General features: G+C 44.4%; 1 protein-coding gene and 1 pseudogene across 3 annotated transcripts; both read left to right on the top strand.

Moving 5' to 3' along the window:
• The first annotated feature begins 50,989 nt into the window (after nt 1-50,989).
• LOC120986838 lies at nt 50,990-51,994 on the top strand (annotated as a pseudogene).
• A 33,395-nt stretch (nt 51,995-85,389) lies between these two features.
• On the top strand, nt 85,390-143,558 carry HOATZ (HOATZ cilia and flagella associated protein). Of its 3 annotated transcripts, XM_040426515.1 has the most exons (6): nt 85,390-85,600; nt 94,252-94,287; nt 101,285-101,355; nt 130,971-131,030; nt 136,027-136,079; nt 143,108-143,558. In XM_040426515.1, exons 1-6 carry the CDS (start codon nt 85,429-85,431, stop codon nt 143,166-143,168), a joined length of 453 nt encoding a protein of 150 aa, XP_040282449.1. In that variant the 5' UTR covers nt 85,390-85,428; the 3' UTR covers nt 143,169-143,558. The 3 variants fall into 3 exon arrangements, with proteins under 3 accessions (XP_040282449.1, XP_040282458.1, XP_040282467.1); XM_040426524.1 differs by lacking the exon at nt 94,252-94,287; XM_040426533.1 differs by lacking the exon at nt 130,971-131,030.
• Nucleotides 143,559-144,179: the final 621 nt, after the last annotated feature.

Raw genomic sequence — 144,179 nt, 5'->3', positions numbered from 1 at the left:
GAGGAGGAACAAGAAGAGCATACTTTAAACTTTTCTGGGATCCCTGGTGTTGTCCGTGGCTGGGGGGAGGAGACCGAGGATGACATTATCCTAAACGATGAGCAGGAGCCAGGCCACTCCACTGCTTCCAGTTTATTGCAAATGGGGGCATTCATGCTCCAGTGTTTGAAGAGGGACCCCTGTATAATAAGCATAAAGGGCAAGGACCAGTACTGGATGGCAACGTACTTAGACCCCTGGTACAAAAACAAAATGGTGGATATGTTACCAGCATCACAAAGGGCTGTCAGAATGCAGCACTTCCAGGCCTTGCTTTGAGAAATGCTGCATTCTGCCTTTGTGGGTGCTGGCAGAGGAATTTCAACAGTGCATGCAAGAAGAGGGCGGTTTGAAGATGTGTTGGTCACTTCGGATATGAGATCATTCTTGCAGCTAACCCATCGACAGCCGCCCTCCGGATCCAGCCTCAGGGAACGCCTAGACCGACAGGTGTCCAACTACATCGGGTTAGCGGCCGATGTGGACGCTCTGAGAAGCGAGGAACCCCCTGGACTACTCGGTGTGCAAGCTTGACCTGTGGCAAGAGCTGGCACAATTTGCCATGGAACTCTTGGCTTGCCCCTCGTCCAGTATCCTGTCCGAAAGGACGTTCAGCGCAGCAGTGGAGATCGTGACCGATAAGCACACCCGCCTAGCTCACGACAATGTGGACTACCTCACATTTCTAAAAATGAATGAGGCATAGATCACGGAGGAATTCAACACATGTGACGAGTTGACCACGTTTAATTGAATTTCCTCATGACAGCCCACAAATATCCGCCACCACCCAGAACAAATAATGGTCCCTGTCTTAGGTAAATACAGCGGCATAAAAGGCCTTTTCTGTCCATTGAATGCCTAATGTTTTGGGCCTCTGAGGAATTCAACATCTGTGACCACCACGTGTTTCAACTACTATCATTAGGGGCTTCCGTGTTTCAACTATTATCATTAGGGTTTTTTATCGAGGGGGGATTTCGTTAGCCATGTTTTTAATCCAATTTTATATTTGTAGTTCTTTTAAACATATGTTTTTGACCTGTATTTGTACTGGACTTCAGTAAAATTGATATCCAATGTCCATCTAATAGACCTCCAGACACACACTTACTTGTTCTTTTATATACGCTAAATGCATAATTTTTAGGGCCTGTAGTTCACTGACTTGCTGTAAAATTGAGATCCAATGACCGTGTAATCTAACTCCAGCCACATACTCCTGTGGGCTAAAATACAATTTTTCTAGTCTCCAACAGGGCACATTTCAGAGAATTTCCCTTTAAGACGCATAAAAATGTCCCCTGATTAAGATACATATTTTTCCTCGAAATTTTTGTCATTAATCCCTCTCTAGTATGTCACTGTCCATGTTGTGGGACTATTTGTGCACTTCTACTAAGTATTTGGTGCCTGAAAATATGAGCTGAAGGTTTTTCAGATTCGCCTGCCATTAAAGTGAATGGGGCCTGCCGCAAACTTGCGGTTCGTGAACATTTGATTGTGTTCGCAAACCATCCCGGCCTATGTTGGTCCATCACTATATCTGAATACCTCCATGATAACCGAACCTGTACATCTACCTCAATGCAAGTGATTCACAGTAAAAGTTCTAGTTATTTATCTAAATAAGGGGTGCAAAACCTGCGGCCAGCGGGCCAGATGCGGCCCCCGTGCTCCTGGACAGAAACACAGCTGATCGTAAAATCAGCTGTGCTTCTGCCCGCAGCGCCGCGCGATGGATCATTACAGCTCCTGCCCCTGCACTGTAGCAGGAGCAGGACGGGTCGTCGGCTGTCAGTGACAGCGGGGGAGCCGAGGAGAAGGCAGAAGCAGTTTATCAGCGCTTCTGCCTTCTCCTCACACAGGTGAGCGCTATATAGGGTGGACCCAGCTTGGGGGCAGAGGAGCGCTGAGCTGCAGGGTTAGGAGACCTGATCAGCTATGCCTGTGTACAATGCCCCCACCGCAGGCTGGTTTCCCCTGTAACTGGGGTTCCTTTGGATGCCCCAGTTACAGTGGAAATAGTGCAAAAAAAAAGTCTGTGTCCCCAAAGGTCTTTCAGTGACCTCTTAGGGACAAATTATGTGGTAAAAATATATTAAATAAGTTAAAAAATTATTGAAAAAATATAATAAATCACAAATAAAAGAAAAAATAAAAGAAAATATGATGTGGCAAAAAAATAGAAAATTATAAAAAAAAATACAATACAAATAAAAGGAATAAAATAAAAGGAAAAATTGCTAAGTAAAAGAGTGTTCACTGCCCCCTAACAGTTTTTTTATGATCCCTTGTCATTATGTGGCAAAAATATATTTTAAAAAATATATAGAAATATATAGAAAATTAAAAATAAAAAAATTATAAAATACAAATAAAAGAGAAAAAAAAAGTGCAAAATAGTAGAGTGTTCATTGTCTCCCAACAGTCTTTTTGTGACCTCTTGGGGGAGATATGTGGCAAAAATATATTTAAATAATAAGTAATAAACCAATTAAAAAAATAAAAAAAAGAATACAATAAAATATTATTAAAATACAAATAAAAGTAATAAATAAAGAAATAGTGAAAAATTCACAAAAAGTGTCAGTGTCCCCCAAAGGTCTTTTTATGACCTCTTGGGGGATATTATTTGAAGCAAAAATATATAAAAAATTAAGTTAAAAAAGATGAAAAATAATAAAATACATAAAAGAAAAAACACCCACACCAACCAAAACCGTTGCCATTATCGCCCCATTCATGTGAAACTAACTATACATATAAATATAACAAAACGACCGACACAAAATAGGGAACTAATTATAATAATTTATTTTGGTGTCAGTTTGCACATTTAAAGAATAAGGAGCTATAGTCCCTATCTGTCAAGTGAGAAATTGTTGCAAAAATTATTTTGGTAGTCCCAACACATATAAAAGTTAGAACCGTTCGAACCACCAGGTGCACAAAAACACAAAAAAAGTGTATTTTCAGGCCTGGTTATTAAAGTGTTAACCAATAAGCGCTTTCCCCACTAGTAAGAGAAAGTGCTTACTGGTTATTGCAGGGCGCCTGTAACTGGCAGGAGGCGGTAATAACCAGGGAGCACGGCCTCTGCAGTGAGGAAAATCACTTATTTATGAACAAGTTCCTTCAGCGTGGCCCCTGAACCAGAAGATGCATACTTATCTGCTCCATTCCGCCCTGCCCCCGCTGCCTCCCTGCTCCATGCCGCCCTGCCCCCGCTGCCTCCATCTTCCGGTTCCTGCACTTTTACACCTGTCCGTGCATGACCATGGTCACATACACCGCTCCAGTCAATGACTGGCTGCAGCAGTGACACGCTGCTTGTGGCCAGATTGGCTGCAGAGGTAAATGTGACCATGGCCATGCACTGACAGGTGTAATCAGTGCCGGGAGCAGGTAAGTATAACTCTTCGGTTTAAGGGGCCATGCTGCCAGAACATGTTAAAAATTCATTTTTACTGGGAAATTCCTTTAAGCCAGGGTGGATTAGCCATAGATCTCACAGGGAAACTTCCCAGGGGGCTGCCTGGGCCCTCCTCACGGCCAGCCAGTGAGAGTTTTTGGGGATGTATTTTGTGCTCATGGGGGCAGTATTGTGTGATGAACTGTGGGGCGGTATAATGTGCCACAATATGGCCTGGCTATGAGCTGAGCGCTGCGATTGGCCAGCGCTACAGCATAGGAGAAAGAGACGCTGGCAGGTTCCCCTGGGTGGAGCCTAACTACGAACATACCGGAGGCTATAACCGGAGGCTATAACCGGAGAACGGAGCTGCGCAGTAAGTGCAGGGGAATCCCTGGGCGCCGCTCTACACGTCTGTATAGTCAGTGTAGATACTTTCTTCTGGTGAAAGGTGCTCTTTAAGGACAAGGCCGTTTTTTTGGGAAATTTGACATGTGTCACCTTATATGGTTTATCTTTGGAACGCTTTTACTTATCCAAGCCATTCTGAGACAGTTTTCTTGTGACACAATGTACTTCATAATAGTGGAAAATCTAAGTCAATATATTTCATTCTTATTTATAAAAAAAAATCCCAAATTTACTAAAAATTTGGAAAAATTCGCAACTTTCCAAATTTCAATTTCTCTGCTTTTAAAACAGATAGTGATTGCTCATAAAATAGTTATTACTTTACATTTCCTATATGTCTACTTTATCATTTTGTAAATGCTATTTTATTTTTTATTTATATTCTTAAAGAGCAGGTCATTACGGATGCAGCGATACCTAATATGTCTACTTTTTAAATTTATTTTGGTTGTATACAATAAAAGCATTTTTGAAAAAGAAAAATCATGCTTTAGTGTCTCCATATTCTGAAAGACATATTTTTTTTATTTTTCGGCCAATTGTCTTATATAGGGGCTCAATTTTTGCGGGATGAGGTGACGTTTGATTGGTACTATGTTATGGTACATGTGACTATTTGATCACTTGGTATTGCACTTTTTGTGATGTAAGGTGACAAAAAATGGATGCCAGGTGATGTGGATCATGTAATATTTTTATAGAGCAGGTTGTTATGGACGTGACGATACCTAATATGTCAGTTTTTTTTATTTAACAGGATTTTTGAAAAAAAATCATGTTTTTGTGTCTCCATGTTCTGAAAGCCATGTTTTTTTTTAGTTTTTGGGTGATTCTCTTATGTAGGGACTTATTTTTTGCTGGATGAGGTGACGGTTTGATTGGTACTACTTTGGGGTACATATAACTATTTGATCACTTGGTATTACACTTTTTGTGATGTAAGGTGACAAAAAATTGTTGTTTTGACACAGTTTTTTTATTTTTTTTACAGCGTTCAGGTGATGGGGTTGATCATATGATGTTTTTATAGAGCCGGTTGTTACGGACATGGCAATACCCAATTTTATAGGTGTTTTATGATGTGAAAGTTTTTTTTTTTACTTGAAACTAAATTTTTTTATGAAAAACAATGTTTTAACTTTTTTACATTATTTATTTTTGTCCTACTCTCGGACTTCAACTTCTGGGGGTCTGGTCTCCTCTGCAATGCATTACAATACATCTGCGTGTCAGCTTTTACACTGTCAGAGAGTCTATGAGACCCAGCCTAAGGGGCTGGATCTCAGAGGCTCCTGTAGAAGGCAAATCCCGATCCTATGGAAGGCATCGGGCTGCCTTTTCATCCATTGGGTCCCCGTCACTGCAGTGCAGGGACCAGATGGGGATGAGGAAGGAACCCGTATCCTCTGCAACCTGCCTGTATGCCCTGGTCAGCTTTGACTGCAGCATACAAGGGTTTAATATGCTGGCATCAGTGTTTTCGTCTATGCCGGTGTATGCAGCAGGGGCCCGGCTGTCACTGACTGCTGGGTCCATGCCGCTCATCGGGCGGGCACAGCTCCTGCACCTGCTGGTCTCCCAGTGCTGTATATGTACGGCAGGGCTCCTCTACGGATTAAATAAACACTGTTATGTGAGTCTTGTTTTTGGTAGTTTTCATTTAGGCTGTGTTCATACTGCCATCAGAGCCTCTGTCAGCAGTTTTGGCAGATTTGATAGAATCGGCTCCATGTTGAGACATTCATTAACCGCTTCACGTCCGCCCATAGACTATAAACGTCCTATGGGTGGACGTCTATTTCTGACAGCACGTTTTAAAACGTCCTGTCAGAAATAGCAGCTGCACGCTAATCGTGCAGCTGCTGATCGGGTTGCCCGCTGTCAGTGACAGCAGGGCAACCCTAACACAAGGCAGGGACAGTTCCCAGGTGTCCCTGCCTTCACGATCGCTGCAGACACAGCGCTCACCGAGCGCTGTGTCTGCAGAGCAGGAAGCGCTGTGCGCTTGCTGTTCCGGCCCAGCGGTCATGTGACCGCCGTGACCGGAGTGTGCAGGGGCTGTGTGAGGTCTCTCAGAGACCTCGATCAGCCCTGCTGTGAGGCTGTACAGCGCTGGATTGCTGCTGTACAGCCTCTATAGGGGTGCATTTGTCCTGTAACTGGGGCTACTATGTCAGCCCCAGTTACAGGAGAAATCAACTGTGAAAAAAAAAAGAAAAAGTGAAGTAAATGTCCCCCAGAGGTCTTGTATGACCTTATGGGGGACGAAAAGTGTAAAAAAAAATAAAAAAAATAAAGGGTTAAAAAAATAAAATAAAATAAAGTTTCACATGTAAAAAAAAAAAAAGTTCCCAAGTTAGGAATAAAAAAAAAAATTAAAAATAGAAAAAAAAAAAAAAACCGTAAAAACCAGCTCTATAAAAATATCACATGACCTAACCCCTCGGGTGAACACCGTAAAAAAAAAATAAAAAAAACGGTGTCAAAACAAGCAATTTTTGTCACCTTGCATCACAAAAGGTGCAATACCAAGTGATCAAAAATGCGTATGTCCCACAAAATAGTACCAATAAAACCGTCACCTCATCCCGCAAAAAATGAGCCCCTACATAAGAAAATCTCTCAAAAAATAAAAAAACTATAGCTCTCAGAACATGGACACATTAAAACATAATTTTTTTGTTTCAAAAATGCTATTATTGTGTAAAACTTTAATAAATGAGAAAAAGTATACATATTAGGTATCGCCACGTCCGTAACAATCTGCTCTATAAAAATGTCACTTGACTGAACCCCTCAGGTGAACGCTGTAAAAATAAATAAATAGAAACTGTGCTAAAACAACCAATTTTTTGGTCACCTTGCCCCATAAAGTGTTATAATGAATGATCAAAAAATCATATGTACCCAAAAATAGTACTAATAAAACTGGCACCTTATCCCCTAGTTTCCAAAATGGGGTCACTTCTTGGGAGTTTCTACTGTAAGGGTGCATCAGGGGGCTTCAAATGGGACATGGCATCTAAAAACCATGTGGAGTTCCTTTTCTTCTGCGCCCTGCCGTGTGCCCATACAGCAGTTTACGACCACATGTGGGGTGTTTCTGTAAACCACAGAATCTGGGTAATAAATATTGAGTTTTGTTTGGCTGTTAACCATCGATGTGTTAAAGAAAAAAATTGATAAAAATAGAAAATCTGCCAAAAAAGTGAAATTTAAAAATTTGATCTCCATTTTCCTTTAATTCTTGTGGAACGCCTAAAGGGTTAACAAAGTTTGTAAAATCGGTTTTGAATACCTTGAGGGGTGTAGTTTCTACAATGGGGTCATTTATGGGGGTATCCACTATGTAGGCCCCACAAAGTGACTTCAGACCTGAACTGGTCCTTATAAAGTGGGTTTTGGCAATTTTCTTATAAATTTGAAGAATTGCTTCTAAACTTCTAAGCCTTCTAACGTCCTAAAAAAATAAAATGACATTTCCAAAATGATGCCAACATAAAGTAGACATATGGGGAATGTTAAATGATAAATATTTTATGAGGTATCACTTTCTGTTTTAAAAGCAGAGAAATTGAAATTTAGAAAATTGCGAATTTTTAAAATTTTTGGGTAAATTTGGGATTTTTTCATAAATAAAGGTGAAATATTTTGACTCAAATTTATGACTATCATGAAGTACAATGTGTCACGAGAAAACAATCTCTGAATGACTTGGATAAATAAAGGCGTTCCAAAGTTATTACCACATAAAGTGAGATATGTCAGTTTTGCAAAATTTGGCCTGGTCAGGAAGGGGGCAAATGGCCCAGATGGGAAGTGGTTAAAACGACAGAAGACAAAGCTCAACTGAATGCACCCCATTTTAGGTCAACAGTGGATCCTGCAGAGCATTGTGGCTTCAGTTTAGAATTATGTTTATAGAGTGAATAGATCTTTGTACTGTTTTAACATAAAGTAAAGAGACGCTGCTGTAACATCTAACCCCAGCAGGGGGCACCAGATCCTTGATCAGAATGGAAGGGGAAGGAGATGCAGCTTGGACAGTGAAGAACCAGTGGAGATTCCTGTTACACCTACCTCCCAACTTCTAAAAAAGCCAAGGAGGGATATTATCAGCAGCGCATAACAGCAAGTATTTCTGACACTAAGTCACGTCTCTACCTTCACCGAATACCTAGCTATACATTCCCAATTCCACCCTGTGACCTTTGTGCCTCCGCACAGTAGTTATGCCACCTTACAGTAGTACTGCCTCCTTAGTGGTATTAGTCATTTCACCTTAGTGTACCCACACAGTAGTCATGGCTCCTTAGTGCCCCGACACAGAAGTTATGACCCCTTAGGGTCCTACTCAGTAGTTGTGTCCCCTTACAGTTGTGCTCAACCCTCAGAGTCTCCATACAGTAGTAATGCCCCCTTAGTGCCCCCACACAGTAGTAGGGTTGCAACCCAGCCGGTATCTCACCGGCTAAGCCAGTAAATTAGTGCCCCTAGGTCCTCTCCTGAGCTTCCAGTGAGCAGCCAGTGTTCACTGCGGCATGATCAAATAGAAGGTGGTGGGTGAGGTTTTTTTTGCGCAGAGAAAAGATGGGGACATTACAAATTTTGGGGGGCACTACTGGGGGCATTAATATTATTAGGGGGCACTAATAGGGTCATTATTAATTCTGGGAGGCACTAATGGGGGCATTACAATTACTGAGGGCACTAATGGGGACATTATTAATTCTGGGGGGCACTAATGGAGGCATTACTATTACTGGGGGCACTAATGGGGGCATTATTAATTCTGGGGCAATAATGGGGGCATTATTAATTCTGGGGCGCTAATGGGGGCATTATTAATTCTGGGGGGCACTAATGGAGGCATTACTATTACTCGGGGCACTAATAGGGGCATTAGTAATTCTGGGGGGTGCTAATGGGGACATTATTAAGTTCGTATCTGGCGGAGCGGGGGGGGGGGGTAATTTTCTGTGTAAAGATCGGCCAATGTGGGGGTTAGGTGGATACCTAGATATTTTAGAGATGATTGCGCCCATTTAAAGGGAAATCTGACCGACAGATCCCTAATCATTGCAGCAGGTAGTGTGATATTAAGTTCTTCCGACTTCTGTAAGTTGATTTTATAGTTCGACAAGTGGGCGTAAGTTTTGAGAACTTGCAAGAGGTTTGGGATAGAAATTCTGGGGTTAGAGAGGAAGAGAAGCAGATCGTCCGCATAAGCGTCAACTTTGTGGTGGGTTCCCCTTATTTGTACACCCGAGATATCCGGATTCAATCTGATATGCCCTAATAATGGTTCTAGGCAGAGGATGAAGATTAGAGGAGAAAGGGGACATCCCTGTCCAGTGTCTAGTCCCATTAGTAATGGGAAAACTGGCAGAAAACTGGCCGTTCACTTTAACCGAGGCAGAGGGGGTGGAATACAGGTTATGAATTCTTGCCTTCATGGTGTCCCCTAGGCCTAAGTATCTCAGGGTTTCGAACATAAACCGCCAGTTCAACCTGTCAAATGCTTTGTTGGCGTCTGTTGAGAGCAAGAGTATGGGAAGTTTAGTCGATACTGTATGATATATTAGATTGATGGCTTTGGTGGTGTTATCCCTGGCCTCTCGCAAGGGCATGAAGCCAGTCTGCTCTAAATGTATGATGTGTTGCAAGTATGGGATCATACGGGTAGCTAAAATTTTTGAGAATAATTTCAAATCCACGTTAATTAACGAGATCGGACAGTAGCTCTGGCATTGGGATAAGTCTTTGCCTTCTTTAGGGATTACCGAGATGTGCGCTGGTGAGGGTATCTGGCGGGGGGGGGGGGGTCTGTATAGTATTAAAACTGTTAAAAGCAGTTAGAAATTGAGGGGCCAATAGGTCATTGAACGTCTTATAGTACGACAAGGGCAGGCCATCCGGGCCAGGGGCTGTTCCCGTGCGTGATTCTTTAATGGCTAGAGCTAGTTCTGTATCAGTTAATGGCAACTCCAGTGCGTCAATCGCTTCAGGAGGGAGGCGAGACATGCCAGAAGCGGAGAGATAGGTTCGTATGTCCGTAGTGTGGCCGTCTGGATCAGTACGGGAAGTGTCAATGTTGTAAAGTGAATGGTAATATTGTCTGAAAGCATCAGCTAATTTTGAGGGCAAGGTGACTCGGTTACCTGAATTGTCAGTCAGAAATGGGAGATATGTGCTCAGTCTGGATTTGCGGAATGCCCGTACCAGCGTCCTGCCTGGTTTATTCCCATGCTCATAATAATGCCTGCGACATTTGACCATGAAAGCCCTCGCTTTGATAGGCATAACGAGCGGATTTGATCTCTTAAGAGACGTATTTCAGTTCCTATTTGATCAACCTGGGTGGCCTTGTGTTGTCTATCAAGGACATGTAGTTTAGAGATCAGTGCAGTCAGGGTGGCTGTCTTCTCTTTTTTGAGGCGGGCCCCTAGCTCAATGAAGATTCCTCTGATAAAACATTTGTGCGCTTACCAAATAGTAATCGGGCTACTTTCCGGGGACACATTTATGGAGAAGTAGTCAGTCAGTTCCTTACGAATCTCCGTCTGCACCTGAATGTCATGTAAAAGGGCTGTGTTCAGACTCCATCGCCAGGCCCTAGGTTGATGAATAGGCAGAGATAGAGTGATAGAAATAAGGGCGTGATCTGAGAACAATATTGGATCTATATGAGCCCCTGTCAAGACTTCCAAGTTGGAGTGTGGGATAAAAAAGTAATCGAGTCTAGAGTAAGTATCGTGAGGAATAGAGTAGAACGTGTAGTCCCTAGAAGATGGATGTAATGTCCTCCACGTGTCCAAGAGCTGATGTGTGTGTAGCAAGTCTTTAACCCTAGTCTGTGAGGAGCGGGAAAGGTAAGAGTGTCCCCTTGAAGAGTCCACTTGTCCCCTTGACCCTACACTTGCTCCTGAGGAAGGGGAACTTATATCCCCGAAACGCGTTGAGCCATATATTTTACCGAATAAAGTGTTTGACCTGAAGCCCTCCTGTGGTGCTGCCGTCTGTCACTACCATTCTACATGCAATCCTGGCCGGGGGGGGTTTTGGCCGCAGGTGTCATGTGCTTATCCTGACGACCACCCCCCTAGTGAAGTGAGTGAATTATATATTAATCTATTTTTTATTATATATATATATATATTTTTTTTTGTTCATATATTTATTTTGTTCATCTATCTATCTAATATTGTAATATTATTACTTATTTTTAATTCATTTTAGATTTTGTAAAAGGTTATTCTGTAACAATAGTGATAACAGTATCTTGCCAGCATCATTGGATGTTTTAACGTATTACCGTCCTAGTGCACGAAAATTTATTCATTATATAGTAATTACTAACGGAGTGGCGCTCACCATTTCTTCACCCCTTTTTTTCTTTCCTTTTCGTCCTTTCATGCAATAGGTGATAGTACGTGGTGAGAATTCTTTCCCATTGACATCACCCCTTGCCTCTACACTTTTGATATTGCCATTTGAGAGTGTTCTGGGTCTCTCCAAACACTTTATATAGAGCTGCCTTCCACTACTTCGCTATTCTTTTTATATATTCTTTTTATACATTTTAGTCCTTATTCCTGTCGGCGCCTAATTTTATTTCATACTGTGGTGGGATTCATTGATCCCTTCAGGTTTGAAGTAACTTCCAAAATTTTTTGTTTCTCCCTTGAAGAGTCCACAGTTGCGTCCAATAGAAGATTAAAGTCGCCCCCCAAGATCAGTACCCCTTCTGTAAATCCTTCCAGGTCAGTGAGAGTCTCATCTAGGAAGGGTATCTGACCCGAATTGGGTGCATAAGGTGTGGCAAGTGTGACCTTTGTACCTGCTAAGGTACCTTTCACGAAGAGGGAGCGTCCTGCTCCACCAGCACGAAACTCAGTCAGGACCCACGGGATAGCACCGGAGACTAAAATGGAGACCTTAAAATTTTTAACTAAATACCCAAAACCCACTTTTTAAAGACCAGTTCAGTTATGAGGTCACTTTGTGGAGCGTAGATGGAAGAAACCCCCATGAATGGCCCCATATTAGAAACTACACCACTCATTTTATTCAAAACTGATTTTACAAACTATGTTAACCCATTAGGTGTTCCACAAGAAATAAGGGAAAATGAAGATGCACACTGCCCGTTTCCCCTGAAGACGCCGGAGTTACCGAGATATAAAGCAGAAGATATAACTGTTTACGTATATCCCGATATACTGTGTCTCCCACTGAGTTTTTTTATATTTACCTCAATAAAAAATGGATGATTCTAAGAATTAAAATAAAAGTTAAGTTTTATAATTGTTAGCAAGTGATAAAAGAGGGCGACCTTTAATCTTCATGACTGTATGTAAATAGAAATATGTGAAAAATACGCCTGTTTATTTGCTAAGTGGGTCAATGTATCTTTATGTAACCATGGAAGCATAACCTATTTTTGCCCATGATTACAGACCCATTACAGTCTATGGGTCCATGAAAACCACGGACATAACATAGATGTAATCCATGTTTGGTCTGTGGTTTTTATGGATCGCTGCTATGAGATGCTCTGGAAATACAATTTCTGCCTAGCAGTGCCCATAGCACATGGAAAGCAAAAAACAAACACACGGAACGAACACCGATCCTTCATGGACATCTTCACGGATGAACCACTGACCATTTTCTCACGGATGTCATCACAGATATGGACATTTGAAAAAGACCTTACGCTTTACATTTCCGTGTCCATTTGAGATCTGTGAAAAAATGAGTTCATGTTTCATCTGTGAAGTTGTCCATGAAGGATCCATGCTTGGTCCTTGTGTCCATTTTTTTCCCCCTCCATATGTCATCCGTATTACAAGGACACTGCTCTGCTGAAAATGAATTTCAAAAGCATCTACTGGCAGTGGTCAGTGAAAAACAATCCAAAGGGCTCGTTCACACGAACGTATTTTGCGTTCCGTATTATAAAATTATGAGTCCTGTCCTATTCTTGAACGTTTTGCGGACAAGAATAATCATTTCTATAATAGGCCTCCTGTTCCGTTCCGCAAATTGCGGAAGACACACGGGCACCATCTGTGTTTTGCGGATCCGCAATTTGTGGACCGCAAAAAAACGTCACGGTCGTGTGAACGAGCCCAAATATGGATGCCACCTGTGTTGTGTCCGTGATTTTCACGGGGTCATAGACTTCAATGGGCATGTTTGGTCCGCATCGTGGACCAATGTGAACCATGTCTCTGACCCACTGTGAGTAAAAAATACTGATGTTTGTACAAAGATATTAAAATCAATGGGTATGTATGCTGTCCATGGAAAATGCATACAGCACGTGTCAGTAAAAAATGGAAATGTGAACGAGGCCTTACACTGCGGATCTGCAGTGCAAAAATGTGGACATAATGCGTAACATTTGCAGATGGCCTCAAGAGGACCTCTTAGATGTCCTATGGTCCGTATAGTAGATACTTGCATTTCCTACAAACCAGTTAAAGACTGAGACGTTTAACTTCTTCCTAACCATAGAAATTTTAGTTTTTGTTCGTACATAGGGTTTCAAAAGCTGAAACTTTATTTTTCCGCTTGGTTATTTAAATAGTTTTTGCATAGTTTTATTCTTATGCCATTTTTTATAGTGTTTCTTGTTTTTCTTTTTTATACCTGGGAAAATGTTTACAAAAGTCTGTTTTTCCATTTTTTTGTTTAAAACACAAAGTGCAACAAGTAGAATCCATTTTTATATTGTGTCCCCTTTTGATATAGGGGACATACAGTGGACAGGGGCAGGGCTAGAAGCTAGGGTAAGGGCTAGTGTTGGTGTTTTATTTCATCATTGTTATTTACATTTCTTTTGCACACAATCCCCTCCCCCTTCCCCAATAAAGTCATTCAAGACCTTTGGGTGGCATTTAACATTGCACTTTTATTACTCCAGTAATGGGGGTTAACATATTATCCCCAGTTACAGGAGGAATTGAGCCCCATGGCATGTACTGTATGTGCTGCAGAGCTTGTGTAGTGACCTGGCACTTGGTTATTAAATGATCACTAGGCTCGCAGCAGGAAGCCGCATTGCCGCTGCCTGATCTGTATACACAGCGCTGATTAAGCACTATACATACAGCGATGGAGAGGGAAGAGACAGTAAAAAAAAAAACATCTCTGCTTTCTCAATGAGGAACCTAGCCGTCACTGACAGTGTCTGGGGTACTTGTGGATGCACACACCCGGTATCCATGTTTTGCGGGTCCGCAATTTGTGGATTGCAAAATATCCAACGGTCGTGTTCATGAGCAATTACAGTGATAACAGAAAAATTAAAGATGAAGTATGATGGCCGACATTCACAGCAAAATGCACAAACATACACGTGGCTAGATAGATCATCAGCATCTGATCGGCGGGGGTCCGACACCCGGGACCCCCGCCGATCAGCTGTTTGAGAAGGCAGCGGCACTCCAGCAGTGCCGCGGCCTTCTCACTGTTTACCGCAGGCCCAGTGACATCACGACTAGTATCACTAGCCTGGGCGGGTGTAGGCTCTGTTCCCTTGAATGGAGCTTAGCCCCGGCCAGGCCAGTTGATACTAGTCGTGACGTCAGTGGGCCGGCGATAAACAGTGAGAAGGCCGCGGCGCTGCTGGATCGCTGCTGACTTCTCAAACAGCTGATCGGCGGGGGTCACGGGTGTCAGTCCCCGCCAATCAGATGCTGATGATCTATCCAGAGGATAGATCATCAGTTTAAACAAAGTGCAGAACCCCTTTAAGTCAGTCAGAAACAAGACACATGCAGTGCACACCAATCACTCATTAGACACATGTGGCACACAAGAAACGTATACATGGCTCACATGCCACTGATTCATATGTCACATACTGCACATACACCACTGATACATAGATCATATATAGCACACACCAATCATACATAGGAAACATGAAATGCACACACCAAGACATTTATGCCTAACCCTATTAAGTGTAACACACTTATAGGGGTTAAAGGGTTTGTCTCACTTCAGCAAATAGCATTTATCATGTAGAGAAAGTTAATACAAGGCACTTACTAATGTATTGTGATTGTCCAAATTGCCTCCTTTCCATCACATTATACACAGCACATATCCGTGGTTATTACCACCGTGTAATCCAGCAGCGGTGGCCGTGCTTGCACACTATTGGTAAAGGTGTTGACCTATGCGCACTTCCATCCTATCCCTATAGTGTGCAAGCACGGCCACCACTGCTGGATTACACGGTGGTAATAACCACGGATACGTGCTGTGTATAATGTGATGGAAAGGAGGCAATATGAAGTATCACAATAAATTAGTAAGTACCTTGTATTAACTTTCTCTACATGATAAATGCCATTTACTGAAGTGAGACAACCCCTTTACCCCTTTAAGCAAGAAATTTACCAAATCTCAAGCGCCTCAGATTTCACATAATCTATAGTATATTTAAAAGGTTTGTCCTACCATAATGACCTATTGCCTGTCTACAGGATAGGTGATAAATCAGATTGCTGGGGTCTGACTGCTGGAACACCCACTGATCATGAAAAAAAGGGGCCCCGAGAGATTCAATTGCATTAACACCAATCTATGTACACAAGAGTCTTAAGACCACTTTCCCTTGATCATGGGGGTCCCAGCAGTCAGACCCCTATTAGTCAGACACTTATCACCTGTCATGTCATAGCTGTTGGACCTTTTCACATTCCCTATCCTTAAAGGTTTTCTTTGTGTAAAAAAAATAATAATAATCTGGCCCAAAATATGTGTCAAACTAAAATAGAAATGCTCGCCTGTTAAAGGACCTGTGTGCACTTTCTAGTTATCCTCTATCCACAGGATTAGGGATAACTAAGTGATCTGTAGGGGTCTGAACGCTGGAGCCCCCACTTCTGGCAGGTCGACCATATGCCTAGCCTGTCCATCCATTCTCTATGGGGTCGCTGGAGATGGCAGAGTACAGCGCTGGCTATTTCCAGTGGTCTCAAAGAGAATAAATGGAGCAGCAGGGCATATGTGTGGCCTGCCACACTATCAAAAAGGGGGAACAGGACCCGTTCCTGGAATCAGTGGGGGGGGGGGGGGGTCGCAGAATCGGACCCCACTAATCATATACTTATGCCCTATGGTGTGTAGAGGATAACTTGGAAAACCCCTTTAAATCCTCCACCACTCCACCAGTATCTCTTTACATGGCAGCAGTGATGCCTGTAAATACAGAATATCATCACTGCTGCCATGTAAACCATACGTGTCAATACTGGAGAATGCGAGACTGTGCAGAATATTTCAGCCATAAGTCCAACCCCCTTTGCAGGTCACAACCTTTAACAAAGTCCAAGCAAAGGTGCTAGAGGAGCAACGGGCACAAACGGAGGGCCATAACTGAAACAGAGGCATTAAGGCAGACCTGGGCAAACTACGGCCCGCGGGCCGTATACGGCCCGGCGGACCTTTTAATCCGGCCCCCGGCATTTTTGTTGCCGCCGCCGCCGCCGGCCCTGTAACAGCACGGAGTCACTGTCCGGAGTGAGGAGGGGGCGGGGCCCGCGGCCGCTCTGCGCTCCGCTCTGCTGCCTGGCCTGCCTGTCTCTTTAACAGAGCAGACCAGTGGCTGCTGGAGCGTGATGCAGCTGCCGCACAGGCAGAAAGAGGAAGGAGGCGGAGCCCCAGCCAGCAGCCACAGCCAAAGCCAAGCAACTAACAGAACTTACAGGTATTTGGTGGGGGTGGGGGGGGCTCATATAGGACAGGGGGACAGTGTGTGCTTTCCTGCCTGCTACTACATCACCCCCCCCCCCCAGGGATTGTGGGGGTCATTAAGGGTTGGACTTGCTGCTGATGTTGAGTGTGCCAGTGTGTGTGTGTCCGTCCCTGTGTGTGTGTGTCTGTCCCTTTGTGTGTGTGTGTGTGTGTGTGTCCGTCCCTGTGTGTGTGTCTGTCCCTTTGTGTGTGTGTGTCTGTCCCTTTGTGTGTGTGTGTCTATCCCTGTGTGTGTGTGTTTGTCCCTTTGTGTGTGTGTGTGTGTGTCCATCCCTGTGTGTGTGTGTTTGTCCCTTTGTGTGTGTGTCCCCGTCCCTGTGTGTGTCCGTCCGTGTGTGTCTGTCCCTTTGTGTGTGTGTGAGTGTGTCTGTCCCTTTGTGTGTGTCCCCGTCCCTGTGTGTATGTCTCTCCCTGTGTGTATCACCTTGCCCACAGTGTTCCTATGTCTTGACGCAGCTGCTTCAGAACGTTCTGTGCGGGGAAGAAGATGGAAGAGGAGGCAGCGCCAGCATGGAGTCTGTGCGATAGACACAGGGAGGCACACTAAGGACGAAGGTAACACTTCCACATGATCTACACTAGTGTTATCTGTGGTTTTACATAGGACTGCAGGTAACACTACTACATTATTTAGCACTAGTGTTATCTGTGGTTTTACATAGGACTGCAGGTAACACTACCACAAGGTTAGCTCACACAGGGCGCCTGAACACCTAAGGCCGGCCCTGGCTGCGCACCCCAGCGCCAAGGGATGACTGATGTAATATGCCTCTTATATGTGGAGAGCGGTGATGTCACAGATGTAATATATTACTTATAAGTGATATATTACATCAGTGACATCACCACTCTCCACACATAAGTAATATATTACATCAGTGACATCACTGCTGTCCACATATACCGGTAAGTAATACATTACATCAGTGACATCACCGCTCATCACATATATGTGGAGAGCGGTGATGTCACTGATGTAATATATCGCCTATATGTGGACAGCGGTGATGTCACTGATGTAATATAACATTATATGTGGAGAGCGGTGATGTCACTGATGTAAAATATCACTTATATGTGGAGAGCGGTGATGTCACTGATGTAATATAACATTCTATGTGGAGAGTGTTCATGTCACTGATGCAATACAGCGCTCCAGATGGCGACCAAAATGGTCGCCAATGCGCCTTAAAATTTGCAGATGGCGACAAGACTTGTCATAGGCTACAGGCCTGAGGTCTATTTGGTAGTGAAATCCCAGCGCAGGCAGGCATGATGATGTCATCACGCCCGCCTGTGCCAGGACGCGGTGATTTTATGCAGTATTGAGTTTAGCCTTTTGGCCCGGCCCTCCAAAATATTTTCAGTTTCTCATGTGGCCCCATCGAAAAAATAATTGCCCACCCCTGCATTAAGGTCACCTGAGGCAGGGTAGTAGTGTGGATCCTGGAGCAGGGGTAACTGGAGAAGAGGCAATTTTAGCGGTGCATTGAGAGTGGGGGCATCTGGAGCTGGGGCACTAATGGGGGTGCAACAAAATCACTGAATGTCAGGATATTCCAAAGACAGTTGCTGAATCAACATAAATATCACTGAGTGCAATTTTCTAAAACGTAACTTTTAATCTACATACAGTATAAAATACAAGAATTAATAAATATGGTCACCAACTGGACCATGATATCCGTAGTACATAAAGCTGTCAATACAATGGATGGCTAGCAAGGATACTCAGCGGATGGCAAGACAATCAAAACGAAATACCTTAGGAAAGATAATCAAAATATGATATATCTATCCCTGATCTTGCCCTTACCACCACTGCTCAGCCCAGAGATACACCTTGAGGGTAGGTGCACTCTGTCCACGTACCTAGGCTAACCTGTCCTTATACAACCCTATCAATTACTGACACAACGTACAACGTCCTAGATCGGACCATGATATCTAGTGCAATAAGCTGTCAATACACTGGACGATTTGCAAACAATCAGGACAAGGTGCATTTGGGACAGAAAAATGGAGATATAACTTATCTGTCCCTATTCTTGCCCTTACCAACACTGCTCACCCCAAAGATACACCTTGAGGGTAGGTGTACTCTGTCCACGTACCTAAGCTAGCCTGTCCTTATACAGCCCTATCACTTTCTGACACAACGTACAAATCCCAACGCGTTTCCCCTTATAGATTATCAAAGGTTCATCAAGGGACCTATAGTATCAGTATGGTAATAGGATGCCAAATCCAAAAATAGTCAATAGATAAATAATAAATCAATCAATCACTGGAGCGCCCCAGACAAAAATGCATCTGTGATGAGATAAAGAAGACACATGGATAAAATGCTTATACAGTACAGTGTGAATACCAAGGTATACTTGATATAAATCAGATGCCGGTTGAATAGTTTAACATCACTGTATTACACCAAAGAATCTTAGCTGATTTAAGTAGATGTGAAGATAAATCCCGTCCTCTCACAGATGCAGGATGCGTAGCTGGGGGGCTCTAGGGGTCCAAAAAACAACTCCATTTTGCCAGGGAGATGGGCTTTCATTTAAATGATAGAGTACTGTGCGGGCTCCAACTTGATTGGCGAGCCCTCCCCTAGAATCCACCCCTCATAGTCCCGTGATTGGGTCTAATAGTCACTGTTGGGTGAAAATAAACCGACCTCCTCCTCAACTATCCCCACCAATAGTCTTTGGACACCATGCGTCCCAGGACTCACTTACAGGTAAGGACTCCTCCCCTTATGCTCTCTGTGCCTTGTTCTGAGCGGGCAATGGGACGAAGAAGTTTGTGCGCTCCTCATAAGCCCATAGTGGAGCGAACGGTCTCATAACACACGAAATGGCCATGCGCTCCACGTACAGTGATCACGGACAGCAAGATGACTCAATTTAAGATGGCTGTGCGTTTCACGTACGCCAATCATGGAACACACAGATCCAGCGCTCAGTAGTAGGTAATGCGCACATGTTGGCGGCACAAGGCACATGCAAAAATGGGGCAAAGCAGCCCAGACAACAACATTTCCCCTAGTATCCCCACCCCCTGCTATACCATAACGGGGGGGGGGGGGGGGGGGGGAATTATTTAGGGAGACATTATACAGCCAATGATATTATATATGGGGGAATATGAGAGATAGCCTATGGGGATAATATTATGACCATGTCATGTACGTTTAAACCGTCACAAGATATATGAAGAATGCGGTAATACCATTATAGATATATACTGATTGTTAATCATCATCAAGTGATACATAAGATAAACTGGAGGCGACTGTAATATGTACATAGACCACTCCTAGGACAAAATGCATGACTACAGTCTTGATTCTATATGATACTACAGTAACAGTCAGATAAAGGACCGTATATTTATAATTATAAAATGACGCTTCATGCGTCCGTAATTATGCGTCTCGTAATAGAGGTGAAGTTAATAATTCTAAGACAAAAGGAGCACCCTCAGATGTAACAAGAGAAGATAAGTCTCTCATTGAGTCCCCTAGGTGACTGGGACCGGAACCTATATATCCACTCCGTTTCTTTATGGAGGTTTCTGCGGCCCCAGTCACCTTTTCTGGGGGAAGGTCTGATCAGTTCCAGTGCTAAAAATGACAGGGAGCCAAGATCTCCTTCCTGACATTCCCAGATGTGATTGGCCACGGGAGTATTATTCTTTTTCTTGATATCATTGACGTGCTCAAGAATTCGACAACGAGATTCCCTAAATGGTTTCCCCACATAATCCAAGGGGCAGGAGTCAGAGGTATACCACCCCTTTGCTTCTACAATTAATGGAGTCCCTTACAGTATAACTTATATTTGTGGCTGAACAGATATTAACTTTCGAATTTCTAACAAAACGACATGCCGAGCACGCCCCACAGCAAAAAGTGCCCATTGGTTTTCTGTCTAACCATGTCCCTGCTGGAACTGGACGTGAAAAGTGGCTATGGACCAGACGGTCCCGCAGGCTACCACGTCTAAAGGTGATACTTGGACAGGGTAGCACTACATCAGCCATGTCCGGATCCATCAGGAGGATTGGCCAGTATTTATCGATTATCTCCCTTACTCTTTGGTTATCAACGTCATAAGTGCATATACAGTGGGATGCGAAAGTTTGGGCAACCTTGTTAATCGTCAAGATTTTCCTGTATAAATCGTTGGTTGTTACGATAAAAAATGTCAGTTAAATATATCATATAGGAGACACACACAGTGATATTTGAGAAGTGAAATGAAGTTTATTGGATTTACAGAAAGTGTGCTATAATTGTTTAAACAAAATTAGGCAGGTGCATAAATTTGGGCACTGTTGTCATTTTATTGATTCCAAAACCTTTAGAACTAATTATTGGAACTCAAATTGGCTTGGTAAGCTCAGTGACCCCTGACCTACATACACAGGTGAATCCAATTATGAGAAAGAGTATTTAAGGGGGTCAATTGTAAGTTTCCCTCCTCTTTTTAATTTCTCTGAAGAGTAGCAACATGGGGGTCTCAAAACAACTCTCAAATGACCTGAAGACAAAGATTGTTCACCATCATGGTTTAGGGGAAGGATACAGAAAGCTGTCTCAGAGATTTCAGCTGTCTGTTTCCACAGTTAGGAACATATTGAGGAAATGGAAGACCACAGGCTCAGTTCAAGTTAAGGCTCGAAGTGGCAGACCAATAAAAATCTCAGATAGACAGAAGCGACGAATGGTGAGAACAGTCAGAGTCAACCCACAGACCAGCACCAAAGACCTACAATATCATCTTGCTGCAGATGGAGTCACTGTGCATCTTTCAACCATTCGGCGCACCTTACACAAGGAGATGCTGTATGCGAGAGTGATGCAGAGGAAGCCTTTTCTCCGCCCACAGCACAAAAAGTGCTGCTTGAGGTGGGCTAAAGCACATTTGGACAAGCCAGCTTCATTTTGGAATAAGGTGCTGTGGACTGATGAAACTAAAATTGAGTTATTTGGCCATAACAAGGGGCGTTATGCATGGAGGAAAAAGAGCACAGCATTCCAAGAAAAACACCTGCTACCTACAGTAAAATATGGTGGTGGTTCCATCATGCTGTGGGGCTGTGTGGCCAGTGCAGGGACTGGGAATCTTGTCAAAGTTGAGGGACGCATGGATTCCACTCAGTATCAGCAGATTCTGGAGACCAATGTCCAGGAATCAGTGACAAAGCTGAAGCTACGCCGGGGCTGGATCTTTCAACAAGACAACGACCCTAAACACTGCTCAAAATCCACTAAGGCATTTATGCAGAGGAACAAGTACAACGTTCTGGAATAGCCATCTCAGTCCCCAGACCTGAATATAATTGAAAATCTGTGGTGTGACTTAAAGAGAGCTGTCCATGCTCGAAAGCCATCAAACCTGAATGAACTAAAGATGTTTTGTAAAGAGGAATGGTCCAAAATACCTTCAACCAGAATCCAGACTCTCATTGGAACCTACAGGAAGCGTTTAGAGGCTGTAATTTCTGCTAAAGGAGGATCTACTAAATATTGATTTCATTTCTTTTTTGTGGTGCCCAAATTTATGCACCTGCCTAATTTTGTTTAAACAATTATAGCACACTTTCTGTAAATCCAATAAACTTCATTTCACTTCTCAAATATCACTGTGTGTGTCTCCTATATGATATATTTAACTGATATATTTAACTTTTATCGTAACAACCAACGATTTATACAGGAAAATCATGACGATTAACAAGGTTGCCCAAACTTTCGCATCCCACTGTAATTCTAATGACTTCCCCTACCCCCAGGATCAGATTCCTTAGGGACCAAAAGGGTACTTCGTTCCCGTACTATAGCATTCTGGAAAGCACTTAGGACCTGTTGGGGATAGCCTATCGCCCTAAAGCGGTCCTGAAGTCACCTTGATTCACAGTAAAAATTCTCTGAATCTGAACAGTTTCTTTTCATTCTCAAATACTGACCGTGGGGTATCCCTTTCTTAAGGTTCAAAGGGTGATAACTGTCTCAATGAAGAAGATTGTTCGTAGCAGTGGTCTTCCTAAAGGTGGTTGTGACGAATCTGTCCATCTCCTTGGTGACCCTGACTTCTAGAAACGTGAGAATGTCTGGATAAAATTCAAAGGTAAATGCCAGACCTAACACATTTGTATTCAGCATTCTAACAAAGGACCTAAATTCATCAAGGTCACCATTCCAGATGACAAAGACATTGTCTATATAATGTGTCCAAAAGACGATTTTGTCACACCACCACGCTTGATTGTCAGGAAAGACCACTTTATTCTCCCACCAGCCCAGGAGAAGATTAGCATAAGTGGGAGCACAGGGGCTCCCCATAGCGGTCCCCCTGAGCTGGTGAAAGAAGCGTGAATCGAACAAGAAAAAATTATGCGTAAGAACAAACTCGAGAAGAGTCAGCACAAAATCATTATGAGAGGAGATTGTTTGTAGCAGTGGTCTTCCTGAAGGTGGTTGTGACCAATCTGTCCATCTCCTTGGTGACCCTGACATCTAGAAACGTGAGTGTGTCTGGATGAAATTTAAAGGTAAAAGCCAGACCTAACTGACCTAACTTATTTGTATTTAGCATCCTAACAAAGGACTTAAATTCATCAAGGTCACCATTCCAGATGACAAAGACATCGTCTATATAATGTGTCCAAAAGACGATTTTGTCACACCACCACGCTTGATTGTCAGGAAAGACCACTTTATTCTCCCACCAGCCCAGGAGGAGATTAGCATAAGTAGGAGCACAGGGGCTCCCCATAGCGGTCCCCCTGAGCTGGTGGAAGAAGCGTGAATCGAACAAGAAAAAATGATGCGTAAGAACAAACTCAAGAAGAGTCAGCACAAAATCATTATGAGAACGGTAACAGACTGCCCCTGTCTTTAGAAATTCCACTGCCGCCATCAGCCCTTTAGAGTGAGGAATAGAACTATATAATCATTCTACATCAATGCTTGCAAGAGAGTATGATGGTTCTAGATTGATGGTTTAAATTTTCCTTAGGAAGTCCATTGTGTCTCTCGTGAAGGACGGAAGCGCTGAAACAAAACCCTTGAGAATCTTATCTATGTAAATACCACTATGCTGTGTTATCGAGTTCACCCCAGATACAATGGAACGACCCTTTAAGGGAGACAGACACTTGTGGTTCTTTGGTAATACATAGAATCTGGGGTGAACTCGGTCTCAGAAAGCGGTATTTAGCCTCACTGATGACACCGATTATAACGGCCTTCATTAAGGATAGACACTAATTGTTTAAGAAAGACCCTCATAGGGTCAGATGGTAAGATACGGTAGCAGTCATGATTGCTGAGCAAGCGTTAACACATTTGTCTGTATTGGTTGCAGTCCATGATCACAAGGTTACCCCCCTTGTCGACAGATTTAATAACTATTGAGGAGTCTTTTTCTAGACCCATCAGGGCCTCTGATTCAGAGCCAGAGAGATTTCGATATGATGGTACAGATGAGGATAGCTTTTCAATGTCCGCTATAACCATTTGTAGAAAAATGTCTATATGGTCATAATTCATAGGGGGAGGTAGTTTAGTGCTCTTTGGAAGAAAATCCGTGAATGGACCATGTCCTGGTTTGCATGTTTCTTCCTCCAGAAGGTCCATAAATATTTTAAGGTCTGCAAATTCACCATCCTCAATACCAAGTTGCTCACAAGTATAAAGTCAGTCTAATCTGTAAGAAGCTACTATAACAGTTCTGGAGAATATTTTCTTAAACTCTGCATTGTTATTTCTACTGTAAATGCATGACTAAAATGACAATTGGTTATCAGCCTTACATTGTTCATTCAGACAAAGCAAAGTAACAAATTACACATGTGAATAGTTTTTTTTTTTTAAAACCATCATCCACATGGATTTTTTCTGCCATATATGTTCTTGGCCTAATAATAATAACCTAATAACACTGTTGTAGTTGAATTTGCATTTGATGACTGCAGGTAGTAGGATGTTTAACCTGGACACTTATTCCATCTTGTACTACAAATTTCATTTGTAACAATAAACTCTGAGTAAGTGAAGCATGTCCTGCTATGGTACAGTACTCTGAACCCTCTCCTGAGTGGCATTCTCCTACAGGCCCAGACAAGCCCAAAGCATTAAGACATTCTAGTGTGACACAATGGATGACCGGATTCTACACAGAAACCAAGATGCAGAAATACAGTTTCCTGAAACACATGGTACAAAGTGTGCCGTCATCTGGTCTATCAGTAGACAGGAACCACACATGAATTTTGCAGCTTGTTCTCTCTCACTTTTTACTATTTTAGTGCTCATGCACACAAACGTATTTTTTGTCTGTTCTGTTTTTTGCGGCTCGGAAATGGCTCCGTGTGTATTCCGTATACGAATGTCCGCAAGTCCATTCCGCAAAAAAATAAAACATGTCCTATTATTGTTCGTTTTGCGGACAAGGACAGGCATTATTACGATGGATCCACAAGAAAAAACCCGATGTAACACGGACTTCACATGGATGTCACCCGTATTTTTTGCGGATCCGTGTTTTGTGGACCACAAAATACATATGTAATACCTCAGAGTGGTATTACCACCTTTTGTGCCCCTCTACTATCTCCTATGGTTAATCTAATGTCATCCTAGATATTTATTTTTAGGTTCTGTATAATATGCATATTCTTTTCCCTGAAATGTTATGTTCAAGTGTAATGTACCTGGTTCACCAGCAGATGGCGGCAGTATTGGCAGAGCTAGTTTGCCTGGAATGGAACCTTCTATCCATTCTATCCCTCTCTAGAAAGGGAGGAGTTTAGTTAGTGAAGGTCAGTCTAGCTTACCCCCTGCTTAGGGAAGGCAGTAGGCCCTCGTCCCGGCTGGACGAGCCCTGCAGAAGTGAGTTTTAGAGTACCCCCTGCAAGGGGAAGGGTGTAGAAGCCAGCAGAGCTGACCTTCAGCTCTTCTGGGCATAGAGGCCCAAGCTGCAAGTGTCACAAGCCAGGAGTAAAGTTCCCTGGATAGAGATAAAGATAAAGACAGACCAGACTACAGAAAGTAAAGTTCAGCAGAAAGTAAAAGTTTCTATTTAATCTGACAGCACAGCAGAACTAAAGAGGTTCAGAAACTAAAGAGGTTCAGATGTAGCAGGCCTAATGTGTTTGCCTGCCAAAACTTATGCCAAAGCTTGCTGGTGACCAAGATAAAGTTGGACGATTGTTTTCTGATGCGTTTATTCAAGTAAAGCTGTTTTCAACGTTAATACAAAGTCTGGACTCAATCATTTCTACAAATCCCTCAACTATTCCCCCTGTTTGCACTGCTTTGGACGACAACGCCTGGGGTTCCAGGATATCCAGGTAGGAGCACTGTGACACGTGCACAGCCACAACACCTAAAGGGACATTATAGGCTACCCTTGCCCCACTTTGGCATTCCTACATCTGGGTACCACCTATCACCAACACCATCTACTTAAGAAGACTCCGTTCCCTGTTGCTGAAATGCAACTGGCGTCATGGCAAACTAAAAACTCTCATAACCTCTTAAAAGGACCCCTATCATCGGTCTAGTCCACTGCACATACGGTCGTGTGCATGAGCCCTTAGTTGTACCTCCATTATGGGCTTATAAACTGATGTTGGCAACAGCTAATAGGATGTTACGTATTTGAGATTTTTGGATTGTTGTATCCATATAGGTAATGCCAATTGAAATGGGTTATATGGGTAGGCCTGGGTAAATTTATGTCTCCAAATATGCAATAATTACTTTAACCCCTTGTGGACCACCCACTGTCTTTTGTCATCACTGTTTTAGGCTGCTTTTACACCTCTAGTGTGAAACCCCGGCATGGCCGTTCCAGCAGACAAGTGGAGAATTGGCTGGACCAAAACTGCAGCATGCAGCGGTTTGTGTCCAACCGGTTCTTCTCTTGCCTGCTGAAATGCATACGGATCAGTGTCAGATTCATTATACTTAAAGAGGTTCTCCGGGAATTAAGAAAATGAAAATACTTAATATTACTTATTATAAAAATATTCCCCAATACCTTTCATTAGTTATAATGACTCATTTTGTCTAGGGAGCAATCATTAGGAGTAATAAAATGGCCACCGTCCTTTTAGTACACACAAAACCTGTCCTAATCACACAGGAGGACAAGTTTCTTCAGAGCACTGAGCTAAAGAGCTGCCTCATCCTCCTCTCTGCTCTGTTTGTCAGGGATTATGATCCTAAATACAGATGATAAGATCTTCAGTTGAATCTTTGTAGGAATGGAGTTCATGAGGAGACAAGAAGTACAGTGAGGAGGTGGGGGTGTGGATAATGAGCAGCAGCACTTGTATGCAGTCTCCATTACCACCGTCTGTCCTCTCCATCCTCTCTGTACTTCATGTCTCCTCATGATATCCATTCTCACAGAGATTCAGTTTAAGATTTTACCAGCTGTATTCAGGATCATAATCCCTGACAAGCAGAGGAGAGAGGAGGATGAGACAACCCTTTACCTCAGTGTTGTGAAGTAACTTGTCCTGCTGTGTGATTAGGACAGGTTTTGTGTGTCCTAATAGGAAGACGGCCATTTTATTTCTCCTAATGATTGCTCCTTATACAAAATGAGCCATTATAATTAATGAAATGTATTTGGGAATATATTTATATTAAAGTAATATTTAAGTATTTTAATTTTCTTAATTCATGGAGAACCCCTTTAATAGGGCCGATGGACAATCAGTCCGCATTCAGCAGCACCGGATCTGGAGAATTCCAGCAGACTGTTCTCTGCCGGAACAGCCTGCCGGATGTGAAAGTAGCCTTAGAGGGAGCAGAGAACATCTGTGAACACTCCTACTCTACAAGCAAACGTTAATTAACAGCTCCGGTTCTTAGAGCAGCCTTTTACTCTATAGGAGGTAGCTCCAATCATAACTGTTAACCCTTTGATTGCCACAGTCTGTGACCTTAGCATGACCAAGGAGATTTCCTAGAGTCCCGATGATCTGATCAGAGGCTGAGTAAGCTCTCTGCAATAAGCCCTAGGCCTATTGCACACGACCGTATGGCTTTTTCAGTGTTTTGCGGTCCGTTTTAAACGGATCCGTTGTTCCGTTTTTTGTTTCCGTTGTGTTTCCGTTTCCGTTCCGTTTTTCCGTTCCGTTTTTCCGTATGGCAAATACAGTATACAGTAATTTCATAGCAAAAATTGGGCTGGGCATAACATTTTCAATAGATGGATCCGCAAAAAACGGAACGGATACGGAAGACATACGGATGCACTTCCGTATGCATTCCGTTTTTTTGCGGACCCATAGACTTTAATGGAGCCACGGAACGTGATTTGCGGCCAAATATAGGACATGTTCTATGTTAAAACGGAACGGAAAAACGGAAAAACGGAAACGGAATGCATACGGAACACATTCCGTTTTTTTTGCGGACCCATTGAAATCAATGGTTCCGTATACGGACCGAATACGGACCGCAAAAAACGGCCAGTAAACGGGAAAAAAAAACGGCCGTGTGAAAGAGGCCTTAGGGACCTAGAAAGAATCCTAGGACTGTAAATTCAGTAATCTTGCTGTTAGGGCACATTATTGTTACTCTAACCTCAGCCTGAGCCGTCAGGACACAGAGCATAATGTAATAGCATACAGGAGCATACATTAATGCATTATAACATAATTTTGTACAACAGTAATTCCTGAATGGGATTAAAAAATGTAATAAACATATAATACAATTTTTAAATAAAAAATGTAGCAAAAAAGTAGTGTTATTTTACATAAAATACATTTTATTGTGCATACATTGCATATAAAAAAAATATATATATATACTTATTAGGTATCGACATAACCAAGATAACCTGAACAACTCATTTACCAGGTTATTCAATGTGAAATATATACAGTGCAAAAAAAAAAGTAAAAAAATGTCAACTATATTTTTTTTTCTATATTTGTGATGCAAAAAAAATGTATATAAATAGCAAAGTAATCAATGTGTACCTTCAAACAGCACAAAAAAAATTTGAATCTCTCATGCATAAAACTAGGCCTAAAACATCCATGCCAATGAACAAACAAAAACTTGGAGAGGAAAAGGCTGAAAAAAAATCTGGTCATTAAGGCTTTAACCCCTTAAGGACCGGGCTCATTTTCACCTTAAGGACCAGGCTCATTTTCACCTTAAGGACCAGGCCATTTTTTGCAAATCTGACCAGTGTCACTTTAAGTGCTCATAACTTTAAAACGCTTTGACTTACCCAGGCCGTTCTGAGATTGTTTTTTCGTCACATATTGTACTTCATGACACTGCTAAAATTGGGTCAAAAAAGTTAATTTTTTTGCATAAAAAAATACAATTTTTACCGTAAATTTTGAAAAATTAGCAAATTTCAAATTTTCAGTTTCTCTACCTCTGTAATACATAGTAATACCCCCAAAAATTGTGATGACTTTACATTCCCCATATGTCTACTTCATGCTTGAATTGTTTTGGGAATGATATTTTATTTTTTGGGGATGTTATAAGGCTTAGAAGTTTAGAAGCAAATCTTGAAATTTTTCAGAAATTTACAAAAACTCAATTTTTAGCGACCAGTTCAGGTCTGAAGTCACTTTGCGAGGCTTACATAATAGAAACCACCCAAAAATGACCCCATCTAAGAAACTACACCCCTCAAGGTATTCAAAACTGATTTTGCATACATTGTTAACCCTTTAGGTGTTGCACAAGAGTTATTGGCAAATGGGGAGGAAATTTGAGAATTTCATATTTTTGTCAAATTTTTCATTTTAACCCATTTTTTCCACTAACAAACCAAGGGTTAACAGCCAAACAAGACTGTATCTTTATTGCCCTGACTCTGCCGTTTACAGAAACACCCAATATGTGGCCGTAAACTACTGTACGGCCACACAGCGGGGCGTAGAGTGAAAGGTGCACCATATGGTTTTTGGAAGGCTGATTTTTATGGACTGGTTTTTTGACACCATGTCCCATTTGAAGCCCCCTGATGCACCCCAAGAGGAGAAACTCCCTAAAAGTGACCCCATCTAAGAAACTACACCCCTCAAGGTATTCAAAACTGATTTTACATACGTCGTTAACCCTTTAGGTGTTGCACAAGAGTTATTGGCAAATGGGGATGAAATTTGAGAATTTCATTTTTTTGCCTAATTTTCAATTTTAACCCATTTTTTCCACTAACAAAGCAAGGGTTAACAGCCAAACAAGATTGTATCTTTATTGCCCTGACTCTGCCGTTTACAGAAACACCCCATATGTGGCCGTAAACTACTGTACGGCCACACAGCGGGGCGTAGAGTGAAAGGTGCACCATATGGTTTTTGGAAGGCTGATTTTTATGGACTGGTTTTTTGACACCATGTCCCATTTGAAGCCCCCTGATGCACCCCAAGAGGAGAAACTCCCTAAAAGTGACCCCATCTAAGAAACTACACCCCTCAAGGTATTCAAAACTGATTTTACATACGTCGTTAACCCTTTAGGTGTTGCACAAGAGTTATTGGCAAATGGGGATGAAATTTGAGAATTTCATTTTTTTGCCTAATTTTCAATTTTAACCCATTTTTTCCACTAACAAAGCAAGGGTTAACAGCCAAACAAGATTGTATCTTTATTGCCCTGACTCTGCCGTTTACAGAAACACCCCATATGTGGCTGTAAACTACTGTACGGGCACACAGTAGGGCGTAGAGTGAAAGGTGCGCGGTTTGGTTTTTGGAAGCCAGATTTTGCTGGACTGGTTTTTTGACACCATGTCCCATTTGAAGCCCCCCTGATGCACCCCTAGAGTAGAAACTCCATAAAAGTGACCCCATCTAAGAAACTACACCCCTCAAGCTATTCAAAACTGATTTTACAAACTTTGTTAACCCTTTAGGTGTTGCACAAGATTTAATGGAAAATAGAGACACAATTTCAAAATTTCACATTTTTGGCAGATTTTCCATTTTAATATTTTTTTTCCAGTTACAAAGCAAGGGTTAACAGCCAAACAAAACTCAATATTTATGGCCCTAATTCTGTAGTTTACAGAAACACCCCATATGTGGTCGTAAACCGCTGTACGGGCACACGGCAGGGCGCAGAAGGAAAGGAATTCCATACGGTTTTTGGAAGGCAGGTTTTGCTGGACTGTTTTTTTTGACACCATGTCCCATTTGAAGCCCCCCTGATGCACCCCTAGAGTAGAAACTCCAAAAAAGTGACCCCATTTTAGAAACTACGGGATAGGGTGGCAGTTTTGTTGGTACTAGTTTAGGGTACATATGATTTTTGGTTGCTCTATATTACACTTTTTGTGCAGCAAGGTAACAAGAAATAGCTTTTTTGGCACGTTTTTTTTTTTTGTTATTTACAACATTCATCTGACAGGTTAGATTATGTGGTATTTTTATAGAGCAGGTTGTCGCGGACGCGGCGATACCTAATATGTATACATTTTTTTTTATTTATGTAAGTTTTATACAATAACTTCATTTTTAAAACCAAAAAAATGTTTTAGTGTCTCCATATTCTAAGAGCCATAGTTTTTTCAGTTTTTGGGCGATTATCTTGAGTAGGGTCTCATTTTTTGCGGGATGAGATGACGGTTTGATTGGCACTATTTTGGGGTGCATATGATTTTTTGATCGCTTGCTATTACACTTTTTGTGACGTAAGATGGCAAAAAATGGCTTTTTTTACACTGTTTTTATTTTTATTTTTTTACGGTGGTCATCTGAGGGGTTAGGTCATGTGATATTTTTATAGAGCCGGTCGATACGGACGCGGCGATACCTAATATGTATACTTTTTTTTTATTTATGTAAGTTTTACAGAATGAGTTCATTTTTGAAAAAAAAAAATCATGTTTTAGTGTCTCCATAGTCTAAGAGCCATAGTTTTTTCAGCTTTTGGGCGATTATCTTGAGTAGGGTCTCATTTTTTGCGGGATGAGATGACGGTTTGATTGGTACTATTTTGGCGTACATGCGACTTTTTTGATCACTTTTATTACTTTTTTTGGGAAGTAAGGTGGGCAAAATTTCAATTTTCTCATAGTTTTTATTTTTTTATTTTTATGGCGTTCACCGTGCGGGGAAAGTAACATGACCATTTTATAGATCAGGTCGTTACGGACGCGGCGATACCTAATATGTGTAGTTTATTTTATTTTTTTAATTTTTATTCAGTGATAAATGTTTTTTTTTTTATCTTAACTTTTTTCACTTTTTTTTACATTTTTTTGACCCAGACCCACTTGGTTCTTGAAGATCCAGTGGGTCTGGTGTCTGTATAATACAGTACAGAACAATATATATTGTTCTGTACTGTATTTTACTTACACTGAACAGATCTATGCTTTCAGCATAGATCTGTTCAGCACCATGGACAGCAGGACGCCTGAGCAGGCGTCCTGTTGCCATGGGAACCCTCCCCGTCTGCTCAGAACTTCGCAGACGGGGAAGGGTAAGCACGGGGCTGAGGGGGGCTCTCTGGGGGCTCTCTCCCTCTCCATCGGGGGGCTGCAAAGCCACAGCAGCCCCCCGATGGAGAGGGAGGGAGCTCCCTGACCGATGACAGTTAACTTTTTCCATACAGCGGTCCGTACGGACCGCGGTATGGAAAGGGTTAAACGGCTGACATCTTCACAGATGTCAGCCGTTTATACCAGGGTGCCAGCAATGTGCTGGCACCCTGGTATACCCACTAGAAGCCAACGATCGTTCATGGGGAGGCGGGCGGGGGATCGCGATCCCGCCTGCCGCACCGCCCGCCTCCCGCAACGCCCCCACCGCCTGCGACACCCCCCCCGCACCACCCGCCGGCATCAAATCGTGCAGGGGTGCAGGGGGGGGTGAAAAATAATGATTTTAGCCACTCTAAAGTTTCTGATCCCCGCGGTCAGGGACCGCGGCGATCAGAAACTGCAAAAAGCGCAGCAAACCGCAGGTCTGAATTGACCTGCGGTTTGCTGCGATCGCCGATACGGGGGGGTCAAATGACCCCCCCCTGCATTGTTACGGGATGCCGGCTGAATGATTTCAGCCGAAATCCCGTTCCAATTAACCCCTGGGGCGCCGGAATACAGATTTTAAGTCAGGACGTACCGGTACGTCCTCGGTCCTTAAGGACTCGGGAAATAGGGCGTACCGGTACGTCCTAGGTCCTTAAGGACTCGGGAAATAGGGCGTACCGGTACGTCCTAGGTCCTTAAGGGGTTAAACAATATTAGCATTAAATTATCCAACCAAGGCTCTGTTCACATTTGTGTTGGAGGATCTATTGTTAGATGTTCTGAAATCCTGATAAATGCAAGACAGCGGGGTCCGTCAAGGGTCATTGGCATTCATGTTATGATGGGTCCGGCAGAGTGTCATAGACTCTTAGGCCCCTTTCACACGAGCGAGTATTCTGCGCGGGTGCAATGCGTGATGCGAGCCAATTCATTTCAATGGGGCTGTGTACATGTGCGTTGGTTTTCACGCATCACTTGTGTGTTGCGTGAAAATTGCAGCATGTTCTATATTCAGCGATTTGCACGCAATGCTGGCCCCATAGAAGTGAATGGAGCTGTGTAAAAATCGCATCGCATCTGCAAGCAAGTGCGGATGCAATGCTTTTTTCACGGCTGGTTGCTAAGAGATGTTGTTTGTAAACATTCAGTTTTTTCATCCCGAGAGTGAAAAACGCATTAAATCGCATTGCACCCGCGCGAAAAAAACTGAACAACTGAACGCGATCGCAAACAAAACTTAAACCGCGCAGTTTTCACTGAACGCAGCCACAACGCATCCGGACCCAATCCGGACACACTCGTCTGCAAGGGGCCTTATAGATTTCTTTTGCTTTTGTACATTTGTCACACTTAAATGTTTCCGATTATCAAACAAATTTGAATATCAGACAAAAGATAAATACAAAAATGCAGTTTTTAAATGATGATTTCATTTATTAAAGGGGTTACCTGAGGCAAAAAAATGCCCTCCATATGCAAGGGCCGCTCGGGGAGTGGGGAGCCAGGTAAGTAGAATCAGAGTGAGGAACCCAGGCATATGGAGGGCATTGTTTAGTCACGGATAACCCCTTTAGGCCTCATTTACACATATGTGGATTTTCACAGACCACGGTAGATAATACGAGTGCATTACTGTAAAGCGGCGGCAGCACGAATCGCATGGCGTCATAGCTCGTGCACTCAGTAGGACGGCAGGACGGGTTTTCATGGACCGCGGTCCGTGAAAATCCATGTATGTGTGAATGAGGCCTTAAGAGAAAAAAGCTATTCCAAACAACCTGGCCCTATGTGAAAAAGTAATTGCCCCCTAAACCTAATATCTAGTTATGCCACCTTTGGCAGCAACAACTGCAATCAAGCGTTTCCAATAACTGGCAATGAGTCTATCACATCTCTGTGGGGGAATTTTCTCCCTCTCTTCTTTGCAGAATTGTTTTCATTCAGCCACATAGGAGGGTAAGGCTACTTTCACACTCGCGTTTTGGCTTTCCGTTTGTGAGATCCGTCATGGGCTCTCACAAGCGGTCCAAAACGGATCAGTTTTGCCCTAATGCATTCTGAACGGAAAAGGATCCGCTCAGAACGCATCAGTTTTCCTCCGATCAGTCTCCATTCCGCTCTGGAGACGGACACCAAAACGCTGCCTGCAGCCTTTTGCTGTCCGCCTGACGAAGCGGAGCCAAACGGATTCGTCCTGGTACACAATAGAAGTAAATGGGGACGGATCCGTTTTCTCTGACACAATAGAAAACGGATCCGTCTCCCATTGACTTTCAATAGAGTCCATGACGTTTCAGTCTTGGCTATGTTACAGATAATACAAACCGATCCATTTATGACGAAAGCATGCGGTTGTATTATTGTAACGGTTCCGTTTTTGCAGATCTATGACGCTAGTGTGAAAGTAGCCTAAGGCGTGCGCCTCATCATAAATTAGGCGCACCCTCCGGCAGTGCAGGGGCTATCATAGACCGGAGTAAAAAGCCAGTGTTTGGTAAATGACCCCCATTCCTTTTTATTTAGACGTCAAAATCTGAGCAAACATTCTTACGCTGATTAAATCTGAACTGTGGACATGTCTGAGCTTGTACAAGAAAGAAAAAGGTGTCACTCCGGCGGGGGACTATGGTAACCACAGGGCCCAATCAAGACCGAGATAGCCAGAAAGTTTTTACAACTTCAAATACTAGGCCACATAGTCCTGTTTATGTGTGTAGTGCCCATAGCAGGACGTTTATGTATAAAATACAGATTCCCCCCTCTTTTCTTCAATGTGTTTTTGGATGCTATGATCAGATATTCCTCCTTTGAACAAGGTTGGTTACCTATGCCCAGGACCATCTTGTTGAGCAGGTTTCTGAGGACAAGCCGGTGCACTTTCAGGTAAGACAGTTGGAAGAGTCAGTCATTAGGGGGATCGGTTGATTAACAATGAGATGACTTTGTTAGTAAACTCTTTTCTATGGATGCAGCTTGGTGGAATCTGAGATGTTTGAACACAACAGCAGGCGGGGTGAATGTGAGAAGCTTGGTTACCTTGTCTAGCAACTCCAACAAGTGACTCACTTACGTGTCTGAAGTATCTGACTTGCTGAGTGGCATTAAATATCATTTTAAAGGGGCATTAAATGTGTTGTAAACTGGTCATGTACTGGGCAAATTCATCCCTATAGACATGGAGTCCACAGAAGTTCCTTCGGTCATAGTCCGAAATTTCCATGTCTTGCACTAATACTCCACCGACTGCAATGTGATTCTAAATTTATATGCTATTGATTCAGATGTGGATACCACGGTGTTTGTGCATAGGTTGCAGTATGAATATTTCATGGGGCTGCTTTACTTTATGCAAGAAAATAAAGCATGAGCGTGACTAATAAAAGACCTGGAGAGATGGGGATTATTTCTGTGCGGTTCTTTATTACAGCGCCATTACAGCGCACCACAGAATTCATTTTATATCTTTCTCTCTCACTCACTGTCCGTTTATGTTCTTTTAGCTTTGTAGGTTTGTATATTTAAAAGAAATAAAGTATTCATGGCAGATTAGGAGCAGGGGACACTGCAGGATAAATCACTGTAAGATCAGCTTTAACCGCTTCAGGCCCAGGGTTCTGGTTCTTCAGGAACAGACAGTTTTGCCAGTTTTAGTTTAACTACTATAATGTTTTTTGTTTTTTTTATGCAATTATTAATGACCTTTTTTGTTTGTTTTTGCCTCTTATTAATGACCTTTTTTGTTTGTTTTTGCCTCGTTGTGTTTAGCCAGACATAACTTTATATATTTTTTTTCATTGACATAGCTATATAAGGCCTAGTTTTATGCCCGAGATATAGAATTTTTTTATGCTGTTTGAGACTACATATAAATTACTTTGGAATTATTATTTTTACATTTTTGTTTACTTTTATGTAATTATGAGCAATAAAATGTATTTTATGTCAAATAATCTCTCATTTGTTATTTTTTGCAAGCTTTATTTAAACTGTAATTAATCTTCAGGATAGGTCATCAATATCTGATTAGTGGGGGTCCGACTCCCGGCATCCCACCGATAAGCTGTTTGAAGAGGAGGGAGCACTCGTGTGAGCACTACTTGCTCTTCAAGATTTAACTGTGCATCACCTCGTAAGGCCTCCTGCACACGACCGTATGGCTTTTTCAGTATTTTGCGGTCCGTTTTTCAGGGATCCGTTGTTTCGTTTTTTGTTTCAGTTTTGGATCCGTTTTTTTGCGTATCGCAAACGGTAACGGAAGCATCCAATAATGTTTAAACAGTAAGTACATAAAAAAATTGGTCTGGGCAGAAAATTTGCAATAGATGGTTCTGCAAAAATGGAACGGATACGGAAGACATATGGATGCATTCCGTTTTTTTTTGCAGACACATTGACTTCAATGGAGCCACCATTCGTTATTTGTGGGCAATAATAGGACATGTTTTATGTTTAAACGGAACGGAAATACGGAAATGGAAGGCACACGGAGTACCTTCTGTTTTTTTGTGGATCCATTGAAATGAATGGTTCCATATATGGTCCATATACGGAATGCAAAAAACGGAACGTAAATGGGAAAAAAAAGTTTGTGTGCAGGAGGCCTAAGGCCTCTTTCACACGAGCGTGTCCGGATTAGGTCCGGATGCGTCCCGGTGCATTGCGGCAAACCCGCGCAAGTAGGTACGCGGTTGCAGTCAGTTTTGACTGCGATTGCGTTCCGATGTTCAGTTTTTATCGCGCAGGTGCAATGTGTTTTGCACGCGCGTGATAAAAACTGAATGTGGTACCCAGACCCGAACTTCTTCACAGAAGTTCGGGCTTGGGTTAGTTGTAGTGTAGATTGTATTATTTCCCCTTATAACACGGTTATAAGGGAAAATAATAGCATTCTGAATACAGAATGCATAGTACAATAGGGCTGGAGGGGTTAAAAAAAATAAAAAATAATTTAACTCACCTTAATCCACTTGTTCACGCAGTCGGCACCTCTTCTGTCTTCATCTGTGAGGAATAGGACCTGTGATGACGTCACTGCGCTCATCACATGGTCCGTCACATGATCTTTTACCATGGTGATGGATCATGTGACTGACCATGTGATGAGTGCAGTGACGTCATCACAGGTCCTTTACCCAGGTCCTGAAGAAAGAAGACAAAAGAGAAGCCGGCTGCGCGATCAAGTGGATTAAGGTGAGTTAAATTATTTTTTATTTTTTTTTAACCCCTCCAGCCCTATTATACTATGCATTCTGTATTAATGATGCTATTATTTTCCCTTATAACCATGTTATAAGGGAAAATAATAATGATCGGGTCCCCATCCCGATTGTCTCCTAGCAACCGTGCGTGAAAATCGCACCGCAACCGCACTTGCTTGCGATTTTCACGCAACCCCATTCATTTCTATGAGGCCTGCGTTACGTGAAAAACGCACAAAGAGGAGCATGCTGCGATTTTCACGCAACGCACAAGTGATGCGTGAAAATCACCGCTCATGTGGACAGCCCCATGGAAATGAATGGTTCCGGATTCAGTGCGGATGCAATGCGTTCACCTCACGTATTGCACCCGCGCGGAAAACTCGCCCGTGTGAAAGGGGCCTAAGTCTCAGCGACACAGTGTAATTACAAGTGCTTGTTCAATTGACTTAAATGGCACGAGCACTTGTAATTACACTGCACTACCACTGCAAGGGAGATGATGAGCAGTCTAATTTTGAAGAGGGAGCAGTTCTCGCACTTGCGCCACGTCTTTTTCAAACATTTGATAGCGGAGATGGCAGGAGTCGGACCCCCACCCAATCAGATATTGAAGACCTGTCCTCAGGATGTACTGGCTGCACAACCCCTTTAAATAAAAATAAAAAAAATGAAAACTTTTAAAGAATTAGGCTACTTTTACACTCGCGTTTTGTGCGGATCCGTCATGGATGGATCCATTCAGATAATACAACTGTCTTCCTCCGTTCAGAATGGATCAGTTTGTATTATCTTTAACATAGCCAAGACGGATCCGTCATGAACTCCATTGAAAGTCAATGGGAGACGGATCCGTTTTCTATTGTGCCAGATTGTGTCAGATAAAACAGATCCGTCCCCATTGACTTACATTGTGTGTCAGGACGGATCCTTTCGGCTCAGTTTCATCAAACGGACACCAAAACGCTGCAGGCAGCGTTTTGGTGTCCGTCTCCAAAGCGAAATGGAGACTGAACTGATGCAAAAACTGATGCATTCTGAGCGGATCCTTTTCCATTCTGAATGCATTAGAATGCAAACTGATCCGTTTTGGACCGATTGTGAGAGCCCTGAACGGATCTCAGGAAAGCCAAAACCCGAGTGTGAAAGTAGACTTATACTTATATATATTAGCATACTCATGTAAATCTCTGATGGAGGGCCGTTTGGTATCCCATTGTATAGACACACAGTGGGAAACATTGGTAATAGGCTCCAAGTGTAAAAATGAAAGTGTTTTTTTGTATGCCTTTGTATAGAATTCTACTGCTCTATTCCCTGTGAATATGTTTGGCATATGCTCCAGGAGATGTATAAGACGAACATAGGGCTTGGACATGATGTGAACAATGCTTTAAGGGCTCATGCATACAACCGTATGTATTATGAGGTCCGCAAAAAACGGATCCGCAAAAAATACGGATGACGTCTGTGTGCATTCCATATTTTGCGGAACGGAACAGCTGGCCCCTAATACAACAGTCCTATCCTTGTCCGTAATGCGGACAATAATAGGACATGTTCTATTTTTTTGCGGAACGGAAATACGGAAACGGAATGCACACAAAGTAACTTCCATTATTTATTTTTTTGCAGACCCATTGAAATTAATAGTTCCACATACCGGAATGGACGCAGAAAGAAAATATGTTCGTGTGCATGAGCCCTAAGGCTGTATTACACCTGCTGATTTCTCATACAAACGTAAACGCTCGCTTAAAAATCATTGTTTGCCGGCGGCAGATTGTGCTTTTTAATTACGATCTGCCGCCAGCAAACCACTAGACAGCATGTGAGCGAGCATGGCTCCTCCCCATGCTGCAGAGGAGAACACTGTATGTAGTAGTGTCGGTCTCCTCCACTAGCGAGAAGGTGATTACTGGGAGGGAATGCTTCCCTCCTAACAAGAGCTTGCTCAATCAGCCTGTGTAATACAGGCTTTACACTGTACCTTTGTATTTTCTGATGGTAAACAAAAGTCAAACTGATAATTCTCTTTATAAGATCTCATGATAAGATTTAGTGAAGTTTAACCCCTTCAGGACATGGTGATTTTTCTTTTTTTTTTTTACTCTCTGCCTTCCTAGAGCCATAACTTTTTTCTTCACATAGACATAGGAAGGTATATATATGTTTTTTTGAAGGACAAGTTGTATTTTCTAATGACTCCATTTAATATGTGGCACAACGACGAGAGATTGTGGAGGTGGCAGCAGCATGAGGAGGCCACAGAATGGCACGACGACGAGAGATTGTGGAGGTGGCAGCAGCATGAAGAGACCACAGAGTGGCACGACGACAAAGTGTGGAGGTGGCAGCAGCATGAGGAGGCCAGAGTAGCACGACAACGTGAGATTGTGGAGGTGTCAGTAGCGTGATGGGGCCACAGAGTAGTACGACGATGAGAGATTGAGGAGGTGGCAGCAGCATGAGGAGGCCACTTCGGCCACGATTTAATAATACATGTTCTCCGGCACAAAAGGCTTGTCAAATTGATTGTCCGGGAATTTCCATTGAAGATTGGGATAATATATTGGTAAATTTAAGCTTAGTTTCATCAAGTTTTGGTTCCATTTAATATTAAATATTTGATAAATGACAGGAGAGAATCGGACAGTCTTCTGGTTATTTGAGAACGTGGATGCGATGGAGAAAGCATTCCAAAAAACTATTTCTCCACCTGGAGACGTATCCTGTCAGGATTGATGCAAGTGCAGTATCGGCTGCTCATCTAGCCAGATACTTCTGGGGGAACATGCCTGGCATGAACAGGCCTCTAGTAGCTACTGAAAATGAGAAGACAAAGCTTCAAGATTGCTTGGAGCCCGGAAGAGTTGCGAAGTTCATCAAGATTCAAACCATAACTACCAGCCCCTGGTTTCTTTGTCAGGAAAAACATCACAAGTTCCCAGTCATCATGGATGGGAAAGAGGACATCCTGTGGTGCACAAAGATGGAGAGGGTCTTCGGATTCCCCCCCCCCCACACACACACACTATACGGACATCTCAGGCTACTTTCACACTTGCGGCAGAGAGATCCGGCAAGCAGTTCCGTCGCCGGAACTGCCTGCCGGATCAGGCAAATTGTATGCTAACTGATGGCATTAGTAAGACTGATCAGGATCCTGATCAGTCGAAAAAATGCATTGAAATGCCGGATCCGTCTTTCCGGTGTCATCCGGCAAAAACGGATCCGGCATTTCTTTTTTCACCTTTTTTTCAGTCTGCGCATGCGCATACAGGAAGGACGGATCCGGCATTTTGAATGCCGGATCCGGCACTAATACATTCCTATGGGAAAAAATGCCTGATCCGGCATTCAGGCAAGTCTTCAGTTTTTTTAGCCGGAGATAAAACCGTAGCATGCTACGGTTTTCTCTTTTGCCTGATCAGTCAAAACGACTGAACTGAAGACATCCTGATGCAAACTGAACGGATTACGCTCCATTCAGAATGCATGGGGACATACCTGATCAGTTTTTTTCCGGTATAGAGCCCCTGTGACGGATCTCTATGCCGGAAAAGAACAACGCAAGTGTGAAAGTAGCCTTAGAAATGAACCGCTGCTCCCGACAGAAGCTCCTGGGAAGGTCATGGAGCGTCCTGGTCATCCGGCATCTATTCGCCCCGCTGAAGGATTATTTTGAAAGTGTGTAGAAGCCACACGGGGCCCCCACGCTGCAGATTTATCATGAAGACACCGAATTTTACCACCAAGTGCGATCAGCTACATCATCATCATCGAGTACTGTCTGCACGTCACTGATGTCTTCCTCAACCGTCTCTGGGTCAGGAGCCTGACCGCTTGCAACACCAGCTTCCACACCACTCTCCTCATCAATACTTGCCCACCTAGTGGAGGAAAGGACAGAGGCATGTTGAGGACAGGTGAGGGCACAGGGCCTGCTCCCGGGCAATGCCAACTAAGGGTTGTGTCTGACGAACCCACCGACTGTTGGGTCGTGGTGTCTGATGTCACTTGGGATGAAGTGGATGACCGAGTTCACCAATCACGAACTGCTGGGTTGCTGGTCAAGACACGACTGCTAGATAACATCGGAGCTTAGGCCTCTCGCTGCGACTCCTGCTGCCACGCCCCCTTACTCTGCTGCGACCTCTGCCTGCGCCAGAAACATTTAGGCCTCTGCCACTCCTCTGTGCATGGCATGGCAATTCTCTGTCTGATATACTTTTAGCTGAACTAAATAAATTAAAAGCAAATTAAAACACCCCTAAAAGCGACTAATATATTTTTCTTTTTGTACTGAAATAGGCCACTAAACGCTTTCAATACATATAACTGCAGAAGTGAACTGAGAATATATTTTTATTTTTGTACTGAAATAAGCCACTAAAAGCTTTCACCACAAATAACTGCAACAGTGAAATGTGTATTTATTTTTCTTTTTGTACTGAAATAGGCCACTAAAAGCTTTCACCACAAATAACTGCAACAGTGAAGTGCGTATATATTTTTCTTTTTGTACTGAAATAAGCCACTAAACGCTTTTACCGCAAATAACTGCAACAGTGAACTGCATATATATTTTTCTTTTTGTACTGAAATACGTCACTAAACACTTTCACCACATATAACTGCAGAAGTGAACTGCGTATATATTTTTCTTTTTGTAATGAAATACGCCACTTAACGCTTTCACCACATATAGCTGCAGAAGTGAACTGCATATACATTTTTATTTTTCTACTGAAATACCCCACTAAACCCTTTCACCACATATAGCTGCAGAAGTGAACTGAGAATATATTTTTCTTTTTGTAATTGAATACGCCACTAAATGCTTTCAACACATATAGCTGCAGAAGTGAACTGCGTATATATATATATATTTTTGTACTGAAATACGCCACTAAACTCTTTCACCACATATAACTGCAGAAGTTCACTGCGTATATATATTTTTCTTTTTCCACAGATATAAGCCACAAAAGGCTTTTCAACATAGCACTTGCACCCCAAGAATAAATTGATGGAATGACAGAGCTGTATAATGGCTATTTGGATCCCCAAATTATCTTTCCCTGCACTTGTAAATCGCTTTTCTAGCACTGTCCCTAATGCCTTCTGACGTCTCTCCCTGCACTAAGATGCTTTATAGATGATTCCTCCCTATCCTTTCCCTACACTTATAAATAGTTTTGTGAGTTTTTTTTTGTCACAATGAGGTGTTTCCTATTGCTGTCCCTAGCACCTTCTCACATCTGTCCCTGCACTCCGAACGCTGGAAAATGACTAAATTACAAGATGGCCGCCGTATTTATAGGGCTGTGACATCACAGGGCTGGCTGGCTGCTGATTGGCTGCATGCATGGCATTATGGGTCATCCCACCTTACCAGAGTTCCTTGCCCCATGTCCTCACACGTGTAGCCGCCATTTTAGGAAAAATTGCGATTCGTTGCCACAAAGCGCGAGGAAATTCGCATTCGTTGCAAATCGCATTTTTTCTGAAATTCGGATCGAATTCCACTTCATCAGCTTCGATTCGCTCATCTCTAATCATAATGATAACACATTTTTACAAATTTTCTTGTTTTAATACATAAAAAAAAACCTTGAAAAAATGTTTTTTTATTTGCATAGTTTTATTCTGACCCCCCTAACTTTATAGTTACATCTATTGAGCTATGTGTGGGCTCATTTTTGCGAAATTATGTGTATGGATACCACCATGGAGTCTGTGACTTTTTTTGATAACTTTTTATTTAATTTTATTTGGGAGGTGAAGCAACCAAAAACTGTGAGGGCAGGCATGGTTCCATAGGTATATCGCTGTGGTAAGCCTTGGAGCCTTTAGAAGGCTCGAGGATACCACGATCAATGAACGGCTCCCCGATCCCCACAGCTCCCCTGGAGCACACAGCTCCTGAGGAAAAGCATTTCAGATGTTGAGGTCAAAATTGACCACTGTATCTGAGGGGTTATGGGCTCATACACACGACTGTATGTATTTTGCGGTCCGGAAAAAAACGGATCTGCAAAAAACACGGATGACGTCCGTGTGCATTCCGTATTTTGCGGAACGGAACAGCTGGCCCCTAATAGAACAGTCCTATCCTTGTCCGTAATGCGGACCATAATAGGACATGTTCTTTTTTTTGCAGAACGGAAATACGGACAACGGAATGCACACGGAGTAACTTCTGTTTTTTGCGGACCCATTGAAATGAATCGTTCCGTATATGGTCCACAAAAAAAATAAATGAAACGGACACGGAAAGAAAACACGTTTGTGTGCATGAGCCCTAAATGTTTGCAATCTGTGTTATCAGCAATCATGGCCATTAGCTCCAAATGTCTGCTATCTAAGGGCTCATGCAAATGAATGGGCCAGGCCCGTGCTGCGGACCGTACTTGAATGGGGCCTGCGATCTGCATCGCAAAAAAGTAGTGCATGCAGTGCGGAGCCACAGAAATTAACCCCACGGAAGCACTCCATAGTGCTTCCATGGGGTTTCGTGCCTCATATTCCACACCACATCTTCCGGATTACAGACCCATTCAAGTGAGTGGGTTCACATCCGTGATTCGATGCAAAAATGTCCGATGCCCGAATATTGCGTACCCGCTGTTTGCGGGCCACAATACGGGCCCAGGCGGCACACGGTGTGCATGAGCCCTAAAACAGCAGGAACTTTGCAGCTATGGCGATCGCTCAGCTTCTGAGAAGGTTCTATGTTTAAAAGAGCGGGCGCCATGTTTAAATGCCAGACTTCTGATGTACATGTAAGGCAGAGGGGTTAAATTAAAGGAGTTAAATAAAAAAAAGTATAAAAAATTAGCAAATATATGCCAAAGTATAACAAGCAGTATGTTTGCATCTGTCACACCATTGTCACACCAACTATTATCACACGTTTTGGCATTCTTCTTGCCCAGAGAAAACAATGGCATTCTTCATGAACAGGCGTGGTGTGAAAAGGATTCAGTGCTTAATCACTTATTAAATGCTGTTTAATTAAATCAGTTTGATCAGGGAGTCGCTTCCTGCTCAGCACTATAAGGCCCCTTTCACACGGGCGAGTATTCCGCGCGGGTGCGATGCGTGAGGTGAACGCATTGCACCCGCACTGAATACCGACCCATTCATTTCTATGGGGCTGTTCACATGAGCGGTGATTTTCACGCATCACTTGTGCGTTGCGTGAAAATCGCAACATGCTCTATATTCAGTGTTTTTCATGCAACGCAGGCCCTATAGAAGTGAATGGGGTTGCGTGAAAACCGCAAGCAAGTGCGGATGCGGTGCGATTTTGACGCATGGTTGCTAGGTGAAAACTAAAAAAAAAATTAACTCACCTTCTCCTCTTGTTCGCGTAGTTCCCGGTCTCTTCTTTACTTCTTAAAAGATGAACTAACGGCTAGGACCTTAGGTGACGTCAGATCACATGCTCCAATCACATGGTCCATCACCACGGTGATGGACCATGTGATTGGAGCATGTGATCTGACGTCATCAAAGGTCCTTTAGCCTACAGCTCATCATTAAGGAAGTAAAGAAGAGACCGGGAACTACGCGAACAAGAGGAGAAGGTGAGTTAATTTTTTAAATTTTTTTTTTAACCCTCAATTGATCACCTACATCTCCTTCTGTCTCCTTTACTGAACAGGACCTGTGGTGAGCATTCATTACAGGTCAAGGACCTTTGGTGACATCACTCCGGTCATCACATGATCCATCACCATGGTAAAAGATCATGTGATGGATCATGTGATGACCGGAGTGACGTCACCACAGGTCCTTGACCTGTAATGAATGCTCACCACAGGTCCTGTTCAGTAAAGGAGACAGAAGGAGATGCCGGGCATCGCGATCAAGTGGACTAAGGTGAGTTAAATTATTATATTTTTTTTTTTAACCCCTCCAGCGCTATTTTACTATGCATTCTGTATTCAGAATGCTATTATTTTCCCTTATAACCATGTTATAAGGGAAAATAATAATGATCGGGTCTCCATCCCGATCGTCTCCTAGCAACCGTGCGTGAAAATCGCACCGCATCCGCACTTGCTTGCGGATGCTTGCGATTTTCACGCAACCCCATTCACTTCTATGGGGCCTGGGTTGCGTGAAAAACGATGAATATAGAGCATGCTGCGATTTTCACGCAACGCAGAAGTGATGCGTGAAAAAAAACGCTCATGTACACAGCCCCATTGAAATGAATGGTGCCGGATTCAATGCGGGTGCAATACGTTCACCTAACGCATTGCACCCGCGCGGAAATCTCGCCCGTGTGAACGCAGCCTAATATTATGTCACTGCAAGTACAGAGCTGTGATGGTGCGGACTCAAGAGCTGTGCCTGTGCCATCACTTGCGGATGCCAACTATATTATACATGTTCTCACTGTTGGGATCAGACATAAGGCATTGTCCACACGTCCGCTTTTTTTACGGACAGCATACTGATCCATTTATTGTAATATGTTTTTCCACATTTTCGTCATTTTCTGCGGTCCGTGTGTCCGCAAACAATCCACATATGCATACACTACATTCATCCGTGCCCCAGACTGCACACGTCAATTGAAGTCTATGGGTCCACAAAAATCACAGAGACAACACGGATGGCATCTGTGGTGCATCCTTTTTTCACGGAAGCCAGGTAGAAAATGCTCATGAAATTAATTTTAATTTGTGCATCGTCTGTGGATTACGGATGACACACGGAGAGTAAAAGCTGACAGATGGACCAACAATGGATCCTTCACGGAAATCTTCACGGATTATATAAGGACGTTTTAATTCACATGTGTCATACTGACACAGAAGTGTGGACAAGGCCTAACTCTGATCCCGGCAGTTAAACCCCTAAAATGCCATGGGCATGAGAGGAGTTAGACAGACTGAGGGGGTCTCTCTGTTCTCCAATCGGTGCCAAGCAGTTGTCATGACAGCAGGGCCTTCTGAAGGATCTCAGACCTGCCATGTTACACCATTACACCCAGCTTCTGGCAGGATGTAACAGAATGCTGGAAAAATCCCTACACACCATCATACAGAAGTGTTGCAGTGTATAATGCAAGTAATCAAACGCTCCCATTCAAGTCCCCTAAAGAGATGTAAAGATGAAAAAAAAAGTTAGATAAAGTTTTTAACTTAAACATCTAAAAAATATTAAAAATTTTAAAAACCAACATTAAATGAAACATTACAGGTATCACTGCATTCGTAAATGTTCAAAGTATTAAAATATAATGTGATTTAACATGCACAGTGAATGAAGTGAAAAAAAAAAGTGTCAGAATTTTTTTTTTGTGACCTCTCCTCTCAAAACAATTGAATAACGATAATCAAAATGTTGCACTTTTTTTAACTAATAAAAGATAACATACACCTACTGACCTGCAGAATACGGGATGATATTTTTACCGTGCAGAGAACACCGTAAAAACAAAACCCTTAGGCCTCATGCACACGGCCGTATGTATTTTGCGGTCCGCAAAAAATACGGATGACGTCCGCATGCATTCCGTATTTTGCAGAACGAAACAGCTGGCCCCTAATAGAACAGTCCTATCCTTGTCCGTAATGTGGACAATAATAGGACATGTTCTATTTTTTTGCGGAACGGAAATGCGGACATACGGAAACGGAATGCACACGGAGTAACTTAGTTTTTTTTTGCGGACCCATTGAAATTAATGGTTCCGCATATGGTCTGCAAAAAAAACGGAACGGGCACGGAAAAAAAATACGTTCATGTGCATGAGCCCTTAAAGCAATATTGTAATTGTGATAGTCTTTTCTATCACCATCATCCCAAAAAAATTGTAAAAGCTAAATATTAGGTAAACCCCAAAATGATGCCATAAAAATTCTACAAAAAATAAGCCCTCATACAGCTAGGTCAACATGTGACATCATCGCGCTGGGAGCGCAGGACCTACCTGCAGTGAGGAGCGAGTGTCACATGCAAGTGGATAAGGTGAGGGTACTTCAGGGGATGGGATTTCAAAAAAAGAAAGCCAATGAAATTTATCAGTTTTTTCAAGTCCGCTTTTAACAGCCATTAAAAACTGAAGCAAAATGGCTATTACAAATGGACAGGTGGCCACAGAATGGATGCACAAATGGTTGAAAAATGGCCAAGAAAAACAGTGTGTCCGTTTTAACGGCTTTTTTCCCACTGCCATCTAAATGTAGCCTAATACCAAACTCTCAAAGCCTTAGATGCTGCCTAAAAACACATATCTCTAGGGTGGCCTATCGCATCCCCTAATCCTGTGATGGCTAACTACGGCACCCCGGCTGTGGTAAAACTACAACTCCCAAGATGCAGACCTGCTTGGCTGTTCTCAGAACTTCATAGAAAGGAATGGAGCATGCTGGGAGTCATAGTTCTACCACAGCTGGAGTGCCGGAGGTTAGCCATCACTGCAAGAATCTAACTCTTCTTCATCCATACCCTTTCAAAATGATTCTTCAGATCCTTTCATCTAACACTTACCACCACACTGCATGCTTTGCAGGTATCTAGGACTATAGATGAGTGAATCAATTCTAAACCAATCAGATTTGTCCAGAATTTCACAGAAATTCTTCCTCCACCGAGAAGTTTTGGCGATTCGCCTTGAATGAATCGCACAAAAGAGAGCCCACCAATTTACATTTAGAGTTCAGTACACAAGTGAAGAAAACACAGCAGTGAGGATGAAGACGGAGCATCACACGACTCTGGGTGGGGCCCCAGCTGTAAGACTTGCCCACAATGCTTTGCAATTAGCCTCACAGCCAATCAGGAGGGAGCATATTGGCTGGTCTTTCAGGCTCTATGTTAGCTCTAAAGTACAGATGTCATTGTGATAGGACATGTCTGCCATTTCTCTGGCAGACACCAATTAGACACACAAGTCAGCCATTATATGATCTTGCAGGGATAACGTAAGAATTGTGAAGCAAACATATTTAGTTAGGTAAATTTCTAAGTAGAAAGTCAGGTTTTAACATTAGGAACAGCATAGGGGCAGTTACGGTATATGTAGCCAGGACTGGAGCTAATCATATATAGACTGCTGCACTTCACAAAGATCATTTAAAGAGACAGTACTTTTTTTTGTGCAGAAGCCAGACTTTTTTTTTCCTGAAATCCTGTGATAAAGCTTCTACAGATCATAAGTGTGTAAAAGGAAAATTTTCTACCATTTATAAAGTAAGTGCACAAATAAGCCTATTTTAATGCATCAACAGCAGTGTATAGTTTGGTTGCACTCAGGAGATGCCCTGTTGGGACTATTGTAATTTTTCTACTGCGCAATTAAGCGTATTTTAGTGCATCAATGGCAGTGTATAGTTTGGTCGAATTCAGGAGACGTTTATTTGAGCCTTTTACTGTTTCCCAAAAATCTGTTGCAATTTTTCTACCATTATTATTATTACTACCAAGTGCGCAAACAAGCACATTTTTTAGAGTATATTTTGGTTGCAGGGGTTTTCCAACTGTGTCTTTTTCCCCCAAAAATGTGTTGAAATTTTCCTCCTTTTATAATCACTATACCAAACCCATGACTTCTCATTGTTTAAAATTCCTTCATAATAAAATTTCTGGTAAACGAAAGAGTGCAAAATGAAAGACTTGTCCCTCCTCACCGTTGAGGATGATGGTGGCTGTATCCTTTCAGTCACAGCAGGATGATCTAAACGTAATCTCCTAGTCTGGACACCATGTCTCTGAGCCAGTGGGCCACCTTCTTTTTTCCTAAGAGGCAGCACCCCATGTGCTATGGAACATACTCAAGACTGTCTTCCAGTTGAGTTGTGAGAGAACAGTCAGTGTTTGGACTGCCATGAGGAGGATGTTCAGGTGAAGGCGGGTGACCAATGACTCAAGTGCATAGCTGTGTTGGTGGTGGTGATAGCAGTAGTGGCACTTGTAGCCATGGTGGTGACAGTAGGGGCACTGGTAGCTGTGGTGACAGTGGCACGTGGGGCAAATACAGAGGAGGGAATCCGGAGAGGGGCCCATGATGATGTATCACAGTCAGAAAAATCTGGTGGGGAGGGTGAGGACTTTGATGATGATTGCGTGTTGGACAGGAACTGAGTAACAGATCAAGATGGTGAGGAGGAGGTGACCTCAGAGAAGGAGGGTAACGCTGCAGTGGCAATAAAGAGCAGGGGCAACATACAGCAAAAAAAAACTGCTAGGGCCAGATACCTCCTTCTATTTGGTCAGCTTGGGAACTGGTGATGCCACTAATACTGTTGCTTGATAAAGGCCACACAGGTCGAAACGTCGCTAAGTGTTCGTGAATAAACCTTTGAAAGAATCAAGACTGGAGAGTGCTGCATTTTTTTTACAAGTGCATCTGAAGTTGGGGGAGTCTGAGACTGACTTCTGACACGGCGGCCACCACCACAATAAGGAACGGTATTTACCCCTATTTTCCGTTGTGCTGCTACATCTTTTTTTTTTTTGCTAATACTGTGGGCACAGGCAGAAAACGTGCCAGACCTTGCCAGGATCGGCTGCTGGAAACTCTGTGTGGGTATCTACCATATGGCAATTTTTCTTGACAGTGCCTGTAGATAAAACCACTGCTATGTGCAGGATCTGTAGAATGAAAATAAGCAGTGGGTATTCAAACAGAAACATAGGCACCACGGAATTATTGGAGCACATGAGACGGCATCACCAGTGGGAAAATAGAACTAGCCAGCAATAAGAACGGGACTGTCCTCCTTCTCCTGGTCTTCTTTGGAGCATCCAGGTCACATGTACAAGCAGTACAATGTCATTGTCATCATCGTTACTGCCTCTCTTGCTCAGTCTCCACCTTCTCCTCCTCGACTCTATTGTTAGTGAACCATAAAGGAATGTGTGGCTGGTAAAGTACTGGAGGGGGTATATATCGCACCCAGAATGGTAAAAAGAATCCAGGAAAGCTTGTGCATTAGCAAAGTGTAGTTTCCTAAAGCACTTTTTTTTAAAGTGTGTTATGGGCCTGGATTTGTATGGAATAGGGGGTAGGTTGGTAGAGGGACCTGCCATTCCCTCCCACTCCAGTACAACAATTTCCCCCTAGCCTGAAGTAATCCCAGGTGTAGAGGCTGGGCTCATTAGTGTGGGGATAAAGACAGCGTTAAGAGCTTCATTCGGGATCAGAGCCTGGAAGCTACATGACCTGTGGTGGCTGTGCAAAGCCTGACCCCCCTGTGTTGAATATGGAGCAAGGTTGAATTCAGGCAAGGTGATTTACTTTGTTTTAGTAACGTACATGTAGATGCTTAAAAGTGACTAATGACTTTGGTTGTCCTATGTTGTTTGGAAAATATAAGTTGTTAGAACTTTTAACCCCCGAAATCTGTGAGTCTGTCATTGCGGACCCCTCCACAAGCACATGGAACCCCGACAATTGGTGTAGAAGGCAATGGGTAATGGTTACCAGGGGTAATGGTTAACAGCATGACCAAACAGCACATGAAGCTAAATGCTGCTCAAATCTGTTGCACGTTTATTTACATCCAGGTCTATCCAGAGAAGGCTCGACCCAGAGAGGCTGGCTGAAATCTCCCTGTGGCATCGTTATGTCAGATTATCTGCGGCCGTTCATGTCAGATAATCACAGCTAGAACGCCTCAAGGATCAGAGGAAGACCTGGAGACCGAGTCTGGGCCACCCGGGTATCTGTGTGGGGTCCTCTCTAAGTGGTACATACACAGCTGGCAGGATCGATGAATGATCCGGAAAAATAATACTACAAATCAAAAAATGAGACTGAATATGGATGCAGGGTCTCCATATGCCTTAGCAAGGCAGTCATCACGAATGAATTGGATGAGTGCCAGTTTGATATCAATGTTAATGACAGTGTGTGGTACCTACGCGCTCAGGATCCAGACCATAGACAACACTGGATAGACACTATTGAGCTGCACAAGTTTGAATCCAGCTATAGATCCGAATCTAGCTTATGGCATGGCTTCATGGTGTCCCTGGTTTCTGAAGAGAGTGGTTATTCTGCTACTTCAACCTCATCATTTAAGAAAAGACAGTGTGTGAAAAAATTGACAAAATTGTAGAGACTGTAGAGATGAGCTTGAACGGGATAAAGTTGTTGAAGGCGATGACAACAATTTCCTTCCAAACCATGCTGATAGAGAGTACAATCATAGCAGCAATGGCAACAGCAAAAAATTGTTTCAACACCAAAAGGCATAAATTGAATTGATTTTAAAGGGGAACCAATAACTTTCAAGGCTACTACAGCCAGAATATTGGCCACTTTGTCACATTGCATTGATCTAATGGTTAAGCAGGAGGACAGCTGGCAGAAAAGACTTGAAAAGGAGGCTGAGAAGAGCAGATACTGTAAGTAGAAGAAGCATGTAAGAATGCAATGACCAAATTAAAGAAAAAAAATTCCACTTTGGTGGAGCGGACAATGAAGAGGGAACAGTTTGATTAATGAAGAATTATTTGATGCAGTTGAATCTGCTTTGGAACAACAGGACAAAATTGAACAGTCTCTGTCAGACAAAACGAGATCACACTTATATTAATCTTTACCAACCAGTGATGTGTTCACTGGTGTGGAAAGTCACAGTTTTGTTTGAGCAGTGCATGAGATGATAGAAAACCATGAAGCACTCGTAACAAGATATACTGAAAAAAGTAGTAGAGAAGGATGGTCATGATTTGGAATGGCCTGTTGCCATACCTAATGTTCACTAGAAGAAAGGTGCCTCACGTCAGCAAATAATTTCTCATGTAGAGAAAGTTACTGTAATGCAAGGCACTTACTAATGTATGTTGATTGTCTATATTGCTTCCTTTACTGGCTAGATTCATTTTTCCATCATAATATACACTGCTCGTTTCCATGGTTACCACCACCCTGTATCAGTGACTGTGTTTGCACAATATAGGAAAAAGTGCACAGCTCTTTGGTGGCTGGGACCACGGGAGTGAGAATAGTCCAGCACTTTTTTTTACAGTGTCCAAGCACGACCACCGCTGCTGGATTGTGATGGAATAATGAATCAAGCCAGCAAAGGAGGCAATATGGACAATCACAATACATTATTAAGTGCCTTGTATTAACCTTGTCTACATGATAAATGCCATTTGCATAGAAGATGCTAGAAACATGCAGAGAGACAGTGTCCTCTGAGGTTAAGTGCATACTTGATTTGGGTGTTATTAAGGAGTCTAAAAGTGAGTGGTTGAGCTCAATGGTACCAGATTCAAAGCTAAATGGTACGTGGGGGTTTTGTAATGAGTAAAAATTTTTATGAGGTATCAAAATGTAATGCAAACCCCATGCCCTGGGTAAATGAACTGATTGTTCCAGTATGTAGTGATGACTTTTGGGTTACATGGAGCCCCTGCTACATTTTAGAGGTCGTTGGATCTCATCTTGAAGCCACATCTTGACTACAGAGCTTTCTACGTTAATGATGTAGTCATTTTTAGTTCATACTGGACAAGTCAACTCTGCAAAGTACAGGCTGTGCTAGATTCCATTAGTGATGTGGGCTTTACAGTAGACCTGTAGAAGTGTAGAGTAGGCTTAGGGGAAGCAAAATACCTGGGTTACAATATTGGCAAGAGTTAATTAAGCCCCAGATCAACAAGATCGAGGCCATACAGAACTGGCCTAAACTGTTAAAGAAGCGTGTATCACTGGTTACTACTAACGGTTTGTGCCAAATTTTGCCTCTACTATAGCTCCGATGACTGACTTAACAAAGGAGGGTAAGTCAGTAATTGTAATATGGACACCAGAGCCAGAGAAGGCTTATCAGAACCTAAAGTCGGCTATGTGCAACAGCCCGTGCTCATTAACCTGAATTTTAGGAAAAGGTTTTGGGTCCAGACAGATGCTTTTGATGTGGGGCAGATGAATCTGACGCAGTGTTACCACAAGCAGTGAATGGTAAGGAACGTATGGTGAGCTACCTGAGCAGAAATTTGACTCCTGTAGAGAAAAATTACTCAGTTATTGAGTGAGAGTATTTGGATATCAAGTGGGAATTGGAGTCATTAAGGTATTATCTGATGGGCAGAAAATTTCGGTTGGTGACAGACCATGCTCCACTAGCATGGATGAAGCAGAACAAAGAGGGAAATGTAAGAGCAACCCAGTTTTTCCAATCCCAACCCATTTGGAATTTTTTTTAACAGCTTCCCACTACATCCTATGCATGTCGTGTGGTCTTGAAACGTATGTGTGATGTCCGTTAAAAAAAAGTCCATCAGATGTCCATTTTTCACTGTCGTGTGCATGTAGCCTTAAACGGATGCCTCACACAGGCGCCATACATAGCATCCATCACCATACGGTTCCACTGTAGAAAAAAATAATCTAACGTATACATTTTTTGCGGGACTCTGCAGGATGGGAAAGCATATTATGCTTTGCTATGAATCCCCCCCCCCCCCCCTCCCGAAATGTATATGTTAAATGTGAGACAAAATCATGATTTGAACACACACTTAGATCATTGGGGGCCCAACTGCTGAGACCCCAACTGATCCCAAAAACGGTGGTCCTGTACCCTAAAAGGTCCCTGTGAAATGTAGGAAGAGGCTGGTCGGTCATGCACACTGCCACCCCATTCCTTCTCTATGAGACTGCCAGAGACAGCTGAGCACCCCCATTCTCATGACTAGTGGGGGGGTAATAATGGTTGTACTTCGACTGATCTAAGGCTACTTTCACATTAGCGGCAGCCTTCTCCGGTGAACAGCCTGCCGAACCACGCGTGCCGCCGGAAGTCCGCTCCGGCCCCATTGACTATAATGGGGGCGGGCCGGAGTTCCAGCCGCAGTTATGAACGGATCCGGTTGTATTATCTTTAACCACTTCAGCCCCCAGTGCTTAAACACCCTGAAAGACCAGGCCACTTTTTACACTTCTGACCTACACTACTTTCACCGTTTATTGCTCGGTCATGCAACTTACCACCCAAATGAATTTTACCTCCTTTTCTTCTCACTAATAGAGCTTTCATTTGGTGGTATTTCATTGCTGCTGACATTTTTACTTTTTTTGTTATTAATCGAAATTTAACGATTTTTTTGCAAAAAAATGACATTTTTCACTTTCAGTTGTAAAATTTTGCAAAAAAAACGACATCCATATAGAAATTTTGCTCTAAATTTATAGTTCTACATGTCTTTGATAAAAAAAAAAATGTTTGGGTAAAAAAAAAAATGGTTTGGGTAAAAGTTATAGCGTTTACAAACTATGGTACAAAAATGTGAATTTCCGCTTTTTGAAGCAGCTCTGACTTTCTGAGCACCTGTCATGTTTCCTGAGGTTCTACAATGCCCAGACAGTACAAACACCCCACAAATGACCCCATTTCTGAAAGTACACACCCTAAGGTATTCGCTGATGGGCATAGTGAGTTCATAGAACTTTTTATTTTTTGTCACAAGTTAGCGGAAAATTATGATTTTTTTTTTTTTTTTTTCTTACAAAGTCTCATATTCCACTAACTTGTGACAAAAAATAAAAAGTTCTATGAACTCACTATGCCCATCAGCGAATACCTTGGGGTCTCTTCTTTCCAAAATGGGGTCACTTGTGGGGTAGTTATACTGCCCTGGCATTCTAGGGGCCCAAATGTGTGGTAAGGAGTTTGAAATCAAATTCTGTAAAAAATGACCTGTGAAATCCGAAAGGTGCTCTTTGGAATATGGGCCCCTTTGCCCACCTAGGCTGCAAAAAAGTGTCACACATCTGGTATCTCCGTACTCAGGAGAAGGTGGGGAATGTGTTTTGGGGTGTCATTTTATATATACCCATGCTGGGTGAGAGAAATATCTTGGCAAAAGACAACTTTTCCCATTTTTTTATACAAAGTTGTCATTTGACCAAGATATTTATCTCACCCAGCATGGGTATATGTAAAAAGACACCCCAAAACACATTCCTCAACTTCTCCTGAGTACGGGGATACCAGATGTGTGACACTTTTTTGCAGCCTAGGTGGGCAAAGGGGCCCATATTCCAAAGAGCACCTTTCGGATTTCACTCCTCATTTTTTCCTGAATTTGATTTCAAACTCCTTACCACACATTTGGGCCCCTAGAATACCAGGGCAGTATAACTACCCCACAAGTGACCCCATTTTGGAAAGAAGACACCCCAAGGTATTCCGTGAGGGGCATGGCGAGTTCCTAGAATTTTTTATTTTTTGTCACAAGTTAGTGGAAAATGATGATTTTTTTTTTTATTTTTTTTTTCATACAAAGTCTCATATTCCACAAACTTGTGACAAAAAATAAAAACTTCCATGAACTCACTATGCCCATCAGCGAATACCTTGGGGTCTCTTCTTTCCAAAATGGGGTCACTTGTGGGGTAGTTATACTGCCCTGGCATTCTAGGGGCCCAAATGTGTGGTAAGTAGGTAAATGACCTGTGAAATCCGAAAGGTGCTCTTTGGAATGTGGGCCCCTTTGCCCACCTAGGCTGCAAAAAAGTGTCACACATCTGGTATCTCTGTATTCAGGAGAAGTTGAGGAATGTGTTTTGGGGTGTCTTTTTACATATACCCATGCTGGGTGAGATAAATATCTTGGTCAAATGCCAACTTTGTATAAAAAAATGGGAAAAGTTGTCTTTTGCCAAGATATTTCTCTCACCCAGCATGGGTATATGTAAAATGACACCCCAAAACACATTCCCCAACTTCTCCCGATTACGGAGATACCAGATGTGTGACACTTTTTTGCAGCCTAGGTGGGCAAAGGGGCCCATATTCAAAAGAGCACCTTTCGGATTTCACAGGTCATTTTTTACAGAATTTGATTTCAAACTCCTTACCACACATTTGGGCCCCTAGAATGCCAGGGCAGTATAACTACCCCACAAGTGACCCCATTTTGGAAAGAAGAGACCCCAAGGTATTCGCTGATGGGCATAGTGAGTTTATGGAACTTTTTATTTTTTGTCACAAGTTAGTGGAATATGAGACTTTGTATGAAAAAAAAAAAAAAAAAAAAATAAGCATTTTCCACTAACTTGTGACAAAAAATAAAAAATTCTAGGAACTCGCCATGCCCCTCACGGAATACCTTGGGGTGTCTTCTTTCCAAAATGGGGTCACTTGTGGGGTAGTTATACTGCCCTGGCATTTTCCAGGGGCCCTAATGTGTGGTAAGTAGGTAAATGACCTGTGAAATCCTAAAGGTGCTCTTTGGAATATGGGCCCCTTTGCCCACCTAGGCTGCAAAAAAGTGTCACACATGTGGTATCGCCGTATTCAGGAGAAGTTGGGGAATGTGTTTTGGGGTGTCATTTTACATATACCCATGCTGGGTGAGAGAAATATCTTGGCAAAAGACAACTTTTCCCTTTTTTTATACAAAGTTGGCATTTGACCAAGATATTTCTCTCACCCAGCATGGGTATATGTAAAATGACACCCCAAAACACATTCCCCAACTTCTCCTGAGTACGGCGATACCAGATGTGTGACACTTTTTTGCAGCCTAGATGCGCAAAGGTGCCCAAATTCCTTTTAGGAGGGCATTTTTAGACATTTGGATACCAGACTTCTTCTCACGCTTTGGGGCCCCTAGAATGCCAGGGCAGTATAAATACCCCACATGTGACCCCATTTTGGAAAGAAGACACCCCAAGGTATTCAATGAGGGGCATGGCGAGTTCATAGAAATTTTTTTTTTTTTGGCACAAGTTAGCGGAAATTGATATTTTTAATTTTTTTCTCACAAAGTCTCCCGTTCCGCTAACTTGGGACAAAAATTTCAATCTTTCATGGACTCAATATGCCCCTCACGGAATACCTGGGGGTGTCTTCTTTCCGAAATGGGGTCACATGTGGGGTATTTATACTGCCCTGGCATTCTAGGGGCCCTAAAGCGTGAGAAGAAGTCTGGAATATAAATGTCTAAAAAATTTTACGCATATGGATTCCGTGAGGGGTATGGCGAGTTCATGTGAGATTTTATTTTTTGACACAAGTTAGTGGAATATGAGACTTTGTAAGAAAAAAAAAAAAAAATTCTGCTAACTTGGGCCAAAAAAATATCTGAATGGAGCCTTACAGAGGGGGGGGGGGGGGGGATCAATGACAGGGGGGTGATCAATGACAGGGGGGTTGATCAATGACAGGGGGGTTGATCAATGACAGGGGGTTGATCAATGACAGGGGGGGTGATCAGGGAGTCTATATGGGGTGATCACCACAGTCATTGATCACGCCCCTGTAAGGCTTCATTCAGACGTCCGGATGCGTTTTGCGGATCCGATCCATCTATCAGTGGATCCGTAAAAATCATGCGGACGTCTGAATGGAGCTTTACAGGGGGTTGATCAATGACAGGGGTGTAATCAATGACAGGGGGGGTGATCAGGGAGTCTATATGGGGTGATCACCACAGTCATTGATCATGCCCCTGTAAGGCTTCATTCAGACGTCCGGATGCGTTTTGCGGATCGGATCCATCTATCAGTGCATCCGTAAAAATCATGCGGACATCTGAATGGAGCTTTACAGGGGGGTGATCAATGACAGGGGGGTGATCAGGGAGTCTATATGGGGTGATCACCACAGTCATTGATCATGCCCCTGTAAGGCTTCATTCAGACGTCCGGATGCGTTTTGCGGATCGGATCCATCTATCAGTGCATCCGTAAAAATCATGCGGACGTCTGAATGGAGCTTTACAGGGGGTTGATCAATGACAGGGGGGTAATCAATGACAGGGGGGGTGATCAGGGAGTCTATATGGGGTGATAACCACAGTCATTGATCACGCCCCTGTAAGGCTTCATTCAGACGTCCGGATGCGTTTTGCGGATCCGATCCATCTATCAGTGGATCCGTAAAAATCATGCGGACATCTGAATGGAGCTTTACAGGGGGGTAATCAATGACAGGGGGGTGATCAATGACAGGGGGGTGATCAGGGAGTCTATATGGGGTGATCAGGGGCTAATAAGGGGTTAATAAGTGACGGGGGGGGGGGTGTAGTGTAGTGGTGCTTGGTGGGACTTTACTGAGCTACCTGTGTCCTCTGGTGGTCGATCCAAACAAATGGGACCACCAGAGGACCAGGTAGCAGGTATATTAGACGCTGTTATCAAAACAGCGTCTAATATACCTGTTAGGGGTTAAAAAAAACACATCTCCAGCCTGCCAGCGAACGATCGCCGCTGGCAGGCTGGAGATCAACTCTCTTACCTTCCGTTCCTGTGAGCGCGCGCGCCTGTGTGCGCGCGTTCACAGGAAATCTCGCCCATCGCGAGATGACGCATATATGCGTGACTCTGCGCAGGGCTGCCACCTCCGGAACGCGATCCTGCGTTAGGCGGTCCGGAGGTGGTTAATATAGCCAAGACAGATCCGTCATGAACTCCATTGACTTGCATTGCACCAGATCCGTCTTGCTCCGCATCCCAGGACGGAAAGCAAACTACAACATGTTGCGGTTTGCTGTCCGGTATGGGAATGCAACTAAACGGAACAGAATGCATTTTGGAGCACTCTGTTCAGTTCATTTTTGTCCCCATTGACAATAATGGGGACAAAAGCGTTTTTTTTTTCCGTTATTGAGCCCCTATGATGGATCTCAATACCGGAAAACTAAAACGCTAGTGTGAAAGTAGCCTAAGTCGTGTGGTCGTTCGGGACGGGGTAGTCCTGTGGTCGACTACCTCATAACTAATTAGACCAGTGCTGTCCCTCTTTAATACCGCATGGCCATTAACAATACAGTCTCAACGGACATTACGGTCCCGCTAGTCTAATTAGCGGAATCTGACGCCCGTGTGACTACGTTGACCTAGCCTCTACCCCAATTATCCCCTTGCTATAACTAGAAGCCCACAACCACCTCAAGTAACATTTCCACATCCCTATGACTAGCATTTCGTTCTTGCCCCAAATAATAAATAGCCATGGAGAACCCGTGAGCCAGGAAGGTGGTCCTGCCACCAATAATGCTCCACACATTAGGAGAGACGCCATTACATCGGCCGCCTCAGTCTCCCACATCGCGCCGCTTCTCCCCTCACGACGCTCCGATCCTTCCCGCTCAAAATACCGGCCACCTGCCTGACAGGAGAAGCCGCACAGCAGCATTCCCGCTGGTGACCCGCGGCATCCCCGCCCGGCATGTCGCCTATATAAGAGGCGGTGAGAGACCTCCTGTGTGGGCAGCACATGAGGGGCGGAGGCAGCAGAAGCCGCAACAGGTGAGGGTCTCCACAGAGTGCGTGCAGACGGGGTGCGGTACGGTACCGCCTGCCGGTGGTGTGTGACGCAGGAATTCTCCATTATATGTAATATTAGATATATATACAAGAGAATTATTGGACTTTTCTCCATCAAGGCTGTAGCTTCTGCAGTGAGGTGCCCTGTGGCTCCTTATACTGTGGCCCTGAGGTGGTCAGGCAGAGTCACCTCCATTATTATCTGCATTTTATTCAATTCGCAAACCGGTTATTAGTTCGGTGGCCATGCTGCTGCCGGTGGAAATTGGTGGTTTTACCGCAAAATGGCACAGTTGTCACAATTGTGGTTTTGCAGGTAAAGGTTACGACAGAGCGGCAAGCCTGAAACGCGTGCGCGGCGTGGCCATTACCAATGAAGGAACCGTCCAGCTCTAAAGACGGGACCTGAGCCTTGCTATACTCCATAGGGCGCATGCACAGGGCAGTGGAGTTTATGTGCACATTTTTGTGCCATTTTTGCTTCATTTCTGCACCAAAATCAGTTATTTGTGGATTTTGCGCAGATTTGCCCTAGGGTGAAAAACTGCACGGAAAATCCACACATAATATTGGCGTGCTGTGGATCTCAGAATCTGCACCTCAGGTCACTTTTCCGCACCTAAATACATAAGGTTTTCAAAATGTCACGTACTTAGCTGGTAATGTATTGTGTGCATATACCCTAAGGGTCCATTCACACGTCCAGTGTTTCTTTCCTGATCTGTTCCATTTTTTGCGGAACAGATCTGGACCCATTCATTTTCAATGGGTCCTGAAAAAAATCGGACAGCTCAATGTCTGATTTTTTTTCAGGACCCATTGAAAATGAATGGGTCCAGATCTGTTCCGCAAAAAACGGAACAGATCAGGAAAGAAACAACGGACGTGTGAATGGACCCTTAGGCTGGTGCCACATTAAAGGTGGAACCATTTCTACAGGCCCCTCCAACATGGCTGGACCCCAGTAGGTGATCACACTTACCTGATACCAGCCACTAAATTTTGGCTCTTTATGCCCCGGGACTCCTCGCATCAACATCCTGTTTGACGCCACCGCAGCCAATGACTTGCCGCAGGGGTGACGTGTCACCCCTGTGTCATGTCACCCATTGACATGATGTATGGGTGACACATGACCACTGAGGACATGTGAACCGAGTCAAACAGGATGTTGATGCAGGGAGACCCGGGATCTGCAGAGTCGGTAGGACAGCAATGGTCCGGGAGAGTAGTTGCACTGTGCGCCGGGATAGTACAGGGTGGGCCATTTATATGGATACACCTTAATAAAATGGGAATGGTTGGTGATATTAACTTCCTGTTTGTGGCACATTAGTATATGTGAGGGGGGAAACTTTTTAAGATGGGTGGTGACCATGGCGGCCATTTTGAAGTCGGCCATTTTGAATCCAACTTTTGTTTTTTCAATAGGAAGAGGGTCCGTCTAAGGGTGTCAGATCGGGAGACCTTGGGGGCCATTCAACTGGCCACTGGATATGCGAAATTGCTACATGATGATGTGTTTCCCTCTTTATGCACTGAAGCTGGCACGTTCCCTGAGTTTTTCCAGCAAGATGGTGCACCAGCACATTATGGGTGTCAGGTCCGAGCATTCCTAGATGAACAGTTTTCTGGAAAGTGGATTGGTCGTCGTGGGCCAGTTGAATGGCCCCCAAGGTCTCCCGATCTGACCCCCTTAGACTGACCCTCTTCCTATTGAAAAAACAAAAGTTGGATTCAAAATTCCCAACTTCAAAATGGCCGCCATGGTCACCACCCATCTTAAAAAGTTTCCCCCCTCACATATACTAATGTGCCACAAACAGGAAGTTAATATCACCAACCATTCCCATTTGATTAAGGTGTATCCATATAAAAGGCCCACCCTGTAGTTGCACTGTGCGCCGGGAGAGTAGTTGCACTGTGCGCCGGGAGAGTAGTTGCACTGATTTCTTGGGAGAGTAGTTGCACTGTGCTGGGAGAGTAGTTGCACTGTGGTAGGAGAGTAGTTGCACTGTGCCGGGAGAGTAGTTGCACTGTGTGCTGGGAGAGTAGTTGCACTGTGCCGGGAGAGTAGTTGCACTGTGCCGGGAGAGTAGTTGCACTGTGCCGGGAGAGTAGTTGCACTGTGCCAGGAGAGTAGTTGCACTTTGTGCCAGGAGAGTAGTTGCAGTGTGCCGGGAGAGTAGTTGTGCTGGGAGAGTAGTTGCACTGTGCCAGGAGAGTAGTTGCACTGTGCCGGGAGAGTAGTTGTGCTGGGAGAGTAGTTGCACTGTGGTAGGAGAGTAGTTGCACTGTGCAGGAGAGTAGTTGCACTGTGCCGGGAGAGTAGTTGTGCTGGGAGAGTAGTTGCACTGTGGTAGGAGAGTAGTTGCACTGTGCCGGGAGAGTAGTTGCACTTTGTGCCGGGAGAGTAGTTGCACTGTGCCGGGAGAGTAGTTGCACTGTGCCGGGAGAGTAGTTGCACTGTGCCGGGAGAGTAGTTGCACTGTGCCGGGAGAGTAGTTGCACTGTGCCGGGAGAGTAGTTGCACTGTGACGGGAGAGTAGTTGCACTGTGACGGGAGAGTAGTTGCACTGTGCCGGGAGAGTAGTTGCACTGTGTGCTGGGAGAGTAGTTGCACTGTGCTGGGAGAGTAGTTGCACTGTGCTGGGAGAGTAGTTGCACTGTGCCGGGAGAGTAGTTGCACTGTGCCGGGAGAGTAGTTGCACTGTGCCGGGAGGGTAGTTGCACTGTGCCGGGAGGGTAGTTGCACTGTGCCGGGAGAGTAGTTGCACTGTGCCGGGAGAGTAGTTGCACTGTGCCGGGAGAGTAGTTGCACTGTGCCGGGAGAGTAGTTGCACTGTGCCGGGAGAGTAGTTGCACTGTGCCGGGAGAGTAGTTGCACTGTGTGGTGGGAGAGTAGTTGCACTGTGCCGGGAGAGTAGTTGCAGTGTGCCGGGAGAGTAGTTGCACTGTGCCGGGAGAGTAGTTGCACTGTGCTGGGAGAGTAGTTGCACTGTGCTGGGAGAGTAGTTGCACTGTGTGCTGGGAGAGTAGTTGCACTGTGTGCTGGGAGAGTAGTTGCACTGTGTGCTGGGAGAGTAGTTGCACTGTGCCGGGAGAGTAGTTGCACTGTGCCGGGAGAGTAGTTGCACTGTGCCGGGAGAGTAGTTGCACTGTGCCGGGAGAGTAGTTGCACTGTGCCGGGAGAGTAGTTGCACTGTGCCGGGAGAGTAGTTGCACTGTGCCGGGAGAGTAGTTGCACTGTGTGCTGGGAGAGTAGTTGCACTGTGCCGGGAGAGTAGTTGCAGTGTGCCGGGAGAGTAGTTGCACTGTGCCGGGAGAGTAGTTGCACTGTGCTGGGAGAGTAGTTGCACTGTGCTGGGAGAGTAGTTGCACTGTGCCAGGAGAGTAGTTGCACTGTGTGCTGGGAGAGTAGTTGCACTGTGTGCTGGGAGAGTAGTTGCACTGTGCCGGGAGAGTAGTTGCACTGTGCCGGGAGAGTAGTTGCACTGTGCCGGGAGAGTAGTTGCACTGTGCCAGGAGAGTAGTTGCACTTTGTGCCAGGAGAGTAGTTGCACTGTGGTAGGAGAGTAGTTGCACTGTGCCGGGAGAGTAGTTGCACTGTGTGCTGGGAGAGTAGTTGCACTGTGCCGGGAGAGTAGTTGCACTGTGCCGGGAGAGTAGTTGCACTGTGCCGGGAGAGTAGTTGCACTGTGCCAGGAGAGTAGTTGCACTTTGTGCCAGGAGAGTAGTTGCAGTGTGCCGGGAGAGTAGTTGTGCTGGGAGAGTAGTTGCACTGTGCCAGGAGAGTAGTTGCACTGTGCCGGGAGAGTAGTTGTGCTGGGAGAGTAGTTGCACTGTGGTAGGAGAGTAGTTGCACTGTGCAGGAGAGTAGTTGCACTGTGCCGGGAGAGTAGTTGTGCTGGGAGAGTAGTTGCACTGTGGTAGGAGAGTAGTTGCACTGTGCCGGGAGAGTAGTTGCACTTTGTGCCGGGAGAGTAGTTGCACTGTGCCGGGAGAGTAGTTGCACTGTGCCGGGAGAGTAGTTGCACTGTGCCGGGAGAGTAGTTGCACTGTGCCGGGAGAGTAGTTGCACTGTGCCGGGAGAGTAGTTGCACTGTGACGGGAGAGTAGTTGCACTGTGACGGGAGAGTAGTTGCACTGTGCCGGGAGAGTAGTTGCACTGTGTGCTGGGAGAGTAGTTGCACTGTGCTGGGAGAGTAGTTGCACTGTGCTGGGAGAGTAGTTGCACTGTGCCGGGAGAGTAGTTGCACTGTGCCGGGAGAGTAGTTGCACTGTGCCGGGAGGGTAGTTGCACTGTGCCGGGAGGGTAGTTGCACTGTGCCGGGAGAGTAGTTGCACTGTGCCGGGAGAGTAGTTGCACTGTGCCGGGAGAGTAGTTGCACTGTGCCGGGAGAGTAGTTGCACTGTGCCGGGAGAGTAGTTGCACTGTGTGCTGGGAGAGTAGTTGCACTGTGCCGGGAGAGTAGTTGCAGTGTGCCGGGAGAGTAGTTGCACTGTGCTGGGAGAGTAGTTGCACTGTGCTGGGAGAGTAGTTGCACTGTGCCAGGAGAGTAGTTGCACTGTGTGCTGGGAGAGTAGTTGCACTGTGTGCTGGGAGAGTAGTTGCACTGTGCCGGGAGAGTAGTTGCACTGTGCCGGGAGAGTAGTTGCACTGTGCCGGGAGAGTAGTTGCACTGTGCCGGGAGAGTAGTTGCACTGTGCCGGGAGAGTAGTTGCACTGTGCCGGGAGAGTAGTTGCACTGTGCCGGGAGAGTAGTTGCACTGTGCCGGGAGAGTAGTTGCACTGTGCCGGGAGAGTAGTTGCACTCTGATGGTATTCTTGATGAGATTCTTACAATGCTCTGTCGTCTGGTTATGTTGACCTAAATGTAAACTTACACTTTAATTCCAATCTTTTCAATATCTACACCTTTTCGTACGTTGCGTAATCTGGCAGAGCTCCGTGTCCTGCTCTGATTGCTCTTGGGTTTTTCGTTGTCTTTCCTGCTGTCCATGGAAACCCACTCCTAGATGCAATCATAGGTAACCAGCCCTGTCTGTCGTGGCTTGGCGGTGACCACACACCTGCCTTCTTCTCTATGACATACATGTCCATGGATACGGCTTGTATACAGAAAGGGAAACTTCAGTAGACTTAGGGTTGGTCCAAACAGTTCAAAAGAAGAAGCTTTTCTTCGGAGGAGCTTCTTGCTGCTCCCCAGCAGTATCTGTTCACAGGTAGGTGTCCTGTTCCTGGAGGTGCAGCCATTGGTGGCGACGTCTTCTAGGCAGATGACAGATATATGTATTTACTGGCACTATGGACGTGTGTATTAGAAGTGCCATATGTTCCTCCTGTTAACAGGCTGCTTTCTGTCTCCAGGTCCACACCACGGATGATCCTCAGCCTCAGTGTTTGGCTTTTAGGCAGTGTAGTTAGCTGATTGTGTGAATACCGGTCACAATCACTAACTAAACTACCATCAAAACCTAACACACAGACCAAACCAGTGAAGGAAGGACACGCGGTGGCCTCCTGTAACCGTCCAGGGTTTATAGATTTTTTTTCACTACTTGGAGGTTATTTTTGTGTGAATTTCCAGAAGAATTGCTGCTTTTTTGTAAGGTCCTATAGGATTGCCCAAGTACCTAATCTACAGTAAGTGGAGTTTCCTTCTTTACCTATGCAAGTGGTCACAAGCTCCATGTGGATCACTGAGCCCTTGCTGCAGGATTTGTGTCACCGTCTACAGGGTCCTAAAGAGCGCAGTGCGGAGATTAACAGCCTCGTTACCAGGCAGTGTTGTTAGATGATTTGAAATCCTATCAGTCACTAACTATACAGCCAGGTAAAGGGGACAGGACAGCAACGTCGTCTCCACCTCCATGATTACCACCAGCCCAAGAAAATGGAAGTCTATGGATATGATTTATATGTTGTGTTATTTATATTTTTCTTTAACATTTTATAATACAGGATTATATAAAATACAATTTAGCCACGGAGACAATATATCATTCACTCCAGCTGAGGAAGAGCTGTTGTTGTAGTGTAAACCTTACCTTACATGATATTCAGTAAGCCCCCTGAGAAGATGAGGCCGGCCACAGCTTTCAGATGGTAATTGGGTTCCGTAACTGTCAAGCCGAAGCAGACACTGAAGGTGGTCACTTACCTTTGGGGATTATATTGCAGCTATTTAACCTGCTGATTATTACACCCTTACCTATTAGACACTATAAATGACACGTCCTGTATGTACACATCTCAGCCCATATTATATTGGGGATGTGTCTGTGAGCCCCAGAAGCATTAGAAAAGCGTTTATGTACTGTATGTGTGAATGCATGGCCCCCTTTGAAACGCATTAGCACTGTATTTTTGATAGGTGTCGTACAGATCCCAAATACAGTTGTGTGCATCAGGTATAAACCTCACAGGACATGCACTTGTGCGTGACCAACTTAACAATGGCCCAAACAACTATTTCTTCTTCATGGACCAAGGTATAACCACCAAGGTCCTCGATTAGAAATCACTGGGACAGATTCTATTATCACAGGGGCTCAGGCTGGATGATACATTTGGAGCATGGCTAAATACTTTTCTCATTATACAACCTGGTTGGCCCGTCTCATTTATCATTTTGCACACCAGTTTTTGGCGTGGAAAATTACTTAAAAAGAGGACCTTTCACTGGATTTTATTAATTGACCAGCTGAAGGACCCGGCTTCGCTCAGGTATATTTAAAGAGGACCTTTCATCAGAATCAAGTATGTAAACTGAATATACATACATGGAGAGCGGCGCCCAGGGATCCCCCTGCACTTACTATTATCCCCGGGCGCCGCTCCGTTCTCCGGTTATAGGCTCCGGTAAAGTCTTAGTTAGGCTCCACCCATTTGAGCCTGTCGTGGTCTCCTTCTCCTATGCTGTAGCGCTGGCCAATCGCAGCGCTTAGCTCTTAGCCATGCTATGAGCTGAGCGCTGCGATTGGCCAGCGCTACAACATAGGAGAAAGAGACGCCGGCAGGCTCAAATGGGTGGAGCCTAACTAAGACTTTACCGGAGCCTATAACCGGAGAACGGAGCGGCGCCCGGGGATAATAGTAAGTGCAGGGGGATCCCTGGCTGCCGCTCTCCATGTATGTATATTCAGTTTACATACTTGATTCTGATGAAAGGTCCTCTTTAATCTATTTCATTTAATGTTTGTGTGTGTCGTTAAAAGATATCAACACTATCCACTATTAGGCCTCTTTCACACGGCCGAGATTTCCGCGCAGGTGCAATGCGTGAGGTGAACGCATTGCACCCGCACTGAATCCGGACCCATTCATTTTTTATGGGGCTGTGCACATGAGCGGTGATTTTCACGCATCACTTGTGCGTTGCGTGAAAATCGCAGCATGCTCTATTTTGTGTGTTTTTCACGCAACGCAGGCCCCATAGAAGTGAATGGGGCTGCGTGAAAATCGCAAGCAAGTGCGGATACGGTGCGATTTTCACGCATGGTTGCTAGGAGATGATCAGGATGGGGACCTGATCATTATTATTTTCCCTTATGACATGTTTATAAGGGAAAATAATAGCATTTTTAATACAGAATGCTTAGTAAAATGGGGCTGGAGGGGTTAAAACTAATAAAAAATAATTTAACTCACCTTAATCCACTTGTTTGCGCAGCTGGCATCTCTTTTTTCTTCTTCTTTGCTGTGCAGGAGGAAAAGGACCTGTGGTGACGTCACTGCGCTCATCACATGATCCAGCATGGTGATGGATCATGTGATGAGCGCAGTGATGTCATCAAAGGTCCTTTACCCAGGTCCTGAAGAAAGAAGGCGGGCTGCGCGAACAAGTGGATTAAGGTGAGTTAAAATATTATTATTTTTTTTAACCCCCTCCAGCCCTATTTTACTAAATATTCTGTATTCAGAATGCTATTATTTTCCTTTATAACCATGTTATAAGGGAAAATAATACAATCTACACAACACCTAACCTGAACTGCTGTGAAGAAGTTTGGGTTTGGGTACCAAACATGCCGATTTTTCTCACGCGCGTGCAATACGCATTAAAATGTTTTAAACTCGCGCGGAAAAATCACGCATTTTCCCGCGACGCACCCGCATCTTATCCGGCCCAAATCCATGACGCCCGTGTGAAAGAGGCCTAACAGTGACATCTATAGCACCCCGCTCCCAAAACAGTGACACCCCCCCCCCCCCCCCCCATAGTGCCCCGTCCCTTAAAATTTGACCTCCACAGCAGCCCACCCCCTTAACTTTGACTTTTACAGCAGCCTTCCCCTTTAACAGTGACTTTCACAGCATACCACCCCCTTGACAATGACCTCCACAGGGGCCCACCCCCTTAACAGTGGCCTTTACTGGATCGGGGGCGTGTCCTTTTGAACAGCTCACTCTAAGACAGCAGTACTGTATTGACTGAGTGTGAGCTGCAGGGAGAAAGTCATCCTCTCTCCCACCCATGCAGCTGACAGAAGTTGATTTTTACCTTCATTTTTTCAATCCCTGTCAGCTGAGTGGAGGGGCGTGGCCTAGACTGATCAGGGGCGTGGCTTAGCAGGACCTAGAAGTTGATTTTTAACTTTATTTTTTCAATCTCAGTCGGCTGAGTGGGAGGAGGCGTGGCCTAGCCGATTCGGGGGCGTGTCCTTTTGAACAGCTCACTCTAAGACAGCAGCACTGTGCTTTCTGAGTGTGAGCTACAGGGAGAAAGTCACCCCTGCAGCTAATAGAAGTTGATTTTTACCTTCATTTTTTCAATCCCCGTCAGCTCAGGAGTGGGAGATGGCGTGGTCTAACCAGATCTTGGCGTGGCATAGCGGGACCTAGAAATTGATTTTTAACTTAATTTTTTCAATCTCATTCGGCTGAGTGGGAGGGGGCGTGGCCTAACCAGATCAGGGGCGTGCCCTTTTGAACAGCTCACTCTAAGACAGCAGCACTGTGCTGTCCAAGTGTAAGCTGCAGGGAGAAAGTCACTCTGCCTCCCACCCCTGCAGCTAATAGAAGTTGATTTTTACCTTCATTTTTTCAATCCCCGTTGGTTTAGGCGTGGGAGGGGCGTGGCCGAACCAGATCAGGGGCGTGGCTTAGCAGGACCTGGGGGCGTGGTTTTAAGTCTTTTGAGGGTGGACACATTGTGGCAGGGGGCGTGTCTGAGCTCCTTCCTGCAAGAGTGACACTCCTCTAGGCACCCTAGTGGCTCATTTGCATACCAAATAAACTGGATTTTCAGAGGATAAAATCATCTATTGCTGGAACAAAGGCACATCTTGAAATAAGGTACTAAGTGCTATTAGGCCATGGCTTTACTTCAATAGCGATTATTCTGGTGACAGATTTCCTTTAAAACTCATCTACAGCAGTGAAAATAAATGGCTGGGTTGTTATGGAAACCTAGAGTAAAACTGTGTATGTGGAGACTGGAGGACCTGCAAGCTTCTATTGGCTGATAAAGGTCATGTGACCAAGCTTCTATTGGCTAATGCATTTATTGGGAATATCTCAGGAACGGTACGTCATAGAGAGCTGAGACCCAGTCTAAAACCTTCCCGGACACCTGATGCACCTGTGTGCTGAATTTTGTGATTGTAAATGCGACGGTGCGGATTCCTTTAGCGGACATACACACACATACACTCAGCTTTATATATTAGATAAGTACATGTACTTGCGGGGTACCCTCCGCCAATGCTGCCACCTTGCCTGTTTTGGTAAAATAGCGCCCCTACGCCGCGCTGTGCCCCCCCCGGTATTTTCCCCACTCGGGAGCAATGGGGAGGAGACGCAGTCTGTCTCTGTGGGCGTCTCCTTCTCCCCTGGCTGTAGCGCTGTCCAATCGCAGCGCAGAGTGTCACAGCTAGGGAGGTGTACTTATCTCAATTCAATCCTCCAATAGTAGAAATACCCCCGCACAATGCCCGAGCCCTTCCTATAGACATACTTACCCGGGTTCCCTGCATGTCCGCAGCTGCATCTCCCCGTCACACGGATCAAAACATGCAGCTACGGGGAAGCAGCCAATAGCAGGCCAAGATGGGGGAGACCCTCCGGAGCGTCACGAGCAATGTTAGGGAGGCTGGTCACTGTTGTGTTCATCGGCAGATGTTTTCATCAGCGCGATGGGGAGAGGCATTGGGGGCCGTGCAGGGAACCAGAGGGACGCAGAGACCGGGTAAGTATCGTCTATAGGAGGGGCCCGGGCATTGTGCAGGGGTATTTCTACTATTGGATAGGCTCTTTAAATCTACGCCAGCAAGGGAGCTGGCGTAGATATAAGTATGTTGCACGGCCTGCTGGTAGAAGTGCCATAGTCATGTAGAGACTTGAATCTCCACGTACAGTAGCTTTGGTGCATCCACCGGAAGTGCAGAGGAACTAAATCGCCAGTCTTAATAAATGTCCCCCTTGGTGTATGTAACACCCCAGAGTTGTGTTACTAAACTCTTTTACCCCGCTACAATCTGTTAAAGGCATTAACCTTGTCATCTGATGTAATTTTACATTATATCCTCACAACTGTGCATTAAAAACCATGTTAAATGTATATTGCTGTAATTTCCATGTTCACCAGCAGGTGGCAGCAATGTGTTGGTAAGGAGCTAGGTTTAGTTTAATACATCTAGGCTGGAATAGTTCATTCCAGCTTAGCTCCCCCTCTGTGAGCAGAGTGGGCTGTGCCCACATACTGTAGCATGGGGAGAGAAGGAAGTTAGAGTGAATATAGCCCACCCCCTGCTAGGGGTAGGGTGTGCATGTTAGGAGCTCCCAGATATAGGGAACCAAACCAGGATCTTGTCTCGGCTGAGACATTGATCATCATCCCCAGTCTGAGCCCTGCAGCCTCGGCTGGATGAAGCAAGCAGACAAACTCCAGAATTCCAGGAAGAAAGCATACCCTGTGAAGATAACTGTGAGTACAGTCCAGAGACCCAGGAGAAGCCATATTCCTCCTCAGCTAGTCAGTCCCCATACAGCAGAAGATAGAAAGTGCAGAAGCCAAATTCCTGCCACAGTATAGAGCTAACAAGCAGCCGTCCTTTCCTGCAAGCTCCAGGTTGATAGAGCAGAAGATAAATTCCTGCCAACCATTGCCAATACCTGCTGGGACCTAAGACTAAAGCTGTATTTTGCTTGGATGAAAGTTACCCTCAGTAAAGACAAGTTTGAATTGCATCTAAAGGTCTGGATCTCAATTTCTGCTGCAAAATCCCTCTATTACTCCTACTAGCACTACACTCAATTTATTGCAAGTGATCCAGGAGTCCAGCCGTACCCAGGTAGGAGACACCGTTGACGCCATTACCACTACCATACAGAGACATTACACCACTCTGGCATTACTAAACCTGTGGCGTGAGTTATAACATCCTTGGAGGGCCTTGTGATTGTACCCTGCGCACGCTGCAATTGGCGTCACAAACAAAACCATAGACTATCACCTACACCTGACCCAGCCATTGCATAAATTGGCATTAATCCAGAGTCAGATTTATGCCAGAATTCTGTCCAGGGTTTTGAACTGTGGTATTTTTGCCACTAGCTGAGACAGCGGGTAAGTCAGTGCGGTAATAACCAATACCGCCTAAGAGTAAGACAGTCTTAAACTGCGTCAGATTTATCACAGTGACTGATGCTGGATGATAAAGCTGTTGCATCTTTAGACTGTACTTTTATGTCACCTATAATATGGCTTAGTTTTACACCTAAATTTTGGTGCACTTTGGCACACAGAGGGGCATTGAAGCCATCTCCTGTAAAGCCATGCCAGCCTTTCACTAAACCCTGCCTTCTTGTCAGATAGGGCAAAAAAATGCATCAAAAACTAGTGTATTTTCAATCGTAAATCTGCTCCACTGTCACATCGCAGGCTATCCCCACTGTCACGCTTCATAAATGTCTATAACTTTGTGTCATTTTGTGCCAGAAATGCGTCAGCTTTTGGTGCACATTATGACAAAGTGTAGGCCCAGTCACCTTAGTAACTGTGGGCCTGTCTGGAGATAGTATCTCCAGTACCTACATGTCCCCTGAAGCATCGTATAGGAAGGAAGGCCCAGATGAGATGTTATAATTATGTGGTTTCTAAACTGTGAGCGGGATGGTGGAGGGCCACAGGGCTCCTGTACAAACCCATACACTGCACCTCCATCTTGTACGGAGACATGAAAGGTGTGTGGGTCCTCTGCTATACTGCGGTATACGTCCAAATTCATACACAGGTGGACAGTTTCTCTCCCCCTCACATACGGTATCCAAATTTCAGAACCATAAACAAGATAAACAACTTGGTTGTACAAATTCCACATGGCACAGACATGAGCGGCTCCAGATTGTGCCCTATCGAGCAGTGGTTACGATGCAGCTACTGGGAGGTGAATGAAGGTCGCACCAGCACAAGTAAGACCGCGGCACAGGGACCGAACACAGTGATTGTGCTGGTAAAAGGCAAGAGGTGCTGCCCACAACACATAGGGCATGCTGCAAATATGAAATTGATTTAATTTCTGCCACGTGTGATTGTGGTTCTGGAAAATCCTAATCACTAGCACTGCAGTGTAATCTGTATCATATCCACCACATCTAAACGTGAGCCGAGACTTGTACAGAAGGGCCTCATTCACACATCTGTCTTCATGACAGCATGGTCGATGTTTTATTTGTTACACTGTCCATGATCTATCCCTGGCTCCGTGACTTTCAGTCCATGTGTCATCTGTGTTTCAATACACTCCTAAGCTGAAAATTGGTCTCCAGAGTATATTCTAGTAACTATCCGTGAAAACCACCAGACATGGTTGGCATGCAGACTATGTCCGAGGTTTTCACCGACACATAGACTCCCATAGCATTGGGGGTGACACTAGGGAGGCTGGTCACTGTTGTGGCTTGCTATTGGCTGTTCCCCCCGCCTACAGATGTTTTCATCCACCCGACAGGGAGAAGGAGCGGTGGCCGTCCGGAGGGACGCTGGGACAAGGTAAGTATTGTCTATAGGCATTGTGGGGGGTATTTATACTATTGGATAGCCCCTTCATAAACAATTTAAAATAGCAATTTGAACTGGGCATCAGTACTGGCTTGTACCACGGAGCCAATACATTCTAACACTGTACCGATACAGCATTAAAATGTAAGTATTTGAACTAATCGACTTTGGATCTATGATCCGAAGGTCGATTCGCTCAAGCCTAATTGTGAGTGAAGCCTACACAGAGATAAGCTATAAGGGAAAGATCTGCACCTGTTCTGTGTTTTTGACCCACACCTGGTTCTGGCTCACAGTAAGGCCCCTTGCAGACGAACGAGTATTCCACGCAGGTGCAATGCATGATGCGAACGCATTGCGCCCGCATGGAATACGGACCCATTTATTTCAATGGGGCTGTGTACATGTGCGTTGGTTTTCACGCATCACTTGTGTGTTGCGTGAAAATCGCAGCATGTTCAATTTTCAGCGATTTGCACGCAACGCTGGCCCCATAGAAGTGAATGGAGCTGCGTGAAAATCGTAAGCATCCGCAAGCAAGTGCGGATACGGTGCATTTTTCATGGATGGTTGCTAAGAGATGTTTGTATACATTCAGTTTTTTATCACGCGCGTGCAAAACGCATTGCACCAGCGCGATAAAAACTCAACGCGATCGCAGGCAAAACTGGATAACTTTGCCTACGAAATCGCGCATTTTTCACTGAACGCATTCGCAACGCATCCTGGCCTAATCCGGACACACTCCTTGTCTGCAAGTGGCCTAACTGATAGAAATCACTGTGTGAATGAGGCATAATAGTGGAGAATGGAGAGGTGGCCATGCGGTGTGCTCTCCTTCACTTTAGGTACCCTTGGGGTCATTTATCAAACTGGTGTAAAGTAGAACTGTCTTAGTTGCCCATAGCAACCAATCAGACTCCTTTCCTTTTCCAAAGGAGCTGTGTAAAATTAAGGTGGAATCTGATTGGTTGCTATGGGCAACTAAGCCAGTTCTACGTTACACCATTTTGATAAATGACCCCACCTGTTCTCTAGATAGGAGTAGGTCTTAGAGGTGGGACCCGCACCTATTGGACATTAATGCCATATTCTAGTGATATGCCATCAACAATGGGCCACCCCCTTTAACAGTACATCCACAAGTGATGGAAAAAAATCTGTTTCGGATTTTACCCTATGTATTGCAAAGAGTCAAATCCATGGTGGAGAGCTGCTGAAAGAATGGACATGCTGTGCATTTAAAATCTGCATTGAATGTCAATTTTCGCTCTGACTTTCCCCCCACAGTGTGTGGATGGAACATCATCAGCGTAGCACAAAACGGACACGGACACGGAACCCCGTTTTGCGGACCGTGAAAAAATACTGTCGTGTGCATGAGGCCTAAGGCTGAGTTCACACTTCAGTTATTTGGTCAGTTATTTCCATCAGTTAGGACTCTTGCACACGACCGTATGTATTTTGCGGTCCGCAAAAAAACGGATCAGCAAAAACGACATCCGTGTGCATTCCGTATTTTGCGGAACAGAACAGCTGGCCCCTAATAGAACAGTCCTATCCTTGTCTGTAATGCGGACAATAATAGGACATGTTCTATTTTGCATAGTACCTTCCGTTTTTTTTGCGGACCCATTGAAATGGTTCCGTATGCGGTCCGCAAAAAAAACCAAAACGGAACGGACACGGAATGAAAATACGTTCGTGTGCAAGAGGCCTTATTGTGAGCCTAAACCAGTAGTGAAGCCTCCACAGAGATCAGGTGTAATGGAAAGATCTGCACCGGTTCTGTGTTTTTGACCCACATCTGGTTTTGGCTCACAATAACTGATGGAAATCACTGATCAAATAACTGAAGTGTGAACTCAGCCTAAGAGCTCATACACGAACATTGTTCGAGTCCACATGCGAGCTGCAATTTTTTTTGCGGCTTGGATGCGAACAGATTCACTTCAATGGGGCCGCAAAAGATGCGGACAGCACTCTGTGTGCTTTCCGCATCCGTTGCTCAGTTCCGTAGCCCCGGAAAAAAAATAGAACATGTCCTTTTCTTGTACATGAGGCTTAACTCAAATCCTGGACATTTAACTCCTCAGATGACATAGCCAATAGCGACCTCGATATCTGGGACTCCCTCTGTCTTCCTATTAAACTCACCCCCTTTCCCAATCTATATACAGGTCCTTCTCAAAAAATTAGCATATTGTGATAAAGTTCATTATTTTCTGTAATGTACTGATAAACATTAGACTTTCATATATTTTAGATTCATTACCCACAAATGAAGTAGTTCAAGCGTTTTCTTGTTTTAATATTGATGATTTTGGCATACAGCTCATAAAAACCCAAAATTCCTATCTCAAAAAATTAGCATATCATGAAAAGGTTCTCTAAACGAGCTATTAACCTAATCATCTGAATCAACTAATTAACTCTAAACACCTGCAAAAGATTCCTCAGGCTTTTAAAAACTCCCAGCCTGGTTCATTACTCAAAACCGCAATCATGGGTAAGACTGCCGACCTGACTGCTGTCCAGAAGGCCATCATTGACACCCTCAAGCAAGAGGGTAAGACACAGAAAGAAATTTCTGAACGAATAGGCTGTTCCCAGAGTGCTGTATCAAGGCACCTCAGTGGAAAGTCTGTGGGAAGGAAAAAGTGTGGCAGAAAACGCTGCACAACGAGAAGAGGTGACCGGACCCTGAGGAAGATTGTGGAGAAGGACCGATTCCAGACCTTGGGGGACCTGCGGAAGCAGTGAACTGAGTCTGGAGTAGAAACATCCAGAGCCACCGTGTACAGGCGTGTGCAGGAAATGGGCTACAGGTGCCGCATTCTCCAGGTCAAGCCACTTTTGAACTAGAAACAGCGGCAGAAGCGCCTGACCTGGGCTACAGAGAAGCAGCACTGGACTGTTGCTCAGTGGTCCAAAGTACTTTTTTCGGATGAAAGATTCTGGAGGAAGACTGGGGAGAGGGAAATGCCAAAATGCCTGAAGTCCAGTGTCAAGTACCCACAGTCAGTGATGGTCTGGGGTGCCATGTCAGCTGCTGGTGTTGGTCCACTGTGTTTTATCAAGGGCAGGGTCAATGCAGCTAGCTATCAGGAGATTTTGGAGCACTTCATGCTTCCATCTGCTGAAAAGCTTTATGGAGATGAAGATTTCATTTTTCAGCACGGCCTGGCACCTGCTCACAGTGCCAAAACCACTGGTAAATGGTTTACTGACCATGGTATTACTGTGCTCAATTGGCCTGCCAACTCTCCTGACCTGAATCCCATAGAGAATCTGTGGGATATTGGGAAGAGAAAGTTGAGAGACGCAAGACCCAACACTCTGGATGAGCTTAAGGCCGCTATCGAAGCATCCTGGGCCTCCATAACACCTCAGCAGTGCCACAGGCTGATTGCCTCCATGCCACGCCACATTAATGCAGTCATTTCTGCAAAAGGATTCCCGACCAAGTATTGAGTGCATAACTGAACTTAATTATTTGAAGGTTGACTTTTTTTGTATTGAAAACACTTTTCTTTTATTGGTCGGATGAAATATGCTAATTTTTTGAGATAGGAATTTGGGGTTTTCATGAGCTGTATGCCAAAATCATCAATATTAAAACAAGAAAAGGCTTGAACTACTTCAGTTGTGTGTAATGAATCTAAAATATATGAAAGTCTAATGTTTATCAGTACATTACAGAAAATAATGAACTTTATCACAATATGCTAATTTTTTTAGAAGGACCTGTATATAAAAAAGGACGTATGTATGTATGTGTGTATTTATGTGTGTATGTGTTGTAGGAAGGCGCAAGGTGCCGTCATTGACGGAAGGTATGTGTCACCGAGATTTCTGGCCTCGGTGAGGTAAGAGCCGGTAATTTTAAGTGTCAGCGGCAGTTAGTGCTGACTGACACTATTTGTTATTTAGTGTGGCTGTAGAGCCGATCCGGTAGGACCCGACTCTATCTTGAGCCTGGGAAAATGTGGTAGTAGTTGAGGGTGAGCCGCAACAACCGGGGGCCGAGTCTATGTTCAACAGGAGATGCTGTACAGGGTAAATCAACTATGGGGTGAGCATATTGAACAGCTGGTGGTGCCCAAGGCGTATCGCAAGCTCATGTTGGAGTTAGCCCACCAACATGTTCTTGGGGGACACCTGGGCCAACAGAAAATTCAGGACCGGATTCTACAGCAGTTCTACTGGCCCATTGTGTTCAGAGAGGTGGAAGAGTATTGCAAGTCTTGCCCAACCTGCCAGATAACCAGCCCCCAGCCACATTTCCGTAGTCCCCTGGTCCCTCTCCCGATTATTGAGGTTCCATTCGAGTGGATTGCTATGGATCTCATAGGCCCAGTACCAAAGTCTGCTAGAGGGCACCAACACATCTTAGTCATCCTCGACTACGCCACTCGGTACCTGGAGGTGGTGCCACTGCGTCATACATCAGCCAAACTCATAGCTAAGGAGTTAATGGAGATGTTTTCTCGAGTGGGTCTGCCTAAGGAGGTTCTGACTGACCAAGGGACCCTGTTTATGTCCAAGGTCATGAGGGAACTCTGTAAGTTGCTCCACATAAAACAGCTACGGACGTCCGTCTATCACCGGCAAATGGATGGCCTGGTAGAGAGGTTTAATCAAACACTAAAAAATATGTTAAAAGAGTGGTGTCTAAGGATGGGAGGGACTGGTAACGTCTGCCCTATCTCATGATTCACATGATACGCCTGCTCCGACTTTCGCCTCCCTGGCTGGTGTACCTTGTAATCTACCTCTCCAATTTTTTCAAGTACCTCGTAGGGCCCCTGCCACCTAGCTAGGAACTTGCCATACCACTCCACAGCCTCCATGAACGGATTATCAACAGTATAAATATACTGCTCCTCCCAATAAGACATAACCAAACTGGCAAGCGACGGAGAGAACTTGGCCCTCATTGAAACTACCTGTATTTACAAAAAGAAAAAAACATCGAAGAAATTCTGTGACCTCCAAAACATAACCGATAAGTTCCAGAGAATGCCGACTATATTTGTGTAAATGAAACTCCAAAGCAAGAAGAGCTGTTTGATGGGGAATGGACGGATAACGCGATACCACATCTGTGGTTAACCAAATGAAATTTGTCAACCATTTTTTATCACAGAAACTTCTTAATACATCACCCGTGTCCTTGACGAACCCAGGGACACGTTTAACTAATGGCTGTAAAATCGCATCAAGCCATTCCCCAAGTTTTTCCGTAAGGGAGCCAACACCGAACGCTATGGGGCGGGGGGTTCAAACCTTTATGAATTTTAGGTAGCGCATGGATGATGGGTGTGATGGACGATTCCACATTTAAATAGGTAAATTGTTTATGACAAAAAAATAAAAACCCTGATCTCTGCCTTTACACAGAAGATCTAAATATTGTTTTGAATACACCTCAATAGGGTTTTGTTCTAATGTTTGATATGTGGAAGCGTCCATCACAATATCCATCACTTGCTGTTTGTACACTGATTTATTCAAAACCACTACTGCGCCCCCCTTGTCTGCCATTTTTATGATAATATCCTCCTTATTTTGCAGCTCATCTAAGGCATCTTTCTGCAATTTAGGCCTCACGCACACTCATGTTTTTTCACTGTCAGTGATTTGGCTTCAGTGGTCCGTGTCCGATTTTGCTTCAGTTGTGTTTCCTTGTCTGACAGGGAAAAAAAAAAGGAAGGTTAATGAAAAGTGTAATTTTATTGCACCATGGTCTCGTAGAAAAAAAAAGGACACGGATGACATACCAGTTGTGCATCCGTTTTTTTTTTTCACGGACCCATTGACTTGAATGGGTCCGTCCTCCGTTTTCCACTGACAAGAATAGGACAGGTTATATTTTTTTGACGGACTGGGACTAGTTCGATTATGGGATTTCCCATCTTTTATTTTTGCTTTATGTATAGAAAAAAGCTCCTCTTCAATGACTTCCTGAAATACTTCCATTCCTGTTGTACGTGATTGAAGGGGATAGAAACGCGGGTTTACAGTTTTAAAATCTTTCACCACAGAATTAAGCATAATAAAGCAGGTGAGCTGCACTATAAGGGCTCATTCAGACGGCCGTATGCTGTCCGCAAAAATACTGAATGCTATCCGTTTTTTTGCGGATCCGCAAAAAAACGGATCTGCAAAAAAACGGATAGCATTCAGTATTTTTGCGGACCCATAGACTTCAATGGGGCCATGTCCTGATTTTCACGGACAAGTATAGGACATGTTTCATTTTTTTTGCGGATCCGCAAAAAAACGGATAGCATTCAGTATTTTTGCGGACAGCATACGGCCATCTGAATGAGCCCTTACTCTAAGCTCCATACTCTGTAAAGACCTGCTTAACTCTTTGTGGTATGGGATCAGTTAAAATTAATTTTGCCCAATAAATTGAAACAGATGAGTAAGGTTTTTATGTGTATTTCATATTTAAGCCTTATAATAGTTTAAAATCACCGTAAAACATGAATCCTGGACCCATCTCACCCCTCCGAGTCCTGTGAGAACAGTGTTTGGGCTCAGATCATGCCCCAGATAAGCCTCTAATCACTGCCAAATTTCTGAACTTAACAATGGCTGAAAAGTTGTACAGTGTACGAGAAAAATAAACGATGGGCGCTGTGACGAAACTAACCTCGCCACTGGGTTTTGGAGGGGCCTGTTTGCCTTTTGCCTCAGGATTATGGCCAATATACTAACTTTGAAGGAGAAGATAGACCAACCGCACAGCCTAAGGGTCCATTCACACGTCCGTAAGTGTTTTGCGGATCCGCAAAACACGGACACCGGCAGAGTGCATTCCGCAGTTTGTGGATCGCACTTCGCCGGCACTTTAATAGAAAATGCCTAATCTTGTCCGCAATTGCGGACAAGAATAGGACATGTTCTATTTTTTGGCGGAAACTGAAGCACAGATCCGCAAATGTGGATGCGGACAGCACATTCCGGCATAAAAAAAAAAAAATATATATATATATATATATATACAAAAAACAAAATGGCTGCACACCGTTATATATACAAACAATAGAGCTAAGAAATGGGGGTCATTCTAGATGAAAGTGGTAGAATATCGACTATAAATGAGTATAAATGAGTAATGGAAGCTCTTAGCGCACATACGTGTCGGGCCCATCTACCAGGCGTCAAGGTGGCTTCCGCAGATGGGTCCCTATTACTAAAGATACCGCCTCACTTTGGACTGACTGAAGCCTACAATGTTCAGGGCAGTGTAGGAACCAGCCACAAGCGTACTCTGCTCAGAAGTCCCAGGTAGATGGGCGTGTCCAGTCTAGAAGGGGTGCCACCCCCAACATGTTGCAAATATTGCCATTGGGGGTGGCACCCCTTTTAGACTGGACACGCCCATCTACCTGGGACTTCTGAGCAGAGTACAGTCGTGGCCAAAAGTTTTGAGAATGACACTGTCACAGCCACTATCTCTGGCTCTGACCTTCTGTCATTGCTTGTTCGGCGCTCCTTGCTGAAGTTCCGTTCCTGTGTAATTTGTGGTTCTTTATGGGTTAACTCCCCTGTGTTCTTATTAGGAGTTAATCATCTCTGTCTGCTCCATGGGTGTGGCCTCTCTGCTGCACCCATGGAACCTGTATATAAGGCCTCATGCACACGACCGTTGTGTGCACCCGTGGCCGTTGTGCCGTTTTTTTTCGCGGACCCATTGACTTTCAATGGGTCCGTGGAAAAATCGGAAAATGCACCGTTTTGCAGCCGCATCCGTGATCCGTGTTTCCTGGCCGTGAAAAAAATATGGCCTGTCCTATTTTTTCACGGCCAACGGTTCACGGACCCATTCAAGTCAATGGGTCCGTGAAAGAACACGGATGCACACAAGATTGGCATCCGTGTCCGTGATCCGTGGCCGTAGGTTAGTTTTTATACAGACGGATCCGAAGATCCGTCTGCATAAAGCTTTTTCAAAGCTGAGTTTTCACTTCGTGAAAACTCAGAACCGACAGTATATTCTAACACAGAAGCGTTCCCATGGTGATGGGGACGCTTCTAGTTAGAATACACTACAAACTGTGTACAAGACTGCCCCCTGCTGCCTGGCAGCACCCGATCTCTTACAGGGGGCCGTGATCAGCACAATTAACCCCTTCAGGTGCGGCACCTGAAAGGGTTAATTGTACTATCATATCCCCCTGTAAGAGATCAGGGCTGCCAGGCAGCAGGGGGCAGACCCTCCCCCCCCTCCCCAGTTTGAATATCATTGGTGGCCAGTGCGGCCCCCCCCCCCTCCCTCTATTGTATTAATTCGTTGGTGGCACAGTGTGCGCCCCCCCCCCTCCCTCCCTCTATTGTAATAATTTGTTGGTGGCACAGTGTGCGCCCCCCCCCCTTCCTCCCTCTATTGTAATAAATCGTTGGTGGCACAGTGTGCGCCCCCCCCCTTCCTCCCTCTATTGTAATAAATCGTTGGTGGCACAGTGTGCGCCCCCCATTGCCCCCCCCTCCCTCTATAGCATTAACAACATTGGTGGCCAGTGTGCGGCCTCCCATCTCCCCCCCCCCCCCCCATCATTGGTGGCAGCGGAGTTCCGATCGGAGTCCCAGTTTAATCGCTGGGGCTCCGATCGGTAACCATGGCAACCAGGACGCTACTACAGTCCTCGTTGCCATGGTTACTTAGCAATAGTACAATAGTAGAAGATTCATACTTACCTGCTGGTGGCTGCTGCAATGTTCGTGTCCGGCCGGGAGCTCCACCTACTGGTAAGTGACAGTGACAGGTCTGTGCGGCGCATTGCTAAATGAACCGTCACTTACCAGTAGGAGGAGCTCCCGGCCGGACACGAACATCACAGCTCCCAGGTAAGTATGAATCTTTTACTATTGTACTATTGCTAGTAACCCGCTGCCACCAATGATCGGGGGGGGGGGGGGGGGGGGAGATGGGAGGCCGCACACTGGCCACCAATGTTGTTAATGCTATAGAGGGAGGGGGGGCCAATGGGGGGCGCACACTGTGCCACTAACGATTTATTACAATAGAGGGAGGAAGGGGGGGGGGGGCGCACACTGTGCCACCAACAAATTATTACAATAGAGGGAGGAAGGGGGGGGGGCGCACACTGTGCCACCAACGATTTATTACAATGGAGGAAGGGGGGGGGGCCGCACTGGCCACCAATGATATTCAAACTGGGGAGGGGGGGGGGGTCTGCCCCCTGCTGCCTGGCAGCCCTGATCTCTTACAGGGGGATATGATAGTACAATTAACCCCTTCAGGTGCAGCACCTGAGGGGTTAATTGTGCTGATCACGGCCCCCTGTAAGAGATCGGATGCTGCCAGGCAGCAGGGGGCAGTCATGTACACAGTTTGTAGTATATTCTAACTAGAAGCGTCCCCATCACCATGGGAACGCCTCTGTGTTAGAATATACTGTCGGAAATGAGGTTTCACGATCTAACTCATATCCGACAGTATATTCTAACATAGAGGCGTTCCCATGGTGATGGGGACGCTTCAAGTTAAAATATACCATCGGATTGGAGAAAACTCCGATCCGATGGTATAAAAGGGACTCCGGACTTTACATTGAAAGTCAATGGGGACGGATCCGTTTGAAATGGCACCATATTGTGTCAACGTCAAACGGATCCGTCCTCATTGACTTGCATTGTAATTCAGGACGGATCCGTTTGGCTCCGCACGGCCAGGCGGACACCAAAATGACTTTTTTTTCATGTCCGTGGATCCTCCAAAAATCAAGGAAGACCCACGGACGAAAAAACGGTCACGGATCACGGACCTACGGACCCTGTTTTTGCGGACCGTGAAAAAAAACGTTCGTGTGCATGAGGCCTTAGGCTGAGGTTTCCTCAGTTCTGTGTCAGCTCTCCTGGTGTGTGTTGTCTTGTCCTGCTCCTGGTTTGTACTTTCTCTCCCATGCTGCTGACCCATGGGATCCGTGTCTGTCTGTGCTCTGTGGGTTTCCCTAATTGTTCATTTGCGTCCTCTTTCCCGTCCATTTTGATGTCTTCTTTCCTGTCTTTCTGTTATCTGTTCTACCAGTTATGTTTTAGTTACTTTGTGTTTATTCTGATGTCTGTGTTCAGCAAGCCTTTGCAGCAGAGTGGCATGACAAGGCCATGCAGTTTACTACTGGTGGAGCAAGTCCTTCTCTGCTCATTGCCACTCCTGCTCCCTTGCATGAACTCCTGCTTGTGTTTATTATTTGCCCTGTTTTGTATTTACCTGTCTGATATGTTTGCCTATGTGCCGTCGGTACCTTCTGGTACCTGTTGTCCATTCGTTCCTGCTGTCACTGTCTAGTTCACGCTCCAGAGTGGACCCTGGCAACTTCCTGCGGCAAAGTCTAACCCTACCATCTAGGGCTCTAGTGAATACCAGGAGTTGCTTAGTCACGCCCCTCTGGAGTATTACTAGACAGTGGCGCAGTGGGGGTTTTCTCCCACTGTGCTGACGGTACATAGAGCTCATGTTTTCTCTGTGCTGCCTTTCATGTTTTTGTTTGTGCAATAAACTCTTATGTGTCTGTACCTGATTTCCGTTTATTGCTTGACGACGCAGGGGTCTCTCCTGGGACCTCCAACTCGTGACAGACACAAATATTAGTTTTCACAAAGTTTGCTGCTAAACTGCTTTTAGATCTTTGTTTCAGTTGTTTCTGTGATGTAGTGAAATATAATTACACGCACTTCATACGTTTCAAAGGCTTTTATCAACAATTACATGACGGATCCGTCCTGACACACAATGTAAGTCAATGGGGACGGATCAGTGTTCTCTGACACAATAGAAAACTGATCCTTCCCCCATTGACTTTCAATAGTGTTCAAGACTGATCCGTCTTGGCTATGTTATAGATAATACAAACGGATCCGTTCTGAATGGATGCAGACGGTTGTATTATCCGAACTGAAGCGTTTGTGCAGATCCATGACGGATCCGCACCAAACGAGAGTGTGAAAGTAGCCTTATTGGAGCCCATACATTCTAATACTGTACAGAGACGGATATCCGTACAGGATTATTCCGAAGTTTTGGATGAAGCATCTGAAGCTCGCTTCGCTCAACACTCACCATTATAGACATCTGCGCCCATCTGTATGCTACAAGCGCCTAGAATACAGAAGAATGCTAATAAAAATTTAAAAAACACAACAAATTAATAAAAAAAATGAGAAATGAACAAAAAAATATAGAAAACATTTTTTGGGGTTCAACAATAAGTTTTTATTAAAAAGAGTAAAACCGGCAGCTTTCACTTGTACAGTAGAAGATATATATGAATAAATATCAGGTGCGGAGAACATGAAAACCTGTCACATACAATGTGGCCTCCCCAGATAGCAGCCTGCATAGAAAATTACACAGCACCCCACCCCCCCCCCCCTGCATACAAAATTACATGGCAGCGGCACCCCCCTGCAAAGAATATTACACCGCCCCCCTGCACACATTTCGCAGCCCGCGAATACAATATTACCTGCCCCCCCCTCTGCACACAATATTACATGCCCCCCCCCTGCATACAATATTACATGCCCCCCTCTGCACACAATATTACATGCCCCCCCCCTGCATACAATATTACATGCCCCCCTCTGCACACAATATTACCTGCCCCCCCCTCTGCACACAATATTACCTGCCCCCCCCTCTGCACACAATATTACCTGCCCCCCCCCCTCTGCACACAATATTACCTGCCCCCCCCCCCCCTCTGCACACAATATTACCTGCCCCCCCCCTCTGCACACAATATTACCTGCCCCCCCCCTCTGCACACAATATTACCTGCCCCCCCTCCGCACACAATATTACCTGCCACCCCCCCCCTCTGCATACAATACTACATGGCCCCCACCTCTGCACACAATATTACATGCCCCCCCCCCTGCATACAATACTACATGGCCCCCACCTCTGCACACAATATTACATGGCCCCCACCTCTGCACACAATATTACATGGCCCCCACCTCTGCACACAATATTACCTGCCCCCCCCCTGCACACAATATTACCTGCCCCCCCCCCTGCACACAATATTACCTGCCCCCCCCCCTCTGCACACAATATTACCTGCCCCCCCCCCCTCTGCACACAATATTACCTGCCCCCCCCCCCCCTCTGCACACAATATTACCTGCCCCCCCCCCCCTCTGCACACAATATTACCTGCCCCCCCCCCCTCTGCACACAATATTACCTGCCCCCCTGCACACAATATTACCTGCCCCCCCCCCTCTGCACACAATATTACCTGCCCCCCTGCACACAATATTACCTGCCCCCCCCCCTGCACACAATATTACCTGCCCCCCTGCACACAATATTACCTGCCCCCCCCCCTGCACACAATATTACCTGCCCCCTCTGCACACAATATTACCTGCCCCCCCCCCCTCTGCACACAATATTACCTGCCCCCCTGCACACAATATTACCTGCCCCCCCCCCCCTGCACACAATATTACCTGCCCCCCTGCACACAATATTACCTGCCCCCCCCCTGCACACAATATTACCTGCCCCCCTGCACACAATATTACCTGCCCCCCTGCATACAATATTACATGGCCCCCACCTCTGCACAGTCTCACACAGCACACACAGGTACCTCCAGCACTGACGTGACGTCATGAGGTCCGTTTCCTGTATGGAGTTTAGCCGCTACCGTTCTTCCACGCTTCACTCTCTCCAATCTCTCTGCGCACGCGCGGCGTTCCGTTTCCATGGTGACGAACATTTCCGGGTAAACAAGGCAGCATGGAGGAGCCCGGGGATGACGATTACACGGTGTTCGCCGGGTCCTCAGAGCAGGACGTGATGTGCAGTAAGATTTTCTGGAACTCGCTCACCCTGCAGCCGCCGCTGGAGTCCAGGCTGGTGTCCGGGGACGTGGAGCAGAGGCTGAGAGCCGCCGGGGGGGCCAAGCCGCGTGAGTAACAGCCTGTTCACACCTGGCGGTCCTGTCCACTCTGATTACGATTGATAAGATCAGCCAGGAGGAGGCTTTACTGCTCCCAGCCTGGAAGTAGTGTCTGGTGTGGAAGTGATGCTCTGTCCTCCATAGTATGATGAAAGTCCTCTGTAAATCCTCATGTACAGCAGTTACCCCCATAGTGGTCCTCTGTAAATCCTCATGTACAGTACAGTTACCCCCATAGTGGTCCTCTGTAAATCCTCATGTACAGCAGTTACCCCCATAGTGGTCCTCTGTAAATCCTCATGTACAGTACAGTTACCCCCATAGTGGTCCTCTGTAAATCCTCATGTACAGTACAGTTACCCCCATAGTGGTCCTCTGTAAATCCTCATGTACAGTACAGTTACCCCCATAGTGGTCCTCTGTAAATCCTCATGTACAGCAGTTACCCCCATAGTGGTCCTCTGTAAATCCTCATGTACAGCAGTTACCCCCATAGTGGTCCTCTGTAAATCCTCATGTACAGCAGTTACCCCCATAGTGGTCCTCTGTAAATCCTCATGTACAGTACAGTTACCCCCATAGTGGTCCTCTGTAAATCCTCATGTACAGTACAGTTACCCCCATAGTGGTCCTCTGTAAATCCTCATGTACAGTACAGTTACCCCCATAGTGGTCCTCTGTAAATCCTCATGTACAGTACAGTTACCCCCATAGTAGTCCTCTGTAAATCCTCATGTACAGTACAGTTACCCCCATAGTAGTCCTCTGTAAATCCTCATGTACAGTACAGTTACCCCCATAGTAGTCCTCTGTAAATCCTCATGTACAGTACAGTTACCCCCATAGTAGTCCTCTGTAAATCCTCATGTACAGTACAGTTACCCCCATAGTGGTCCTCTGTAAATCCTCCAGCATGGCACAGTTACCCCCATAGTGGTCCTCAGATCCGGCATTAATTTACATTGAAACGTATTAGTGCAGGATCCGTGCTTCCGGACTGCGCATGCGCAGACCGGTAAAAATGTGAGAAAAAAATAAAATAGAAACGGATCCGTTTGTCCGCATGACAAACGGAGAGACGGATCCGTTCTTGCAATGCATTTGTGAGATGGATCCGCATCAGGATCTGTCTACAAATGCTGTCCGTTTGCATGTAGATTGCCGGATCACTCTGCTGCAAATGTGAAAGTAGCCTTAGTGGTCCTTAGTAAATCCTCATGTGTGGCACAGTTACCCCCATAGTGGTCCTTAGTAAATCCTCATGTATGGCACAGTTACCCCCATAGTGGTCCTTAGTAAATCCTCATGTATGGCACAGTTACCCCCATAGTGGTCCTTAGTAAATCCTCATGTGTGGCACAGTTACCCCCATAGTGGTCCTCAGTAAATCCTCATGTGTGGCACAGTTACCCCCATAGTGGTCCTTAGTAAATCCTCATGTGTGGCACAGTTACCCCCATAGTGGTCCTTAGTAAATCCTCATGTATGGCACAGTTACCCCCATAGTGGTCCTTAGTAAATCCTCATGTATGGCACAGTTACCCCCATAGTGGTCCTTAGTAAATCCTCATGTGTGGCACAGTTACCCCCATAGTGGTCCTCAGTAAATCCTCATGTGTGGCACAGTTACCCCCATAGTGGTCCTTAGTAAATCCTCATGTATGGCACAGTTACCCCCATAGTGGTCCTTAGTAAATCCTCATGTGTGGCACAGTTACCCCCATAGTGGTCCTCAGTAAATCCTCATGTATGGCACAGTTACCCCCATAGTGATCCTTAGTAAATCCTCATGTGTGGCACAGTTACCCCCATAGTGGTCCTCAGTAAATCCTCATGTGTGGCACAGTTACCCCCATAGTGGTCCTCAGTAAATCCTCATGTGTGGCACAGTTACCCCCATAGTGGTCCTTAGTAAATCCTCACGTGTGGCACAGTTACCCCCATAGTGGTCCTTAGTAAATCCTCACGTGTGGCACAGTTACCCCCATAGTGGTCCTTAGTAAATCCTCACGTGTGGCACAGTTACCCCCATAGTGGTCCTCAGTAAATCCTCACGTGTGGCACAGTTACCCCCATAGTGATCCTCAGTAAATCCTCATGTGTGGCACAGTTACCCCCATATGGTCCTCTGTAAATCCTCATGTGTGGCACAGTTACCCCAAGAGTGGTCCTCAGTAAATCCTCATGTGTGGCACAGTTACCCCCGTAGTGGTCCTCAGTAAATCCTCATGTGTGGCACAGTTACCCCCGTAGTGGTCCTCAGTAAATCCTCATGTGTGGCACAGTTACCCCCAGAGTGGTCCTCAGTAAATCCTCATGTGTGGCACAGTAACCCCAGAGTGGTCCTCAGTAAATCCTCATGTGTGGCACAGTTACCCCCAGAGTGGTCCTCAGTAAATCCTCATGTGTGGCACAGTTACCCCCAGAGTGGTCCTCAGTAAATCCTCATGTGTGGCACAGTTACCCCCAGAGTGGTCCTCAGTAAATCCTCATGTATGGCACAGTTACCCCCGTAGTGGTCCTCAGTAAATCCTCATGTGTGGCACAGTTACCCCCATAGCGGTGCTCAGTAAATCCTCATGTGTGGCACAGTTACCCCCGTAGTGGTCCTCAGTAAATCCTCATGTATGGCACAGTTACCCCCGTAGTGCTCTGGTGCTTTTCACTGTTGGGTATCTGTAATAATGGGAATGTGAGATGTCCGTGCAGGGCCGGGATTGCAAAGCAGCCCTGGCACACAAACCCCAGCAGCCCACATATGATGCCATGTACAGATAGTGGTGCACGATGAATGCTGCTGTAAATGTAGCTTTACTTGGCCATGCTCCTATGTAATGCATCAATGCAAAAAAGAAAAGAAAAGTGCCGAACAGAAATGCCTAATCACATGGTCAGGGACATGCCACAGCCACATACCCTCACAAAGCTGAAAACACCTCCTCGGCAGGGTCTGATACCGCTGTGGAGCACAAAATATCTCCCTAACAGCACCAAGTATATGCCACCATGCAGCACAAAATACCTTTCCAGCGCCATTGCCCCCTGACCACCCACTGGCAGCAGCATTGTCCCCAGTAAACCTCTTCCTGACACAGCGATTTTCCAGTTTTTCGTTTTTGTTTTCTACTCCCTGCCTCTCCTTTTATTGATTTTTCCGTTCACATATAAGAACATGTGTTTTTAGCGGGACAAGTTGTACCTTCTGATGGCGCTAATTACTATTGCATACAACGTAGTGGGAAGCTGGAAAAAGAACATTTCTAAATGGGGCGGAATTTTATGGGTTCTGTTTTTACCACGGCGTTCCCTATGCGTTAAAAACAACGTTACCTTCATTCTGCGGGTCAGCAATACCACATTTATATAGTTTTTTTTGTGTTTTAATACCTTAAAAAATGAAAACTTTAAAAATATATTTTTTTTTTCTTTGAATCACCATTTTCTGATCCTCATAACCTTGGCACTGCTCTGATCATCAGTAGGTTGTGTCTAAACTCCATGCGCCATAAGGAACTTGTGATGTCACAGGGTCACATGACATGCTAAAGTCAGGTGGGTTTGAAGCAGCTGCGGGATGTAGCAACAGGGTAGTATCTACATCCCATGGTAATAAAGTGTAGTAATATAATACAAGAATAATAATAGCTAACCTTAAAGAGGATGTGGCGCATGGTCACTTTGAAGTTGAGTCTTTGAATGTCACATGATCCTGTGACATCAGATGGTCCTTATGGTGCGTGGAGTTTAGACAGTACCTATCAGTGCAGTTCCTGTACTCTCAGGGGGTTAAGGGTGTTTAAGGACCTGTGATGATGTCACCACTGGTCCTTCAGCTGTCAAATACTCGGAACTGCACTCATGCTTCAGATTTTTCATCATGAGTGCAGTTTGTGTTTATTCATGTCAGGGGCCCCCGAACAGACCTATCTGTGAGCCGGAAAAGACCTACATGTCGGCCTGTGTCTTTTTGGTCCCTAAGAAATCTTTTGCAGTTTTTTCATAAATGCCAAAAACAGAAGCCCTGTTCTCCTGATCAGTGCGGCTCTCATTCGTTAGAATATTCTTTTAAAGGGGTTCTCCGGGCTTTGGGGAAAATTCTCCTAGTAACGCTGATTAGGGATGGTCTGGCGGTGTAAATGCATCGCCGATGAACGAGCAAAAACGCATGTTCACCGGGTAATTCTATCTTTTGCACAGCACCAAAGATCATCGTTTCCCAGTGGCAGATGGAGCTGTGTAAACAATGAGTCAGTATGGGGAAGAGCGATGGCAGTAGAGATCGCTCCTCCCCATAATGTGGAGGAGATCGCTGCATGTAAATGCACCGGTCTCCTCCACCAGGGATCAGCAGATTGTCGGGAAGGAACGGACCCATTGAAGTCATTGGGGCACATTTATAAACACTGGCTTTTACGCTGTTCTTAATTAGGGATCGACCGATTATCGGTTTTACCGACATTATCGGCCAATATTCAGGATTTTCAAAGTTATCGGTATCTTGCTGATATGGCAATAACGAATCGGGAACAAGGATCGCGCTGCTGTCATGGTCCCCGCAGCAGCACAGGGGAGAAGGAAGCAGTGTCTCCCTCCCCCCTGTACCGCTGCTGCCTCCAATGAGAGAAAAGAGGAGAAGAGGAGGGTCTGTGGTCACTGCGCCACCAATAATGTTAACTCACTCATTCATTCAAATTCAACAGGAGGCGGGAGCTGGCTGCAGAATCATACAGCCGCACCCGACCTCTATGACAAGTAGCTGCGATCCACGGCAGTTAACCCCTGCCCCCTCTGAGGGGTTAACTGCCGCAGATCGCAGCTGCCGCTCATAGAGGTCGGGTGCGGCTGTATGATTCTGCAGCCAGCACCCACCTCCTGTATATGAATTAATGGGCGAGTTGTCTTCATTGGTGGTGCAGGTCGCCCCCACCCAACCCCAGTATTAAAAACATTGGTGGCGCAGTGCGCCCCCCAGTATTAATCATTGGTGGCAGTGGCTACAGGGTCCCCTCCTCCTCATTGGTGGTGCAGTGGCAGCTTCTGATCGGAGCCCCAGCAGTGTAATCGCGGGGCTCTGGTTACCATGGTAGCCAGGACGCTACTGAAGCCCTGGCTGCCATGGTAAGCTCCCTGCTGCTGTGTGCACAGAGCACAGGGAGAGTGTGAAGTCCTATTCACCCTAATAGAGCTCTATCAGGGTGAATAGGACAAGGGTTCTAGCCCCTAAGGGGGCTAAAAGTTAGTAAAAAAAACAAACAAAAAAAAAAAATATTAAGTATAAATGAAAAAGAAAGATTTACAAAAAAAAAAGCTACACGTTAACAATAAACATGTTCATTTTCAGCAGATTTGTGTAGGAATTTTTTGTTTTTTCAAAAATGAAAATACACAGAATATCGGCATAAATTATCGGCTATCGGCCTAAGAAATTCGCAGATTATCGGTATAGGGTCTAAAAATCAATATCGTTCCATCCCTAGTCTTAATTGCCCCCCCTGCGCTGCCATAGTACATGGCTAACTTATGACGAGGCACACGCCTCATCATAAATTAGGAGCACGTCTCCACAGTTCAGTAAATAGAAGCCGGGGAGCTCTGCTAATGCAAGAAATGGGCCACTTCAATTTCAGTAATTAAAGTATATTACAAAAATAGTCAGTATCACTGCCCGTACACATTACAGAAAAAAAAAAGAATTAGTTAAACTTTAAGGGTCCATTCACACGTCCGTATGTGTTTTGCGGATCCGCAAAACACGGACACTAGCAATGTGCATTCCCATTTTGCGGACCACACATCGCCGGCACTCTTATAGAAAATGTATTTTCTTGTCCGCAATTGCGGACAAGAATAGGACATGTTCTATTTTTTTGTGGATCCGCAAATGCGGATGCGGACAGCACATTCGAGCCCTATTAAAAAAAAATAAATAGGTCCGCACCTGTTCCGCAAAATTGCGGAACGGATGCGGACCCATTTTGCGGACGTGTGAATGGACCCAGAAATAGTCACCAAAAGCCCTTTGGGACTATTTTTACACCAGCCGAACATAATAAATTACCCTCCAATGAGTCCGCAAAAAAATATGCGGACAGAACACAGACCACTTCTGTATTTTCAAGATCCGCTGTTTCCCAACCGCAAAATACTTAGTGTCATATACAGTACAGACCAAAAGTTTGGACACACCTTCTCATTCAAAGAGTTTTCTTTATTTTCATGACTATGAAGGCATCAAAACTATGAATTAACACATGTGGAATTATATACATAACAAACAAGTGTGAAACAACTGAAAATATGTCATATTCTAGGTTCTTCAAAGTAGCCACCTTTTGCTTTGATTACTGCTTTGCACACTCTTGGCATTCTCTTGATGAGCTTCAAGAGGTAGTCCCCTGAAATGGTTTTCACTTCACAGGTGTGCCCTGTCAGGTTTAATAAGTGGGATTTCTTGTCTTATAAATGGGGTTGGGACCATCAGTTGCGTTGAGAAGAAGTCAGGTGGATACACAGCTACTGAATAGACTGTTAGGCCTCTTTCACACGGGCGTTGCGGGGAAAATGTGCGGGTGCGTTGCGGGAACACCCGCGATTTTTCCGCACGAGTGCAAAACATTGTAATGCGTTTTGCACTCGCGTGAGAAAAATCACGCATGTTTGGTACCCAAACCCGAACTTCTTCACAGAAGTTCGGGCTTGGGGATCGGTGTTCTGTAAATAGTATTATTTTCCCTTATAACATGGTTATAAGGGAAAATAATAGCATTCTGAATACAGAATGCATAGTAAAACATCACTGGAGGGGTTAAAAACCTTAGTCCACTTGTTCGCGGCCCGGCATCTCCTTCTGGCTTCATCTGATCTCTGTGCAGCAACAGGACCTGTGGTGACGTCATTCCGGTCATCACATGGTACGTCACATGATCTTTTACCATGGTGATTCACCATGGTAAAAGATCATGTGACGTACCATGTGATGACCGGAGTGACGTCATCAAAGGTCCTTGAGCTATAATTAATGCTTACCACAGGTCCTATTCAGTAAAGGGGACAGAAGGAGATGCCGACATCGCGATCAAGTGGATTAAGGTGAGTTAAATTATTATTATTATTTTTTTAACCCCTCCAGCGCTGTTTTACTTTGCATTCTGTATTCAGAATGCTATTATTTTCCCTTATAACCATGTTATAAGGGAAAATAATACAGTGAATAGACTGTCACCTAGCAACCATGCGTGAAAATTGCACCGCATCCGCACTTGCTTGCGGATGCTTGCGATTTTCACGCAACCCCATTCACTTCTATGGGGCCTGCGTTGCGTGAAAAACGCAGAATATAGAGCATGCTGCGATTTTCACGCAACACGTAAGTGATGCGTGAAAATCACCGCTCATGTGAACAGCCCCATAGAAATGAATGGGTCGGTATTCAGTGCGGGTGCAATGCGTTCACCTCACGCATCGCACCCGCGCGGAATACTCGCCCGTGTGAAAGGGGCCTTAAAATTTGTATTATGGCAAGAAAAAAGCAGCTAAGTAAAGAAAAACGAGTGGCCATCATTACTTTAAGAAATGAAGGTCAATCAGTCAGCCAAAAAATTGGGAAAACTTTGAAAGTAAGGGCTATTTGACCATGAAGGAGAGTGATGGGGTGCTGCGCCAGATGACCTGGCCTCCACAGTCACCGGACCTGAACCCAATCGAGATGGTTTGGGGTGAGCTGGACCGCAGAGTGAAGGCAAAAGGGCCAACAAGTGCTAAGCATCTCTGGGAACTCCTTCAAGACTGTTGGAAGACCATTTCAGGGGACTACCTCTTGAAGCTCATCAAGAGAATGCCAAGAGTGTGCAAAGCAGTAATCAAAGCAAAAGGTGGCTACTTTGAAGAACCTAGAATATGACATATTTTCAGTTGTTTCACACTTGTTTGTTATGTATATAATTCCACATGTGTTAATTCATAGTTTTGATGCCTTCATAGTCATGAAAATAAAGAAAACTCTTTGAATGAGAAGGTGTGTCCAAACTTTTGGTCTGTACTGTACATGAGACCTAATAAGAAAAAGACAAAAGGCAGTGTATCTTCAGCAATCCAGAAGTGAGTGGTGGTCCCTTTTTTCTTATTTGTTGGGGGACGCGATCACCACACCAGCCAAAAAACCGGAGTGCCGACTTATCTATATACATACGACAGCCGTACATTTGCAAGTAAAGTCTGGGCACTGTAGACTTTTCAGTTTAAAGTATTGATTCCCTTTCCAATATGAAGATGAGGTACGGTGTATGCAGAGGTCCACCTGTCTAGCCGCACTGTATGCAGACCTTGTGTAGGCCTCGTCGGGCCATTAATCCTCTAATCGCCACATTAAATAGGCCCTGAGTTCATGAAAATGACACTTGAGCAGAAACCGCCTTGTCAGGAATACATAATTAAAGGGATCAATACACATTTGCTTTTACTCATTGATCACATATCATTAATTATTGTAAATGAAAAGTCCAGTCATTATGATGAGAAATGGTGTATAAGAACGGAGAGATCCTGGTACCGGCATAGTCATTATGGGGGGGGGGGCTTGACTGATGTATCGCTGATGGGGGATTATTGTGTTCAGTGCGTCTGGGGAAATAGTTACCAGTATTTCTCATTTTCGTTGCTAGGCAAGAATTACACAGGACAAGAACTGGAGGATCTCAGTAAGTATGAAACACGAGCATTATTACTGTGCACAGGATAAGTGACCATAATGCAATATATACACTTATTGGCCAAAAAATAACGCACCGAGAAGGAGTTGTTGGCTTCGAATGGAACTTGATAGGTGTGAATGTGATAGTGCTATACAATGCATTCGGTCTTCAGACCTTTCACTTTTTTCATATTTTGTTATGTTGTGGCCTTGTTTCCCCCCATCATTCTGCACTCAATACCCCATAATGAGAAAGGGAAATTTTAGAAAATTTATTAAAACGGAAAAAAAAAATTTTTTCACATGGACATAAGTATTCATACCCTTTATTATAACACTTAAAAAAATTAGCTCTGGGGCCTCCCATTGCTCTTGATCATCTTTGAGATGTTTCTACACCTTGATTGGAGGCCACCTGTGGTAAAGTCAGTTGATTGGACATGATTTGGAAAGACACAGCCCCGTCTATATAAGATCTCACATCAGACAATACATATCAGAGCAAAAACCGAGCCGTGAGGAGGAAAGAGCTGCCTGTAAAGCTCAGAGACAGGATTGTGTGGAGACACAGATCTGGAGAAGGGGACAAAGAATTTCTACTGCACTGAAAGCTCCTAAGAGCACAATTCTTTCATGGAAGACGTTTGGAACATCCAGACTTTTTCTAGAGCTGGCCACCCCACCTAACTAAGTAATTGAGGGAAAGGGACATTGGTAAGAGAGGTGACCAAGAACCCAATGTTCACTGTAGCTGAGCTTCAACGATCCTGTATCCAGAAAGTCAACCATTACGGCACTCCACCAATCTGGGCTTTATGGCACAGTGGCCACAAAAATACTCTCCTCTGTAAAAGACACATGAAAGTTTTTAAAAAATCACCTAAAGGACTCTCAGACTGTGAGAAACAAGAGGCTCTGGTCTGATGACACCAAGAATGAACTTTTGAAGTTTTTTGCCTCAATTCTAAGCGTCATGTCTGGAGGAAACCAGGCACTGCTCATCACCTGCCCTATACCATCCCTACATTAAACCTACACCACCTACATTGGTGGGGGCAGCATCATGCTATGGGGTTGTTTTTCAGCAGCTGGGACTGGGAGACTGGTCAGGGTTGAGGTAATGGTGAATGGAGCAAAGTACAGAGATATTCTTAATGAATGAAAACCTGATACAGACTGCTCTGGGCCAAAGGTTTACCGTCCAACAAGACAATGACCCTAAGCACACAGCCAAGTGGCGTAGGCACAACTATGTAAATGTCCTTGAGTGGCCCAGCCAGAGTCCTGACTTCAAACCAATCAAACATCTCTGAAGAGACTTGAAAATGGCTGTCCACCGATGTTCCCCATCCAACCTGACAGAGCTTGAGAGGATCTGCAGAGAAGAATGTCAGAAAATCCCGAAATCCAGATGTTCAAACCTTGTGGCATCATTCTCAAGAAACATAGAAACATAGAAACATAGAATGTGTCGGCAGATAAGAACCATTTGGCCCATCTAGTCTGCCCAATATATCTGAATCCTATTAATAGTCCCTGGCCCTATCTTATATGAAGGATGGCCTTATGCCTATCCCATGCATGCTTAAACTCCTTCACTGTATTTGCAGCTACCACTTCTGCAGGAAGGTTATTCCATGCATCCACTACTCTCTCAGTAAAGTAATACTTCCTTATATTAGAAGACTGGAGGCTGTAATCACAGCCAAAGGGCTTCAACTAAGTCCTGAGTAAAGGGTCTGGATACTTCTGTCAATGCAAGATTTTGGTTTATCTTTAGTTTTTCCTTTTCAATAAATTAACAAAGATCTTGAATATTCTGTTTTCACTTTGTCATTATGAGGTATTGAGTGCAGAATGATGGGGAAAACTTTATTTGATTTGTTTTAGCACAAGACCACAACATAAAATGTGAAAAAGGTGAGTGTCTGAAAACGAATGCATTGTATGTAAGTGATTACAATAATAAAGTTAAATAATAAGTTTATTGGGAAAAACTGTACAATCGAAAGGAGGCGCTAGGACACTGTTGGGCCACCTCTAGCCTGAACACTGTTGGGCATGGAGACCTACATGTATGGTATCCTGCAGCACATTCGCCCACAGATGTTACAGCCTGGCCTGTAGATCCTGCACACTCGTAGGTTGCTGAAGCTGGCATCCCAGCTGGTCCCATAAATGTTCGACTGGCAATACATCTGGTGACTGGGCAGCCATGGAAGTGTTGTAATCTGGTGGAGACATTCCTGGGAAACCCCTGCTGAGTATGTGGGTGAACATTTATCCTACTGAAAAATGCCATGTCAGTGCCATGTCAAAAGTCAATGATGGCTGACTGTCAATGGCAAGAGATGTGTTGGGTGCCATTTCATCTGCTAAGCGACTGAAGTGGTCCAGATAGGGACAGGAGTGTGTAATGAAGGTGCCATCTGTCTGGATGGTGGACAACAAAATGGTGGGAGCTGCTTGTCTGCAGGTTGAACAACCCTCTCTAGTGGTGGTCTGTCTGGGCGGTCCAGAGCCTGTGCGCTCTGTGTGCATGCTCTCCTGCAACCAACCAATGCTCCCAACACCTCCGTCAGAACGGCCTAGATGGTGGGCAGTGTTTTGAAATGTCCATCCTGCTTCTCCCAGTCTAAATGATGTGCCCCCCTCTCAAAGTCTGGGCAAAATGTGTTTGAGTGCGTTGTAGAGGCATGTCTAGAAGTCAGCGACATCTCATCAAGAGGTAGACTTCCCAAAAGTAGCCTCTAAGAGCCCTTTTTATAGGGCAGCGAGGGAAGAACTTTTACTCCTTCTTCTGGCAAGACCCAGTGTCTTATCAGACCACACCTGTGATAATTTACATATCTGCCTGAGACATAACCGCATGCAGAGTTTTTCAGGAGACATTTCTATCCGGGTGCGTTATTTTATTTTTTTGTCAATGAGTCTATCGATCTAATCTATCTTTTTGGCTTCAATAAGCCTCTAACACTGAGCCGAAACATTGCAGCCATTTTGGGTGAATAAAAATGTTTGTAAAGTGCTGCCTTTTGAAAGGGGTTATCCCATGAATAATGTAAAACAATCTAAATCATCTAATACAGGGATGCCCAACATGCTGCCCTCCAGCTGTTGTAAAACTACAACTCCCAGCATGCCCGGATAGCCTACAGCAGGGCATGCTGGGAGTTGTAGTTTTACAACAGCTGGAGGGCCGCAGGTTGAGCATCCCTGATCTAATACATGACAACCTCTTTCTAACACAGCCAGAACCAGCCCTGTACCTCACATGGATCCAGAGATCTCCTCATTCATTGTTCTGCTATATTTATATCAAGCTGACGGCTCAGGGGGCATGTCTTATCTGCTGCAGCTCAGGGGGCGTGTCTGTGCTCTCCCTATCACAGCTCAGGAGGCAGTTAAAAGATGAAACTGAGCATGTGCGACCATCTCAGTGAGCCGGACAAGGAAATTAAAAAAGAACAAAAAGCAGGTGGCGCTATACAGATACATTCTATTGAATAACCCAGTGGCTATACACAATTTTTAATTACATGAATTACAAAAGTATTCAGATCCAGGAGCTAGTTTGAAAATTTTAAAATATTTTTCGTGGGACAACCCCTTTAACATTTTTTTATCTGTCTATCTATCCATGGCTTCGATTCCTATAGGGAGAACCTCTGTCTTCTACTTGATAATATACATACATGCACATAAAAAGTAATATACATACTTTTGCCATTTTACTCCACCCTCGCCACTTTTTATAAGTCGGCGGGGAAGTGGGTGTGGTTAGCTATGTTAATTAGTTTCACTTTGACGTTTGACTGTGACATTTAGTGACAAACTCACTCCAGCAGGAAGGGTGTCATAGAAAAACAGGAGTAGCATTTCTAGACAAAAGTGTGAGGTACAAAGATGCACAAACATATATCGGCGTGTGACATTTGATAAATTTTGAGCTAAGTACTTCAACACAGACTCAAGCAAAACTGACCCTAAGGCTGGGTTCACACTTGAGCGTTTTACAGCGCGTTCAAACGCGCTGTAAAACGCTCAACACATGAAAACCAATGCTTCCCTATGGCCCTGGTTCTCACTTGAGCGTTTTACAGCGCTGAAAAACGCGCTGTAAAACGCCCTACGCTCAAACAAGTACTTGAGCTTCTTTGGGGCGTTTTGACGCGCGTTTGTGGCCATAGGACATTGCAGTCAATCACACAAACACGCGTCAAACGCGCGTTTACTATTGCAAAAAACGCTCGTCAAAAACGCCCGTCAAAAACGCGCGTTAAACGCGCATATCAAAGACGCTCAGGTCTGAACCCAGCCTAATAGTTACCCCCATGATAAATTCCCCCCACCCCCCCAGGGCCAAAAGGGTCAGACTGCAGTGCTTGATTGTGGTCTGTAACCATGGAGACACATAGATCTACATAGAAGCTGTGGACATAACAAAAGGGGACATTTTCCCTGGCTTCATATAAAAAAAAATGAAATTAAAAATATATGGCAAACATGTAGATGGCACATAAGGTTATGTTACTAATACAGTGTAAGGACAAATCACATGTTTTCCGTAGGTTTCTGAAAATACATCTCAACTTATTTACTTGAGGGCTTGTCCCACGAAAAATACTCTACATTTTTTGAACCAGCAACTGGATTTGAATAGTTTTGTAATTGCATGTAGTTAAAAATGTTGTATACTATGCTTAACCACTGAGTTATTTAACCCCTTGGGGACACAGCCATTTTTCACCAGTTGCTACGGACGTGATAATATCAAATATGTCTACTTTTATATTTTTTACACGATAAAGCATTTTTCTGAAAACCATAATTTTTTATTTTTCTGCCGATCGTCTTGTGTAGGGGCTCGTTTTTTTGCGGAAAGAGTTGACATTTCCATTGGTACCATTTTTGGGTACATATTTTTTGATCATTCAGTATTACACCTTATGGGGCAAAGTGACCAAAAAATTGGTTGTTTTGGCACAGTATTTATTTATTTATTTATTTTTACGACATTCACCTTGGGGGTAGATCATGTGATATTTTTATAGAGCAGGTTGTTATGGATGCATTGATACCTAATATCCTGTTTTTGTGTCTCCATTTTGTGAAAGTCATATTTTTTTTATTTTTCGGGCGGTTGATTTATGTAGCGGCTCTTTTTTTGCAGTGTGAGGTGACGGTTTGATTGGTACTATTTTCAGGTACATACAACTTTATGATAGCTTGGTATTACACTTTTTGTGATGTAAGGAGACAAAAAATTGCTTTTTTGGCAAAGTTTTTATTCTTTTTTTTTTTTTCTGTGTTCACCTGAGCTGGTCGTTACGAACACGGGGATACCTAATATATCTGTTAATTTTATAAGTGTTTATGATGGGAAAGGGGCATATTTTTTTTTTTTACTTGAAACTTTTTACTTATTTTTTACTTTTTATATTTCTCCCACTGTGGGACTTTATCTTTTGGGGGTCTGATCCCCTCTGCAATGTATCTGTATTGTAAAACATTGCCTGTCAGTGTATTACCAGTGTCATACACTGACAGTTGCCTAGTAGACCCAGCCTAAGCGGCTGGATCTCCTAGGCTTCCGTAGAAGGCAGGTCCCGATGCCTCTGCAAGGCATAGCGCTGCCTTCTCATTCATCGGGTCCCGTCACTGCAGCGTGGGGACCGGATGGAGATGGAAATGCAGGTGCAGACCCCTGCAAACCACCTGTATGCCGCGGTCAGCTTTGACTGCGGCATACAAGGGGTTAATCCACTAACATCACTGTTTACAGCAATGCCGGCGGATACAGCAGGGGCGTACCGCTCTGGTGCCCACCCGATCATTTTGACGTACTAGTATGTCATGGGTCTCCAAGGGGTTAATAAAGTGTATCGGTATAGAGCCACCTGCTGTTTTTTCCTTGTTTCTCTGTCCAGTAAAATTGCTGAGGTGGTCACACATGCTCTGTTTCATCCTTCAACTGCTACCAGCCATATCTACTGTTAGAAGCTAAGACGAGAGAGCTGAAACAGAAATGAAACACCCCCTGAGATGTGATAGGAAGAGAGCTGCAGCAGAAATGACACACCCCCTAAAAAGGACACACCCCTGAGCTGCCAGTCTAACATCTAGCAGGGGAACTCTGGATCCATGGGAGGTGCAGGGCCGGTTCTAGCTTTGTTAGAAAGAGGTTGTCATGTGATATATGATGTCTGATTTACATTTCTTACATTAATCATGATATAAGCTTTCTGAAAGCAGTGACCACATACTGTAGGGTACGTAAGTAGTAGTGGTTAAAGGGCATCTGTCAGCAGTTCTGTACCTATGACACTGGCTGAACTGTTACATGTGCACTTGGCTGCTGAAGACATCTGTGTTGGTCCCATGTTCATATGTGTCCGCATGGTACCACTTGGAACTGAACCTGAGTTCGGGAAACGTTTTTTTACAGTCTAAATCAATTTCTGAAGTTATTATGTGAAGTAATAGCTTCAGCTCATAGGAGCCAATACATTCTACTACTGTATGGAGGGCTCGCTCCGTACAGTATTCAAACAAAGTATTATGTGAATCGACTTCGGATGTTTCATCCGAAGTCAATTCGCTCATCCCTAGTGATCACATTTACACTGCCCAGTCCTGTCAATCATAGTGCAGAGGATGCGGCAGTTGCAGAGAGAGCCGAGCCTCTAGGTGTAATGACAACGCCCCCGTTGCTCCTAGAGGCTCATTTGCATATATTTAAAATTAATTTTTCTCAGCAATGCGGGCACATATGAACATGGGACCAACACAGATGCCTTCAGCTGCCAAGCGCACATGTAACAGGTCAGCCGGTGTCCTAGGTACAGAACTGCTGACAGATGCTGTTTAAACAGCTTAGGTGCATTTAGTACTTCTTGCCTTTCCTGTTCATAGTGTATTCATACTTTATTATTTTATGTTGAATGTAAAAATGCCTTGCTCCTGTCTAAGGTCATGTCATAACGCAGATCGTCTTATTTCAGAGACAGAATATTTTTTACTGGAGGCACAGAGACTGCAAGATCTAGAACAACGATCCATCTATATGCAAAAAGTAAGTGCCCCCTGATTGTGTATCTTTCTGTATTGCCGTGTAATAGGCTTGAGTGCGAGAGCGCAGTAAATCATGAGGATGCAACAGTCTGAGTATCCACGGGCTGAGGGCAAGCCATCAGATGCCAGCTTCTAGTGATCTATTGGCTTAGGCCACCCAGCTGCCCCAGATCCAGAGCGGACTCCGTGGGCTGTGACACCACATCGGGAAAGTAAATGTAGAAAATCCACTGCAAAATCCAAGCAAATCTTCCTCTTCTTTGCCCCTATCATGTCTCATATTGCAATTAAAGGGGTTGTCTCATCATCTATCCACAGGGTAGGGGATAATAATATGTTTACTGGGGGTCTGATCACCAATCACAAGAAGAGGATTCGGTGTCCACCCCCGTGTGAATGGAGCGGTGGGACACTGCTTCTCCATTCATCTCTATGGGACTGACGAGGATAACCGAATGCTGTACTCGGCCATCTGCGGCAGTTCCATAGAGGTGAAAGGTGCACCATTAGCACACATGCTGGACCGCCACGCCATTCATATTGGTTAACAGAATCTCTGTTCTCATGATTGGTGGGTGGGGGGCCCACCGACAAGACACTTATGACCTATCCTGTGCATAGGTGAGAAGTTTACATTTTAGGATAATCCTTTTTAAATATAATAAATATGCAGATAATTTTGTTATAGGCGATCCAGGAAATCACCCATTTCCCTCCTAATGAATGAAAGCAAGCAGTGATCTTAAAAACCAGAATATAGAAAGTATACTGGAAATTGATACAATTACTATACAATTATTATTTTTTATTTCTGAAACCAGAACAGCCCTTTGGCTGTAGCCCCTCACTCCCCCTGAGGCCCTTGTAGTTGTCCGCAGGCTTGTCTCCTTTATCATTTTTGGGATGAAAGTGACTTAAAGGGAACCGGTCACCTTAAAACACATATAAAACGGCCAGCATTACCTCATAGTAGCCCCCAGTCTGTTAATAATCATATGTTTGATACGGTAATCTGATGCTCCATGCGATGTTTTAAGCGCCATCAGCGCTATCTTGCCGGTCAGCTTGAAGTCAAGGGGGCAGCGGCTTCCTTGCCTCAAGTCAAGATAAGCACGCCCCCTAACCGTCCCCTCTTGTGTGTGATTGACATCCAGTTTTTGAGGTGACCGGTTCCCTTTAAATCTACGGCAGCAAGGGAGCAAGCGTAGATTTTAGTATGTCGCACCGCCTGCTGGAGGAAGCGCCAAAGTCATGTCGAGGCCTACATCTCCACATTTGGTGCATCCACCGACAGCGCAGAAGGACTAAGACCGTCATCTAAATCGCCGGTCTTAATAAATGTCCCACAGTGTGTAGATTTTGGTAACCTAGCAGTTTGCTGTATACATTCTTAACACATATGTGAATCATGACCATATATTACATGTGTTCAGGTAGCGTCATAGATTAGGCCGAATATTGCATGATCCCCAGTGTTTTCTCAGCACACACTCTTGTGGATGTAGCATGGATGCCTGTGGTGGGTATGAGAGTTGCGCACCTCGGTATATTACAGTGACATCATTTTTGGATGTGGTTTTTAGGTGTAAATGTTTGTATTATTATAATTCACAGTCACATAGCGGTGGACAACAGATTTTTGGTCTTTCCAGTTCTGGTGATTTTGTGAAGACATGTGCACGTAAATGTAGGCCTAAGGGCTCATGCGCACAAACTTATTTTCTTTCAGTGTCCGTTGCATCTTTTTGCAGACCGTATACGGAACCATTAATTTCAATGGATCCTCAAAAAAAAAAATGGAAGTTACTCCGTGTGCATTCGGTTTCCGCATGTCCGTATTTCCGTTCCGCAAAAAAATAGAACATGTCCTATTATTGTCCGCATTACGGACAAGGATAGGACTGTTTTATTAGGGGCCAGCTGTTCCGTTCCGCAAAATACGGAATGTACACGGACGTCATCTGTATTTTTTGTGGATCCGTTTTTTGCAGACCGCAAAATGCATTCGGTCGTGTGCATGAGCCCTAAGGCTGAGTTCTCACATCATTTATTGTAGCCAAAACCAGTAGTGGAGCCTCCACAGAGATCAGGTGTAATGGAAAGATCTGCTCCTGTTCTGTGTTTGACACCGGGCTTTGGCCCCCAATAAGGCCTCCTGCACATGAACGTAGGTGTCCCATTGCCGTATTGCAGACCGCATATGTGGATCCGCAATACACAGGCACTGTTCCGTGTGCATTCCGCATCACGGATGCGGACCCATTCACTTGAATGGGTCCGCAAATCCGGAAATGCAGAACGGAAGCATGGAACGGAACCCTACGGAAGCACTATGGAGTGTTTCTGTGGGGTTCCGTTCCGTACTTCCGTTCCGCAAAAAAATAGAACTTGCTCTATCTTTTTGCGGAACAGGCGGATCACGGACCAATTCAAGTTGCGGTCCTCAATGCATAGAACACATACGTTTGTGTGCATTCGGCCTAAGGGCTCATTCAGATGGCCGTATGCTATCCACAAGAATGTGGATCAGTTTTTTTTTGCGGACAGTTCAGCATGTCCGCAAGAAAACGGATTGCATTCTGTATTTTTGCGGACCCATAGACATCAATTTGGCCACGTTCTGATTTTCACTGACAAGTATAGGACTTGTTTTATTTGTTTTACGGAGCCATACAAGGAAAGAAAAGGGCCCCATAGAAGTGAATGTGTCTGCATCTAATCAAAAAAAAAAACGGATCTGCATTTTTGTGGACATCACACGGACGTCTGAATGACCGCTGTTGTATGTATGAACTCTGCACATGTTGACATTTTATATTTAGGAGGAGTGCTCCATATAACTTTCTGCTTGACTTACAATGTTACCTACATAGATCGCCTTTTTAGCAATTCTTATGAAAAATTCACACAATGGGGCACACTTACTAAGGCCGGCTTTTTACGCCGGTCTTAGTTTCCCCATGTGCGCTGCCGCTAGATACCTCTAATTTGTGATGAGGCGTGCAACTCGTCATAAATTAGTCCATTAGTCCATGCGCCTGGAGTAAAAACAACGCCAGTCCCTGTAAGTAAATTTGCCGGGGGGCTAGGGTCTCGGCCTCGACACGGCCCCAGACATGCCCCTGTCACGAACATCTGGCATACAAGGCGCAAAACTGGCTGTGCGTCAAAATTGTGTTGCACAGCTGGACAGAAAAGGGGACTTGCGACACTTTTTACATCTAAAAGTATCGCAAGTCCAGTAGTAAATGTGCCCCACTGTGTCTGCAAATATATTATAAGAGCTGAGAGGCATTGTGACAATGTGCCAAGGTGTATATACGTTCAGAAAATATATATATTTATAATAGAAATTATTTAGTAATTTTAGGTTTTATTTGTACAGGGCAAAACTGCAAAATAAAATTGTCCTGTTAGAGGTGCAAAATGTCCAGAAACAGCTGGCAGTGAAATGGTTAATATTATAAATGGCAGAAACATTTCTGCAGTTGTGAAAATCTGAAATCCTTCTCATTCCCTAATACTGTACGGTGATAGATTAGGGGATTTATGGCGGCGGTGTCTTTCGTTAATAGAGTTCTCTCTGTAGGAGACGGCGGGGTTGGCACTGGTCCTCCATGTGCTGGCAGCTTTCCGTCTCTGCCAGGGATATGGGGGGTGGGGTGTTAGGGCTCATGCACACAAACATTTTCTTTCCGCGTCTTTTCAATTTAATGGGTCTGCAAAAATAACGGAAGTTACTCCATGTGCATTCCGTTTCTGTATGTCTGTTCCGCAAAACAATAGAACTATTATGGACAGGAATGTTCTACTAGGGGCCAGCTTTTCCGTTACACAAAATACGGAATGCACACGGACGTCATCTGTATTTTTTGCGGATCCCTGTTTTGCTGACCGCAAAATACATACTGTCGTGTGCATGAGCCCTTAAGCTGATAGATGTATCTGGTTTGTCCAGGTCTCTTCTATTTTATAGTGAATTTATAACCTTTATCCTGAAGCTATCATTTTATTATGACCATGTATGTTTTACCAGATCCATCGCTTCTTCTAACTGGAAATCTTTATGTGCTTACAGTATTTGCCCGTTCCAGGAGCAGCATGCCATAAGTAACTGCCCTTCAGCTTAATCAATGGCAGCCGTAATTACAAGCGGACACTTTCTAGCAGGGCTGAGGCGTGCTATCCTCCCTGCTTGCTGCAGCCCCCATAGGCTTATCCTGCACACGGTGCCCGGTTACTGCAGCACCGCTGATCAGACCCCCCACATATGATAAGGCTATGGCATATCCTAGTGATAAGCCGTCACTTTATAATATGTGAACACACCCTCCACTTCATTCTGATTATCTCTAATAGCGTATTATTTAGCTATAATTGGTCTTTCTTAGAAATGTAACAGCTTTAAAGGGCAGATTTGTACCTATGACACCGGCTGACCTGTTACATGTGCACTTGGCAGTTGAAGGCATCTGTGTTGGTCCCATGTTCATATGTGCCCGCACTGCTGAGAAAAATGATGTCTTAAAGGGTAACTGTCATGTTTTCATAAAAAAAAAAATCCATTTTAGCATATGTTACTGCTGCAGCAGCATTATGCATACTAAGAAGACAGGTTGGCATCAGCAGGAGCTGCTCAAACCCACATGCAGTTGTGCATATATATAGGGGAGCAAATCCTGCACTTGTGGCCCGTTGCTAATGGCAATCCCCAGCAAAATGCATACAATGGAGGATGCCCGCGGCGAACCACAAGTACCACAACAGACATCCTACACAAGGTAACAAGTGCGGATGTGATAATTAATATAACAATATAACAAAACAATAACAAACATAGGTGCACTCTGCAGTCTCACTAATTCTCAAACTGATTTTAAAATTGAGAGATTAGTCAACATGTCCTACGGTGTAGGACATGTTGACTAATCTCTCAATTTTAAAATCAGTTTGAGAATTAGTGAGACTGCAGAGTGCACCTATGTTTGTTATTGTTTTGTTATATAGCAGCATTATGCATAAAACAATCTTTAGTTTCTTCACATACCACTGTTTTCCTTGAGTTTTTCCCTTAGTTATGGCTGTTTAAACATTTACAATATGAGGAACTTCTCAAGATGGCTCCTATGCCAGTTCTCTGAGGCCAAAACTGCTATCCCTCACTTCCCATACACACTTGCTGTAGCCAGCAGCTCCCTGCCAGCCAATCAGATTGGATTACTGAGATACACGCCTCCTCACTCTGAAGCCTAATGCAGGCATGCAGTGTGAAGGACCGCCCCTCTGTCTTCTGTTTATACTAAAGGGAAGACGGACAAGCCCTAGCAACGGTCTTTTAAGGGAGCAGTGGAAAGGGACAGGGGACATTAATGACAGCTGTTATTATAAGGTAATTACGGATCTTCTGACAATCATTGACAGACTAACTCAGGTATACATGCCTAGCTCTAATAAACTAGCAAATAAATAAAAAAATGACAGTTACCCTTTAATATATGCAGTTACCCTAGAGGCTCCACTCTGCAACTGCTGAGTCCTCTGCACTTTGGTAAGAATAGGTTGATGTTTACACTGCCTGGTCCGGTCAATCAAAGTGCAGAGGATGCGGCAGTTGCAGAGAGAGCAGAGCCTCTAGGTGTAATGGTAACGCCCCCGTTGCTCCTAGAGGCTCATTTGCATATATTAAGACATCATTTTTCTCAGCAATGCGGACACATATGATTATGGGACTAACACAGATGCCTTCAGCTGCCAAGTACACATGTAACAGGTCAGCCAGTGTGATAGGTGCAAATCTGCTGACAGATGCTCTTTAAACGAGCCTGTGCACTGAGCAAAATATCTGTCAACGTGAGATATGGCCATATGCAGGAGATGACAGTAGGATGAGCGAGCCGCTGCTGGACCGCTCTGCCGCCAGCTTATCTTAATGTCAACAAAAGGATCGGGCATGTTGAAATTCCAAATTCTTGAATTTTATCTGCACCGACATCTGGTGTCAGGGGAGAGGCTTCATACACATTACTTTGTCAGCCGGTCCCACTAAAATTGGTGGGTCCCTCCCAGGTGTATGGCCAATTTAGGTCACATATTAGAAGTACAAGTTCTAGTGATGTCAACCTCAGCTTATTGGCCGCTTGCATACAGAAATCTCTGCCTTTTTTCCCCATGATCGTGATTTCAGTCAGCCATACCCAGGGTCAGCACCTAGGACAGGTCTGTTCTGCAGATATATGAACATCCCCAAATATTCCAGTAGCCGATGTCTTCCAGCATGGAGCACGCAGCCGACACGTGGCAGGCCTCTAGTATTTGATTTTATACTCCATTGATGGTGAAGTCTTTGCTTCTTGACTGGTCCTGTTGTTTCCATGCGGTGTCCTTATACATTTATATTAATTGTACAAAACCCATTTGTAGTTCATCTTCTAGGAAAGAAAATCATTAGACATCGAAACTGGGATGGCGGCATTTGTCTTCTCAGATGGATCGTTGTCAGAGGGATAATGGGATGTGGGGTCCACCTAGTACTGTAAGGGACAAATGTCAGAGGTATGTTAAATACATTGAATGGAGTAATTAAACTTAGGCTTTGTAAGATCCCGTATTTTTCAGTGATTTCTTAGCTATTGATCTCGGTGAAGAACGCTGCAGATATGAGGATTCGTATTGATTTATTATTGTCAATAGTAGTAGTATGTAAAAGGCGTATATATATATATATATATATATATATATATAAGCGAAAAAGTGGGACTGCACTCCTGAATTGTAGTGAAATCAAAAAGACTTTTATTCACTCTCTCTATATATAGAGAGAGAGAGAATACAAAAAAGCCAGCAGCGCTCCAGTAAGATCAAGGAACAAGTGCGGTTTATTCACCCAGTCTCAAGTAGCGACGTTTCAACCGCTTGTTGCGGTCTTTTTTAAGCTATGTGCACATGTGTTACAACAGCAGTATATAAAGGTGTGTCAATTCATGGTATAAAATATCCAATTAACTTAAAAACAATCAAAGATCATGAAAGCTATGTTTAAATAGATACAAACTCATCGACATCAATGTGAAATTACATGTGATTCAAATAAAGTGACAGTGCCTCGTAAACAATACATGATATATGATAACAGTACATGATTGAATATAATTGATGATTAAAAATTGCAGGTGTGCCCAATACACGGTGTAGATTAAAAACTTACAAAACCAGCTGGTAAACTGCGCACGCCGTGCACAGCGGTCTCGGAAGCATCCACATTCAGTTACTGCGCACGCGCGAGATCAATAGATCTCGCGGTAACTCTGGCGTAAAGGAGCTCAATGGAAACCTCATCAAAGATGGCCAAATCCGAGAATGTCCACATGTGCGCATGCCCGAGCAATAGTGGCCCCCCAACACAAAGTCATGTGATCATTGTCACATGATCCGGATTAAAGCAGGTAAACAAAACCATAAGGATATATAGTAGGATTCCCTAGTAGTAGGTGGTGGAGACGCCACCATGGATCCCCAAAGCCAAGCGTCCCACCAACCCACTTAACGCTGTACAGACCCATCATAAGACTGATATTAAACGCAGGAAAAAATGTCTCACAGTCAAGACCGACCGGATCAGCAGTCAAGTCATCACTGTTATAGGGAAGCAAAGAGACACCAAACAACTCCAAACGTGTACCCTAAATCAATTAAAACCAGAGATGGTGTGACCCCTGATGAGCTTTCCTGTCACCAGCGCGTCTGCCCATCTGTACCTGCTCCAATACGCGAAACCTCAAATCTTTTTCAGAGTGACCGGCCTCCTTAAAATGCTTGGAGACGGGCAAATCCATGTTTTCTTTCCTAATAGAGTATCTATGCTGGTTTAAGCGTGTTTTAATGTCCCACGTGGTCTCCCCAACATACCACGCCTCGCATGGGCATGACAGTAGGTAGACCACGTGGGACTAATCACACGTCAAATACTGAGCAATCTTGATCATTTTGTTTGTCACAGGGTTATGAAAAGAGTCCCCCTTAAGCATGAGGCAGCAGTTCACACAGTGATAGCATGGATAACCACCAGTCCGTGTGGAGCCACATAGTGACCTCACAGTGGTCCTGTTGCTGCCCACATCAGACTTTACTAACCTATCACCCAAGTTACGCCCCCTTCGGTAAGAAAAAAGTGGGGGTGTCCGAAACTCTTCAATCTGAGGAAAACTGTTTCCAATAATCTTCCAATGTTTTCTGATGACAGACGCAATTTGCGGACTGTCAGCAGAATACTGTGAAATGAAAGGAATACGTGGGGCTCTTGTAGTATCATTGCTTGGAGTATGCGCCTGGTTAGTATCAACTCGCAACATGCTCCCTGCCATGAGTTTCTTCGGGTACCCTCGAGCAGCAAATTTCTTACTCATTTCCATAAACCGTACATCCCTAGTGGGTTTATCCCTCACAATCCTCTTAACACGGAGGAATTGACTATAAGGTAACGACTGAATCACGGAGTGTGGGTGATGACTGTCAAAGCGTAACAAAGTGTTCTTATCAGTACTTTTCACATATAAATCAGTGGTTAGGCCCTGACCATTTTTATATACACTCACCTAAAGAATTATTAGGAACACCATACTAATATGGTGTTGGACCCCCTTTTGCCTTCAGAACTGCCTTAATTCTACGTGGCATTGATTCAACAAGATGCTGATAGCATTCTTTAGAAATGTTGGCCCATATTGATAGGATAGCATCTTGCAGTTGATGGAGATTTGAGGGATGCACATCCAGGGCACGAAGCTCCTGTTCCACCACATCCCAAAGATGCTCTATTGGGTTGAGAGGATGGATACATGTTCTCATTCTATTTACACCAAATTCGGACTCTACCATTTGAATGTCTCAACAGAAATCGAGACTCATCAGACCAGGCAACATTTTTCCAGTCTTCAACAGTCCAATTTTGGTGAGCTCGTGCAAATTGTAGCCTCTTTTTCCTATTTGTAGTGGAGATGAGTGGTACCCGGTGGGGTCTTCTGCTGTTGTAGCCCATCCGCCTCAAGGTTGTGCGAGTTGTGGCTTCACAAATGCTTTGCTGCATACCTCAGTTGTAACGAGTGATTATTTCAGTCAACGTTGCTCTTCTATCAGCTTGAATCAGTCGGCCCATTCTCCTCTGACCTCTAGCATCCACAAGGCATTTTTGCCCAGAGGACTGCCGCATACTGGATGTTTTTCCCTTTTCACACCATTCTTTGTAAACCCTAGAAATGGTTGCGCATGAAAATCCCAGTAACTGAGCAGATTGTGAAATGCTCAGACCGGCCCGTCTGGCACCAACAACCATTCCATGCTCAAAATTGCTTAAATCACCTTTCTTTCCCATTCTGACATTCAGTTTGGAGTTCAGGAGATGGTCTTGACCAGGACCACCCCCCTAAATGCATTGAAGCAACTGCCATGTGATTGGTTGACTAGATAATTGCATTAATGAGAAATAGAACAGGTGTTCCTAATAATTCTTTTAGGTGAGTGTATATACAGTAGAGACCAAAAGTTTGGACACACCTTCTCATTCAAAGAGTTTTCTTTATTTTCATGACTATGAAAATTGTAGATTCACACTGAAGGCATCAAAACTATGAATTAACACATGTGGAATTATATACATAACAAACAAGTGTGAAACAACTGAAAATATGTCATATTCTAGGTTCTTCAAAGTAGCCACCTTTTGCTTTGATTACTGCTTTGCACACTCTTGGCATTCTCTTGATGAGCTTCAAGAGGTAGTCCCCTGAAATGGTTTTCACTTCACAGGTGTGCCCTGTCAGGTTTAATAAGTGGGATTTCTTGCCTTATAAATGGGGTTGGGACCATCAGTGGCGTTGAGGAGAAGTCAGGTGGATACACAGCTGATAGTCCTACTGAATAGACTGTTAGAATTTGTATTATGGCAAGAAAAAAGCAGCTAAGTAAAGAAAAACTAGTGGCCATCATTACTTTAAGAAATGAAGGTCAGTCAGCCGAAAAATTGGGAAAACTTTGAAAGTAAGGGCTATTTGACCATGAAGGAGAGTGATGGGGTGCTGCGCCAGATGACCTGGCCTCCACAGTCACCGGACCTGAACCCAATCGAGATGGTTTGGGGTGAGCTGGACCGCAGAGTGAAGGCAAAAGGGCCAACAAGTGCTAAGCATCTCTGGGAACTCCTTCAAGACTGTTGGAAGACCATTTCAGGGGACTACCTCTTGAAGCTCCTCAAGAGAATGCCAAGAGTGTGCAAAGCAGTAATCAAAGCAAAAGGTGGCTACTTTGAAGAACCTAGAATATGACATATTTTCAGTTGTTTCACACTTGTTTGTTATGTATATAATTCGACATGTGTTAATTCATAGTTTTGATGCCTTCATAGTCATGAAAATAAAGAAAACTCTTTGAATGAGAAGGTGTGTCCAAACTTTTGGTCTGTACTGTGTGTGTGTGTGTGTGTGTGTGTGTGTGTATATGTATGTATGTATATATATATATATATATATATATATATATATAATATATACACTGAACAAAAATATAAACGCAACACTTTTGGTTTTGCTCCCATTTTGCATGAGCTGAACTCAAAGATCTGAAACATTTTCTACATACACAAAAGACCCATTACTCTCAAATATTGTTCACAGATCTGTCTAAATCTGTGTTAGTGAGCACTTCTCCTTTGCCGGATAATCCATCCCACCTCACAGGTGTGGCATATCAAGGGGCTGATTAGACAGCATGAATATTGCACAGGTGTGCCTTAGACTTCCCACAATTAAAGTCCACTCTGAAATGTGTGTGTTGTGGGGGGGGGGGGGGGGCAGAAAACCAGTCAGTATCTGGTGTAGCCACCATTTGCCTCACGCAGTGCAACACATCTCTGTCACATAGAGTTGATCAGGTTGTTGATTGTGGCCTGTGGAATGTTGGTCCACTCCTCTTCAATAGCTGTGGTCGTGGTCGTGACTCCTTGACCCGCATGCCGTTGCCCGCGGTCTGCTCTTGTTGTTTCAACCACTGGTGAGTGCTGTTACTATGTTGCCTCACGTGTGGTTGCCGCTGGCAACATATTAGTATTGGCAGTGTAGCAGCCTGAGCTTGTTGCTGGGATGCTCACTGTCTATGCATGCGGTTGCCTATGGCAATTTGTGTTTATATGTGTGCACTTTTCCTGTTTGGTGTGCACGGGGTTTATGTGTGTATGCACTTTCCCCTTTAAGTGGCTTCACTACCCTGTTTGGTGATGGAAGGGTTAATTCCTTTCTTAGTGTGTGTGTGGCTGCTTGGCCTATTTAGCTCCTGCTGGAAGCCAGAAGTCTGAGGGGTACTCCAAGCATGTTGCTGGAGTCATCCTCCTGGTAGCCTTTACAATCTCTCCAGTGAGGGCCACCCTTGCGGTCATAAAAAGAATGTCGTGATGTTTACTTTATGTTCCTGTGATGTCTCTTCTTACTGCAGCTATATGGATCTGGTTTCCTGTGTGAGTCATGTTGTGTGCTTTGTCCTTTTGTGTTTGGTCTGGACAACAGCATTTGAGCACGGGTTCCAGTCAGTGTGTCTGTGGCAGGTAGGTGTGGAAGTGTTTCACTCACCTGCCATATCCTTATGCTGTTGATGTTACCCCCTTCCTTGCAGCTTGGCCAGTGAGACTCCCGTTCGTCCGTGTCCTAGAGGAACAGGTCGTCTTACCCTGCTCCTAAGTTCAGGGATCCCTTGAGGGTTAGTAGGGACCCCAGGTTCCTGAATATGAGCCCTCCTACCATCAGGGTCGGCTCATACAGCTAGGAGTTAGGGTCAGAGTTAGGGACGCTGTAGGAGGTGACCTGCTCCCTAATTCTGTTTCTGGCCTAGCAGCTTCCCTTTCCGTTAACATCGCACGGATGAGAGTTTCCCCCACTTTCATCCGTGACACGTATACGCCGATCCAGAGCATCCCAAGCATGCTCAGTGGGTGACATGTCCGGTGAGTATGCTGGCCATGCAAGAACTGGGATGTTTTCAGCTTCCAGGAATTGTGTACAGATCCTTGCAATATGGGGCCGTGCATTATCATGCTGCAACATGAGGTGATGGTCATGGATGAATGGCACAACAATGGGCCTCAGGATCTCATCACTTTATCTCTGTGCATTCAAAATGCCATCAATAAAATGCACCTGTGTTCGTTGTCCATAACATACGCCTGCCCATACCATAACCCCACCACCACCATGGGCCACTCGATCCACATGACGTCAGCAAACCGCTCACCCACACGACGCCACACACGCTGTCTGCCAACTGCCCTGAACAGTAATAAACCGGGACTCATCCGTGAGCAGAACGCCTCTCCAGAGTGCCAGACGCTATCGAATGTGAGCATTTGCCCACTCAAGTCAGTTACGACGACGAACTGCAGTCAGGTCCAGACCCCGATGAGGACGACGAGCATGCAGATGAGGTTCCCTGAGACTGTTTCTGACAGTTTGTGCAGAAATTCTTTGGTTATGCAAACCGATTGTTGCTGCAGCTGTCCGGGTGGCTGGTCTTAGACGATCATGGAGGTGAACATGCTGGATGTGGAGGTCCTGGGCTGGTGTGGTTACACGTGGTCTGCGGTTGTGAGGCCGGCCGGTTGGATGTACTTCCAAATTCTCTGAAACGTCTTTGGAGACAGTTTATGGTAGAGAAATGAACATCCATTGCACAGGCAACAGCTCTGGTAGACATTCCTGAAGTCAGCATGCCAATTGCACGCTCCTTCAAACATTGCGACATCTGTGGCATTGTGCTGTGGCCTTTTATTGTGGGCAGTCTAAGGCACACCTGTGCAATATTCATGCTGTCTAATCAGCACCTTGATATGCCACACCTGTGAGTTGGGATGGATTATCTCGGCAAAGGAGAAGTGCTCACTAACACAGATTTAGACAGATCTGTGAACAATATTTGAGAGTAATGGGTCTTTTGTGTATGTAGAAAATGTTTCAGATCTTTAAGTTCAGCTCATGCAAAATGGGAGCAAAACCGAAAGTGTTGCATTGATATTTTTGTTCGGTGTATATATTGTATATGTGTGTATATAGGTTACTGTGATTCAGAAGCAAAGATTTCTCTTCTAAAACAGAATTTTTCACTGTCATTGATTTTTCCATTCTTTTGTGCAGTCTCATTCGCAGTTGACATAGCGGAATATTTTTGGAAGAAAATCAAGTCTTTAGTAAAGCTATGAGTATACTAAGGGAGTAACATAGATGAAAGGCTCCCCATGGATCACTACACCCCCGATACTGGTTAGCGCAGTGCTTGTCTCTCTCTTCCCGCCATTTCTAGTATAGAAGAGCAGTGTGACTTTTGGGCTTTTCCCCTCTTCTTATCTGGTGAATGGGGAAAGGGTCGTTGTGTGCTTCTACCACTCCACTGTAGCCATTTGGACAGTCTCCATGGCGGGTACACCCCCGACTGCACATGGGAGACAAGATTCTTGTTATTATTCAGCCGTGACTTAGGGGCAGATTTATAATTATCACGGAAGATGTGGACCCACTGTGCCACTGACTAGCAATACTCCAGAGGGGCTTGACTAAGCAACTACCCGGATTTCACTAGAGCCTCAGATGGTGAGGATAGGCTTGACCGTCGGTAGTTGCCAGGGGCTACTCTGGAGCGTAAACCAGTCAGTGACAGCTGGTCCAGGCAGACCAGGAGGTACCTGCGAAGGTACCAACAGTACAGACGTAGTAAACCAGACAGGGTCGTGACCAGGAGCAACCAGACAGGAACCGGAGGATGATGCAGAGACGTAGTCAGGACGAGCTAAGGGTCAAGGCAGGCGGCACATGAGCAAGGTCAGACAATCCGGGTCTAGAACAGGAGAGGCGATGCAAGCAGGCTGGGATAGGAGATAAACGAAGTCCAGGAACGAAGCACGAAGTCAGAAACACGAGTGGTAAGCAAGCTCTTTGGCACAGGATTAAAACCTTGCCACTGAGGCTTCTGGCTAGAGGGCTGAGCTACTAAAGTACCTGTAGGAGAGCCAGGATAGGTTAACGAGATCACCTGACACAACTCAGCCCCGCCCAGGGAGTGATGCGTACTGCCACAACCGAAGCCGAGTTCAAGCAGTGTTCAGGTTGAATGGAAGTTGTGGAGCGGAATCTCCAAAGGTAATACTAACCACACAGGCAGAACCCAAAGCTGCAGCAGAGACAGGGAAGCACAGACCACCATCACAGATGAGCACGGTGCCCGGAACCGCGGCGGTAAGCAGGGGGACAGCGTCGCACAGAGGACGCTGTTACAATCATAGGGGGATATTTATCATATCCCTACACCAGTTTTCTGGCTTAAAATGTCACAAAGTCTGTTTTTGCAACGTTTTAAATGCCACAGTGACTAAATTTAGTTGCTACGCCGCCCTCACCGCTTTCTGAGACGGGGGTGTAGCGAGGGTGAGGCCAGTGAGCCGCTTAGATTTATCTTCTTTTACCATAGTTTTCTGGCATGAATGAAGACAGAAATCTATGACCGCTCGGAGCTGGCGTATATTTCAGTTTAGGACTGCTGGAGAATGCAGCACCTGACCATAATATAAGCACATCCCCCGACAGCACAGAGAATATCAAGAAGACCAGCGCTGTACCGGCCAGATTGTTGAAATGCTGCAGTGATGGTTGACCTTCTGTAATATTCTCCCATCTGCACACCAGATCTTTGGAGCTCAGCCAGAGTGACCATTGGGTTCTTGGTCACCTCTTTTACCAAAGCCGTTCTCTCCTGATAACCTAGTGTGGTGGATTGGCCAGCTCTAGGAAGAGTCCTGGTTGTTCCAAACTTCTTCCACTTTAAGAATTATGGAGTCCTCTGTGTTTTTGGGTCTGTGTTCTTGTTTTTGTCCCTTTCTCCAGATCTTTGCCTCCACACAATCTCTGAGCTCTACAGGCAGTTCTTTCCTCCTCATGGCTCGGTTTTTGCTCTGATGCATTGTCAGCTATGATGCCTTATATAGACGGGGCTGTGTCTTTCCAAATTATGTCCAATCAACTGAATTTACCACAGGTGGACTCCAGTGAAGCTGTAGAAACATCTCAAAGATGATCAAGAGACATAGGAGGACCCAGAGCTAAATTTCAAGTATCATAGCAAAGGCTCTGAATACTTACGTCCATGCTAAATTTTTGTTTTTCCTTTTTAATAAATTTGCAAATATTTCTAAAATTCTGTTTTCACGTTCTCATTATGGGGCATTCCGTGCAGAATGATGGGGAAAACTTGTTTTATTTTATTTTTTATGTTTATTTCAGCACAAGGCCCCAACATAACAAAATGTGAAAACCATGAAAGGGTCTGAAGACTTTCCAGATGCATTGTACAGTGTATGTGTGTTCTGTATCCATATTTCGGTTCACAAACAACGGATCCCAAAAATACCGATGCCTTCCAGGTGCATTCCACCCATTTCTCACTCCCATCAATAGAAAGGACTATTCTCATCCACAATTATGGGCCAGAATAGAACATGTTCTACAATTTGCGCAATGGGCACATAGATCCACAGAAAATATGGATGTGTGCATGCCCCCCACAGAAATAAATTGGTCAGTGTGCTATCTGCAAAAAATGTGGATCGTACATGAGGCCCTTAAAGGGGTTGTTGTCTCACTTCAGCAACTACCATTTATCATGTAGAGAAAGTTAATACAAGACACTTACTAATATATTGTCTTTGTCTGTATTGCTTCCTTTGCTGGCTGGATCACATTTTACGCTCCTCGTTTCCATGGTTATGACCACCCTGCAATCCAGCAGCGGTGGCCGTGCTTGCACAATATAGAAAAAAGCACCAGCCAATGTGCGCTCCCATGGTCCTGGCCACCAGACAGGTCGGCGCTTTTTCCTATAGTGTGCAAGCATGACCACCACTGATGGATTGCAGGGTGGTCGTAACCATGGAAACATACAGTGTATAAAGTGATGGAAAAATGAATCCAGCCAGGAAAGGAGGCAATATGGACAATCACAATACATTAGTAAGTGCCTTGTATTAACTTTCTCTACATGATAAATGCCACTTGTTGAAGCGAGACAACCCCTTTAAGCTATTAAAGAGCAGAATAAAGTCATCAGACCTTGATTTGGCAGATTCATTCCCATTGATGTCCTGGTATTCATTGTTATTTTATGGAGATTGAGATTTTTAATGATGTTATTTACAAGAGCCTCTGCAGGAGTGACTGCCATAAGAAGTTTCCCAGAAGATGATACTGGAAGGCTTGTATATTAACTGAGCACGCTCCCCAAGGAGCAATGAGTTCTTAAAGTAACAGATCCCCCGAGAACTTTACATTCCATTGTAACTACATTATCTTGTGTGATAGACTCCGGTCTGTGCTCCCTCTATGAACTCCACTTATTCAGGCTGGAAGGAAGAGGTTATTCCAGAATCTATAAAACTCCCAACTTTGGAGCATTCTCAACGAAGACGTCAATTGTATTAAGAGAGGTTCAGTAATATTGTGTAATTTATATGCGGTAATAGCCTGACGGGCAGTCGATTCCCTACATATGTCCTGACATTGTTTAGTAGTATCTCTGTCCCAGCCCCATCCTTCAGCAGTCTGTGCCGTAGATTTCTGGCTTCATTTGCACCAGAAAATGACCGTGCCCCTTTCCTGCTCTCGCCGTGCCCCATCTTGGAAAAGTGGCAAGGGCGGCGTAAAAATGGAGCACTTTAAAAAAAAGATCACATTTAGAAAATTGCAAACACACAGTGTGTGACTTTATAAAGCCACTTTTCTAATGCAAGAGAGATGATAAATCTACCCTATCGTTCCTTAAAAATTAGAAATTGTGATTGGATATTTTTTTACAGCCCAGCTATAGAGATTTCTGTGATTGGACCCAGTTATGTGGGGCATTTGTTGTTAGCAGACTGTTGTGTGGGGCATCTGGCTTTTGTGCCGTTATATGGGGCATCTGGCTGTTGTACTGTTATATGGGGCATCTGGCTGTTGTAACGTTATATGGGGCGTCTGGCTGTTGTAACGTTATATGGGGCGTCTGGCTGTTGTACCGTTATATGGGGCATCTGGCTGTTGTACCGTTATATGGGGCATCTGGCTGTTGTACCGTTATATGGGGCATCTGGCTGTTGTACCGTTATATGGGGCATCTGGCTGTTGTACCGTTATATGGGGCATCTGGCTGTTGTACCTACGGTTATATGGGGCATCTGGCTGTTGTACCGTTATATGGGGCATCTGGCTGTTGTACCTACGGTTATATGGGGCATCTGGCTGTTGTACCTACGGTTATATGGGGCATCTGGCTGTTGTACTGTTATTTGGGGCATCTGGCAGTTGTAGTGTTATATGGGGCATCTGGCAGTTGTACTGTTATATGGGGCATCTGGCAGTTGTACTGTTATATGGGGCATCTGGCAGTTGTACTGTTATATGGGGCATCTGGCTGTTGTACCGTTATATGGGGCATCTGGCTGTTGTACCGTTATATGGGGCATCTGACTGTTGTACCGTTATATGGGGCATCTGACTGTTGTACCTACGGTTATATGGGGCATCTGGCTGTTGTACCTACGGTTATATGGGGCATCTGGCTGTTGCACCTACGGTTATATGGGGCATCTGGCCGTTGTACCTACGGTTATATGGGGCATCTGGCAGTTGTACTGTTATATGGGGCATCTGGCAGTTGTACTGTTATATGGGGCATCTGGCAGTTGTACTGTTATATGGTGCATCTGGCAGTTGTACCGTTATATGGGGCATCTGGCTGTTGTACTGTTATATGGGGCATCTGGCTGTTGTACTGTTATATGGGGCATCTGGCTGTTGTACGGTATATGGGGCATCTGGCTGTTGTACCGTTATATGGGGCATCTGACTGTTGTACCTACGGTTATATGGGGCATCTGACTGTTGTACCTACAGTTATATGGGGCATCTGGCTGTTGTACGTTATATGGGGCATCTGGCTGTTGTACGGTTATATGGGGCATCTGGCTGTTGTACGGTATATGGGGCATCTGGCTATTGTACGGTATATGGGGCATCTGGCTGTTGTACTGTTATATGGGGCATCTGGCTGTTGTACTGTTATATGGGGCATCTGGCTGTTGTACGGTATATGGGGCATCTGGCTGTTGTACCGTTATATGGGGCATCTGGCTGTTGTACCGTTATATGGGCAACATTATGTGGAATAGCTGTGGCCGGGGCATTGTCAGAGGGGTTTTCCCATGAAAAATATTCTGCAATTTTTAAACCAGCACATGGATCTGATTATTTTTGTAATTGCATGTAATTAAACATTTAGTATAGCCAGAGAGCTATTCAATAAATTGTATCTGTACAGCGCCACCTGCTGTTTTTTTCCCCTCTTATTTCTCTGTCCACTTCACTGAGGGGGACGCACATGCTCAGTTCCTTCCTTAAACTACTTCCTGAGCTGTGGTAGAGAGAGAGTGATGCAGCGATGAGGGCACACCCCCTAATGTGCAGCAGAAAGGATATACCCCCTGAGCTGCGAAGGTGAAATAAATCTCAGAGCAATTGGAACAATGGGCAGATCTCTGCATCCTTGTGAGGTACACGGCCGGTTCTAGCTTTGTTAGAAAGAGATTGTCATTTTTTTACATTAATCATGGCATATAACGCCTTTAAGTGGGGCATTGTGTTGGTGCACTGTTGGGGGCATTGTTATGGGTGGTATTTATGGCTGTTGCACTGTATAGCTGGCAGCTGTGACTTGGGCATTAAGTTGCATTGGTATAGGGGGAGTTTGTGGCTGTTATGGGGGCATCTTCATGTTGCACTGTTCTGAGGAAGGGGCATCCGGGGCTGCTGCCCAGTTATGTGGGGAATCAGTTTGTTTTGCAATTATGGGTGGGCATTTGTGTCTTTATTATTTTTAGGGGGCGCTGTGATAAGGGGCATATTTGGCTTTTGTATTGTTATGGTTATGGGCATAACAACGCACATATATGTCGTATACATGTCTGGGTGTATGTATATTATATTGTATACGTACAGTCTGGATGTTAAAGGGGTTAAACTACTGTCGTAATGATCTACCTAATGTCTGCGTATCTCCATTATAAACCTAACTAATATGGACAGACCCGATTCCCTTAATAATCTCAATTAGATTAGAAATGCATCCCATTAATTTTATATTCAGCAATCCTTTTACCATGCAAGTATTAATGTAGTGTAATGAATTCTTCAGGGTAATCAGATGCTGCTCTGAATCTGGAAGAAGCATGAGGGAGGCGAGTGGTCAAATGTATTTCATTTTAGCCGTGGACATGCAGGGAATGGAAATTTTCCATTGTAATTCATTTAATAAAGGGCCTTATGAAATCTGCGTACGGCCCTGTCTGCAGACAAAGCGCCGCAGGGAGAACGGGAGAGACGTCGCTGGATCTAATGGGCAAGTAATGCTGCTTTTATTATTTTATGGCATTTCCCACCATTGCACAAAACTGGACAACCCCTTTAAATGGCAGATTTGCACCTATGACACTGACTGACTGTTACATGTGCACTTGGCAGCTGAAGACATCCGTGTTGGTCCCATGTTCATATGTGCCCGCACTGCTGAGAAAAATGAAGTTTTAATATATGCAAATGAGCCTCTAGGAGCAACGGGGGCGTTACCGTTACACCTAGAGGCTCTGCTCTCTCTGCAACTGCCGCGCCCTCTGCACTATGATTGACAGGACCAGACAGTGTAAATGTCATCACTCCTGGCCCTGTCACTCAAGGTGCAGAGGATGAAGCAGTTGCAGAGACAGTGGAGCCTCTAGGTGTAACGGTAACCCCCCCACACACTGCACACGCCTTCCTTTCATACAGCTGATAGGCGGAGGTGCCGGGGGTCGGACCCCCGCCCTTCTTATAGTGATGACCTATCCTGAGGATAGGTCATCAATATTAAAAGCCCGGACAACCCCATTAACTCTTTCTGGGGGATATGAAAAAAAAAAAAACAACAATAAAGCCATTGCCTTCTTACATTGTGAATTTGGCGATGTTCACTTTTCGGCATAAATAACATGATAACTTTACTCTCTGGTTAGTACCATTATAGCGATACCAAATATATGCAGTTTTTTTTATTAAAACCTCTTTAAAAAAAAAAAAAAGAAAGAAAATGTTTTCCATTGCCGCATTTAACACCCATAACTTTTTTCTTTTTACAGAGCTGAGTAAAGCTACTTTCACACTTGCGGCAGTGTGATTGGGCAGGATCCGCCGATCTGGATGTGACTGAAAGCATTTGTGAGACGGATCTGGATGCGGATCCGTCTCACAAATGCATTGCAAGAACGGGTCCATTTCTCCGCTTGTCATGCGGACAGACGGATCCGCCTTGTATTTTTTTTCACATTTTTACCGGTCTGCGCATGCGCAGGCCGGAAGGCCGGATCCGGCGTTCCGGTATTTTGAATGCCGGATCCGGCACTAATACATTCCTATGGGGAAAAATTCCGGATCCGGCATTCAGGCAAGTCTTCAGTTTTTTTCGCCGGAGATAAAACCGTAGCATGCTACGGTTTTATCTTTTGCCTGATCAGTCAAAACGACTGTACTAAAGACATCCTGAAGACATCCTGAACGCATTGCTCTCCATTCAGAATGCATGGGGATAACACTGATCAGTTCTTTTCCGGTATAGAGCCCCTGTGACGGAACTCAATGCCAGAAAAGAACAACGCAAGTGTGAAAGTACCCTTAGGGCTTGATTTTTGTGGGCTGACTTGTAGTTTTCATTGGTATCAATTTGGGGTACATACAACGTTTTGATCGCTTTTTATTCTATTTTGTAGTGGCGAGCTAGCAATTCAGGCATTGTTTTTTATTTGTTTTTTGTTAGTTTTTTACGTTTACACTGCTGGATAAACGTCTTGATAATTGTATCATTTGGGTTGTTACAGATGCGGCAATATCAAATATGTGGAGGGGATTTGTTTTTAACTAAAACGTTATTTAAAAAAAATTTAACCACTTATTAGTCCCTTTGACATGTGACCCTCCAATCGCTTCTATAATACACTGTACTATTTATGTAGTACAGTGTATTATGCTGTCAGTAGGCTACTGATAGGCAATCTATTAGGCCGTGCCTATGGCATACACAGAGGGCAGACCTGGGGGCCTTTACAGGACTTCAGCGATCTCGTTCACGGCAGTGCCGATGGCTGACCGAGGGAGCTCCTCCCTCTGAAACCACTTAGATGCCGTGGTCACTATTGACTGCAGGATCTAGGGAGTCAAAAAAGCGAGATTGCCGCTTCTGTCAATCCGGGCCATTATAGCAGGAGCCTGGCTGTCATAAGAGTTCCTGTTCATCCCTGCACGGGAGAACCATGCAACGCTTAGGGTAAGCTGCCATAAAAATACAGTGGCCTAAAAGACTAAGGCCCCTTAGTGACTACCATAAAAAAGTATATTGGCGGTCACTAAGGGGTTAATATCATTGATTATCTTGTGACTTGGCACCTGTCATGGGTCAGGAAGTATTAGGCAGCAAGTGAACAGTCCGTTCTTAAAGTGGATGTGGAAACAAGAAAAACGGGCAAACGTAAGGATCTGAGGTGGAACTGTGATGGCTGGATCAGAGCATTCCTGCAATGGCAGGTGTGTTGCCAGTATACAGTGGTCAGAACTTAGCAAAAGTGGTCCAAGGAAGGACAACTGGTGAACCGGCAACAGACGAACCCATCTGGTATGTTCCTACAGAAGACCTACCATAACACAAAATGTACTGCTGGCTGTCAGAGAATGGTGTCCAAACACACAGGGCATCACAGCTTTCTACATAAGGGGCTGTGCGGTTGCAGACTGGGCAGAGTGCCCATGATGACCCCTGTTCACTGCCAAAAGCGCCAACAATGGGCACATGAGCATCAGAAGTGGACCATGATGCAAAGGATGAAGGTGGCCTAGTCACGTTTTCTTTTACATCATGTGAACAGCCAAGTGCATTTGCTTCTCTAAACTTGGTAAGAGATGGTACCAGTATGGGAGGAAGGCAAGCAATGGAGGCAGTACGATGCTCCTGGGAGACATTGACCGTCATGCTGTTACTGACACATATCACCTACCTAAACCCTGGCAGATAACAGCAGCACACATCTATTTACTGGGTGCTCTGGGTGCTCGCCCAGGTTGGTTCCCAGCTCCACCTCAGGAACACTTGCTCCAATATAAGTATAAAATTAGACAGCACTCCAAAATTGAGGGTGAAATAGTCGTTCAGGCAACGTTTCGGGCTATATGTAGCCCTTCATCAGGCCTTGTGTATAAGCACAATCATGTGGACGCCGGCGCTGGGGACAGCATCCCTAATGCCAGTCACCTCTTTCAGCAGGATTATGTGCTCTGCCTCACTGCAAAAAGGGGTCTAGAAGGGTTTGAGGAACATGCCTCACACACCCAATGAGGCCCCTCCTTGCAATTTACAGGGCTTAAAGGGGTCCTCTCACTTCAGCAAATAGCATTTATCATGTAGGGAAAGTTAATACCAGACACTAATGTATTGTGATTGTCCATATTGCTTCCTTCGCTACCTTGATTCAGTTTTTCCATCACATTATACACTGCTCGTTTCCATGGTTACGGCCACCCTGCAATCCATCAGTGGTGGCCGTGCTTGCGCACTACAGGAAAAAGCATCCGTCTCTCTGGTGTCCAGGAGCGTGGGAGCGCACATAGGCACGCATGCGCAGCAGCTCCCATCCTGGCCACCTCATATCTGCGCTGTAGCGGTGGCCGACGTAACCCCTGAATACAAGCATAGCATAATGTGATGGAAAAATGAATCCAGCCACCAAAGGAAGCAATATGGAGAATCACAGTACATTAGTAAGTGCCTTGTATTAACTTTCTCTACATGACAAATGCCACTTGCTGAAGTGAGACAACCCCTTTAAAGGGGTATCCCAGGATTTTACTCAGGATAGGCCATGAATATATGATAGACGGGGGTGCGACACCATGCGCCCCCGATGAGCTGTTGTCGGGGAGACTTCCAGAGCTCTGTCCAATGTGTAGTGGATGGAGCCGGTGACTGCAGAGCTGCTCCCATTCACTTTAATTCTCTTCACAATGGACGGAGCTGTGTAGTTCCAGCGCCAGCTTCCCGTGCTGGAGTTACTGGGGAACAGCTGGTCGGCGGGGTGTCAAGGCCCTACCAGTCAGATATTGACGGCCTAGGATGAAACATCAACAGTAAAATCTTGGAACACCCCTTTAAGTATCTGCTGTTGATGTCTTGGTTCCGGTGTCTTGGGGCGTCCATGCCTCACCAGGTCAGATATGTTTTACTGTGATAAGGCGGACCTGGATAGTCTTGTTGTTATGGCTGCAGTGAGATGACCCCGTCACTCCTCCGTTCCAAGGGGTCATTTTGGTGAACAGACGGAATATAAATGACGGATTAAGCCTTAGTTCTGTCACCCGATCTTTGCACTTATCAGCGCTGGGTCGGTGGGAAATGGCTGCCCCTGATTAGCACTGATAAGTCCACATTAATATTGAACACATCCTATCTGTTTTACGTGCACTGCATGAAACCCCAGCCCAGCAGGGTGCGTCCCATCGGCCACATAACTTCTGCAAACTGGGAAATTTGCTGTCATTTCAGTAAAATTCTGTCCCTTTTTAATATAAAGAGAGTTCATTGAGCGGCTGGGGCCAACGCCAGCCATACAAATCTTTCTAGTATCTCCTGAAGAAGCTGAGCTGTTCAGCAGCCGCATTCTGCAAGTCAGCAAACAGGCGCTTCCAATTAATTGCAGGAGTAGTGCTTCCAGCCCATTAGAAAACATTAAACATTTCTTTCCAAATCGGATCAGCTGAGAAGAGGAGTTGCTGCTGTCCATGTCTTTAACCATTTTATTACTGTTTGGCCTCATGCACACAAACGTATTCTGTTTCCATGTCCGTTTCGGGGTTTTTTGCGGGTAGGATGCAGACCCATTAATTCCAAAGGGTCCGCAAAAAATGCGGACAGCACACTGTGTGCTGTCCGCATCCGTATGTCCGTTCCGTAGCCCTGCAAAAAAAAAATAGAACATGTCCTATTCTTGTCCGTTTTAGGCATTGTTACAATGGATCTGCAAAAAAAAAAACGGGTGGCATATGGATGTTATCCGTTAAGATTTAGAGGGGTTGTCCACTTGGAAAAGATTATTATTTTTAATTATTTTTTATTATATGCACTTATATAGCTCATAATTCTCCTGAATTATGTAGGAGAGGACTCCCCTGCATAACGGAAACAGGACGGATCCGTTTTGCAGCCCATAGACTTCTATTATGGCAGAATGAATAGCGAAATGCTCTAAAGGCATTTCATTGTGCATTCCGTCATAGAATTGCGTTATGGTCCGTGGTAACGGAATCCATAACACAATTCACCTTTTACCAACAAACGAAGTGTGAACGAATTTCAAAATATGAAATTCGCTCATCTCTACTCACAATCTAAGGTTCCTATCAGTATGTCTTTGGAGTGTGGGAAGAAACGGGAGAACCTGGAGGAAACCCACGCAAACACGGGGAGAACATACAAACTCCATGCAGATGTTGTCAATGGTCAGATTCGAACCTAGGACCCCAGTGCAAGGCAGCAGTGCTGAGGAACCATGAATTCCAGGAAGCCGTGCAGCTGAAAATGGGTTTTGCTTCATAACATACGGTAATACAAGAAACAAGTACAATAACATGAACTTAATGAGTGGTAGACTGGCACATAGGGACAGAAGGTCCTGCCTGTAAGGGGTTGCAATCTCCAGGAGAAGGAGACAGTGGGGGACGTAGAACCTGCTTAGATACTAGTGTAGTGACAGCAGGGCATTGTAGGTTGTAGGCTTTCCTAAGAAGCAGGCTTTTCAGGTTGCTTTTGAAGGGGGAAGCACTCAGCTATCTCCAGAATTCCTACAGAAATTAATGGAGTGGTCGTACTCATGCCCAACTGGCCACTCCGTTCATTTCAGGGGGCTGCAGAGGGTACGGAGTCTCTGTTCTTGTGATCGGTGGGGGTCTCAGCGGCAGGACCTTCATCCATCTAATAGTTATCCCCTGTCCTGTGAATAGGGGATAACTTAAAGGCTAGGTATACCTTTGGAGACAATTTTTTGTTTGTGATCGCATTTTACTCATTTTTGGATAAAAATCATATTTTCAATTGGCTTTTATTAAAAATATTGAGCCGTTCTGTCACAAAGGGTTAACTGTTTTTCTAACTGTGTGATTGGTACTTTTCACTTTGTGCCGTCATATAATAATGCTTATCTCTAAACTACTGAGAGGTCATAAACACTTTTTTAAGCCACATTCCTATCAGTAAGAGAAGAATTGAGCTATAATGAGTGTTTATAATGTGAGAGAGCAGAGATAAGGAGTTGTCAGCTCCTCAACTGACGGAAAAGAGAGAAAATCCAGCTAGTAGAGCATCTCAGCTATGTACACAAAAAAAATTCCATATTTTTAATAAAGACCAATTGAAAAAATTATTTTTAGCTCAAAATATTACAAAAATATTACAATATCAAAATATTACAGGCATACCCCTATCAAAATTATGTGTTACAAGTTAGTGACCCTTTAATATCTGAGCAGTGGGGGGTCAGACACACGACACCCCAGTCAATCAACTGTTCCGGTATAGTTCCAGCGCTGGAACTACAAATTGTGAGTGGGATCTATCCACTACTCTGTGCGGAGTGTCAAAACGATGCCGATCAGGTATTGATTGCCTATCCTTAAGATAGGCTATCATTATTAAAATCATGAAATACTACTTTAATGTGAGCGCTAGCAGTAATACAGTATGAGCCTATAGAGACTCAACATGCGGCCTTCCTGAGATAAGCTAACCGTGATCCAGAATAACTGATCAGCGGGCGATTGACAGCTCTCCTCTTATACTGTGTGTAGCGAGAAAGCTGTCAATCAGCAGTAGGACTCATGAGCTCATACATTGCACTGGACTCCAGCGATCAGTTCAAATTGGAGCTGCTCAATAGGAATTTTAAGAATAAAGTAAGTGACCCAGTTGTTTTTTGCGTCCGCAAATTGTGTGTCCGCAAAAAAAAACGGATGCGGCATCCGTTTTTTTGGGGAGGATCCGTTTTTTTTTCCACAGATCCCTTGTAATAAATGGCTATCCTTGTCCGCAAATGTGAAAAAAGTAGGACATGCACTATTTTTTTTGCTGAAGGGAAACACGGACAACGGACGCGGAACACAAAAGGATGAACTATCAGCATTTTTTTTGCTGACCCATTGAAATGAATGGGTCCCCATCCTATATGCAAAATAAACGGAACGGAGGCCGAGAAAAACAACTGTCGTGTGCATGAGGCCTAACTCTAAGATGGGGAAGTGGATAAATAATAGTCCTTAAAGGAGTTATCCCATGACTTATGTAAAAAAATGAAAACCAGACATCATATAGTACATGACAATCTCTTTCTAACAAAGCTAGAACCAGCCGTGTACCTCACATGGACCCAGAGATCTCCTCATTCATTGTTCTGCTAGATTTATATCAAGCTGACAGCTCGAGGGGAGAGTCTTATCTGCTGCAGCTCAGGGGGCGTGTCTGTGCTCTACCTATCACAGCTCAGGGGTGTGTCCATGCTCTCCCTATCACAGCTCAGGAGGCGTGTCCATGCTCTCCCTATCACAGCTGAGGAGGCAGTTGAAGGATGAAACTGAGCATGTGCGGCCATCTCAGTGAGCAGGTCAATAAAATAAAAATAAAAAACTACATGTGGAACTCAGTGGCTATACACATTTTTTTTTATTTATATGCAATTATAAAAGTGTTCGGACCCAGGTGCTGGTTTTTAAATTGTAGAATATTTTTCGTGGGAAAACCCCTTTAATGTTACCTTCATTACTCTCTTCAGTTATTGAATACTACAGGCCTATAATCAGAGCAAAATGGTGTTGAAGCCTACCCCAAATGTGTTATGGGAGCACAGACTGCCAGTGGTAGTGATCTAGTCATGAGCATTGATGTATCATTGATTAGATTGCCCACTCGTTGGTATGAAAATACGTGAGCTGGCACTGATTTATAGGATCGTATCTGGTTGAGTCGCCCAGGTACCTCTCATTAGTTCAGAGATGTGCAGGATTGAAGTGATTTATACAATGTTGAATCAGAGCCCACTTACTGCATTACAGCCCTCATTGATCTCACCCATCATTTAGGTTAATGAGCTCCACCGCTCGCCTGACAATGCCGCACTATAGCCTATCATTATAAAAATTGTTGAGACAAAATGTTGCGCAACACATGTCATCGAGTAGCCCTAGCATTAAAGGGGCAGGGCACTGTTAAAGAGGTGTTCCCTGTGGATGTTACTGTTAAGGGGGCAGGCTGCTGTGGAGGTCACTGTCAAAGGGGCGGACACTGTGGAGGTCCCTGTTAAGGGGGCAGGGGCCACTATTAAAGGGGCACCTGCTGTGGAGGTCACTGTTAAGGCTGTAGGGTACTGTGGAGTTCACTGTTAAAGGGGCGGGGTGCTGTAGAGGTCACTGTTAAGGGGTGGGGGTATGTAGAGGTCACTGTTAAGGGGGGGTAAGTAGAGGTCACTGTTAAGGGGGGGGTGCTGTAGAGGTCACTGTTATGGGGGACACTGTCGATATCTTTTAACGACACACACAAACATTAAATGAAATAGATGAAATATACCCGTGCAAAGCCGGGTCCTTCTGCTAGTTACATATAGCAAGACCCAGACGAAGAAAGATGATGTCCTATCCATGCAGGGAGAGATCCGCTTCTCTGTGGGTAGTAGTATGACATTTGTCTGCTAGGCAAATACTGTATGTACGCTCCTGTCAGACTGACCTGCCTAATGAGAAGAGCATCCAGGCCCCAGTCATATCCGGCTCCAGGAGAGCCCGTAATCTAGTGAAAGGGATGTGCAGTAGCTGGAGGGTGGGCATAAAGGAAAGCTAAACACAGAAAATACACAAAAAGCTTTAAAAAAAATCTCTTCCTTCTGCCATTTAAAACCATCACCCACCTTTGCCAGCCACACCTGGTACAGCATATGTCTCTATAGGCCTCACATGGCAGTAGTGGAGCAGCCCTTATACAGTGCCTTGCAAAAGTATTGTATATTACAATATAGGCCAGCAGGTGGCAGCACTGAATTTTAGTATAGCTGTTTCTGTATAGAATAACGGAGCAAATGCCATTATACTAGACAAATTGTAATCTGATGATTGAAAATTGGGGTCCAAAAAGTTTTGAAAATAAAAAGAAATATTAAAATTCAAATCACCCCCTTTCCCCAAAATAAACACAAAAAAAAAACATAAAGGCCATCACCATGTGCAAAACGCCCATACCATTAAAATATAAAAAAAATTATCCCATATGGTGAATGGCATAACGGAAACAAATAAACAAAAATGGGCGATTCGCCATTTTTTCATCACTTCACAAAAAAATGGAATATAAAGTGATCAAAAAGTCACACGCACCCAAAATGGTATTAGCAAAAAGTCCAGATCATCCCGCAAGAAATAAACCTCTCACACATCTCTGTAGACATAACTATAAAAAAGATATGGGGGTCAGAATACGGCGATGACAAGTTATTTTTAACGCATAGTGAACCCGTAAAAACAAAACCCATAAAACTGTGGCGGAATTGCGTTTTTTTTTTCCAGTTCCATCCCATTTGAAAGCTTCCCTCTACATTGTATGCCAAGCCCTCATATGGCTATGTGAATGGAAAAATAAAAATAGGGATAGCTCTGGGAAGGCATGGAGCTAAAACACAAAAATAGAAGATCGCTGCGCCAGGAAGGGGTTAAACATAAAAACGTGATTTAAACAATAAGCCATATTCTGATGACCCTTTTCCTGTAAGTAACAATATAGTGCATGATGGTGTCCTGTGCCTCACAATGACGTGGCCTCTGACAATACTATCTACCACATAAAGCCTCATTCACACGTCAGTGTTCTCCACGGACAGCACACGTCCTCATTCATTTTAATTTGTGTATTCACCCATCAGTTTTTTTTACCACGGTCCGTGGGTCCGTGTTTTTAGCACAGATGCATGCTCTATTTTGTCCGTGCTCACGGATCCATCATGCCCGTTATAGTCTATGGGTCCGTGAAAAACACAGATGCAACACAGATGCCATCCGCGTTTCACGGATCATTAGGAAGAGATGCTTTGCAAATTATTTTTCAGCTGTTCAGTGTCAGTGAAACACGGGTGACACACGGACAGCAGACACACAGACCCGTCATGGACATCTTCACAGAGGCAGCACTGACCACCTTATCACAGATTTAAGCACGGACATGTGAACGAGGCTTTACACGGTTGTTAGACGCTTCATGAATGTTATGCTGTACCATGAAGTGTAGCAGTGGTAGCAGGAATCCTGGGCCATTACTGGTACTTCCAGCCTTAGGCGTTCCACTGATCCTTGGTGGCCTGGCTACAAGACCTCATGATGACTTCATGGGCACGAGGCAACACTGAAAGAGGCAGATATCCTGCGTGTGCCTAAAGGTAACTTTTGATATTTCTTTTCTTTTGTGAAGGCTAAAAGAAGGGAAGAAATCATTGACCTGCTGAGAAAGCAAAGAGAAGATCGTGTTAAGGTAGACTTCTGATGTTATTCCGTGAAGGATGAATACTGTTATGCCAGCGCCGCAGTTTTATTTACCCAGCTATTTGTCCCCACCAATTTCTGCCTGTTCCTGCACAGCGGGTATGGCCACTGGAGCAGAACCACTTTGGGCACAGCTGTACATCAACCTTATTACATTGTTATGCCATTGGTCCATGCCCAAAGCCATCTGTCTCCTCCAAGTGGGCATGGCCGCCAGAAGGTTCACCTTGTTTACCTGGTGGTTCGTCCCCACCAGCGTCCTCTGTGCAGCTCTGGCCACTCCACTCAAGCTGAGGCTTGCTCCTCTCCACCTGTACGTTGCACACTAGCTCTTAAAGGGCCAGTGTCCATCCACCTTACTCTTCCCCAGCAAGTGGCTGGCCACATTAGAAAGGGAAGGTTCCTGAGTAATAATAGGTTCTAGTTGTCTAGTTTTTTTTTACAAAGGTGTGCTACTTGCCTTTTTCGCTCTCCCATATACTGACTTCTGCCTGATCTCTGAATTTGACCCTTCACTGACTGACCCGACCTCTGCCTGATCTTCGTACTCACTCTGTGCTGCCTGCCCTAACCTTTTGGACTAGCTTTGGATTGTACAAACTCTGCCTGCCCTGACATCAGCTTGTCCCTGACCAATGTTCTTGCCTGAACCTTCGCACCTGTGTCTCTAGACCCCCCTTGTGCCCACTGTCTACCGAAGAGACCACTGCAAGCTGTAGCAGCCTGGCGGTTCCCCTGCAGCGGAGTCCAGATCCCTGTATAGCGGTTAAAGGGTCAAGGCCAGGGGGACCGCTTAGATGCTGCCCCTAAGAGCGGCCCAATCTGTTCAGTAGACACAGTGGATCCACGGCTGCTTTCTAACAGCCCCTAATGGTGGTAACAGCTATTTTAGTGGAAGCAACAAGGAGATTTTATATAAATATGTATGTGGTGCAATATGGTAGTTCCATAGCCATATCCAGTGTGTTGGGTATATCCTCTAAACAATGTATGCATCTGATTTATTAGTATATATTGTAATTAGGGATGAGCGAATCAACTTCGGATGCTTGATCCGAAGTCGATTCGCATAAAACTTTGTTGTAATACTGTACGGAGCGAGCACACCACACAGTATTACAACAAAGTTTTATGCGAATCGCATCCGAAGTCGATTTGCTCATCCCTAATTGTAATGGTGCAGACAATTTACGGAACATTCCTGTACACTAGCTGCGGACTCATTTCAGAGATTTGGAGAAGGTGTTTCACCCGTATTTTTGGACTGTGCAGTAGGGTTAACAGTAGGGAGGCAGGTGAAACTCCATACAGGTAGTGCCCTGGATGGATCCAAACTCATGCCAACCGCTGCACCCCCATGTTTTACTCTCATTTGGTATTAAATGATGCCCCAGCAAAGAATTACAATCTGTTAAGTGTATTCCACATAAAATATTGGTGTTTTTGCAGCGGGCAGAGTGCACACAATCGCTCTATAAATCTACATGGTAAGCACTGATATCTGCTGACGGCGAGGTGATTTTTCACTCGTTGTAATAAACTGTGGGCATTATATTTAACAAGGAAATGCAATCATCACAGAGTGATACTGCAGCGCGGCGGCGGCGTGGGACGTGGTGCATCCATCTGACAGCGTTACGACAGCTGCTGCCCGTGATTTATGAAGCCATTGCGCTGCCATTTTCTGCTGCCATCCTGATCCTTATTGATCTCGCTTTAAATTCTGTATTAATAATACATTGTAGGTTATCCCATTGCTGGACGGCCGCAGCAGTAATTACCGCTCCAGCTTTTCTCTGCTGTTTGCAAACACAATAGAAAACGCCACAAGACATATTGCTTCTCTGGCCAGGCTAGCCGACTGGCGCATGCACTGCAGCACTTAGCCGGCATATACACCTTGGCACCTAAAGCTTGGGATGATGCATAAAATGAATTTCCACCCACTGAAGCTTTTATATGATTTATACCAGGCTGCTCAATTTAAAGAGACGGTGTCCAATAACTCCACTGAAGTTTTGCTGTGATCCACTGTGTTTTCAGGAGTCCTTAGTACATTGCTGACACCTTAAAATCCCTGCTAGTCCATCAGACGCTGTCTAACTTTCACTTAAAGAGAACCTGTCCGCTTTCCAGACTTCTCTGTTTCCGTAAAAACATGTATTCCCCATAAAACAATGTTTCAGAAGCATGATTCTTCATCGTGCCGAACAACGGGGGCTTTGCCATTACACCTAGAGGCTCTGCTCTCTCTGGAAATGCCACAACCTCTGCATTTTGACAGGACCAGGCAGTGACAACGTGATCACACCTCTAGGTGTAACAACAACGCCCCCGTTGCTCCTAGAGGCTCGTTTGCATATACGAATGCCTAGCAATGCGGGCACATATGAACATGGGACCGGCACAGATGCCTTCAGCTGCCAAGTGCACAGGTAACAGGTCAGCCAGTGTCATAGGGACAAATCTGCTGACGAGTGCCCTTTAAAATGCCACTGTTATGAGGTCTTGGTGCCTTGGTCTCTTTTAGTCAATACTATCACCCAGTCAGTGGTATTGGGTGCCCTAGGGTTCACCCGCATGTCCTTTTCAGAGGGGGTGTGGGGGCAGCGGATAGCTGGATGCTGTTTCAGCTCCTTACAGTCATGTTATAGCTGTTTTTAGTCAAGTATGACAGAATCGTGATGGACAGTGACACCTTAATAAAATGTTCTTTCACTTAAAGACTTTGAACACCCTTAAGAGCATTTTTTAACTGAAATGCATGTATTTTAGGCGACAAATAACTTTTATAATTGGGCTTTATTATACATTTTTCACCATTTGGCTTCTGCAGCTTCTGTGTTTCACAATACAAGGTGCAGAGTGCTGCTCTCCATCCATCTCCAGCCCCTCCTGGCTTCTCCTGAGCAATCATATAAGATCAGTTGTGGTCAAATCAAAGGTGAAGGGCTGGAGATTGAGCCGTCAGAGAGCCCATTTGATGGATTTGTCTGTGAACTGCGTTCTGCAGCTTCGTATACTGTGATACAAAGAAGCTGCAAACGCCAAATGTAAAACACAATTGCTAAAAATACATTTAGACAAAATCCATGCATTTTAGTAAAAAAATTATAAAAAGTCTCCAAAGCATCACACGCCATGACATTTTGTTATGTGTCTTTATAACATCGTCTGCCTCTTTCTGGAGCTGCGATGCACAGGGTTACGGTAAGTGCAATATAAATCCAGTGGAATTTCAATTTCGAGACAGATAAATGCAGTTCAGACGGCCCAGTCCACTCATTTTCCTGTCTGCACTTCATTACTGACTCTTCTGTTATATCTATTTTATTTTTATCTAGAAGCATTATGGTGTCTGCTTGCTGTAGCTCTGGGCCTCCACTTACTGATCAGTCCAGTATATATAAGAAAGGCACTTTCTGCATCAAAAATAAATATTTGATCTGATAATTTCTAAAATTTTACGAACCTGTCGATGATTGTATTAAGACTGGTGTTTCCTATGCCATTCTTAATAAAAATAAAAAAAACAACCTTTTGACGTACAGTACTACACAGTCCAGTCACATTATTATTATGACCACCAGCAAATATCCAAAGTAACCTTTGTGTGCAGCACAGGAGGCACCTAGATGGGCTGGGAGTGACTCAATAAAGTCCAGGTAGGTTGTCACAGCTGCTGGAGGGGGAGTGGTGGAGGATCCATAGAGCGAACATTACGATCATGGTGGTCTTACAGATGCTCAGTTGGGTTCCAGTCTGGGGAATTAGGGGGCCAGGGTAGTACTTGGAAGTCTTGGTCATGCTCTTCCAGTGAATGTTGGACATTTGTAGCCATGTGACATGTCACATTGTCTTGCTAGAAGATCCCTTAGGCCCCAGGGAAGACAATCAACATGTATGGGTGTATGTGATCTGCAAGGATGGAGTCATACCCAAATCTGTTGAGGGTGCCGTCCACATGGATGGGTGGGCCCAGAGAAAGTCACGAAAACATCTCCCAGACCAGAACGCTGCCACCACCAGCCTGTGTTCTTCCAGCAATGGTTGCAGAGTGTTTGTTCTGTGAAGTTTCCCGCCTGACACGCCAACATCCATCTGTTTGATGAAGCAGAAAACGTGACTCATTGGAGAGGGCAACCCTTTACCAATCAGTGGAGCTCCATTACTGCTGTGTTCAGTCCGCCATTGAGCACCTTTGTAGCGGACGTTCATCTCTCTCATCAATAGCACATGGTGGACCGGAGTTTCCACATTACTTATTGGCTATGGTACCATTTGTCCTCTCACCATACACTTTCACCACAGCAGCACGAGATCAGTTCACACTGCGCAGTTTCAGAAATACCGCCACCCTTGGCCCGAAAGCCAATAATGATCCCTTTTAGCAACTATGATAAATCGCCCTTTTTTTACCCATGACAGTAACGAAGGGTTATTTGTGTGCAGTCAACCTGCCCACCAAGCCAGCTCACCACACCATATATACCCACCAAGCCAGCTCACCACACCATATATACCCACCAAGCCAGCTCACCACACGTGACTTCATTTATGAGTTAAGCGCTGACGACATCGAAAGTAGGAAGTGGTCAAAATAATGTGCATGTGCCACACTTATTAAGAGGTAATACACTGTTATATCTTTGGGAGTTTCCTGCCCCTAAAAAAGTGTAATGTGCGCCAGTTTTCTGAGGCCCATCCACTCCTGCCTGGGGGGAAAAAGTTGTAAATTTTACAAAGTGGCACTTGGAATTAAACTAAATTAAACCCCTACCTCTTCAACCAGTGTATCGTCAGGTGTTCTGGGAGTCGGGCCCCTACCGAGCTAATATTGATCCTGAAGATAGGTCATCAATATCGTAGCACTGCACAACCCCTTTAACCACAGCTGGACCTTTAGACAAGGAATGCTGTAGTTATTACACTTTGATTTTTTTTTTATTGAATTGTATTCACTTGTATTGCTTTCCTCTCTTTAGAAAGAACTAATATTGTTCGGGCATGAACCAAATATCCCTGTAGAAGACAGAAGGTGAGTTACTACATTGTATTTCTGTGTGTAATAATGTAAGTTTTCCCACTAAAGCCCAGTACAATTTATCCAAAGGACTTGTCCGATAAGTGAGATCCCCACTGATCAGAAGGACAGGTTGGCTGTTTCCATAATTCCCATATTACCTGGAGGGAGTTGTGAGCATGTGCAGCTCGTCAGGATGCACGGACCAGCAGACGCCTCTTCTGGCAGATCCTCTTGATTGATGTGAGGGTTCGAAGCATCGCTTACGAAATCCCGCTCCTGTGCCGTTCACTTCTGTATTCGGCGCAGGCTCAGTGAGTGAAGGCCGCTCTCCTGATGCCGGCTTCCTCACTGTGACGTAGTCGGCGCATGCGCAGTGAGGAATCCGGCACCATGAGCGCATCATTCACTCACTGCGCCTGCGCCGAATTCAGAAGTGAACGGCGCAGGCACGGGATTTCGTAAGCGATGCTGCGAACCCTCACATCAATCAAGAGCAGCAGGGCCGGCAGAACAGGGGACCTGGGCGGGATAAAGGGTGAGTAGACGGAGCCTCTAGGTGCTGATTTTAGGCCCACATAGCACCTAGAGGCTCATTAGCATATTATAAAAATGCTTCTTTTTTCAAAACGGCTGCAGGGAGAAAGGTAAAAAACATACTGTTATGTAGAGCTGACATTAGCGCATCGCTATATCAGTCAGCTACATAACAGTATTTCTGGTGGTAGAAACCCTTTAACATCACTTTGTTCGCATCTCTTCATTTAAAGGGGACACATCACTTTGAAAATACAATCCTATCCCATCTGTGGGCAGCAGGTTTTAAAGCAGAAGGAGCTGAGCAGATTGATATACAGTTAGGTCCATATATATTTAGACAACATTTTTCTCATTTTTGTTCTGTACATTACCACAATGGATTTTGAACAAAACTATTTAGATGCAGTTGAAGTTCAGACTTTCAGCTTTAATTCAGTCAATTGAACAAAATGATTGCCTAAAAATGTAAGGACCTAAAGCATTTTTTTAAACTCAATCCCTTCATTTCAGGGGCTCAAAAGTAATTGGACAAATTAAATAATTTTAACTAAAATGTTAATTTCTAATACTTGGTTAAAAACCCTTTGTTGGCAATGACTGCCTGAGGTCTTGAACTCATGGACCTCACCAGACGCTGTGTTTCCTCCTTTTTAATGCTTGGCCAGGCCTTTACTGCAGCGGTTTTCAGTTGTTGTTTGTTTGTGGGCCTTTCTGTCTGAAGTTTAGTCTTTAACAAGTGAAATGCATGTTCTATTGGGTTCAGATCCGGTGACTGACTTGGCCATTCAAGAATATTCCACTTCTATGCTTTAATAAACTCCTGGGTTGCTTTGGCTTTATGTTTTGGGTCATTGTCCATCTGTATTATGAAACGCTGACCAATCAGTTTGGCTGGATTTGAGCACACAGTATGTCTCTGAAAACCCCAGAATTCATCCGGCTGCTTCTGTCCTGTGTCACATCATCAATAAACACTAGGGACCCAGTGCCACTGGCAGCCATCCATGCCCAAGCCATCACACTGCCTCCGCCGTGTTTTTGTCATGCCCTGCTCAGGTTATCTGCGGAGGTCTGCCAGGTTAGCAGCACGTGTGTAATCTTTTGTTTGTTTTGGGTTTGGAGTTGAGCTGTATCCGCCTCCCTTCAGGTGCACTGGGTGGGGTCATTTGTGTGAGTTTAAATTACACCCCTTCCCGGTGTCCTGTGCGGGTTATAGCTTCTATCTTGCTCTGAGGAAAGGTGGATATGCTGTTTCTGCTCAGCTACAAGATAAGTTGGTTTTGGTTTCCTTTTTGTGTTCTGTCTAGGCTGTTAGAGAGACACCTGCTTCCTCCGGGTCCTGAGGAAGCAGGCTGCCTCTTTCCACCATCTTAGGGACTTTAGGGAATCTTCAGCCTTTGGCATGGGGGCACGTTGATTCCCACCTTTAGGGTCTGAATGTGGGCACAGAAGTCCAGGGAGAGCTGGTAGGGAATTGTCAGGAGGTGACCTTTATCCCCAGCTTCTGGCCTAGACGCTTATTTTGAGGTTTTCTGTGTGTTTATTGTATCTTGTATCCTACCCAGCGTGACAGTTTTACAGATGATGTGGTATGCTTTGGATCATGAGCTGTACCATGCCTTTGCCATACTTTTTTATTTCCATCATTCTGGTAGAGGTTGATCTTGGTTTCATCTGTCCAAAGAATGTTCTTCCAGAAGTGTACTATTTTGTACAGATGTTTTTTAGCAAAGTCCAATCTAGCCTTCTTATTCTTGAGGCTTATGAGTGGCTTGGGCCGTGCAGTGAACCCTCTGTATTTACTTTCATGCAGTCTCTTTATGGTAGATTTGGATATTGATACGCCTATATCCTGGAGAGTGTTGGTCACTTGGTTGGCTGTTGTGAAGGGGTTTCTCTTCACCATGGTAATTATTCTGCGATCATCCACCACAGTTGTCTTCCGTGGGTGTCCAGGTCTTTTTGCATTGTTGAGGTCACCAGTGCTTTCTTTCTTTCTTTCTCAGGATGTACCAAACTGTAGATTTTGCCACTCCTAATAGTGTAGCAATTTCTCGGATGGGTTTTTTCTGTCTTCGCAGATGAAGGATGGCTTGTTTCACCTGCATGGAGAGCTCCTTTAATCGCATGTTTACTTCTCAGCAAAATCTTCAAAATACAAGCACCCACACCTGCCTATGAGCCTTTGAGGCAATTGTCCAATTACTTCTGGTCCCATTAAAAACAGGGTGCCACATGTAAAGGAGCTGAAACTTCTAAACCCTTCATCTAATTTTAATGTGGATACCCTCAAATGAAAGCTAAAAGTCTGGACTTTATGTCCATGTCCATTATATAACTATAACTTAAATACAGTACAGACCAAAAGTTTGGACACACCTTCTCATTCAAAGAGTTTTTCTTTATTTTCATGACTATGAAAATTGTAGATTCACACTGAAAGCATCAAAACTATGAATTAACACATGTGGAATTATATACATAACAAACAAGTGTGAAACAACTGAAAATATGTCATATTCTAGGTTCTTCAAAGTAGCCACCTTTTGCTTTGATTACTGCTTTGCACACTCTTGGCATTCTCTTGATGAGCTTCAAGAGGTAGTCCCCTGAAATGGTTTTCACTTCACAGGTGTGCCCTGTCAGGTTTAATAAGTGGGATTTCTTGCCTTATAAATGGGGTTGGGACCATCAGTTGCGTTGAGGATAAGTCAGGTGGATACACAGCTGATAGTTCTACTGAATAGACTGTTAGAATTTGTATTATGGCAAGAAAAAAGCAGCTAAGTAAAGAAAAACGAGTGGCCATCATTACTTTAAGAAATGAAGGTCAGTCAGTCAGCCGAAAAATTGGGAAAACTTTGAAAGTAAGGGCTATTTGACCATGAAGGAGAGTGATGGGGTGCTGCGCCAGATGACCTGGCCTCCACAGTCACCGGACCTGAACCCAATGGAGATGGTTTGGGGTGAGCTGGACCGCAGAGTGAAGGCAAAAGGGCCAACAAGTGCTAAGCATCTCTGGGAACTCCTTCAAGACTGTTGGAAGACCATTTCAGGGGACTACCTCTTGAAGCTCATCAAGAGAATGCCAAGAGTGTGCAAAGCAGTAATCAAAGCAAAAGGTGGCTACTTTGAAGAACCTAGAATATGACATATTTTCAGTTGTTTCACACTTGTTTGTTATGTATACAATACCACATGTGTTAATTCATAGTTTTGATGCCTTCATAGTCATGAAAATAAAGAAAACTCTTTGAATGAGAAGGTGTGTCCAAACTTTTGGTCTGTACTGTATGTTTTAGTAAACAGGTAATAAAAACTAAATTTGTGTCAGTGTCCAAATATATATGGACCTAACTGTATATCATTTTGAGGGAAAAGATTCAGTAAGACTTATATTTTATTAATTTAAATACCTGCTTATTCAGAGCTTAGGAGTCCAGTGGGCGGTCCTGCTTAGTGATTATTAACTATCTCTTACTGCTAATACCACCCATTGGACTTCTTAGTGTGTGTGTATATATATATATATATATATATATATATATATATATATATATATATATATATATATGTATATATATATATATATATATATATATATATGAGCAGTGATTTAAATTAAGAAATCACATGTTTTATTGCTTGGACTGCGGCTTGTCAGGGTCCCATTAACATATCTTTTCTGCTCAAAATTCTACTGGTTTCCTTTTACTGGAGAGAGAATCCACATACAGATTCCAAAAATGAACCAGCACATTTACTTAGGGTGTAAATGGAGAATAAAACAACATATTCAGTAGTTCATAGTACAATAAATGAAGGAAATTACAATGTTACTGAAATATTTTTAAAGGTAAGTTTTCTTTTTAATGTTTAGATCTAATTACCTCGAATGTATTGTCCTATTAATTGTCCAGCTTCTTACAAGTGTTAGCCACCTCGCCGATCAGCTGTTGAGATGTAGCTAGAGTGCCTGAGCTACACAGCCCCGTCCACTCTGTAGTTTATGCAGTGGGTTACTGCAGTTTTTACTTTAATGGGAGCAGTGCTGCAGTAAATAGTTCTACCCACTACACAGTTGTGTAGTTTAAGCACTGACTTCCATGGCCGGAGCTACACTGAAACTGCTGACTGATGGGACCGCGGGGTGTTGGACCTCCGCTGATCAGATAGTGATGTCCTATCCTGAGGTTAGGGTATCACTTGTACATTGCTGGACAATCCCTTTAATTAAAGGGATTGTCCCTTGAAAAATATTCTACAGTATTCAAACCAGCACCTGGATCGGAAAACCTTTGTGAATTGTTTGTAATTAAACAATTAGTATAGCCCCTGAGTCATTCAGTAAAATATATCTGTACAGCGCCACCTGCTGTTTGTATTTTTTCTTATTTATTTGCCCTGCTCACTGAGAAGTCCGCACATGCTCAGTTTAATCCTTCAACTGCCTCCTGAGCTGTGATAGGGAGAGCATGGACACGCCCCCTTACCTGCAGAAGATAAGACACGCCCCTCGAGCTGTCAGCTTTATATAAATCTAGCCGAGCAATGAATGTGGAGATCTCTGGATCCATGTGAGGTACAGGGCTGGTTCTAGCTGTGTTAGAAAGAGGTTGTCATATGCTATATGATGTCTGATTTAAATTTTTTACATTAGTCATGGGATAACCCCTTTAAGGAAATGGTATATCCATGACTTTTATCATCTCTCATTTGTCTAAATGCTCATGTTTTATTTCTCAGTATTATCTGAATATAAATTGTGAATATGAATTGAAATGAGACTAGGGTTTACTTGCCCGTAGTGCAGATCTCACTGTGTCTATGTGATCAGGGCGAGACCTCTGTATTGATTGTGCAGCCATTTAATCAACGCTGAGACAAAGATTTACCAACACTGCTGTAGGTGTTTCTGTCAATGTTAATAACCTCATGTAACAAGAACAGGAATACAAAGCACATTGTATCACTTATGGCAGTATTCAAAGATACATCAGCTACATGCATTATAAAGTCTTGTATAAAGGATTAGTGGTGGGAAATCTATTTCACACGTGCCATAGGTCGGCCAGTTTCACAGGTACAGATCTGCTGACAGATGCCCTTTAAAGGGGTTTTCCAGGACTTCAAATAGGTCAATATCAGATCGTTGGGGTTCTATCTCCCAGCATTCCTGACTATCAGCTGTTTTCATGGACTGCTGATCAGCAGAGGTGTCGGGAGTCTGGATACTGTAGGTCATCAGTAGTTAAAGGGGTTTTACAGAAATAATTTTTTGTTTATCCAAGTGCCCGCAGCCTGCCCCCGAAACAGATGACTTGTACTCACCTTCTCCACACTGCTCCAGTCCACGCTGGCCTCGCCGTCTCCATCTTCCAGTCCCTTAGCTGTTTACATATGGCTAGCTATGGTCACATGTACCACTCCACCCAACGACTGACTTCAGCAGTGATGCCCATGGCCAGCCGGATGTAGATAGCACAGGGAATGGAAGGTGGAGGCAGTGTGGAGGACCGAAGCAGCGTTGAGCCGGTAAGTATGAATCTTCCGTCTCAGGGGGCAGGCTGCGGGCACTTGATAAAAAAATTATTATTATCAGAAACCCCCTTTAACACTTCACCATTGAACTTATGAACCCCTTTTAACTTTTTAGGGACATAAAGGGAAGCAGGAGATATGAACCCTTTAGCAGAAAAACAGGGTCCCAAGTCTTTGCATGGTGTGCTATAAAGTGGGTCAGCACAGAGGTGCACCTAGCCTTTCTGAGGCGAAAACTGAAATGGCGCGCCTGTCTCCCCAATGCCAATTTCTTAATCTAACCCCATCCCTTCTGCCCATGGACTTTCGGCTGCCCCTCTCTTGCACCTACCTGGTGCTGCTTGGCCTCATTGGTGGTCCACCCCTGTCAGCACAGGATTTTGATCTACATGATTTGAATTGTGGAAAACAACCTTGGCGCAGTGAGTTGCTCTTGTCTTCAGTCATTAATATAGTCCTGTAAGGAGACCTTTTACATGTGCCAATGATCAGCCCAAAGGAACGCTCATCCCCATTTATTGGCCTGTGTAGGAGGCCCACCACCGGCTGATCGGCTCTGTTATACCAGCATGAAAATTATGTTTTGTCGCCAGCACTTCACCCCATGTAAACAGGGAATGTGCTGCTGACAATATGCAAACTGTATGGGGGACAAATGATCATAGTCAGACATCCTCCATTTATTTTGAATCGGGCCATGTTAAAAAAAATAAAAAATAGCGTAACCAGCTTGTATATACTGTAGGTGATAAAGCCCTTGAAATTGCACCTGTAAAAGGACCCTAAGCAGGCTCCAAAACAAGAAGACAATAAATAGAAGTTTTATTAGGCATTTCAGCTACTCTTGGATCAATTATTATTATTATTATTATTATTATTATTATTATTATAAAAAGATAGGTAAAACACTACACCACAGATGGAGTATGCTGCAGTATTTCACTCTACTATTTTTCCTGCAGGTTACCCACACCAGATATGGAAGAGATGGAAGATATAAAGGCTGTAAGGCAGCTTGAATAACTGGAATCTCAACAAAGGGGCACAGATTTCCCCAGTACCTGTTTATTATCCATTTCCTTTTTTGGCCAGAGTGTTTGTTTTATGCTTTAAGAAATTGCATAAGTGAATATAAACACTGTAATACAATCTAAGATTAGCGTCCCCACCTACTCCTTGGTGGAACTTGATGGACTTACAGTATGTCTTTTTTTTCAACCGTATTAACTATGTTATTGGTATATAAAAAAATCTGCATATTACACAAATATCTTTTTTAAATTGGGAACAACTAAAAATGTCACTAAGGCTACATTCATATGTGCGGCATAGCTCTCCAGCAGAGAATGCCTGGAATCTGTATAGACCAACATGTTCAATTCTTGATTTTGCTGTATATCCATGATTTCACTCGACTGGACCATATTAAAATATCTTTTCTAATAAAACTGTTTTGAAAAATTCAAGCATACCAGTGCCATGGTAATTTCTTTTTTGTGAAGAGTCTTGAAGTTATGCAGATTAGGTAGGGGAACCATGACCTTGTGTCCATGGTGCTTAGGAGTGTTGTGGTATTAAGCAGCTCCCGAAAGGGACCTAAATTTCTTTTTTTTCTTTTTTTTTAACTGGTTTTATTGAAGTTTAACAAGAGGCATGAATCATGACATCAAGAAGCCGTTACAGCCCACGCAGGGGAGTCACAGGCCTCATATTGCACTATCCAAGAACATGACAAAAAGAGACGATATCTCACACAAGAAACAATCACATCAAAATCGACAGAAAATTGTGTTCCATTGCATACTATACAGACACTTATTACGTCCTTACAGAGTATCAATTAGCGGAGTATTGCAATCAGGGCTCCCCCTGCACAGAGTACATATGTGTAGAATGCAAGGTCTGAGAAGATGAGCACCACTCTCCCCACACCTTCTGAAATTTCTGCGGGCACTTTCTATGGGCATAAACTACTTTCTCCATAGAGATAGCATGATTTACTAATGCTTTCCACTGAGTGACTGTAGGGGGTCT

Source organism: Bufo bufo, chromosome 1 (genome assembly GCF_905171765.1).
Source record: "Bufo bufo chromosome 1, aBufBuf1.1, whole genome shotgun sequence".
NCBI classification, from domain to species: Eukaryota; Metazoa; Chordata; class Amphibia; order Anura; family Bufonidae; genus Bufo; species Bufo bufo.
Note: the sequence above shows the minus strand (reverse complement) of the source record. Positions and strands in the feature narration are given on the sequence as shown.

Bases quoted from the DNA above. Each gene is read 5' to 3' on its own strand.
- HOATZ (XM_040426515.1), top strand. From the start codon at position 85,429: ATGGAGGAGCCCGGGGATGACGATTACACGGTGTTCGCCGGGTCCTCA. The intron at 101,356-130,970 runs GTAAGTGCCCCC...TCTTTTGTGAAG, and splicing joins GATCCATCTATATGCAAAAA to GCTAAAAGAAGGGAAGAAAT. The intron at 131,031-136,026 runs GTAGACTTCTGA...TCCTCTCTTTAG, and splicing joins AAAGAGAAGATCGTGTTAAG to AAAGAACTAATATTGTTCGG.